The sequence below is a fragment of the Hypoxylon trugodes genome (genome assembly GCF_022578975.1).
Source record: "Hypoxylon trugodes strain CBS 135444 unplaced genomic scaffold F4822scaffold_11, whole genome shotgun sequence".
In the NCBI taxonomy this organism is placed as follows: domain Eukaryota; kingdom Fungi; phylum Ascomycota; class Sordariomycetes; order Xylariales; family Hypoxylaceae; genus Hypoxylon; species Hypoxylon trugodes.
The window spans coordinates 1265065-1395550 of NW_026250026.1; the positions used below are offsets into that span (position 1 = coordinate 1265065).

A 130486-nucleotide genomic window follows, 5' to 3' on the forward strand; every position below is an offset into this window, starting at 1 on the left:
AGTCAAGGCAGTAGAAAATGGCGGCACATCCATCGGTATCCGATGCAAGGACGGTGTAGTCCTAGCGGTCGAGAAGGTCGTCACTTCTAAGCTACTAAAGCCCGGCGCAAACAAGCGAATTGCGACTATTGACAGACATTTGGGTGCTGTACGCTACCTCCTCCCCTTTACCACATACAATGGAATTGAAATGGCTAATTGGGTATGTCTATATGATAGGTTTACTCCGGCATGGTACCAGATGGCCACCACTTCGTAGACCGAGCCCGGGACGAGGCGCGCGCTTGGCGTGAGACTTTCAAGACACCTATTTCGACGTCCGATCTAGCGAGCCGTATGGGCGGTTACCTACAAGCCTACACTCTCTACCAATCTGTCCGTCCATTTGGCATCACGGCCATCATAGGCGGTTTCGACTCGGAGCTCGAAGCACCCGTCGACGGAGAAGTGGGCTCCGGCCCTTCTGTCGGTGCGGGCGGCAAGGTAGAAGGCAAAAAGCACGGTGGCCCCGGTCTATACATGATCGAGCCGAGCGGCATGTACTGGGGATACTACGGCGCGGCAACAGGCAAGGGCCGACAAGCAGCCAAAGCAGAACTCGAGAAGCTGAATCTAGCCGAGGGGACACTAGACCTTAAGCAGGCGGTGAAGGAGGCGGCACGAATCATCTACGTCGCGCAGCAAGATAACAAGGACAAAGAGTTTGAGCTAGAGATGAGCTGGATCAGCGGCGTCGACGGACCCACTAAGGGCCGGCACCAGGATGTGCCCAAGGACCTCCTCGAGGAGGCCGAGCGCTTAGCGAAGAAGGCTATCTCGGAAGATGACGAGGAGGAGGAGGAGAAGGAAGATGATAAGATGGAGGAATAAGAGAAAGTATTTTGACCTTCCGTTGGGAGAAAGGAGTTTGTACTTGTACAGCAAACAGCAAACGTGGCGATACGCTCGGGATAGGGCGACGGTCATAGACGAATTTTATCTAAGAGCCATGGTTCCCAATTGAGAAACGCTTTGATGCTGGGTATTTGCCTCCTATCTCAATTGGAGTGGATTTGGTGTTCTCAGCCACATGAAATAAAGGTCGTGATAGTACCAAGGTATGTTTTATCGGTCGTGTCTTTCTCACAGACGTGTCTCCATTGATTTTCTTAGACTTGTGAGCTATCCCAGTATCGTATTAAAACCCCGCTACTTAAATGATAACTACCCTCGCCCCGGAGCAGAAAACCCCTGTGAAAGTAGAAGACAAACGCAGATTCAGATCATTGTGCTGGAATTACTACCTTACGAAGATATAACGGAGACATCACGCCGCGAGTCGTTACCACGGACGCCGATATCCAACCACCTACCCTCTAAATACGTAAAGTAAAGCGTCACAGCATCTCCCCATGCCAACCATCCGGCACTCATCCATTGACCATCCAAACCACTAGGCCAATTCCTCGGAAGAGAACGTCCAGGTATCATCGCCTGTGTTCAAAAGTCGCCAGTGCCCCTTCAGTTCCAACTTCTCACCCTGCAACGACGACATCACCGCATCATACTGCCTTGCCCAATCTAGGATATCCCGTCTCGGTACCCGTAAGAAGTACTTATGCCACTGTCTGAAATGGGTCGGCAGGATCGGTCCGTGAATCTCATGTTCAAGACCACCCAAAAATTCGATCCACTGGCCGAAGGCGGCATCATCCTTCAGAGCTTGCTCCCAGCTTTCGATTGTTTCCTGGCTCGCCTGGGCGCGCGCTCTCGGATTTAGCGGGCCCCGAATGAGGAAGAAGTCCTCGACAAAATGAAATAACTTCTGGTGGTTCATGGAATTCCGGTTGAACTTTAATAGCTGGCGGGGACCATTGACGTCGACGGGGCAGCTCCAGGGATCGGGTTCGGCTCGGGTGGTATCTCCTCCCCAAACGGAAGGAGCATAAGTGTATTTAACGAAGACAAGACGCATGCAATGGTTGGCTAATTCGGGCATATGGAGCATCACCGCCGCGTTCCATGCGCTCTCAAGGGTACTCTGGTGGCCTACTGCCGCAGGATTCATGATTGCTGGTTGGATTATCATGCCACTATAGCACCACATCACAACCATTCCCCAGAGTATGCGGCTGTGGGTACTCGGCTCGAATTCAATTGATAAGCGTTGGACCGGCTGGGTGGTGTTGTAGAGGGCATCCCGGATGACACTGGACCAATAACATAGAACAATCTTGTGGCAAGGGACAAAGTAGCCGTAACTGCCGACTTCGAGCACGTCCCAGGCCGAATGTTCTAGACTAATTCATTCCGTTAGGATTTGGGGCCGATGCTTTCGCGATGGAGTCGAGCAGAGCGGTATCGATACTTACAGGAAAACAACCACTCGTTCGTGGTCAGAAGCTAGTTGGTTTAGCTTACATTGATCTTTGAGGCCTTGCGAACAAGCCTCACATGAGCATAGAGCTTTCAGCGCGTCATGGCCAGGAAGGCTAGACATGATGCCGCGTAGTATTGCTAGATAGGCGAATATCAATCAATACTACCAAAAAACCGAAGGTGTATCGGGAAAAGTAGTCGAGGTGAGTAGAGCCTAGCGGGGCTCTGTAGAGTAGTGGGATGGGATGGGTGTTGACGAGTAAGAGCAAGGGTTAAACACCCATTCAACGACACACTGCATATGTGCCCTGGAATATGGTGGAATTGAATAGTAAAATCCAATTAGCATTGTTTCCCATAACGTCTAGGAAGGAACGCGTACGGGTCTCCGCGAGTGAGCAAACATATGAAGCAGTGACCATAGTTCGCCCTCGCACCCTCGCACATTAAGGTCCACACTGTTTTAATCACTTAATCACTAAGATAGTCTGCAAATCGAATAGAATATCTAGCCAAACAGAAAAATCACATGGCAAGAACTTCGGAAATTTTCATTTTCCCATTAAACAAGCTCCTACATATGCACATCGCATCCCGGGCGTAGCTCAGCAGAAGCGAACCTACCAGCTTAGCTAGGCCCCCGGCGTCAAGTTTATCTGCTCGAGGGCTCGGCACTGGATTAAGGTGCTGTGCCTGAAATAATTCCTACGAGGGAACCCCCCCCCAAAACCACACGCGTATGATATGATAAGGTATATAAAACAAGCCCATTAATAACAACAAATCTAAACATCCCTCCATTCCGGCGGTACCCTAAACATATCCCCTTCCACCCACAGCGTCTCCAGCATATGTCTATGTTCCTCCTTAGTAACCTCCATCAACTTCCCCTCCTTCTTCGCATATAACAAAAGCAGCGGATGGAGTCCGCCATCTCGCTCCATAATCGCTGTAAGCCCTTGGTTAATATGCTCGGGGAAGGGCTTAGGCCACTCCCATTTCTTCTTAAGCGCTTCTTCCAACGCCTCCATCTCTGCCGCAAACTCCGCGGGATCCTCAACGACTCTTGAACTGGAAAATTGGTGTAGGAATACTTGGCCGTGGTCCGTGATTATGAAAGCCTGTGGGTGGAGGAAACCCAACACAATCCCCAGACTGTGGAGCTTGGATAATACATCCCGGCAAGCATCGAGGTCCTCGGGGGTCGCAGCGCGGCCGTTCATGCCTTGGACCATGTATCCGATAACCCGATCACAATTTTCGGTGACATGAGCAAGAAATTTCGGTGCGATGCCGAGGCCGTCAATCCGGGAGAATATGTCCGTGACGATATCGAGTGGGTATACCAAACGCGGATTCCATTCATATTGGACCATAGTCCTAGACTCGCCGAAGTGAGCACCTCGAATTGTCGCATGCAACTTTCCCTGGCAGAGTAGCTCATGGTCCCAGGAATCAGCTACGGGATCTTCGAGATCGATAATATCGATCGAATTAGGATGCCAGGTGGGATTAATAGCACAGAGTTTCGTCTCAGATGTTTCCATCAAGATAAGCTTTCCAGTGATTGGACTAGGGGTGAGGCTTCCGATGCTCCAACTACCATCGGGAACGGTTTCGAAGTCTAACTCACGACCATAGATGTCCATCTTGTTAGGCTTGATCCCCTTGACTCCAAGGTACTTGATCTGATGGGAAGCCGTGAGGATTCGATAGTAAAAAGGACCTGTGAATTTGCTGGGGTTGTCTAAATCGGTGCAGCCACAGGTATCAAGTAATTTGAAGGTAGTTTGCGGACCAGCGGTCGAATTATCCATGGTGAATATAATGTCCTAGAAAACAATAGCTAGAGGAAATGAACAGATACTTAGATGATAGCAACCCAGAAAGTGAGAAGCCCTCGGGGAAAGTCCCTCGGGATTTTATACCCATCGAAGTCTCATCCTCTCTTCAACTTACCTAAATCCTTTTCCCTCTGACTATTCTATCATCGTAAACTACCTGCAACAATACCCATCCCGCATATCACAAGTCCCCTACCAGGTCATGATTGGCCGCCCCAGTGTACATCTAGTAGCACCCAATGCATGAGTCGCAGCTTCGGTAAGGGTGGGCTGCAGCGGTACTTCTGCAAATAGAGCTGCATGCATATGCAGCTTTAGATGCTGTGCATGTGCAGCGGTCCAATAGCGCTAACCCGCTAAAGCATAGTGCAGAGGCACAGTATAAGGCATGTAGAGGAGATGTACCTAAGTGCGTATGGGCGAGTATACGAAACATTACGCTCGATTTCCGAATAGGAAAAACAGTGAAAGATTCCGTCTTTCGAAAAGCGGATTAAAAGAAGGTTTTCAAACCCGGAAGCTCGCCGAAATAGCGGGTCCACACGGATCGGACCTAGTCCGAACTTTGCGGATGAGAGTGGGCCTATTACCCAAGTAGGTAGTTAGACGTTTATTAACAGCCAGACTCACCGTCGATGGAATAAAACGTCCGCGAAATTCAATTCCGAGGAAAAGAGGAAGATGTGTAGATGCCTACAGAACACGTAGAGAGGAGGGACGCGAGATTTAATGAGGAAAATATTCCAGTCGAGCTCTGAAGCGTGTGGAGCAGGACTTGCCTGACGTAGTCACGTGCAACCGCGTTCCCCCTCTAACTCTAAGCACCATGACACGTTCATCGCATTCCTCAACGCACGTTTTTCTAATCTTCCACTAGCATTTAACGCGGGTTTCTCCGGTTTTGACGTCGGCGAAAAGGCTAACGCGGTATGGGATAGCTTCACCAAGCCTCCATTCCAATGCCTTCATGACTCAAGGCAAGCTTCAAGATCTAGATCGTAAGTGTAGGAAGCAGGTAGCTGACGTAGTACGTTGGGGTACCTACCTAGGTAAACAAGCATCGAGATAACCTACTATCAATAAGACAAAATTAAAAAAATGCTTACCTAAGACGACAGGATGTGCAGTATCACGAGAATGTAGTCGAGGCTCACCTACTACCGTTTTCAGAGACATGCACAACAAGCAGGTGATTTCAGATGCATTGGCGATTTGTACTTCGTATTACTAAGTAGCTTTATGATAGCCAGCCCAGCCCAGGGGAGTCCAGTAGGTATCACCCATGCCTTCCATCCCTGGAGCACAATCGCAAGAGCCGTCCGTAGATCGGCAGTAGTAGCAGTCCCCTAGCAGACCAGGTATGAGAGCAGTAAGAACTAGTGTACAGAATAGGGCAAAAAGAAATCAGGATGATCAAGTGAATGACTCCCGTGCCCGAAACTGGAAAAAGGATGATGATGAGGAAGGTTTCTTTTACAAATCCTGCCGGAAACCGCGAGACTGACGCCAAATACCAGTGATTCCCTTTAACCCTGGAAAATAACGCCCTCTCCTACCCTGCTTCCAGCAGCTTGTAAACCCTCCTAACTGCAGTCAATCTGGTCTCCTCACGCCTGCCACGCATCGTACACATTCACCGAAACCCCCCTTCACCCTGTCCCCTGTGCATTCATCAACGGCGTGTCTCCTATTCCTGAGGCACGCATGTAGTCTCGTCTCTATTCGGGCGAGACAACAATGCAGAGTTTTTAGTGTCGGAAAGCTCAAGTGTGTGTAGTAAAGAATATTAAAGGAAAAAAGTCGTAGAGGCAAGTATTTTTTCGGATCGTAGTGGATCGCGATCGTAGCGGACGTAGTGCTTCCTATTTGTCCTCAAGGAAACATCGAAATCGTAAGAAAAAGTATGTGCGGATTCGTATGAAATAGTAACTCGTGAAAAAAGCCACTCCACGTTGTGAGAGGCACGGAACCGAAGCTCTCGAAGTCGAAGTGAGCAAACTCGATGGCCGAGAGGACGGACCTTTTTTGGTCGAAAACATAAAGAAAAAAGAGGAAAGAAAATGAAAGAAGGCCGGAGTCCTAACCGAACGCCATGCTTTTTTATAACACATTATGAGAATGAAATAAGCGCCGACCGATGAGCAGATCAGATGCCGGATCTAACTTAGCTCAGAGCAATGCAAGCGACCTTGTATGTGATGCAAATGCCTGTCTAATGCTGAAGCGAAAAGGGGGTATAATGAAAACAAGGCCGGCATCAGCCGACGAAATCAGAGAACCAGGGCGGATATAAATGTTGTGAAACGAAATCTTTGTGTGCGGTAGTAAATGACCGGTACTAGTGACTTTCGGTCGTGTTTCGTCTCAAAAGGCTCCGGTACGTTTAGTAAGAAGCCATACGGCGTGCAGGCGATCGATTATTGCCAAGAATTGGTGAATTACCAATCATCATGGTAGGAGATTGGTACTCATGTCGTCTGACAGGAGCACAAGGAGAACCGTCTACCATGGAATCCCGGTGGCCAAATGCGAATGTCTTAGCTCTTCCTAAGCCCTTGCGCTTCTGCTGCAGCTTGCCCAACTCGCGCTCGCAGGTGTTGGCATGCTCTTCAGCGCCCATTGCGACATATGCTTGAGGGTGGCATCTCTCACGATGCTCAATGAAGAATTCGCTGTATCCGCCATCCAGGATATAGACTTCCGGGTATGTAAGTCGAGGGTAGTACTCGGCGTTGACAGTACGGTCGGAGGCGCGGATATGGCGGGCCATCATGGGAGCACGGCAAGCGGAATACTCGCAGTGGAAGATGAGGAGCGTTCTGCCATCCATGGGGTTCTCGAAAAGCTGTCGTGTAAGCAACTCCTTGTCATTGTAGTTGACAGCATTCTCGATGTGTCCACCATCATATTCGTATTCGAATCGACAGTCGATGATCATCTTCTGGGTGTATTGCTCGTTAAACTTGCCATCCAACACCTCAAGGAAGGTGTCCCTCGAAATTCTGGGGATGTTATCGCTCTCGTCATCGGGAAAGAAATGAGGCAATACAGGGTCCTGGGTCTCTTCAACATCCATTACAGATTGAAGAGTGCTTTGAGGCATGGGTTCCTCGTTAGCCTTCATCACATCGCCCGGGTTATCAAACATGCTGAGCGATCGGCGATATTGCCGACGAGGTCGGGCAAACGGGTTGGACAAGCGACGAACATGGCTAGGGATCGGCGAGCCGGTGCGAATGTCCCGAGTCCCAGTAAGACTCGCAAACTGAGGCTTCGGTCGGGCTGCCGTAGCACTAGTAGGAGAAGGGCTGTGAGACGTTTGTGGTCGTCGATCTTGAATGGGAGAGTCTTCGAAGCAATCGCCGGGAGACATGGCCGCAGACGTAGGACCCATTAGTCGAGATTCAGAACCAAAGCGAAAAGTAGACAATTGGTTCTCTGGGTGTAATCGCGAAGAAAGAAGGGTACTAGTAGAGTGAACCTTAGCTCGACTCAACGACGGTCGTCGTAGCCCCGATCGCTTGTTGCGGTTGCTGCTCCTTCTATTAGCATTCACACTATCCCTTAACTCATGGTCAGTGCGATGGACTTACTCCCACAACATCTTCGGCGGCTCAAGGCCCATGGAGGATTGGCGAGTCATCACAATAGGAGACTCAACCATCATCTCATCATCGCAAGGGTGTCCCAGAGGGGTAGGAGACGTTATCTCGATGGAGCTGTAGAAAGCATCCTTCTGGGGTAGCGGAGAGATATCCATCATGTCTTCTAACGGCGCAGGAGACGATGTGGCCGGCAAAGGCGGCGTTGTGACATAACCTATGCGAAAGTCAGTATTTAATGCCAATTGTCTACACTACGAGCTTCGCGAAGCATACCACGATTCTCTATAGCCTCCATCATATTGGAAGTGAATAGAGCTCTGCGCGGTGTCGGAAAGCGAGGGCTAATTGAACAAATTGGTTAGTTAATGCAACTCTTTTCTTTGTTATACATAGAATCTCTTAACATACCTGTCCTCACTATCAATTCTGAAATTTTGCGAGAGATCTGCAGCAAGACTTGCAGCCGGAGATGAACCTCGAACAGACTTAATGTTGAAGTAATCCGGCCTCGATCGCTGCAATTGCTCACGGATACCCATGTTACCTCCGAAAGGGTTACGAGAGGACATACAGCGAGGACCCCAAGATCCCGCTGGAGCATGATGCATAGCGGCTAACGGTGAAGAAGCATCCATTTTGGCTAGGCGATAGACTGACAAGAGGATAAATGATAATAATCACGATCCTCGACGTCTAAGTACTTGCGAAATATTCGTAAGGTAGAAAGAAGCACGATTAAGCAATGTTCCCCGTGTCTTGCGCGCAAGTGAATTATATCCCGTCTCTTCTAAAGTCTCTCCTTCTATGTTCCTCAATCGTTCAATAAAAGCAGATCGCATGTAATACTGCTGAATGATCGTTCGGTTCTAGGACATTTAAGAATGCTCGGCGTCGTCCGCGATACTCGTGTGATAGTAGGATTCGAGGGTAAAGGTAGAGAGAATTAATCGGACTCGGACTAGACTCTTCAACTCCGACTTTCTAAATTCTACAGCTCGCTATAGTTACGAACATCAATTCTTAGTTTCCGATCTCCAATTGCCATAATACAAATTGTGGGAATACATGATTGTATGGGTATAATTAGGTAGGGTTTGCTAGTTAGGGGGGAGAGGCTATCGCTAGCTACGTCTATGCCTGTTTGTATGTACTCACCTCGAGTCGCGAAAAGCTATGAGCTATGTGCGAATTACCGAGATAGGAAGGTCGGACGGGATTGGTGCGTAAGAAGGATGTAAGGTGGGTAGGAGTGTGGGAGGATGTAAGAAATAGGTAGGTAGAGAGGTAGAGGTTAGCTGACGAAAGGTGTAGTACCGCTCCCCAATGGAACGTGTGAAATAAAAAGTCAATTGCTGGTGAATTGACTCTATTAAATTCGGTTCGACCCTGTTAGTAAAAGAAAAGCTCAGCACTGAAGAGCACAATCGAACCCCAGGCCAATTAACTATTACTTAGGGATGTCGAAGCAACACTCTTTGGTGAAAATGCCGAATAACACACGTCTTACCCCTAGAAGACGTGTTGTCGAACTTGTCAATGGTAACGGCACTTTGCGGTGTTGTTGTTTTGGGGAGGGACGTCGACTTCTAGAGGTCGGCTGCTGGAGTGAAGAAGGAGAGGTGAAAGAAAGTACGAAGGGGCTCTGATGCTTTTTGTTCTCTCCCGCAGTCCCGCCTGGTGGTTTGCGAAATCAGGTAGGTGGAGTTTCAGTTACAACAGTTACAGCAGCTACAATGGTGGTTGCGTGGTAACACAGCCTGTACCTGGCCTGTGCTGGATTGGTGCTGGTTCTTGCTGGCTCGTGCTAGCAGGTTTCACCCAATCCCGACGCCGGACGTGCCTGTAAGAGATCCACTAGCGCTTCGTCGCCAGGGCAATCTAGTGGGCGCTCGCCGTTGCCCAGGTTGCTCTGAAGCTGAAAATGGCAGCTACCGGGTCGTTAGCGTCCTTCTTTGCTCTTCCTCACTATTTTAGCCGCCAAGGCGCCAGGGTCCCAGGAGGGATTGGTCAAATTGGTGGAATTGGTGGGAACGGCGGGGCGCTAATATTGTATCCTAACTGTATCTTACCTACCTAAGTATACCTACAACACTAAACTCTAGTCCTTGTAGCGGGAAACGTGCATGTTGGTTACATCATAACCCGTAAAACCAGAGCGGTGAAAGCCTGTATTGCCCTGTATTTTCTATTATTTCTGACCTGGGGGGTGCTGCATTTTGTGTTTGAACTTGTAAATTTTTTACCTACCTAGACCAAGCTACACCTTGCTATTTTTGCTATTTGTTGCCCATAGCTCCTACTAGTGCAGGCTCACTTTCGCCCTGCACCCTCCTAGAGGGTGCAGCGCTTTAATTTACAAATGGTGCATTAATTCGCAACTGCCGAGGTACTTCCGGTTGGGTGGGAATTTCATACAATTATAGGTATTTTTCCCAAATTTAAATATTGATTTAACCAGGACCTGATTACGCCGGAATCCACAGTACATAAGAATGCCATACAAAATGTATGGTCCCGGATGTACTTCGGATGACTTGCGAATCAATGCATCATTTGTAAATTAAAGCGCTGCACCCGTAAGGGTGCGTCGAAAGTAAGACTGCACTAGTACAAGCTTACGAAATTTACGATATCTGTATTTTAGGTACATACGATAGGACGCAGATCACCGGATGAAAATCTTGAATTGCTTCACTTTCTAATACGAAATTGGTTTCTCTATTCCTCTAGTAACATGTCTAGTAACTACTTAGTAACACGCAGCAATGACACTATTCGGCCATGTTACAAGAATTTTTCACGACTTGCACATATCTGGGTAGCATACAACCGAAATCAGGTAAAGGGCAAGGCATGCTGATATCTATCAGGATCCGACAAAAGAGCCGCCGGATCGAGTCCGACTGAGACAAACACATCCGTCCGTGGATCAGATCACCCGTTACCAGAGACATGTTCATCCAAGTTGGTCCAAGTTGAAGAACGACCCTGGAATTAAAAGTAATCCATCCTATACTGGATCGAACTTGTCTAATATCCGAATAATGAAAGTAAACCGAGATAACTGTACCGTCATTATCATTCTTCATAAACATATCCACCTAGGTAATGATGGTAATTACAATGACACTTCTTACATGCTTAGGTACACATTTTCCATTTACAGGATTCGCCCACTCGCTGAAACTCTCAGCTTGCCATTGATCTTCTCCCTCGACTCTCGACTTGCCCATTTGAGCTTAATAGACATAGCCATGCTACCATCTACATAACACGCTAACTCTATCGCCGATTCCTGCAACGATCATGCATTTAATGACTTGAATCCTACACGATCATCTTGCAGATACGTTAGCATATCGCATACAAGCTCAAAACGCCGAGGAACATGTTCATCATCCGTTTTAGGCAATGCCCTTGCTAGACACAACCTGACTCTTTCATCGTGGACCCACCGACTTGTCCTCAGCGTTTGGTTATAAGCCCTGGTATATTGACAAGGTTACGGAGGCTGAGACGAGCTATTCGGACGGAAGTTTCGAATATCTCCCAAGCATGGCGTGTTCGTCAGCGACCTTCACGGGATTACATGCCTTAGGTAATGTAAGCAATACACGGGTTCCAGCGACCTAATCGTGGACCTACTTGTTCACCTGCATACTCAGTACAACACCTGGTAATTACTATTTTTCGCATGCGAGACTGATATTTAGGGTGTATTCCTCCGAGCCGCCTTTGATTCCAACTAAAATTCGAATGCTCGAGTAGATATAATGTTTGCCTAGGACATATTGACATATTGAATGAGTTGGCGAGCGAAGGGAATGGATTGTCCCAGTTCATATTACTTTGGTTCATATCCACGTGTGGTTCATGTCTTATTATTTCTCAAGGTTTCAGTCCTTTTGTAAAATTTTGTAAAATTGCTGGATAGTTGTCCGGGGCAAGGTAAGGCTTTTTTCAACAATACGACCCTTTCTGGCTGAGTGGATGAACCCTGTTACCTGCCAGCGGATGGCCTCAGTACACATAATAAAAGTACCTATTTTACAGGGCTGACTCTTCAGAAAATTTGTGCGACAACTTGCCGGCATTTCAACCCGAGTCCCTACGATTCTCGAACCGCTATTAATTTATCCACAATTACCTAACGTTACCTCGCTACCCCGGATCCCGATAGGTGCTTGAAGAAACATGAAGTCGAAACAGAGCGACGCATGGGTTTTCATGGGTTTTGAACGGGAATTTGCTTCGAATATATTACATACATAAATTCATCGTACGTACTCCATAATATTGTACTTTCTCGTAGGATGCGAATTGTGTCGAGGTTTTAAATGCATCCCGGGGTTACCCGCTACACTGTGCCGTAAGGATTCTCTGGGGTTTTCTTTTGCTTCGTTTCCCACTCTCTGGTTGCTCTGGTTGCTGTGGTGCGCGTGGTGCAGCAGTAAGCATAACCCCAGTAAGCTATGAACATGGATGACCATCGTCTATTGCTAAACGTTGGGGATAAAATTGCAGGAATTTCTTACCGAACTGCACCGATAGGGTAGATACCGGGTATTAAATGGATTAAATGGGTGTTTTTTTCTTTCTTTTTCGCTTTCCCGGCTCCTACTAAATCCTCTGCGACCTCGAGCCCCGTACTGTACTGTACCTATATCCATGGATACCCAGATACCTAGGATGTAGGGAGCTAGGTAGTATGTAGGTAAATTATTATGACAGCGGGCGGCTAGCTATAGTACAATTTTTTTTCGGCATCGAAAATGACACTCATTATCAATCCCGAAATCATTTGTTGGCGTGTCTTGTAATGATTGGAGTGTACAAGCGCGAGCCCCATCAGTCAATTTCAATTTTTCAACCTCACCGACGCTTGCGGTCCCTGTGCCCGCAGACAATCGGACGTACTGTACGACGATGTGGAGGAACTAAAAGGATGAAATTGAAAATACGTAGCTCTAGACCCCTATCTAAAAAGCTCAGGTGTTCTTAACGAACTACCTTAAGACCGAATTGAGCTTCCTTCGGAAAAATCATGTTTGCTCGGTTTCGCACGGTCAATTGAGAAGAGGGAGAGAGAAAAACGAAAAAGAGGCTAGAAGGTTTAGGAATCCTTCCCTTAACATTCGAATATTAAATCGGATCGAAATATCGGCTCGGCACCGCGAGGCTTGATCTGTCATACAAACAATAAATGAATTGAAAGTCGTCCCAAGCCAAGGGTTCCCCCTTAGACCAATTACAACCCAGATTTTGTCTGATAAAAGCTTCCCTTTCGTGGTATTTTAAACAACAATATGAGGGAAAAATCAATAGTATGTGGACCATCTTCGATCGCACATGAAGAGCTCCGATCCTTCAGCTCCCAACAGACGTCATACACAAAGGTGGGATCTTCATACTCGGCCCTGCTTACACGCGACCGAGCTATCGTCATAGTCTCTAAATGGTTTCGCACCAGCGCTTTCTAAGGGCAATCCGTTCAAGGAACCCGCCTGTCCGCTTGCCCAACGCACGCGGGGGACCTTGTGCATGCTACACGAATTCCGAAATTCTCTTCCCGCTGCAAACCCAGATCCGGAAGTTTTGAGATCTTGATTGCTGTTGATTGTTTACATTTTAAGCCGAATCGGGTTTCTGTAGTGCTGACCGACTCGGATGACCTGCATGACAGGGCGAGTCACACGCGGCCAAGAAGGGAGCCAACGAAAGATCCAATAAGAACGACCAGGCAACCTGTCCGACTTCGCGCTTATCATCACCCCGAGTTCAGGGCGCCTATCAGTGAGACCTTCAGCTGTAGCAAAAGAAAGCTTACTTCCTAACCAGGCAATCCCTAGTCAGAAAAATCGGGAAGTCCTACAGAAAGCATACGACACCTCAAGCCACTAGCGATTAGTGAAGCAAAGAAAATATAAGCGGCTATTTTCAAAGGATCCAACAAATAATGCAAAATGCAAAATTCTCCATTGGACTAACTCGTCGATGGTTCAATACGACTGTGATCAAATAATCGCGCGTGATTCAGATTGCACGGTCATGTTTGATATTTAGCAAGGGGGGATCCTATCCTTCATCCATCCCGAACCTATGTACGTATATACTATGGTGTATGTATGTACTACATTACCTACATTACTACTGGTGTGTACTTTGTACTATGGAGGTAAAGTGTGGTCGCCGAGATGCGGAGTCGGAGTTGCGAAGAAAGAGGGGTTGTTGAACAGGTACAAAAGTAAACAACCAAAACCGCGCATGAGCGCGTGTCACCGTAAACATATTCCCTTGTTCGTCACGATATCACGAGGAGCGGCTAAGCTGCAAATAGCTTAAAGCCGCAGACAAATAACAGGGGAGCGTGGGGAGAGTTGGGTGAGCTCGGATCTCCAGAGTCGCATTTTCCAAATCCTAACGTAACCTTGCAGCCCTGGGCGTCTGGGCTACTCGACCAGTCAGATGCGATCGTCCATTGCGTTCTCCTGAACCAGCAATGGTGAGATCCAGGGTGGCCGATTGGCCCGACTCAACCGGACCTTTCACTTGCCTGACTTGCTTGCTTGAACAATTCGCACAGCCGGCTTAGCTCACCTGATCGCAAGTGCTGACGAGCCACGACGCTTGAAACGACTCCCTGCGGTTTGGATCTCAGATCATCGGAAAATCCTGTTTAGGGCGTTACCTACAGCGAGATACATACGAACTCACAGACACGGCCGCTGTTTAAGCCGCAAACGCCGTCCTGAGATATTAATGCACTGTCCTTTCCTATTTTCCGAAGGCGGCAGCTAATCCGTACCTCTTGCAGCGCCGGGCGGCTTAGTTAACAGATTCAGACCATGTTGGTATCATTTAAAACACCATGGTTCAGGCATTTCGCGGTAACAAGTCTAAGCAGGGAAGCTACCGACTAATACGTAACCGTTCGCACATGCAGTTTCAATCGAGTAACCTATCGACGTTCCCTCGACTAGTACGAAGTTCCCTCCCGACCTCTACGCCAATAGAATGCTTTATCCGGGTTCGATTCAGCCATGTGGGAGAATATCCGATCCACTTTACGACAGCAAGCTAGTCGTGCTAGTGTTCTCTAGGAGGCACAGATACTTATCGGCGGGGTTCAGCTGGACATTCACTACGATGGTACGACTTCCATATGGCTACGCCTAGTCGAGTGGCTGTGGAGTTTTTAGTGAATATGCGTTAAGATCTGGCCAAGCTTTACTTTAGGTATGCCGTGCAGTCGCCTGTCTAACTTGTAGTACTGACATTTGAAAATAATATGGATCCAAGAATTAAGCTCATTCTGTTAGGATTGAAGGCATTGAAACGAAATAGCAAGGTGAGGCCGTGTAGGCAATTTATCATAAACAACCATCCATTGAGACTTCCTACATCAGTCCAACTTATCAATTCCGGTGGTACGAGTATTGTAAGGTTGAATTAATTGGGTTTGAACGAATAGAGTTGGCCCAAGAATTGAAGGTACTCTCCGCGCTGGTCATAGGCCAATCAGCTTAGTCATATAAAGAAAAGTGGAACCACTATGTACAACCATAGAAGACTTGAGCATGAGATCAACGAAGACCGATTTTACCAGTCTCCAAGAAATATTCAGATAAGAATGAAGTATGATAGAATATTATAAGTAGATAGCCATATGATAAATAATGTTAGAAATTATAAGGCCAAGTTGCTCCATTAGCCGGACAAATCCCTTAATTATATAGCACTATATATAATCCAACATATGATATACGAAAGTCATCATATTTCAAAAGGGACACCAATAGAATGCCACTGGGATACATGGGGAGCTATTTAAACCCTAAGCCCCAAGGAGTCTTACGTTTGAGATCTTTGCGTGGCGATTGGAACCGTAAAAGGTTGGGAAGGAATAGTGTAAAGACCAGTTAAATGGTGATTCCACTTACCTAACAACATATTAAACGCAAAATACCCACCTAGAAGTCATATTTGTAGTGTGCGCTCGCCCTCTAACACTCTGGGTGCAGTTACTACCCAACAGATCCAACCTGCCCCTTTATCCACTGGCAGGAGTACAGTGTAGCTACCCCTTTTATAAAAGAAGGAACACTTTTTAACGATTGCGCACGCCATTGATAGGATCCTAGATGTGACGCGACATACGAACCTAGGTAGTTACCAGTTTACTCAGGTATTGCAAGCATACTGCGTGAGTACTCCTTTCCCTACATGTATGGTACAGTTCGGTATTATGACGCATATCACGAAGGTTTCTATGAATGACGTACCAAAAAACGTTATCGAGCGTTACTTGCATGTACTAGAGGCATATAATTTGCGCATATGGCGTGATCTGGCCAGAAACGCGCTAAATATCCGAATAATTAGGGTGAGGCATTCATCACCTGAGCCTGTATAAACTTTCGCTTATTTGGAGGCGTTATTCGGATGTCTAGATATTATTCGGATCGTCACTGGGTACTTGCTTAAGGTCGTACGAGAGTTGCGCTTGATTATTCGGAAACTTATTATTATTATTCGACTGCTGTCGCCCAAATCTAATGCACATAATGCGCGTCGTGTTTCGTGATGACTTGCTGCTTCCTGAGATTCAGATCCCCCTCATTCCAAACGTCTATATAAAGGGCCTAATCCTCCCTCTTCTCTCCAACATCTTCCTTTTCCCCAGAGCATCCTCTCAACACATATTCTCAGCACACCTCAGCTCACTCTTAAAGCATCTGCAAAATATACACTTGACACATCTTCCAGACATATTCTCTTCATTGTCTTCTTCAAACATCCTTCTTCGGCCTTTGGCTACCTTTGACGTCTTTTACGTTATGAATATTACTATATAGCCATCCAGACGGAAGCGAATCCTACTCACCATTGTCGATATGTTTCATGATTATCTCTTTCACTGAGAGGTTCTCTTCAGTTAATATCTTATAGCTATGCCGAAGGCTTCGCTCCCGCCCAAATACTTAGGCGGATACACGGCGGCGTCACTCTAGTCACGCCGGACTCGACCAACTTCGCTCCCCCCGGTCTATTCTTTCCTCTATCTCATTGTGTTCCCAAATCGAATGATGTATTACATAGCCCCTGTTTCACTCTCTATCAAGTTTACTCGACCTAAGAGACCCCTACTATGTCCAACACCTTAATCCATCATGGCGCAATTATGTGGCGGTTCTAGCATCCTTGGCATCTATCATGGAGCATCAGCAACCTGCCGCACTTGGTGTTTCTCCGAAGTCATCGTTGAGCAGCTTTTTCACCAATTCAACTGGTCTATCCACTGGTTACCAAGCGGCCTAGGTACAGCGCAACTACCGATCGTTGGCAATTGCCCAGTCTTAGCCGGAGTCCGTCGATGTATTCTCTTCAAGTCTACGGTTAAGATTTCTGGCGCCTGAAGCGTCGTCGTCGATTAGATGGACGCGGCCGCCGTGCTCTGGCGTAGAAGCACAAGGGTTACGAAATTAGGTTCCGAAAAGAGACACCTCTCGAAAGGGTCTTCTTGTCTACACCAAGGCGACATTGGCATATATGATGCACCAGCATAAGTAAGTCAATTACTATATATGTCTCTGATCGATGCAGCGCAATTTCTAACCATTCGCAGGATGATCGCTAGCGCCTTCGCCGGCGTATAGGTGTTGCTCCCAGCCCTGGGCCAACCGTAGGCCGTTTCGTCGCTTCAACTACATGAGTAGGGCATTCCGCAAGCTCATCTTCTAGGAGAGTGCTTTCTTATGAGAAGCAACTTGGTAGTACTTGGGTGTTGGGAGAATTAGAGGGAGAGAGGGTGAAATTGCTTTGGGATTCGCTGACTGCTAACGCGTTACTGTAGTTGTACTTAGGGGTTACTTAGATGCTTTATGATGGTAGCCCTAATAGGAGTCGAACCCAAATCTCAATTTCAGATCCTTTATTTTAAACACTGCTGAGAGTTTCGTATTAGTGATTGTAGTTGGCACTTAGGTAATTTTTACAGCGCGTCGCGTTTGGGTGGGGAAGATATAGCGTCACACTAAGACTGACCGCCTTCCTTCTTTGTGATAGAGTGGATACGTCTGTGGCAGAATTTTTCAATTACTGAACCAGTGGAAAAAAAAAAGTTGAATTTCATCGTTCATGTTCGTCGCATATTAACAGTGCCATAAGGATAACTTACCAAAACTCAATGAATTAAGTCCTTCTAATTTAATTTCCAAGAGAGGCTCACATACTTCCATCTCATCTCAAACGAACCTTCAAAACTAAGGGCGAAGTTTCATTCACAATGGGTAAACGAAAGCGCAGTTCTAACAACCAGTCTTCACAAAAAAAGGCAAAAGTCGATCAATTACTCACAAATGATGCCGAAACGTCAAACCTCGATCTGGAAAAGTCGCCATTCACCGAAGCTTTGAACGGGGAAGCTCGAAGGCGGGAAGCGAAAGTCTACGAATTACTCGGAAGTGCCGATGGCGACGAGCGCATCGCTGCTGCTGATGCACTTGTTACTGGTCTTCTAGCTTCGTCAGAAGAAGCTTTACAGAGACATCTCGATAATCGCCTCTTTCGTGGGCTTGCGAGTTCGCGGAATGCATCGCGTCTGGGGTTTAGTCTTGTTATCGCTGAGATCCTGAGTCAATTGTTCGGATCTAAGAAACCTGCTGAATCGAAGTATCCTGGATTGACGTTCGATAAGGTCCTGGATATTTTGGTGGAGAAGACTACGCCCAGTGGTCATGTTCCTGGACAGGAGGAGAGAGATTGCTATTTTGGTCGCTTGTTTGGTCTGCAGTGCTTTGTGGAAGCTCGGATCCTTTTCGATGAGAAATCGCGATGGCCGAAGGTTTTGGACTTGCTATTGGGGATGGCTGAGAAGAAGGTGTGGATGCGATCGCACTGTGGATGGGTGATTGTGGAGTCGCTACCTCAGATGGGACGGGAAAAAGCCGAGGAAACACTGCAGGGACTGTCAAACATCGGACTTGGGAAGACTGCGGAGGGAATTGGTATTTGGATGAGGGCGCGGAGTTGTTACCCCGATTTGAAAACGCCTGCGAAGCCTTGGCATGATCCTATGAACCCCGCTGTTCTTTCTGAAGTCGCACGAGTGCTGAAGGATAATGTGGCGCAAGATAATGGGGAGGATGCGGCAGTCACAAAAACTAAGCAAGCTGGCTGGACTGCTCAATTACACTTCGTATGGGACTTGATACTTGCAGTATTGATTGGGAAAGGGGAAAACGGGAAACAGAATGCGGATCAATTAAAGCTGTTCTGGACTACTGTGATTGATGGTAAGTTTACTCCTGGATGTGAACCTGCGGGGTTTCTAACGATTTCTCATAGATGGACTGTTCTCCAAAAACGCCTCTGATGCACAGAAGTTCAGGGGATTCGTCATCTTCCAGAAGTTTCTTCAAGGCTTTGCGGCGGAAAATCCGAAGCTGGTTAAGGAGCTTTTTACTCGTAATTTGATGAAATGCCTTATGAACCAGGCCGCAAAGGAGGATCGGTATCTTCATCGGGCTGCGCTGAAAAGCCTTCAGTCGATGGAGAAGGCCGTACAGACTTCACCTGAGTTACTGTTCCTAGTACTAAAAGAATTCCTTGGGAAACAAGGTGCTTACGACTTTGATCAACGGACGAACACTAAGACGATTGAGAATTTGCTGCAATGGGCTACTTCGGACAATGCGAAGAGTGTCTTGAAACTACTTCGAGATCCTATCGTTACCGCTAATGAGTAAGTCTCCCTTTTTTTCAATTTTAATTTTAATTTTCACTTTTATTTATTGGTGGCTTCATTGCTAACCATTATAAACAGGACGGCTGGCGAGCTTGAGAAGTTCAGGCAAATTTATGCCACTTACGTATCCAAATTGGCCATCCAGGCAAAATCGGTTCCCGAAACCTCCGGTGATGGCGATGATACTACGAACGTCGCGGAACTCGGCGTTAAGGAATTGGCAGCTTGCGCGTATTCAATTCAGCCACAATTCAAGCCGGATCTGTCCGAAAAATCAAGGGAGGTCTTCCGAAGACTACTTGCGTCCACGATTGGAAAGGTTATGAGGCGACGGGATGACGCTGAATACCTGTGCAATGCAGTCATTTCGGTTGAGCCTACGGCAGTGACCATGAGCGACGAAATCAAAGCCGAGCGAGATAGTGCACTGAAAGTTATGCGAAAACTCCTAAAAACAAGTAAGAAATCAGACAGCAAGAACAGTGGAGCATCGGCTGGTCTTGCGCTTCTGTATGCGATCACGATATTACAACTTTATGATGGTGTCCCGGACGCCATTAGTATTCTTCAGGACCTGGAGCGATGCTCCGAGATGATGAAGACTAAAGGTGGTGGGAGCTCGGAGCTTTTGGTGGAAATTTTGCTTGCATTGGTCTCTAGGCAATCACCTATGATGCGCCAGATTAGCGAGCAAGTTTTCGAGGCGTTTACTTCCCAAATATCACCCGAAGCTCTGCAGCTACTCACGGAGCCACTTGCTGCAGAGGAGAATGAGAAGGGGTACCAAGCGCTGTTTGAGAACCTCGAGGATGAAGATGTGGAGATGGATGATGCCGAAGATTCTGATTCCGAGGATGAGGATGAAGACGAGGCGGAGGACGTCGAGGAAGATGAAATCTCGGAGATTGGCTCGGATGTCGAGTTCGTTACTCTGAATGGTGCGGATGCGACCGGCGATGGTGAAGATGAAGATGAAGACGATGACGAGGATGAAGAGGAAGGGAGCGAGGACGAGAAGCAGGCAGAAGCTGACGCTAAAGAGCTTGCGGACCTAGACGACGCTCTAGCGAAAGTCCTGAAGAGCCATCGCTTGGACAAGGATAAAGACGCTGACTCATCGGATAACGACTCGGACATGACAGACTCCGAAATGATGGCATTAGACGACAAGCTCGTCGAAGTCTTCAAGCAGAGGGCAAAGAATACAGGCAAGAAAAAGGAGAAGAAGGATGCCAAGGAATCGGTCGTAATGTTCAAACACCGCATTCTGGATTTCCTTGCTCTTTACGCCAAGCACGAGGCTGCTAATGCGCTGGCTTTCGAATTACTGCTGCCTCTGTTGGAGGTCGTACGAACTACCACGGCTAAGCCACTCGCTAATAAGGCTGCCTTAGCGATCGAGAATTTCTCGAAAGCTTTCAAGAAAGCTCGGACTAGCGCGGATGTGAAATCGGATGCCAAGCAGATCGATTCTGCGGCACAGTTCGAACTCTTAGAGAAAATACATCGGGAGACCGCGAAGGATATATCACACGCCTACGGACGTGCGGCATCAACGGCTAGCCTGCTTGTTGCGTCAAGTTTATTGGCGGTGAATCGAGATCGGGAGAATGTTGATGGTGTTAATGCTTTATACGCCCAAACATTTAGCAAATGCCAGAAGGGTGAAGTTAAAGTGCAAGGATTCTTCTTCTCTGACTGGATAAACTGGGGGATGGGGCATGCGGCCAATGCACATGGTTCGGTACCGGTATAGGCTCTTTCCTGCGTGCTTCCCGGCCTATGTGCTTCTCGGGTTGTGGTGTAGTCATGGCCGAAGAAGAGGAAGTATGGGAATATCGAGGCGACGAGAATGATAGGTAGTTGGGGAACGGAATAGCTCACGAAGACCCTCATTGGTGGTAGCAAACTATACTTACGTACACATGCCTTAGTGAACGTGCGTACGACACTGCATGTGATGTATGGGCATAATTACCTAGGTAGGTGTGTATCTATATAGGTAATTGATGACACCAAGTTATCCGTGGCTACTAATATATTGGTGTTTAGAATTGATAGGGGATTGCTAAACCCTGTATGTATGTTTACGCTTTAGCTCCTATGGATTGGTCCGATCTCAAGATCGTAGATGTCTGGGTAGCTATGCATATGTATAATCTTTAAGGTAATGTTTTCGAATATGGCTTCGCTTGCGCATTGTGATTAGCAATGGCCCGAATTTAAACTGTATTGCATCTTCATTGGTTTGAATGAAGATCTCCTTAGCTAATTAGAGAGCGCAGGTCGATTTTTTTGTGTTGTGTCTTCCAAACTTTCATGAAAAGACAAGGCTGTGGAAACGAGTTGCTCAACTCTGCACATGCAGCCCACATGCCCTGCTGCCGTACCACTTGCCCCTTATTGATTACCATGCAGCTGCCTAGGTACCTATTATCTTGGGCAGCCACGGCCCGCATTTTTCGGCATTTGCGGTACCTACCTACCGACATGAACTGGTCTGCGAAACAGGTTATGCTATTGGTTAGAAGGTATACAGTATCATACTGTCTAATCTGAACAGTGGCATCTTTTGTTTAAACTTCAAACTCTTGTCTACATAGGTATACGGGCTTCTGCAGCTAAAAGGCCGACCCGCTGCGTGCAACTACGCCGCCATTATCAGGTACCTACCTACCTATCTCGCTCCCATGTATAAGGAAATGGACAAAAGGAAATATGAGAAATGACCATACCGGCAACCGCAGATAAGTTGTACGCCTAATCTTCAAAATTCCCAAACCTCTGTACAACTCCAGAGTTTTGGATGAGAATATTTCATGGAATATATTCCTATTCACCGTATCTCCCCGAATCCGTTATTAGAATCCACACGGGTTATTTATCGGCGCACGTCGGCCCAACTTGTGCTTTTAGGTATATATCAGGGGTATCATTGTGGCTTCATATAATGGGCGTATGTGCAACTCATCAAAAGCTTACTCTTCAATCATGATCGCCCTACTTGTCCCTATATATCGAGCACAGCGCTTCTTCCAGAGGCCCAGTAGTGGATCAAAGTCGTTTCCTTCCTAAGGATGTCGGATCGTATAACGCCGTCGTTTGAGTCTGGCCCATCAATTGGGAATTACGTCACCGTCAGAGTTTCTACGCGCGCTGATGGGAAAGCCTTAATAACGTGTCCTTGGCCCGGTTGTGATGAACAGTACATGACACTTGGGCCTTTCTATAACCATATAATGACGACCCATTGGGAGCTAGGGGACTGGCTCAGGGGAAATATGAGTCAACTGGAACGGCTTCTCGCTTGTAATTTGCACGTTGGCAGAGTAGACTCTCCGTCCAGCAACCCGGCGTTATCCCGGCCCCCAAATAACAACGGTTCTAGTTACCTATTCCCAGACATTGGCCCCAGCTTAATTGCAGCGAACCCCCCCTATTCGCATATGCCTCAAGGGGGTAGACTCGGGACGGGCGATTGTCGGACCCGGCGATTAGTTCCAGATGCTCTCCAGCGACAGTTTCCTACGGGAGGATCGCTTTCGGCCGTCTCAACTTATGCTACCCGATCCCCGCCTGGGTCAGACTCCCACCAAGCCACACCTCAAAGGCGTAGATTCCCGATGGGTTCTATGCACTCCCAGCCCCAGCCCCAGCCCCAACCTCAGCAATTCGCCATGGCTGCACAGCAGCAGTGGCCTCCTTCCACAGAAGAACCCCCCTCAACGATCTCGTCTTACCCTACCCAAATCCCAGCTTCGTCGAACCCCGACTACTACAACCAACCTAGGCTCCAGAGGCGTGCATATGATACCTATTCTGCTCAGCACGAGCCCCAGCAGCTTACTACAAGTGTACCGCAACAATGGCCTTCTATCAGAAGTGCTCCCTCAGCAACCATGTCTGATTATACCCGATCTTTGACAACGCCTGACAATGGCGTGGATTTCTCGTTTGACTACTCTCTCCTTTCAGATCGTGATAATTGGTTTACCTCGCCGGCTGGATCTTCGAATTAAGCAACGGAGAGCCTAGGAACCATCACTATAGGTTTAGGTCGTGATTAGGATGACAGAACTCTCGACTGATCCTTGTATCTGTAATTGGGTGGAAGGCAACATTATGTTATGATGAATTAAGCATTGGTGCTTAGATACCCCTTATCTTGCTAAGCCATTTCGAGACTGGCGCCTTTCCGACTCCACGGCAATCACAAACATGGCTCATGCTAATTCGTGGGGTTTCATCGTGGATGGTGGAGAAAAGATGTACTGGGTATATGTACAAGGTAGATCAGCAGGGGCGTTTATTACACCGTCAGATTGCACATTGAAATGTAGCACATAGGAGTTTGCTTAGAGGTTAACGAGAAAGGGGTTCCGGGAAAGATATTGAAGAATTAGTAACGTCTACCTTATTTTTGTTAATATAATACGTCACGTTTTTATTCAGTTAGGGTGAACACCAAAACTCAACATGATGATCAGTGAGACTAACCTGTAGTTGCAACGCTAGATACAGGATGCATAAGGCCGCATTCGGACATCGCGTTGGGCTTCTTTTGCGAAAACCCGATTCCGAATCTTTCGTATGAAGGCCCGCTCGGTCGTTGTATGACACCAGGAGGGTTCCTTTCATTTGCACCACAGCTAAGAGATGTTAGCAAATTTGTCGAAGTTGGCTTTCAGAGTAGCCAAATCCATTCCCTGTCGGAGGACGGCCTCAATTTCCGCTCAAGAGTGCTCCACGCTCAAAACGCCTCTATATGCCCCCCTTAGCCGAGACCAACCTCACGTGAGATTTATCAAGATTCTACCTTCTGATACCGACGACCAACCAGTGAGCTGTCTGCTTGAAACCGTCAGACTCACGCCAAACATTCGTTACTCCGCATTATCATACGTTTGGGGCGATCCCAAGGTGACTAAGGATATCATAGTCAACGGTGTCACGGTACCCGTGACTACCAACCTTGAATCTGCATTATGGCATTTCAGGAAGTTTGGCTTCCCAGGAAGTCGGAGCCAGGCAGTTGAAAGTCAGCGGCTCTGGGTAGACGCCGTTTGCATCGACCAGAAGGATATTCCGGAGCGCAATTCCCAGGTGACCCTAATGGGGTCAATATTCAGCAATGCCGCATCGGTTTTCTCGTGGCTTGGGCATCCTGGAGCAGATCATGTTGATGTTGGGCTTCAAATAGTCCGTCGAATCGCATACGAAACGACTCATGTGATTGGTATCAAGCAGGGTGACTTTGATGAAGATCCGAAATATCATGAGAAACTTGAAACAGGCTTTGAATGGTTGGTGTCCTTTCTAGGTCCCCTGCTCGATGAGGCCAAGCTTGGCGAAATCAACCTCCGCAAATCCAAACTCAATAGATCTGCGTTTACGCCGAAGTGGAAGGCGTTGGAGGCTTTCAATCTCAGCAATTATTGGAAGAGAATATGGATCATCCAGGAGATGGCTCTAGCGAGATCTCCTAAGGATCATTGGTTCGTGTGCGGTAGCGATGCGATCACCTTCGAAGAACTGGAAGCATTCAACTCCTTTATGCGTTCCATTTATCGGCTGCCCTGGCCGGGACCTGCGAGATATGGTTATTTCTGGATCGTTTTCGCTGATAAAATCCAATTATTCAATCCGACCGCTATGAAACGTATAACATGGTTGAAAGAATCTAGGCGGGCTGAAAATCCAGAGAAACCCCAATTTTTGGAGATATGTCTAGTGATGAAAAACGCGTTTGCGACGGATCCTCGGGATTATGTGTATGGAATGCTGGGGTTACACGCCAACAATATCGTACCGGATTACGCGAAGCCCGTAAAGGAGGTGTATCTCGATTGCGTCTTGAGTGATGGGACCGCAAATACAGAAAATATCTGTCTTCAATATTCCGGTAGGGGGAATTTTTCAAAAGGGGACCATGACCTTCCGTCATGGTTACCGGACTTGAGCTTGAAAGACATGGTGGTGGATTGTAGGGACGTGCGTGATACAAACGAACGCCACGACAAGGGACTGTTGGGCGCAGATCTCCAACCCCCTCAAATAATTCAGCGCAGGATTCTCCGGACTCAGGGGGCGGTCTGTGGTCGCGTAGAGCGCATCAAGCGTCTTCGATTCGACTCGGACATCGTCACGAATAGCAAGAGATTATATGAGCTTTCTGTTGAATATCTCTTCGAATTTGTTGGTGTCGGAAATGTTCTAGATAGTATAGAAAAGATGCCATTGCAGGAGTTGATAGACGTGCTAGATTGGCGGCAAAAGGACTCAAGGAAGACAGTATCATCGTTCTTCTCCATGAAGTTTCCTCAGTTAAAGTTATCTGTAGTATCCTGGCGATACCTTTATATACTTTTCCATTATGGGAAGGAAATGGAAGAGAGAAGATTCGGCTTATCCATTCCTGATGTGCGCCACCCCCGCCATTCCGCCAAGATTGCAACACTAATCAAACAATACAGGAGGGACCATTCCACATACGTGATTTCTTGATTCACTGTCTTGTTAGACACTTTCATGTAATGGAAGACGAAGACGAAGAGAATCAGAAATTGTTATGGGACCAGTCGCGCGTCGAGCTCGAGATGCTCTTTATTAGAAGTAATGGCATGGTTCTTTTCAAAACTGACAGAGGTCACCTGGGTATCGGGCCTCCTAACCTGCAGCCCGGAGATCTTGTCTGCGCCGTTGGTCGGTGCACCCTTCCCGTCATACTGAGAAAACAAGAATCACCAGGGGTCGATAAATTGCAATTTGAACATATGGGAACCTGTTATGTTCAAGGTTTATCTGATGGAGAGCCGGCCGGCATGGTTAAGAGAGGAGAAGTGAATACCGAGGCGTTTGATATACGCTGAAGAGTTTAATCTCACCTAAGGCCAGCTGGATTCGTAGGCCGGTAAGATCCGAGATACCTAGCTGAGACGCTGGACCTTGTGTGACACGCTGCCCATTTTTCACTGCTTTGCCTCGGGTATACTGTGGGTAGTAGGAGCATTTAAGAATTAATAAACACAGCTATTTTTTATATTTATAGTAACTACCGCCTCGAGCCTCAATTCCCGAGACAACTTAGCCATCACATATGACGTACCCAAGTACCCAGGTACCTAGGTAGTTTTTATTCAATTCACTTGGTTCATGGTTTTCAACCCGTATATAACATCAAGACGTATAATATCCGATCCATTGAATGGGTCTTATATGAGGTTTACCATGGATGTGAACTCTGTGAATAAACTGCTCAGCGCCTACTTTAATAAGCCACATATTAAATCTAGAGATTTCGACTACTAGGTATCTACTGATTGTCAATGAACGACGAGCTACGGGGACATTATCGACCTGACCGTGCATGTTCGGGCTCCTAGCTTGAATTTCGGCGTAGAAGTTTCCGGATTGCGCTTTACATCCCATATCATTTCGTCGGCTTTAAGATGAATGTTATGTACAAACGGAGCTACTTTTCAGCCGCAACCCCAGCTCCGGCCAACCGTCCACAGCATGAATTTTCCGCACCGGACTTACAGTACCGGGGTTACCCCCACAGCCGGGTATTTCCGCCGGTACTTTGGAACTTTTAATAGTCCAACTGGGTAATCATTACTCCCTTTCGTAGAATATAGAGAATCCGTTAGACGAGTGATTGATATATTTTCAAAGTATAGAATTACAGTCCAACACTCCAGAACTCGGCTTAAATATCTACCATTAGTCATTGTAATTCTTACAAATCTTCATACCTTTATTATTTCAACCTACGTAAATGCAGCCGGAGGTGACTCGGCGTATTAGCTATCAACCAGCCGGGCTGAGGCTGTCTAGAAATTATGGTAGTATGACCTTCTGATATGACGATATAATCTGCATTTCTAGCGGTGACTGAGAGCCGGCGCCGCATATCGACTGATGAAAACCCCCTTTCAGCTCGAATTAGTTCGGGATTCGGGGCGAATATCTAATCAACTAGAAGAAAAAGTATGGCGGGGTACATATTGCAATGCGCCATTTCGAGGGGCAAAAGAAAACGACTTCGATCTTCGATGTACCAACATACGAATTCATAAATTTACCAGCTTAGGAGATGTCGCAGAAACTCTGAAGTTTCCCTTAAACTGCAATTTTCTTCGGTTGCTACCCATTCCTCTGCGTCTCAGCCTTCGGCTTTACCGGGGAATATGACAAAGCTATGCAGCCAGAGTTTTCACTACGTAACAATTATCAACATAAAATACTGAGTATATCACCTCAGAACTAGATTTTCAGAACTCGACAAAAAAGTCTGAGCTTGATCTCTATACCTCCGTCACGTTTCCCGACTACATTCGTTTTGCTTATGCCTAGAGAATAAATATCTTTTTTTTTTTTTCTTTTTTTTCTGACGTTAATTTTCGTCTTCTTTCCCGCTCGACCAAGAGGCGTCGAGCGTCGACATGTCGTCTACTGGACGTCACGTCTCAATCAATATGATTTTGGACGGGACGCTTAAATTTGTTTGTCCCTGTTGTGACGTACCGCCATTCTGCAAGGGTGGGAATTTTATTAACCACTTGGAAAGAGTTCACGGGTCGTTATTGAATTGGCTTCGTGGGGGTCCTAACCAGATGGTACAGTGCCAAGCTTCTCACATGAGCTATGGTGTAACGAATCCCACGTCCAGCGGTTCACCTTCGCCTCATCACCCAAACTTAGAGAGGTTCCCGAGCCCTAGTCCTAGTCACCCGCTTCTCGCCGCTGGCTTCGAACCAAACGCAACGCATTTTACTTACCGCAACTCGACCACACTCCAAGGCGATAGCCTTGAGGCTGCCTTTCAGCCATCACAAGGGTATATGATTCCTTCACATACTCCCACAAGGGGCGGCCCCGCACTGACACCTTATGTCGGACAGTCCTGGACTGTAGCGAACCGCGGTCCGACTTTGACTCCTAACGTCGGATTGACTTCGCTGTGTGCGCCTCCGATCACCACCGACAACACTTATTATATCGATGGCCGCCTTTCGGAGACCAAGCTGTGATAAAGGAGCGACTCATTCGCGAATCGTGGATACGAGGCTGGGTATTCTAGACGGATCGTTTTTGGAGGATTTTATCATTTGGATAGCATCATCTTAGTATCTTGATACTTTGCGATGTATTTATCAAAAAAGAGACTTAACTAGATAGATAGAAATATCTAGGTAGATATGAATATAATGATTTTTTTTCCTTTAAAAAAAGCCAACTATAGAATATTCAATGCATTTAATTGTACATGTGTGTGTGTGTGCCCAAGCCATAGTGATTTATATTATAGAACCCTGAGCAAATGAGTACCTACCGACCTACCTAGGTACATATTTAGATGCATGTTGCGGCAATAATCTGTTTTACCTTTGGATAATTTGGATATGCTTTTATTTCGTTACTAAGGAGCTTTCATCTAGTGGCTCGCTGCCACGTTGCGGATATGAACGATTGAATGGTTTACATACTATCAACTTCCATTTTTCCCTAAGGGTCTAGGACGTGTCTCGGATTGATGAGCTGAAATCTTCATTGGGTTAAAGCAGAATGTTCACCTCTTCTATAACGTCAGTGGAGCCAACAGCCTTGCTTCTGCCAATTTTGCTTTTCCTCTACGTGATTGCGCGAAGGCTGGCGTATCGTGAGACATGTACGACGCCACTGATGCGGAGTTCGGTGTCTTCGTGGGGGAATCGTCGTGGTTTCCACGCAGGAAATTAATACACCGCTCCCGATGTCCACGATCTTGTCTGATTCGGTGGTGAAAGCCTCGTGGGGTTTTATGCATGATGGCGTTGCGCAATCCGGGTCCCTGCCTTCGTGGTTCTTGATATATATTCATTGGATCATCTCATCCCCGCCCCCTTTTCATCATCTCATTTAATCCGCATTTACTTCTACGCGACAGAATAGGCTGGGTTTGAAAAAACACTCAAAATGAGTGTAGGGGACCTAATCCCGCAACTAGCGGGCCTCTCGCATCACTTACTGGGCTCGCGACCGGTTGGACTCGGTGGACAGAATTTCACACACTGCTGCCTGCTGGCTCTAAACGACTCACTGACTATTGGTTCTGATGGCAACCTATCATACGCGCAAACCTCATTCGTGGCGCCCGGAGTCGCGATCGAGGATTTCGAAGCCGCAGTTCAAAACGATGACTTTCCATGCGGCGCGACCTTTAGCGGGGACATGAGCGGAGCGCCAGTAGTCCGGGTCCCATACCACTGGTGTGAGAGACAGTGTCCCGGATGGGAAATTTCGAATACAGACGCCATGCAGCAATGGATCGGGCCTTTGGTACAATTCATCGTACCCAGCCTCGCATTCTGCACCAACGTCCCGCGAAACCGTAAACTCGCCATCCCGGAAATCGTCTTCAAAGCTCACCCACGCACTCTGATCGGTTTCATGACATATTGGATTCGGCTGTTGGGTGCTGTTATTCTTATGACGATTGATACGGTAGTCTGGCTCGCGATTTGCTTCGCGTTCGCGGGACCTATGTTGTTGAGCGCTATGTATGAATATGCGCTTGATCGGAAGGTTCTTGAGTTTATGTCTCCGACTGATGGGAAGCCGCCGGATATTTCTGTTCGGTTGAAGGCACAGTTATTGCTTTCTGTTGTCGTTGGGAATATTCGAATGGCTACGCTTGAGAAGGATGAGTTGCCAAATCCTAGGCCTGGGCGACATGATAGTGCTATATCGGCCGACTTGGAGAGGAAATTACCTGCTCGGGGTCGCACGTTGAGCAAATTCGTACATAATAGTGTTTTTAAGAGGGTTATGGTTATGGTTGATGAATACGAAGCGGCTAAGGCGGCTGGACGGCGTAATGATGAGGTTGTCACTTTGTCGACGAAACTCAAGGCTCTCCTGAATTCCCAAGCAAGGTAATTCCTTCGTCTTCGAAATGAGCGACGAATAGCAAACTGATATTTGATACAGTTTCGGGTCGGCTGTTGGAGCGCCTGTCTTGTTTTTCTTAGGAGGCTTCATTTACACCGTTCTGGACTCCGATAGTAGCTTAGGCGACAACGATACCGCACACGCACTTGCGTTTGGATTGTGTGAGTGGCTTCTAACCAGAATTTCTAGTTGTTGTGCTTGCTAACGGTTGCTTGCAGGGTGGATGGTGATTCCATACCTTGCTATTATCGTATGTATCTATTTAGCAGGCGCCCGATGAACACTACTGACCCTATATGATATAGTCTTGCGCAATGTTAGCATCCAACAGCCCCAGCACACTCGACGGAATCGTATACGACGGCGGCACCACCGCCCTAGAGGACGAATACGGAGTTAGCTTCTGGGGTGGATACGTTAAGAAGATCAAAACATACAAAGGCATCGGAACCATGATAAAACAGCTAGAAGGTTACAGCCCGATCGAAACTGCCTTCGAAGGCCGCTTCAAAACCGTAAAACTCTGGAAGCGCGGACTAAACAAGCGTGAATGGATACAAGAAGCGATCAGCGAGTACGCAATCTCATCCGCCTACCGAGGAACAACCCGGATATCCCCGATCGAACTGCGTAAAATGCTCAGCTTGAACTTTATCGACTGCTTCTACGTCTTCGTATGCTCGCTCTTTGCGGTGCTGGTACCTTGCTGCCTCGCATTCCTCGTTTCGTTCACGACCCCTCAAGCAGGGCTCTCCTGTCGGAGTCTTACGTATCTCGTCTATGCCATTAGCCAAGTCTGTGAGATGGCGTTGTGGACTTGTGCTGCGAGATTGAGGATTCGGTATGGCACGAGATGGTCCGAGACGAACCCGATGGCGAAGCGGATATGTTGGTGGGGTCAGGTATTTGTGGGTTTCTTTTCGATATTTGCAGCGGTTGGGGGTACGTCTATGCAGTTGCTGGGTGTTTATCGCAGTTGCGCATGCGAGGTGAGGACCATACACTGATTCCGGTTAATGATATAGTTGACTAACATGTTGAAAGGTGCCTGTGAGATATTGGCCACGACTAAACGACCCTGAAGCCTATATCGTTCTGAGCGATAACTCCGCCGAAGACATCGAAGCGGCACAACGTTGGTGGACTATCACCGGTAGCACAGGTGTGGGAATCGTCGGGATTGTGTGCGCGCTCGCATGGTGGCACCAAAGGCGGCTTCGGAAGGTGTTTCGGGATGAAGCCGATAAGCTAGACAATATAGTAGACGAGCCAATAGTGAGGCGCCCAGAATGGTAGGAACGGCTAGAGTCAGTATCAGATAATGTGAAACGAATCTGAAGGTATTTTTTCTTTATAACTCAAATGCATTCTCCTTTGGGCTCAATAGCCAGAACTCAACGCAAACTACCTTTAGTGTACAATATACATAAAGGTGATAAATGCTTCGCGATAATATGCCGAGATGGCGACAAATGCAACCCTTCGCCCATACACATCGAGCAGCCTTAAATCAATCGCGAGTGTAGATTCCGCGAATATCTGGCCACCGACTTAGGTAGGCAGATATAAAAGTATCGCCTCGGATGCGTCATCTCTTTAGATATGCTTGATGCTTTCCCGAACTCCACAACAAATGATAAAAAATCAAACGCGGGTATCAATCGTTTCCCATCCAGTAACGCCACTCCCAAAAATGCTCTCGATCTAAGTCTAAGTTAAAGTGAAATCCCAGGGTTTAAAAGCGACCTTGAACCTCTCAGCGTCTTCCGTCTCGTCCTTAACGAGTTGAACGACATCCTGCCAATTGGCTCGGTCTTCTAGTCCGAGAAGCTTTGCCATAACCCGACGGCCAAACTGAAGGTCAAAGCGAATCTTTCCATCGAAACGCATAATTAACTCCTTGCTTTGGATGCCAGTGTCACTATCATCGGTCCAAACCCAAAGTCGAAAGAAGTCGGATGTCTCATCAACGCCGGATTCTATGTTTGCTTCTTCAAACGGCGGGTATTGTTGGTTCTGAGCCTCCACCTTGAATCCTGCCTCAACAAGACCTTTCCGAATCAGATCAACGGGTACGGGGATAAATTGCCAATGATCATGGATGCCAGATTGTCGACTAATCTCAAATGTTACTGCGCCCAACTTGAACTTGGACTGTGTCGCAACCATTGCTTGCATAGCCTCCTTGAAGCGCACCATCTCCTGATAAGTCTTATCCGCCTCTGCGCCCATTGAGCGAAGAGTAGGTTCATGAGGGAGGGGAATGATGAGTTGGTGACTCGGGAATGAGAGACCCAAGGAAGCGAATGTATCGGAGCTAGGCAGTGGTCCCTTAGCTGTGGTGACGTATGAATCATCTCCTATGGAGCAAATCATATGTGTCTCCACATTCTGGTTGCTGAGACAGAAGAAACATCGATCGGGACCGGGAGGGGGCGGGCGATCCTTTCGGCGGCGGGTGCGGCGGTCATTGCCGCGGTAACCATGGCCATGTTGGTCTTCGCCATCGGTAGGCGCGGGTCGTTTCTTGATATTGGTTCTGGGGATAAACGGGGAAGCAGTGCTCCCGGCGGGTATGGGACCGGATGACTCGCCGGGCACAAGATTGAAGGCATACATGGCCTTTGCCTTTGCAGAGTTGCCATAAGAAGCAAGTGAGATGAACCGTGTAATAGGATGTTGATCGGAGTCGGGGTTGGCGGGTAGGTGGAAGAAAGGTTCCCGCTCATAGAAAAAGTCTACTGGCGAGACTGACAAATGGTAACGCGGCTTAAGAGTAGCGCATAACTCAGCGACCTCTTCGGTGCTTATAATCGCATTTCGACCCTCAGCACTAGGAGCCTTGCTAGAATGTTCCCATACCTTCGAAGGCCAGCAAGTCGTGAGCAAGATGTCGGCGGTATTAGCGCCACGTAGTATTTTAGCATCGTCGGCGGTGTGGAAAGGGAGATGTTGGTCTTTAGACGGGCCAGCGATAATGGCGTTGTCGGGGGCGCCTCCTAACACTACGATTCGGATTCCCTCCGAGGTCTTGGTGACGCTGCGCTTCGCAAGGAAATGAAGATTTTCGCAGAGCTGTAAACAAATTTTAGTTAGCTACTTCTAGGACACATATCTCAATCGTTGGGAAATGAGTGTTTGGACATACATCTTCATCCTTCTCAATCCGCTCAATAACGCGCTCGGGCAACGGGATTGTGCCTACTGTGAAGTAGGTGGAGAACGGTACGTGAATATCGCCATTAAGAAGTTTCGAGATCGTATCATCGTCTTGATCGGCACCGAATAGGTCGCCTGCTATAATGGCAAAGGCGAAGTTTTGCTTCTCGTGTAGCGTTGCGAGCTTCTGGAAGACGAGCTCTAATTTGCCATTCAGGCTACCTAGAACAACGCTTATGTTTTCGTTAGATGCTAGCTAAATGGGACTCGTTAGAATTATTTACTTACATCTTGGAAGCCATGATAAAGCAAAGATTGAGCTGATCAAGTCGTGCGAAAGCTGATCAAAGCTCAACCTCCAATCGGAGGTTTATTAAGTTGTTGTTTGGATTGGGAGATGTTAAGGATGAGATGAAGATGCGACGAAGATTAATTTCTAGGTGAGCTCGCGCTAAAAGAGCTACCCCAGACCCATTGAAGACAGTGCCTGCTGTTAAAAAAAACCAGGAAGGTACCTAGGTACATCAGTACGCTAACCCAATATGGTATATCCACCTGCATTATCGCGTTATCTTAGCGTAAAAGATTAAAAAAAAAGTTGCGACCGAGAGTCTTTGGTTGTGATTTATGTGGGACAAGAATCCAAGACTTCTAGGAATCAACTACAAGAACAGCAACAGCGGCAAGCGGTTTCTCTACCACGGTAGGGAACTACGGCTGTCAAGATGCGTTCAACACAATCGGGACGTATAGTCAAGTCCCGAAGAGGAAATACAGGAATTCAGAAGAACCATAGATGGGAATCTTTTACGACCAAAATCTCCAAGCTCCATTCCCTCGATCCTCTTCGCAAAGTACGACGACATGACCTCGAAACCGAAAGCCTCGATACCACAACCTCTTATTTTCGCAATGGCATGGAAAAGTGGGCAGATACCAATATCTCCAGAGAGTTCACCTCTTTCCGACGAGAAGTTCGACCTTTCTGCGACAGTCTACCACAAATCCTACACTTCGAGGACAAGATCATGGAATTACTAGCCAAATACATTTCGGCGCACGAGGCAGAATCGCTGGAACCTCTCCTAGACCTCCTTACAGCTTTAGCACATGACCTTGGGACACGCTTCGAGAAGCATTACCAAACCTCCTTATCATTGCTCACCGGAATCGCGAGCAAACCCCAAGATGCCGCGGTTATTGAATGGACCTTTGGTTGCTTGGCCTTTCTATTTAAATATCTGTCGAAGCTCCTGATCCCAGATATTCGACCGACATTTGATGCTCTAGCACCACTGCTGGGTAAAGCTCGGACTCCTCCGCACATTGCCCGATTCGCTGCTGAAGCATTAAGTTTCTTGGTCAAGAAAGCAGCCGCACCTGCAAACCGAGAGAAAGCTCTGCTGCCGTTGGTTGAACATGCAAGACAGGATCTGGAAGCTAGTAGGGAGAATAAACAGTTCGGATTGTACCATCACGGACTTATGACCATGTTTGCGGAAGCTATCAAAGGTCAAGGGCGTGGCATGCACACTAGTGGTCCCGAAATCATCAAGTCGCTAATCGCGTCTGTCCCGGATGAGGAATGCATTTCTTCAGATCCCGTAACGTGGACTGACCTCGTCTGTGGCGTACTTGTTAGCATTGTACATCATACGACATCCGAAACGTTCGAGTCTGTTCCGAAATCTATAGTCGAAGTAGCTACCAACGATTCACGGCGTGGCGAATATCCTTTACGCAATTGCCTGTACGTCCGACTATTAGGAACAATATGCGGCGTTCGAAAAGGTACCCGAATTGCAGACTGGTCAACAATACTAAGTTGTCTATTAGAGTCTTTGAAGGCACTCATGAAGGCCGAGAATGACTTCGAAAAAATCGATTCATCTGCCATATGGCAACAACTTATGGTTAACATTGCTATTGTGTGGCAGCAAGCGCCGATAGATTCTATCATTCCATATATCACTGATTTCACGAATATAATGACACGAGAGCCTTTGATGAGATGGTTTATACCCTTCTGCTCATATTTTTCCGATCTTGATTCTACCAGGTTTCGCAGCCTTTTACTCAAACAATTCCAAAAGTAAGTAATCTCTAACCGTTTGCCGTGCATGATTATTAATATTGGGGAAAAGATTTGTTGTGACACATTGGTCTGAGAGTCCTAATGAGGAGATGCTGTGTATTTTACTACCCCGAATGGTAAAATCGAATGCACTTCCTTCAGCCACAGACGCCGACAGTTTTTCATTGCCCCAATCCTGGCAAGACCAAATTGTCACCAAATTCGAACGACTCGAAATTTCCCCTTTTCCTGAGCAAGGAAATTCAACTGGATATGATAAAGATCCCAAAACATGGCGCGACAAATGTTTACCCAAATATTCGGCTCTTCTCCACGTATTAGAAGCTACGAGCGTGCGTCCTTCAACAAATGGACCGATCGCAGAGCTACTATTAAGAAAATTAAAACTGGCCCTGAAGCCCTCCCAGTCCTTGGCCAGCGAAGAGGCACATTTCATTGTTAGCCAAGGGTTTTCTGCATACCTACGACTGAGCAAGGCTACTGGGCAGATTGATGGTTCCCTAGAGCCGTTGCTAAAAGCGGCAACCCCTCGCTATCGGCTACTCACTGGGTTCTTAGAGTCAATGATTGCCTATGAAGAACAACTCAGTCACAAGAAGAGCCCCCACTCACAGAGCGAGAGGAGTTCCAGCGAGGAAGATGAAGACCCATTCATGAAGAGTCTCATTGAAAATCTATGCAATCCCTCGCATCAGCACCGATTAGCCTCCTTGAAATTGCTCAATCGACTTGATACCGCTTCCGATGAGTTAGATTCACTGGCTACAATGATCCAGGCGGAGGAAACTCCATTGGAGTTACAGAATGTCCGGCTTCTTTCGCTCCATATTCGAAAGTTGGGAGCAAACTATTCTCAACTCAGCAAGGACTCCTGGCTTCGGCGTGCGATTCCTTCATTCCTCTTTGGGCAAATGACGGTACGCTTAACTCCAGTTTGGGATACCGCGGTAGAAGCGCTACGACAAATTAGTGAAGCGAAATCCGGTGAAGAGGCCATATCTAACATTGCATTTGACTGGCTTGATGTCCCCTCTAAGCGATGGGATGGGCCACCGAAGGAAGCCACTGGCTCATCAAATGCCGGTGCGACAGATTTCGAATGTCTAAATCTATCAAAGTTGTATAGGCGAGCTCAAGAAGCGGAGCATGTGCTGAAATCCTCTTCCGAAATTATGCTAGAGAGTTTTGAGGAGAGCCAGACTCTCGTCCCTGTTACACCTCCTAACGCGAGGTCTCAAGCACTCAAAGTATTTTCCGCTGCACCTAGCATAGCAGAGAAACGATCTCGGAAATTAGTTCCCTATTTACTATCATGGGCGAAAGATTCCGATGAGCAGGATGAAGTGGGGCAACTCGACCAATTAACTGGTGCATCATGGTCTCTCTTTGATAAGAAAGCCCTCCTTGGAGTCTTCGCGCAATTTACGAATCCCAAAGTATTGTACCAGAGCCACCATGTATATGATACCCTACTTGAGTTACTTGCCAATGGTGATATAGAGGTTCAGAAATCTTCCCTCAAGGCCATCTTCACTTGGAAACAAGAAGGCGTCAAACCTTTTCAGGAGAATCTAGAGTACCTTCTTGACGAAGCCCGGTTTAAGAACGAACTAACTGTCTTATTCCAAGGCGATCAACAGATTCAGCCAGAACAGCGACCTGAAATGATGCCTGTGTTACTTAGGTTGCTCTATGGAAGAACAATTTCGAAGAAAGGTGCTGCTAGTGGACGTCATGGTCTCCACGCAACTAGACTTGCTGTCTTGAGGCAGCTTAGTCTCGAAGATATGGGGGAATTCCTTGACGTCGCTCTTGGCGACCTCCGTGGGGTTAGGGTTATTGACGACACCCAAGTACGTGACGATATTGTTAACGACGAACTGCTCACTGTACGAAAACAAGTCGGCTTCCTCAATATGATGGAGGCCATGATCAACGAAATGGGGACTGGTGTTCTACCTTTCACCGATAAGATTCTCAATGCGGTACTCTACTGTCTTGTATTCTCTTCACGGCGTTTAAACCAGACCAGCGAGGATACGGAAGATAACGCAACTGCGCAGAGCTCTCTATTGCGAGTTGTTAGAGGCACTTCACTAAAATGCTTGGTTACACTTCTCCGGAATGCCCCTGGCTTTGACTGGACTCCTTACAAAGATACATTCATTAAAGAAGTCGTTAGCCCCCGTATAGATAAGCTTCCGTCCGAGACGACTCAAGGCGTATCTGGTGTCCTTCAGTTCCTCTCCACGTTGTCGCAAATCCCAAGAACCGCTTTCTTCCTCTCCGTCGATAACCAGATCATTGAAAAATTGATGGAGTGCTTGAAACTAGAGAAGACCAAGGACGAGGTTCAGATATTTGCGTTAGGCATCGTGCGCAGTCTAGCAGACCTCTCCCAACAACCGGCAGCGCAATCCGAGTTCAATGAACTAATCCAAGAAGAAATTTTGGAACCCAATATCAATGTTATCCTAGAAAGCATTAGCGTCGTGCTCAAGTCTCAGGGTGACGTTGGAAGAGATCTACTCATGGCATGTGTCGAGACAATAGTAGAACTGTCTCCCATCATACAACAGTCAGTTCATGTTACCGATCTTGTTGATATTTCGGTTTCCCTCCTTAACCAGCCTTCCCGGCGCGTTAATCCGAAAGCCAAGGGCCTTGTGCTCTCTATGCTTAAAAACTTCATTAGGCTGGCGGGAGACGATCTTCAGACCGAATTGAGAAATCACATTTATTCAACAATATCGTCGCTATATGGCTTTTTCAGGGACAGAGTTAACCGACAAGCACTTTCGAATGTGTTGGCCGTATTATACCCTAATGACCCATTATTTCTTGAGCTGTCTACGCTCTGCGCTGATATCAATTCCTATGATAGTAGCCGCATCGATGAGCCAGATTATGAGAAACGATTGGCGGCTTTTAACACCATTTCACAACCGAGAGACACGCCTTTCACGGCACGGGATTGGGAACCTCTGATATATAACATGACTTTTTATATCAAACATGATGAGGAGTATGGCATATTGTCTGCGAACTCGGCCGATGGTCTGTGCAAGTTCATCGAGGCAGCAGCATGCTCAAAAGCTGAAGAACAAGTCAAATTCTATGATATGCTATCCAATATTTTGATGCCCGCCTTATACTCTAACGCGCGAGAGCCATCGGAGACAGTGAGACGAGAAACAGTGAGAGTGTTCGGATTTTTAGTGTCGCGGATGCCATCCTGGTCTCCGATCGCTGATCTTGTGGCGATCAACCCCAAACCAGACGAGGAGGACCCAGACCCGAGCTTCTTCAATAACGTTCTTAGCCCCGCGACGGCGAGACAAATGCGAGCTCTCCAGCTATTGTCTAAAGCAAATCACCACACGCCGCTGAACAGCAAAAACTTGACCCATTTCTTCATACCTCTTCTCGAGCACTTTATCTTCGGTCGAGAGGAGGGAAGTGATGATCATGGCGTTGGTGCCCAAGCAGCAACAACGATTGCTGATATAGCCTCCTCTCTAGAGTGGCCTCAATATCGTGCCACATTCCGCCGGTATATCGGCTACATCGAGTCGAAGCCAGAACTTCAAAAGCAATTGATCAGACTTCTGGGCAAGTTCGTGGACACTCTTGCGACAGCAGCTTCAGAGAAAAATCAAGATGCAATGGATGTCGACTCTACAGCTCCGATGGCGAAATCCAAGTTGGCGACGACAATGCCCGCACATGAGAAATTAAACGAAGACGTTCTGACCAACATCCTGCCGCCTCTTCTAGAGTATATCCACGAGAAAGACGAAACCACAGTCAGCTCTCGTGTTCCTATCGGTATTATCATTGTGAAGATTCTGAAGGTGCTTCCGGTAGAATCGCTTAACCAGAAACTCCCTGGTGTGCTTACTGATATTTGCCACATTCTACGAAGCAAGGCATGGGAGTCTCGAGAGATGGCGCGAAGCACGCTCTCAACCATGACATCCCTTCTAGGATCGTCTTATTTTGGGTTCGTTCTCAATGAACTCCGAGGTGCTCTCGTTAGAGGATATCAACTCCACGTGTTATCTTATACGATGCATACAATTCTAGTCAATGTAATTCCCCAATTCAAGCCCGGGGACCTTGACTATTGCCTTGATAAGATTGTTAGCGTTATTATGGACGATATTTTCGGCGTCGTGGGCCTGGAAAAAGAAGCAGAAGAGTACGTCAGCAAGATGAAGGAAGTTAAGAGCAGTAAGAGTCAAGATTCCATGGAACTTATCGCTCGAACCGCTTCTATCAACCATCTTGTTGATCTTGTGCGGCCTCTTCAGTCACTCTTGCTTGAAAAGCTTGACCTGCGTATGGTGCGAAAGATTGATGACTTGTTGTCTAGGATCGCTTCCGGCTTATTCGGGAACTCCGCTGCTGATAGTCGAGATACCTTAGTATTCTGCTACGAGGTTATCCAGGAAGTATATGAAAGCGAAAAGCCACGTGCAGAACTGAAATTGGATCCGAAATTGAGGCGATACCTCATTCAAAAGGGCGCTAACAAGAGCGGCGACCGTAGCACAACCAGTAAATACACATACAAACTAGTGCGATTTGCTGTTGATGTGCTACGGTCCGTGCTGAAAAAATACGACAACATTCGCAATGCCGTCAACATTTCCGGATTTATACCGATCCTTGGTGATGCTCTAGTTGGAGGCGAAGAAGAAGTTAAGATAGCGACTTTCAAGCTTCTAACTATTCTCGTAAAGGTTCCATTCAAGACCGACGAATCCACGAAACTTTACAAGGTCGCGTCAAAGGAAGCCTCCAAATGTATGTCGACTTCTACGTCAACTGCAACGGACCTTGCCCAGAGCGCTTTGAAACTCATGTCCGTCATCATCAGAGACCGTCGTGATGTTGTGGTCAAAGATGCTGCCGTCGACATACTTCTCAATAAGGTCAAAGACGATTTAACAGAGCCTCTCTATCGACATGTCACATTTAACTTCTTGCGATCGATACTTGATCGCAAAGTTGAAACTGCTACGGTCTACGATACTCTAGACTACGTGGGAGGCATCATGATCACCAATGACGACAAAGATACACGGGATCTAGCCCGGGGTGCCTTCTTCCAGTTCCTCCGCGATTATCCTCAGAAGAAAAACCGGTGGGCTAAACAACTTAGCTTTATCGTCGCGAATTTGAAGTACGAAAGGGAAGGAGGTCGTCTTTCGGTTATGGAAGTTGTACATCTTCTATTGATGAAGTCGGCTGATGACTTTGTCCAGGAGGTTGCTACAACCTGCTTCATTCCGCTAGTCTTCGTCTTGGTAAATGATGACAGCGAAAAATGTCGCTTGGCTGCTGGTGAACTCATCAAGGAAGTATTCCGGAAAGCAGATAAAGAACGAACCTCGAAATTTTTAACGCTCATGCGATCCTGGACGGAGCAAGATGACAATCCTTCGGTGCTGCAATTGGCGATTCAAGCATTTGCTCTTTACTTTGAGGCTCGGGATCCTGCACCAAGGGACCGCAAAGACCTAGACCTCTTATTAGAGACAGCAGCTAATGTCTTGAACAATTACTCGACTTTTGCAAAAGATTCGGAGTTGATCAACACAATCCTCCAAATGGTACCTATAGTCATAGAGAAGCACCCGTCAATTACGCTGGCGCACGAACGATTATGGCAATCTGTCTCAATTCCTCTGACACATCCGGACCCTAATGTCAAACTCTCAAGTGTGCGTCTATTGCGGATTTATTTGACCGATTTCAATGAGAATAATAAAGGTGCCAATAACGCCCAGACCATCCTCGGGTCGCACGGCCTTCAATTACAGCAACAAATGGTTGGTCAATTAACACTTTATGCTGTCGGTGTTCTTGGCCCCGCACCTATCAAAAGATGGAAAAAGAGAATGCAAAGGAAGAATAGTACGTCTCTTGATGCGATCAATGAAGTGGTATCTTCTCGAGAAAGCCCAGCGGACCTAGATGAAACCTTGGCTACTGAAGTTAGTAGGATCATTTTGATGCTCAGCAAGTTCCTGGATGTTGGGTCATCAGATGAAGAATCTGCCAGCAGCGATGCGGAAGGTTCTGAAGAGGACGAAGAGGAAGAATGGGGTGGCATTGATGCGGAAGAAGAGAACACGCATAAAATCACTCTTCATACGCTATTCGTGTGGCTTTCCGAAATTCTGGTTGAGGAAACACGACCGAACGCCCGTGCGCTCATACCTAAAGTGGCTGCATTAGACATTTTGTCGATCCTTACTTCAACATTACCCGACTCAGTATTGCGCCCCTCTTTCAATATTCTCCTCACACCATTACACCATCTCACTAACCCCTCAATTCCTACACCATTTTCGCTCGACGAAGTCTTTAAGACGCGACATGAGGGAATAAAGACCAAAGCCGGCGAGGTCATGGATCTACTGCAGAAGAAATTCGGTACTGCTGAATATACCAAAGAATTACTCGCAGTGCGGGAGCGAGCTAGAAGTCGTCGTGAGAATAGGTCTAAGAAGAGGAAGATTGAAGCTGTTACACAGCCAGAGCGGTTCGGGAAGTGGAAGAAGGGCCGTCTTGAGAAGAAGGTTAAGAGGAGAAAGGAGAAGGGACAGCAGAATAGGAACAGGAGGAGAGAGTACTAAGACATGCGTATCATTATCAAGAGATATTGATCTCCATTTTTGGCGTATTTGGTTCAAAATAGAGGATGGGAAAATACCCAATTACCTAGGTAGCTATACTAGCGTTATATAAAAATGCTAGTCGTAAAATGATCATTTATTTTACTTAATTTGATTAGAAGTCATTAACCGTGCTATGTTGATCCTAACATGTCGCCATTTAAGAACTCGGAGTCGATCTAAGGCGATAAATCATACGCCTTCGTATTTTCTGCTGTACATATGCTTTCCTCTGCTTTAAGGCTTAAGTTACTTCCGGTACACCTGAACCATGTATATTATTTGCATTTTTTCTTTTGTATATTGAATTGCGCTACGAGCTAAGGCACGAGCAATGAATCACCCTCAAAGATTGACCACGATAACTTCGGTATAATACATTATTTCCAAAATGGAGTGCTTCAGGCTTTTTATATCAAGAAGGAATCACGGTATATATACGCTTTTGACGGCTCCCCCAATTCTTTTTGCGCGGAGCAAGGGGCGAAGCGGAGGAGGAGACTCTGTGTTTCCGAATGGGTGGCTTAAGGTAGTCCAGTTCTTCGGGCTTCTCTAGAGGACGCCATAGTTCGGGATCGCCTTTTACTGCGATTTTTCGGATGCCTTTGAACGGGTTCGCTGGTTCTCGGTCCCACTTGTAAGACACGGTTTTGGGGGGTTGTAGGCTGTCCCCTAGGGCCGCGAGCTTTTCGAAGAAATGTTTGTCTTCTCGCTTTAGAGTCCACCTACTTGTTTTGTCCACGATCTCACCGTTTGAGGCTTTTTGCGATGCGTCTTCTAGGGGTTCACGGGATTCTATATATCTGAACCGGGGAAATTTTCTGTTGGTAGCTTCGTTGTTGTTAGGTTTGTGGTCCTGACTGTTCCGGGAAGTTGATTCTGTCGAGTATTTACGCCGTGTCGACGGTACTTCTTTTGTGGGTTTGGTGGCGCTGGGTGACGGAGGGGTAGCTACATTTCCGTGCGGCGAAATGGGCTGATACGGGAGCCCATTTTCTTTTCGATATTTTTTCACGTTTTCTTCATGCTCTTCTAAGAGATCGTACCAAGTTCGCTCCTCGTCATCGGTGTCTCGTTTCGTCGTAGTTCCGTCTTCCCAGAATTCAACGTCGCCGTCTTCACCAAGAGTTCCTCGTTTCACTAGTTGACCCTTTTCCCGCATGAGGTCCTCGACTGTGATTTTGCGATCCCCAAAGATGTTGAGATGGTCGCTGATTATGTGTCGGTTTCGGCAGGATGGACAGGTGATGAGGACGGATCCTTGGTGATATCCTTGTTTCGATATGTGGTGGGTTGAGCGGTCGCCGCAAGGCACGCATGTGAGCGTCAACTCATAATGGGGTTCGGAGAGCTTTCGCGACTTCTGCTCGGATGGCGATGTTTCTGACTTCGCGAGTGTCTGGTTACGGGGCTTCGGTATATTGTGGGCAAATCGACGGGTAGCCGGTTGTGAGGTTCGAGGGAGGCAGGAATAGGGTCGGAGTATACGAGGAGTTACTCCCCTTGAAGAACGTAAGATTGGATTGAATAAGAGGCTCGATATTGATTTAGACGCCATTTCCTATAGTTAGGAGAGAAAAAAAGAAGATTGGATTTTAGACGTCGAGCCTTCGATAGTACGAGACGAGAAGGCAAATTACGCAATCTATAGAATTTGGTTGCACCATAATATCTAATCGATAAGGTTCGATAAGAGGACACCCCTGCATGTCTTCCGGAAGCATGCTTCCACAGCATTACGTCTGTGGCTAGGCACGGATTGGCGGGGCATAGACCCACATTTATCGCGTTTGCCCTGCCGCCTAAGCAATTCGTCCCTTCCATGATCACTAAAGCTCCCAGTCGACTTATGACGCCGAAGTGCAAGTACGGCCTTACATACCTACGCCTCACCTATAGTTGTGGTGGAAACAGCAACTTCGACATTCCCTATCGTGCTTGCATCGCGTCTTTGTGGCTCATTACATATACATATGCAATACGTCCAATCAAACCCGACGCTTTCTCAATCTTCTTTCCCTCAACATGTTCTTCACATGTAACGCTTCCTAACACGCCCAACTTTTCGGATTTAAGGAATTCTCCAGGATCTACCTTCGCAGCCTATCTAAGTCCCGATCTACTTACGTCTCATAACCTTCCCCGATCAACTCGATTCCAAATAATTCGACCGCTGGCATCAATAGTATGAAAACATGATTAGTGGACGAGGAGGTTCCATGATGCGGAGTGGTCGCATTCGGCCTCCTCGAAGGGTAGGTCGCATCCCCACCAAGCCTGCGTCCCTTTTACTCTAAAGCGCCTATGTCACTACAGTTCTGCGAGTGCTCTTCATAGTTTGTGAGCGCTCCGTAGTATATCGCCTATTAGTACCTGTTGGTAGCCTTGTCGCCAGCTTACACCCTAACTTTCTTTAATCTACCCGTGAAAAGGCTGTGTTGTAGTAGCTGGCTAACAACTATACAATGTAATAGCCTGTGGTTCAATCCAGTAACGTCGATGAATTCGAGGTGTGTTGGGAGAAGCTTCGCGATGCCCTACATGCTATACATACCCGTAACGCCGGTGACCTTTCCTTCGAGCAGCTATACCGGTACTCATATAAGATCGTTCTTAAGAAGGCGGGCAATAAACTTTACGATCGCGTTAAGGACTTCGAGGAAAAATGGTTTGCCGACGAAATACTACCCCCTATTGAGGGTCTCATTACCGAAAATTTAGTCTCCACTACACTTGAAGCCGTTCCCGGTTCAAGCACGGTCGAACGCCGTGCTATGGGTGAAAAGTTCTTGAAAGGAGTCCGAAGCTCGTGGGAAAACCACAACATGTCTATGAATATGATCGCAGACATTCTTATGTACCTTGAACGTGGTTGCATTCAGGATCATACTAGGCCTTCGATCTATACTACCACCATCGGTCTATTCCGCGATCATATCCTAAAAATGGGACTATCGAACGGACCCGGATGTTTCGTCTACGAAATCCTCAACGCCACAATAATCGACCAAATAAATATGGAAAGAGAAGGAGACGTCATCGACAAGGCATTATTGCGCAGTTGCGTCTCTATGCTAGAAGATCTTTTTGAGACAGATGAAGAGAATCAGCAGGAACAATTATATCTGACTCTCTTCGAGCCTAAATACCTTGATTCCAGTCGAAAATTCTATAAGGCCGAGTGCGATAAACTCGTTCGAGAAGGTGATGCAAGTGCGTGGCTTCGATATACGCAGAGACGACTCAACGAGGAGGTCGAGCGATGTCAGACCACGGTTTCACCATTCTCCCTACACAACATCACACGTGTACTTGAAGAAGAACTCATCGCCAAGCATATAGGGGACTTCTTCAGCATGGAAGGCAGCGGTATAAAGGCTATGATCGATAATGATAGAACCGAAGATCTCACAATCCTTTATCAACTCGTCTCCCGCATTGACTCCAAGAGAGTAGTTCTGCGTAACGCTGTTTCCTCCCGAATAATCGAACTGGGAATTGAAATAGAAAAGACACTCAACAACACCGACTTCAGCATAGCCCAGCAACCCGATGCGGAAGAGGCGGCCGCTGATGGGGCAGAAAAGTCAAAGTCAAAGGCTTTGGGTGCCGCGGCTCAACAAACTGCAGCGGCTATCCAGTGGGTTGATGATGTGTTGCGTCTCAAGGACAAGTTTGACCGAGTCTGGAGGACCTGTTTCGATGAGGATCTTATTTTACAGACTGCGTTGACAAAGAGTTTTTCCGATTTTATTAACTCATTCGACCGATGTTCGGAATATTTGTCACTTTTCATTGACAGCAACCTTAAACGAGGCATCAAGGGCAAGACCGAAGCCGAGGTAGATAGTGTCCTCGAAAAAGCAATAACTCTCCTTCGCTATCTTAGTGACAAGGACATGTTCGAGACATACTATCAGAAGCATCTAGCACGTCGCCTATTATATGCTAAATCCGAGAGCCAAGAAGTCGAACAGGATATGATTTCACGAATGAAAGGGGCGCTAGGAAATAACTTTACGCGTAAATTCGAGGGTATGTTTAGGGATATGAGTACTTCCAAGGAGACAACCGAACAATATCGAGATCATATTCGTGGTCTTGGCGAAGTTGATGACAAGCGTATCGATCTAACCATAAATGTCCTTGGTGGCAACACTTGGCCTAAGAACATTTCGGCTCAAACATCTTGGGCCGAAGATGGATCGAGACCTAAGATTATCTATCCACATGAGATTCGGGCACTTCAAGACAGCTTCTTCAAGTTTTACAGCATCAATCGCAACGGGCGTGTGCTGACTTGGCTGGGGAACATGGGCGCAGCAGATGTTAAATGCGTGTTTCCCAAGATTCCTGGCAAGACTTCCGGTCCGCTCAGCAAGGAGCGTCGCTACGAAATACACGTGACGACCTATGGCATGATAGTACTTTTGCTATTCAATGATCTCGCTGAAGATGAATGGCTATCATTCGAGGAAATTGAGAAACGGACAAATATTCCTCACCAAGACCTTGTTAACGTGTTGACCTCCCTTGCGGTACTCAAACCATGCCGTGTTCTTCTCAAGGAATCCCAGACGAAAGAACTCGTGAAAACTACTGACAGGTTCACGTTCAACCGCGAGTTTGTAAGCAAGGCTATCAAGATTAAAGCCCCTACAGTGAATTCTGGCAATAGGGTTGAGAACGATGAGGAGCGTAAAGAGACAGACAAAAATAATGAGGAAACGAGGATGTACGTCACGGACGCCGCCATCGTCCGTATCATGAAGTAAGTTCAAGTTCATATGTGAGCATAACAAGGGGGCAACATAGCTAACATTGTATAACAGGCAACGCAAGGAGCTTGCTCATTCCCAACTCATTACTGAGGTTATCCAAGTCTTGGCGAGTCGGTTTAAGCCCGATGTGTCGCTTATCAAGAAACGAATTGAGGCGTTAATAAATCGCGATTACCTCGAGCGAACAGAACTAGCTGATGGCTCACCGGCCTATAAATATGTAGCTTAAGCGCTCGTCTCAGCATTTCAAGCACCAACGGCATACAGAATCACGACTGGACATATAATCCCTTGATGAGACTTATCTACCAATTGGAAGATGTGGTTTGTCTCGATAGATTTATCTCTCGAGGTATAAGCGATGGATACCTACACATCCATCAATCTACCTTAGCCTAGTAACGGCCCCTATCGCAATTGCTACCGCAATCCCGATTTGCACGGCGCCGTCACTATGGCTATTACAGATATGAAGAGGTTCTTCAGGGGTTTAAGCTAGGGTAAGATCCCTTCATACTTCACCGAGAATCAAAATTCCCCTCGATTGCATAGCAAAGGCGAAAATGGCGAATCGAAATTCTTTTGCTTTTACCTTAGGATGATGAGCACGTCTTTATGTCCCGTAAGATTATGATGGAAGGTACCTAGGTACTCTATAGATGAGACCCATGGTTAATAGAGCACCTTAAACAAACTGTTCCCTGCTCTTTTTTAATGAAACTTAGTGGATTAATCTGTGAATTGTTTCTTATGTATGAGTTGATGCCTATTGGAACATGGTGGCCTCCTATCGATATATGGGCTAACAAGGCATCTAGGTCAATAGCCCCAGATTGAGTCCTCAAAACAATAGTATACTTTTCTTTGTCTGCCCCTCGACAAGTATATTAAAAATGGTGCTGCTAGTAACCCATTACAAAGGCCTTGGAAACAATGTTATTATTACCAACATACTTTTTATGAGGTTATCGTATTTAGTGAATGGGAGAATCTACCGGCTGTTTGGTTGCTTTCGAACGGGTCTCGTGAAGCTCGTCGGCTACCGCCAAAACTCTTTATTCTTGTGAACAATTTCTTTGGCCAATTTTGCCCCGTTCCAACACCCCCGGCATGTACTAAGATAGTTCTCGCCAGAACAACACGCGTGTCATTTCCCTCCTACTCTGCTGTTCCACTTCCACTTCTATTCTAGTTACATCCCTGGGTACCCTTCACCTCATCATTCTCCTTCCTCAAAAGACAGTGTTTCGTACCATCACGATTCTTCATTCACTCCCTAGATTCTGAAAGGAACTCCATGAACGTTTAATCAGACCTTCGTGAAAACGAAAGCGCAGACTTCACGAGAGAAAAAAATCTAGGTCGGCAGCATTAGCTTCAAACAATCTCACCATGGAATCCGAGCAGCCGAGAGGACGTCGTGAATCGACGACCAGTAACACATCTAAGGGCATCGCCGAGACTGATACGGCACCTGAAGTAACCCGAAGCTCATCGCGTAACGACGCCGAGGAGAAGGAACAGAAGATGCGCGAGAAGCACCGAAAGCGTGCTCTTAAAGCCCTAACTGGAACTTCTCAACGCTCCAAGACACCTGTCAAACAACCACAGCCGGCAGCGTCTCAAGCCACATCGACTACTTCTCCCACTATGGCTCCCAACCAGCAGACTGAAGATAGCTCTACCAGTGGTGGTGACCATTCTTTTTCTCAGTCATCAACATCCGGTACTACTCAGCCTGAGTATCGCGGCCATCGAGGAAGACCTCGCCCACCGCCTTTGGACCTTGAGCTTGTGCGACAACGCGAAGTCGAACCCCCTCTCCCAACTAGTTCAACATCATCGTCGATTGGAACGGGACTCCCATCCCCCTTTATTGTTTCCAATGCGCGACGACTGATGCCGGCATCGCCAGGCCTTCCTCCTACATATTCCACCATAGATCTCGTCCCAGCCTCACCCAGTTCATCGACGACCAGTTCCCAGCGAGGACGTAGCCCGACTCGCGGCGCTTGGTCGTCCGATACTCCGCAGAAGGCACGAACAGGTACCCTCACCAGAGCTCTCGAGAAGATGGAGCAGAAATGGGACTCGGGCCTACAGAAGGCCGGCTTTAGGCCTAAGCCAAGCTTTAAGGTGAACAGTGTTATGAAGACTCACACTAAGGATGTGGCTTTCAAAGAGTTCCCTTCAATGGGCCCGACGCAATCCCCTGCCGCGCCGGGCGTTTCTCCGACGTCATCGTTGAGCAGTTTTTTCACCAACTCGACTGGCCTACCTACCGCCTTCCGTGACGGACGTAGCGCATTTTTCGACGACGGTAGAGAGGGTAGCTCTAGTCTTGAGGATCGAGTTGCGCGCCACAACGTCCGCGAACAGCAGAACATCGCTCCGGAGTTTAAGCTTCCACAGGTCCGAGGTAACCACCCTGCTAGAACCAGTTCAGTTCCCCAGGCCCCTTCGGCTCCTCTCGAAGAACGCCTTTTCGGAGCGGGAAGAGGAAGAGCTCGAAGTTCTGGTCCTGCTTACCGAACGCGAGACGATGATCGTCGACTTCTTCCGAGTCAGAGTCGCAGACGCGCAAGACACTCGCAGGATGCGGTTTGTCCCCAGGATGTTGCGCCTGAAGCTTCGTCGGCGACGGTGGCAGAGCAATCACAGGCTCGACCTCAGAACCGTTCGCTTAAGCACAAGAAGAGTAGCGAGAAGCTTCGTAAGGATAAGATTGATTAAGGTTTACGGGAATGGTATACGAGATATGAATTATTGAGAAGACGAGCAGGAGTTGTGGGGATGAACAGGATTGATGAGTGGGGGAGAGTTATGAATAGGAATGGAACTCGACGAGGACGAGTTCACGGATGGATTTGTGATACGATACTGCAACGTTGAGATTTCGAAATCTCGAATCATCGCGGCGATATCGCGATACTGCAGTTCTCCAGTTGCTTGTTTTATAGAGAGCTACTCGTCACTTGCGCGATTTTTCTTTTTTTCGTTACTGATTTTGCCAACATTACGACAATATGGCATTTCGGTACTATTCCGAAGATTGCGACTATATCGGCTTTCTCCGTCAGGTCTCAACACCGCTTCGAAGACTGCGAGTCGCCTACGCTATAACAACTTTCTATTTCAAGTTGCGAACAGCATTTCGAATGCTGCAAATTGTCTAAGTTGTATCAACTTTCAATCCGCGCAAAACGATATTTCGGAAAGTCCCGGCCGCCTACGATATGACGGCCTTTATTTCCCGAATCACAAACACTGCACTAACACGACTGCTGCTTCTCCACGGAGCATTGCCAAGTCGTCTGCTTTTCTGTTTTTCTGTTTTAGTTGCGTTAGTTTACATAGACCGAGTACTTTACGTGCTCAAATCCCTCGCGACTTCGTCGCCATGATCGAACGATCGGGATCAATACACTGCATAATGTTTTATGTCTTAATGCTATTTGTGATATATATGTGCTTCTATAATATGTACATTGAGAAGACTTCACTACTTAGTTGTGGAATTTCTGTTAGTGTAACGCTACTTTTCTACAGGGAAACGCAGCCATCGGCGCTGTCCTCGAGGAAAATGCCGCCGTAGATTTGCCCCTCGTTAATACCCGTCTCTTGGAAACCCGAGTTCACGACGTCGGAGGTGCCTGTCGGCTTCTTTAGGAGACCGATTTGGTACTGGCCACCACCGCTGTTGTCGTTCTGGAGAGCGTCGGTTACGGCCTTCAGGGGTTCGTCGTCTTTGGAGTAGTAGACTTGGAGGGTGCTGTGAAGTACCATGTCAGTGTATTCATATATAAGGGCAAAGATCAGATTTCATACTTCTTGTTGAAGTCAAGAGTGATGGCAAAGTTTTGCCACGCGGTCGCATCAACGGGAGTAGACCACACTTGAGTGTTCTGGCGGTTGAGAACCTTGAACGAGTTCTTGTCGCTGTCGGACTTGCCGATGATGGTGCCGGTCTGGAAGTTGAACTGGTTGGCGCTGTAGTCGGAGGACTCGTGCCAGACATTCTATTTTCTAGTTAGCTTGTTTATTCTTCCTTTCCGATGAGTTTGTTCATACCAAATACTCGTGTGTGAGGTTGAGGGTTCGCTTAGCATCCTGCTTAACACTGAAGTGTAGGGTCCTGACACCCGTTGTTCCCGGACCATTTTCGTTGGTGTCGCCCTGAATTTGTAGACCTGCACGGCGGAAACCGTTCTGCTTCTGGAAGATCGACTTGTCGTTGATGGTGACCTCAACCGACTTGGTGCTAGCATTGTCAAAACGCGAGCTTCCGGCGTCGGGGAATTGGAGGATCGTGGAGAACTTCTCGTCGCCGCGGATGTAGTCCGGGTTGAAGGGGCTCGTCGCGTACGAGTCAAAGTCCGTCGGCGTCTTGTCTGCTGGAACGAACCCGCTGAGTACTACAGGGCACTTGACCTCCCCGGTGCCACGCTTCGCCGGACGAGCGGAAGCGGAAGAGGCGAGGAGAAGGCCGGTCAGAAGAATTGAGGATATCATCTTCGTCTTGGGATCTGCAGAACTTGTCCAGACTAGGTGGTTTCAACGCACAATCAAAGAGGTGGGAACTCATGGTTCTTATATATGTGAAATCATATTTAGCATTAGCCCCTGTCGATAGAATGTAACCCGACGGTCCGGGAGATTTAATGCTAGCGCCCAAACGTGGAAAGTAGCCGCGGTGGGTTGGGAAGATCTACCCCAGAATGGAGAATGATGTTCCGAGCAATCTATGACAAACGGGGAATTTATGGAGGAACAATGTGGAGGAGCCAGTGACGCCATTCGGAAAGATCCAGAGATCTTGCCGAACAATAATACCTATCCTAATTTGGTAGACGTTCATTACCCCTGGCTAAAATGCTCCCCTGTAATTGGCGCAGCATATAGATTATGTATCGCCATCACGCCAACGGTGATGTTCCCTACGAAATAGCTTACGTGCCCGCGCGGTTATTGTTAGCTTTAGACGATGTTTTCATTGGTATGGTAGGCGGACGTCGCCTACAGCATCTATAAACGCCGACGGTGACGAGCCGCCTCCCTAATCGCTCATCTCCCTCTACTCCACCGTCCGCCGCAAAACAATCATCCTCCGGATTGCGATTTCGCACGTGCTAACGCACAGAAACATCCTCCAACTTGCCCCTCTTGAGCCGCCTTGCTGAACCCTCAAAATACTCCATTCGCCTAGCGACCAAGTCCCGGTGTGGTAATCTTGAGCTCTCCAAAAGAAAAATCCCCTCCCGGTGGTGGGTTTGGGTAATGGTGTGTCGCCCTGACTGGGTGGTTCCTGTTCGCTTGTAACTCCGCGATCTGGTTAAAAATCCAAGCCTCGTGGAGCTGGTTCGGGTATATTGTAAAGAGATGAATGTGCTCTACTAAATTTGGCAGCGCATCTTTAAGGTCCAGAAGGTTATCTTCTTCACCGGCTTCCATGGAAGGAGGAAACGTTTTCTGCGCTTGCAGAAGGTACTTAGGCATGCGCATACCAAGTAGGTCTTCTAGAGCAATATAGATGTGTCTCAAATTAATCAGCATTCGGAGGGAGCCCAGGAAATCATCGCGGTGTTGTGCATATCGTTTATGATAATCCCATCGAGTCCCCGGATCTATTATGAGCCACTGAAGATGGCGGAGCCCACCATGCATCACAACATCGCCCAGTCCATTCAACATTTCAAATCCCCGCCTTTTTTTTTCCCCACAAGGATAGTTTGATTCTCAAGTAAACCAGCTTGGGGAGTCGTATCAGTAGGCTGATTGGTTCCCGTCGGCTTTGGAATGTTGTAGAATGGAGGGCCAAATACTCAATTTTCGAGGTTTGGGGCAGGGTGTTGATGAGTGCTTTATCCCAAACGCAGTCAGTCAGGTGAATACTTGTGAGACTAGGAAGCCTAAAGCAGTTCGACACGAGGGAAGGGTTGAGCAGGGGCTGCTGTTGTTGTCCGGTTTTCGCGAACATCACTACCTTAAGCCTCGAGAAATGGTCCTCGGGTAGTTGCTGTATACCAACACACTGTTTCGAGTTAGGCGGCCCGTGGTACGGCGCTGACCCGAATTTCCGCGTAGCTAGCTGGAAAACCCTCGCTATCAATGAGGTCGTTGCTGGTAGGTCTAACCATAACATTTCTAGCTTCGGTACCAAGCTGAGGATCAATGCGACCTCTTCGTCGATTAAGACTCCATGGAAGATGTCCAGCAAGCCTAGGAGATCTGATCTTGAGTTGCGTTGTAGCACGGCTTTTACCTCTCCGATCGCGTCTGCTACTGCTATTGCTCTTCGCAAATAGCCCGACGAGGGCACAAATTGGTCCTCGTGGTAGGTCAACTGGAGAACTCGAACATGGCCGCAAAGCTCCGGCTGTTCGCACAGCGTCGTGAGAAGGCGAAAAAATCGGAGAGAACTTTGTACGATTAGTTTCTCGTATAAAATAGGTTGGGCGATACGATGAAACTTTTTTGAGGCTTGGGTGACCGCCGAAAGGGTTTTGAGTGACACCTGCTCGTCCGCCGGGCGATCTATAAATCCTAACCCAGCTGTTGGTCGTAGGAACTTGAAGATGTTTTCCCAAATTTCTTCTGGGAGATATTGACTATCCATGGTAGCGGATTGTATCGCTTTGAGTACCGGGGAATGGAGTCAGGGATGGTCGGGGGCGTGTCTGGAGGCAGAATCGGCTGATCCTGTTCGGAGTGATGGTAGGAACGGCGTACTATCAACTGGTTTTGCGGTGTTCGTTATACCTGTTCATCGTCAGTTCTATCGTTCATTTATTTTAGGAAGCTAGTATGTTCACCCCTTACCGGCAATCCTGGTCCGTCAAAGACGTCCTTTCCTGAATGGGGAGATCTTTAGATCAACTGGTTCACCCAGTTGTGTCTTTATTAATCGGCCCGCGAGTCGTGACAAGCCTTTGAGAATGTGGAAAAGAGGCTGTTTGAGGGTCAAGTATCGTAAAATCGAAGCTTCGGAGTATCGAGTAAAGAAATGGGGTGTTGAGGTAAATGTCAAAGGAAAGAATTAAATCAGTTTTGTAATGAGATATAAGTAGGAAATCACTACTAGCAATGCACAGGCCACTATGAAAGGTTGATTTAACGTATTTCACAGTTCAAATTGTTTGTAATTCACGAATCTAGTAGTTTCTCACTATTGTGAGTGGGGCGAGTATAGTGTGTGGCTACGGACGAGTTGTATTCAACTTTCTTACGGTGTAAATGTTAAGAGCGACCTAAGTATCTATAAAAACACCAAGTGCACAGTATACCCCGAAGGTCAATTGTACGAATCGGATGGGGTGGTTCCCATAATCTAATCCTATTCAACTGCAAACACAAATCGTAGGGATAAGGTTATATATAGTGAGTGTTATTATTACCATGCACTTCCCTATGCTGTCGCACTGGCTAATTCGTTACCTAGGTATTTATAGGCGAGATGCACCGTTGTTATAGAAAATTGTACTGTTTACCAGGCTTGCTTGTTTTGTATTGTAAATAGCTCTAGTTTGTATCACGTACACATTCCTCCCAGTTAAGGCAAACAGAAGTAGGATTATACATACCCTCAACGCTATCGCATAGGCGTTCACCACGTAATATCGAAAATCTAACCACGGAGAGTATGGTTTTTTTTTTAGCAAATATTCTGATCTTCCAACATTGCTTCTATGCCCCCCATTGATTTTCTAGGGGATGATATAAGAAATCACAGTGGACAGTTTAGGGTTATTAGTATGAGAAGTTTCATGTCCGAATTAGAGGTATGGTGTCATGACACCAACCATATAAGGGGGTTAATAACTCTGTTGTTGCGCGAGGAGATCGCAAGTAACTGCTACGGAAGCTATCGTATATATACAAGAATGACTTCTTTGTCCTAAGGACTCCCTTGCCTCCACATCGGCGACAAGGAGTTCCTCCGATACTTCCCAGGATGTATCCCTTCGTATGGCTTTAACTACTGACATACGGAATATAAAAACGAGGATATTTCGGTAAATAACAACCTTCGTCGTTGACTAGATCTGAACAATCCTCAAATCCTAACGGCCCCATGATACCAGTAACATAGCCAACTCCTACAAGAAGGAATTATTACCACAATTAGTTATTGAGCTGTGGCGGAATATGCGTATCAGGGTCGATCTTCTCAATTACGGCAGCGGTGCCATAAGCACTGCATTGTGAGAAGTTACCCATGTCGCCTGTCTCAAAGCGGAGGCAGATGATGGCATTACCGCCGCGTGCCTTAGTTTCGGAAACAACTCGAGTAATAGCATCGTTTCTTGCTGAGTAAAGCTGAAAACTGTTAATAAAAGGAATGGCCACGGATAAGTGAGGCTACGCTTACCATGCTTGTGAACCAGCGTAGCTCCCCGCCCGCAATACTCTTAATCACCATACCCATGCTTGCAGCCCAGTTGCGTGAACGAACTGTTAGGCCGTAGACTGTGCCAAGTACTTTGACTACTCGGTACCCCGGAATGTCAAACATAGTCGTCGTGACGACGCCTTCGGTCTCGGTGAAGCAATGTAGATCTGACAATTGCGGTGGGATGTCGGCTGGGGCGTTGGAGCGAGGCGATGTTGAAGCCATCTTTGCTGAATAATTTTAATTGGAGCGTGAACGAAAGATAGGTCGAACTGTTAAGGATACGCTGTCTGGGCTGGAATGCTTGAGCCCTCTATTAATATTCTCTTACTAATCAGCGTTACACAACGTAAATAGAGAAACGGAGGAGGATATCGTTCGTGGTTACTCTTAATTGATGACTTAGAAAAGAACTTAATCAATGAGTTTTTTGAAATACTTGAATCATTTCTGTCCTTTATACTTATAAATTATCACGTACTATTCAGCCGGGCGTTCTTTTCAATATTGAGTGAAGTCATACGCGGAAAGCCTAATGGTTAGCTAGCATCTGATTGGCCAATTTGACCCTTGGCTTGCCTAAAACGGCCATCGTATAAATCGTATTTCACTATTATGGGGCCAAATGGACCGCCAATTCTGCTCCGCCATATTTCTAGATCATGCCACTAGGTGTAGCATATTGCGCAGCAGAAATGGGGCTTAGAGAGAAGAAAATACAATTTCCAATTGGTTATGTCTTGGTTCGCCCCTGAGCAACTACTCTGCGTGCCTAGGTATCTGGGTACATAGGTGGACCAGCTGTTGCGGTTGGAACTTGGGTACCCACATGATTTACCATCATCAGAAATATCAGATATATCTTCCATGAATGGACCTGTGGAGGGGAAGTTGGCGGCGGCGGCGTAATATGCGGCTTGTGATATTTTCGGATAGTTCCGATAAGAGGTGAATTGTACAGCTTGATTACTAAGGTCCTGCCTTTTGTGTGAAGTATTAAAGAGTCTGCCTCCTTGTTTTTGCGTTTAAAATGAGCTTCTCTGTCGAAAATACAGAATTAATAGGGTACACATATTCATCTCTATAAATTCTCGTAATTCATGTACCTACCTAGGTATTTAACGACGGCTGAAATATGAAATAGTGTAAGGAGAACAAAGGGTAGCGGATAGTTATCCGATTGAGATTATGTAAGCAGCGGATAGATCCGAAATTAGAATAAAACCGGAGACCTTCCGAATTCTCGATTCTTTCCTTCCTTCCATTACTCTCCTCACTCGGACCCATTCCGAGCGGTAAAGAACTCCGAAGCCAATTAAATCGGCCCAACCTCCGAAAGATAAATACGACTGCCGTAATCCGCTAGATATATCAAAGGAACCCGGGCTTCTTCAAACATGTCGGATAGCACACAATATTATCGCGTTTATAAACTTAAGTCGAAGGTCTCTGTTCCGGACCCTGACATCGTCGGAGAAAGATTCCATCATAGCATCTTTGTTGAATCAAATGCAGACGGGTCCGGAATGAAGTTCCATGTTACAGGTGACATTACGGCAGGCATGAAGTATGAAATTCAAGAGCGCTTCAATCCCGACGGTGCCGATATGGAGCATACGAAAGAACCGCTTGGTTTTACCGATCGGGGAACATTTCCGAAACAATGGGATGAGATTCTTAGTCAGCAAGCACCCCCTCCGAAGCAAAAAGCCTTCAACATCAAAACACTGAAGACAGAACCTGTTAAAACGTGGGAGCCTCTTACATTCTATGCACCCGGGGAGCAACGTGAGCCCTTGTGGAAATGCACTGAATGGACGGAATACCAAGCCTTACCGGCTCTGTACGACGCAGGCCTCATCGTACAACTGTCGGCCCACACATCCGGATCATGACAGAAGAGCATCGGAAAAAAGGTTCGCTATTTCTTTCATACATGAGAGATATGAATACTTCTACATTTGGATTGGGCAATGGATCGTTTCTAAGTAACAATCTAAAGACATGGCGAAACCAACAGAAAATCCATACGCCAATCAAGCTTTCTGCTCATTCCGCTCAATCTCCAAGAAAAATCTCGCAGTATCCAATATCGTTTCCTCGAACGGTCGGAACTCTATTCCCAACAAGTTCTTGACCTTAGAATTATCAACGTTGTATGCACCTGGAGGCAGGGAGCTAGTGCCGGGTTTACCAAGTGGCACGCGCTCACTGAGCTCCGGGAAATGCGACCTGAGGATGTCGGAAATCTTCTGGAAATCAAACTGTCGGGTGGATATTGCGAAACGTTCATTTCCGGCTTCTGGAATGTTTAGAGCTTGTACCTGGGCGGTAGCTAAGTCCTATTGGGATGTTAGATGGGCTAAGAATAAGGGGATCAGAAAATACTTACTCGGACATCGATGTAGGTATGCACGGGCATGTATGCGACCGGGCTATCTTTGGTCGCGCCAAAAGTAAACTTCCACAATCGGCTATTCGATTCGTTCAACTCCTTGATGCTTGAGATAGAATGTCTCGAGGGACCAAATATCGCAGGGGGGCAGAGAACTACAAGATCAAAATGCGGCTTTTCCTTCTTTATAAAGTCCCAAGCTGTTTAATGTTAGCAAATTTATGGTCTGATGGGAAAGGGCGCGCATTACCTTCTAGTTCGGCGAATTTCTTGCTTCCTCTGTACGCTTTGGACTGATCGCCTTCTAAGGCTTCTTCCCATGTGACCGGGTTCCAGTCTTTCTCCGTGAAGAATTTGGGCGGGTCTGAAGTTAGATTTTCATAGTCGACCACGCTGGCGGAGCTGCCGATTAGAACGACCCGCTTCACATTAGGAGCGTTCTCCTTGACGGATTTGAGAAGGTTTAACGTCCCCTTAATGGCCGGCTCTAGGAATTGGAGATTGCTTCCTTCGATACCGTATGTGAATGGGGATGCGACATGAATTACTCCGTCAAAAGGGGGTTGGCTCTTCAGAGCGGAATCGTAGGTGTCTGGTGTGACGATGTCCGGAACGATAGCGATATCAATTCGAGACTTCTGCTCGGTGAAGTCCGCGAGGATCTTGTCGCCCTTGGCTTGCGTTCTGACAGCACAACAAACGCTATATCCTTTTTCAAGGAGTTGAGCGAGGGTGTGAGATCCCACGAAGCCATTGCCTCCGGTAAGAAAGATGCGACGAGACATTTTGTTTAAAAGTGAGATTGTGTGGATTGGTATATGCTTGGCTGAAGATAGCAGACGAAGATGACGAGCGAAGGTAGTTTATATAATAGATACACACTCAGCCTTGAACATCGATCGCGTATATCGCGTCCTCATCGCACATACATCGCGGATTCAATTAGCAAAGCTCCGGGAGTTGGCCGGTATTAAATTGATAAAATCCGCGCCGCACGCTATATTGACTATCCCGGCCCCACTACGGATTACTGCCCCTCGCGATAATGTAACAGGTCTACCTCAACAGGATTGTCTAGCCAGATCAAATATCTCCTAACGCCTACTTCGCCATCGGACCCATGAATCAGTAACTTGGAGGGCCAGGAGGGCCTACTACACACCGCTCGTTTGATTGGGTCGTGTGCTTTTTCTCGACCAACATTCTGATAATGTGGAGATTCTCTGTCGGTTCAGCTCTGCTATCGCCACTGTCCACTTGTTGTAGATCATATCTGGGTTGGGTAGGATTGAATGTAAGCTTCCGACCGTACTAGAATCCCTCAAGATCTATGTGGTAAACCCGGAATCCCATGGTGCCGCGAGTTTAACCACTGCCGGGTTACTGAGCACGGGGAAAGGAGGCTCTTGGTGTACTAACTGGTCCGCATATCATCGCCACCATAAGTCCGACATTCCACGGTTGCACTTGTGCTGACAAAAAAAAACGCAAAAATATGAAATAATTGTTTTCCAATTGAAGTTAGGTGTGCGGTTCTGTATGTACTTTTTGAGGTTGGGGTTGTGAGTGGGTTTCGAGCAAACGGCGTCCGCTCAACTGAACAATCGCAACTATTGAGCGACTTTCGGACTGCCATGCATTTCAGCAATAGTGTTCTCGCTTTCCTTTACGCCATTCTCCCACTTGGGGTGCCTTGAATCGTACCATCCCCGTATACCACCTGGCCCGTATAGGGAGATACACTTCGCCAGTTCAATTCCATCCGTAATAGCTCGAGCGGCCCCCTCTCCTCCGAGGATAGGTTCCGCGTGAACGGAGTCACCCATAAAAAACACGCCTTTTTCTGCAAACGCGCAAAGCTCCTGATGGCTTACCAGCACGGTACGCATGAGCCAATGCAGGACCCGTTCCATTCTTAACTTCTCGACGTCGAATATCTCCATGAAGGGTTGCTCCAACCCCTGGAGGGCTGCGATCTCTTCAAAAAACTCCTCTGAGATATCTGTCGCACCTGAAACAGGGCGATTGGGCTTATGGAGAGGATCGGTGGTCCCTCGAGCCGGGCGCGAAAATGTCCAACCGATATTCACAATGCTTCCTTGTTGTTCATTGACGGATACGTGGAGGACTACATCTCCCTGTCTCATTTCGATAATATTTGAGTCTCCCATCGCCGGGGCGTATACATTGTCGAAGACCGCGCGCTCCACACGGCGCTTACCATTGAATGCGACATAAGGAAGGACGTTGAGGGGTGTATCGGGGGAGAGGTATTTGCGAGTGTTAGAGTGCGGACCATCGACGCCTATTATACATTCACTCTCTAGTCTCTGGTTATTTTGCAGACAAAGTAACATCCCTGACGGAGTTTCTTCCACTTTTTCGAGGGCATTCTCCCATTGAACATCGAGGCCTTGGCGAAGTAATCCCTCGAGTTTCTCCCGATGCGCTCGAAAAGACGTCGAATCTACTGTTCCGGGACAAACGAGCAGATTGGGGTCTATCTTCCCGCTACCGCCGACAGGTCCGTCCACGGCTACGCGACGCCTAAACGACAATTCGTCTAAACCGAGTATGTTGAGAAGTGGGCGGTAAGAGGACGCGTGTAACGTGATACCGTAGTTATGGCGCGTAGTTGCGACCGCAGGTGCTTTTTCGTAGAGCACGGCAGGGATGCCGTACCTCAGCAGGCAGCGGCCGAGTGTCAGGCCTCCAATTCCCGCCCCGATGATATGTACCAATTGCTGTGTCATTGAAGTAATAAAGCCACGAGTTACGTGGGAAAAGGTGATATGGGCAATAATGCAAGGTTATGGACACCTCTGTCCATGTTGTTGGCGCAATCGGCGGGAAGAAGCAAAATGAGAGTCGAGATCGAGATCGAGGTTTGAGTCCCGTCCCGCTTGTGCAGGTGCTTATCTAACACGTGAACCATGTTTTACTCTAGATACTCCCTTACTCCCTAGCGTTCCTACTGCGATGGTAGACTTGGAATTGGCTGGTGTGGAAGGATCCGAAAATCCGAGAAGGAAGCGGAAGCCTCCCGGGAAGCTTCAAACGAGCGGGCCTAATCTATATATATATCGATTTTTTTTTTTTTTTTGGCGACGGATCCAACCGATGCATGTGGGCGCTGATTTTTGCGACCGGATCTGTACCGATGTGGTAATGTTTAATATTTCGGAAAAGCTCCGAAAAGAAGAAGGGTAATCTGGATTTCGGAGTGTTAACCGACGGAACGCATCCGGTTGTGTAACTCATCTGACTGTCCGTCGGATGTACTCCGATACCTTCGGAGCTATGCGCCTACAATTATGGCTACGAAATAGTATCGCATCGGGCGTCGCGGGTTTCCAATTATTCGGAATCACCTTGCGGGAGTGCACATACGCTTACCCTAGCACTTTAGCACCTTCGGCGGCTCCTGTCATATAGGCAAGACCACCTTCGGCATCTACCCGAAATTCGTGTAACACGAGCCTCTCAAGCGAGTAAAACAACAAGTTGAAATTTGAATAAAATGGTATATATCACATTGCCTGCCAACTGCATAAGCAAGATACTCTACATATTGGAAATGAACAATGCCACCGGTACGCCATGCCATGCCATCTAATGTACGTTTAACCCGCTAAACTCGACAGAGGTAGCCTATGTCCATGGCTCACCGTGATGCCCGATTTCCTCACTAGCTCCATATCCCGCTTCGCTTTATTAGGCGTGGGTCTTGCGTCTGTGACCTTCAACCATTCCCCATTAAAGGCATTGATGAGCCAGTTATTCAATTCTATTCGTGTGTTAACACATTGGTCTCGTAGCGTCTTATAGGAAAGGGTTAGAAGAGTAGGAAGCTTACTATCATATACAATGCGATTCGCATTATGGAAGTAAATCCCATGATTACTGTCGGGGAACATATGCAAATCGTAATTCTCAATGCTAGCCATATCCAACTTATCGAGCAATGTTAGGGTATTTTGCATATGCACATTATCATCCGCGACACCATGCATGATCAAGAAGCGCACATTCTGGCCGAGCGCCGTCGCGTTCGTCACCGCGCTGCTGTCATACCCTTCCCCGTTGGATTGCGGTGTTAACATATACCGCTCGGTATAAATGCTGTCGTAGAATCGCCAATCAGTGACGGGAGCCACTGCCATACCGTATTTGAAGGTTTCACCGGCGTCTTGCTCCAGTGTCTTGAGCGTCTGGAATCCTCCGTACGACCATCCCCAAATTGCGATTCGAGATTCGTCTACGTATGGCTTCGCCGCCCAAATCTTGGCCGCTGCAATTTGGTCATGTGCTTCCGCGACTCCTAAGTTTTTACGCACAACCACACGCGCCTTCCGCCCGATAAACCCGGTGCCCCGCCCGTCGACCGTGACTACAATGTAGTTTAGGTTACCGGCGACGTATGATTGGAAATCAACACCGAACGTCTTATCCACAGATTGCGAACCAGGCCCGGAGTACTGCTGGAATAGTACGGGATATTGCTTCTTGGGATCGAAGTGTGGTGGGCGGCGCTCAACAAAGTTGAGATCAACGCCATCAACGGTGATAATACCGTATTCTAGAAGTGGCAGTTCGTGCTTCTTAGCCTTGTCTGTCAGATCCTTGTTTTCCTCAATGACGTGCTCGTATTTCTCGGTGTTGCTCGGTGTGCTGATGACCTTTTGCGTCGGCACATTCGGTCCCTTGTACGTGACAAGGGCGTATCCGGCCTTGCTAGAGAATGATACATCGTAGTAACCCTCTCTAGTCGCATCCGTCAAAGCTTTCGTCTCCGACCCGTCGAACTTGACGCTATATACATGTCGTTGGGTCGATGCTATCGTCGTAGCGACGTAATATGCGAGATTATTCTTTAAGTCAACCGCAGAAGGCGCTGCGACAACTTCCCAATTACCCGAAGTCAACATGACAGGCTTGTCAGTATCCAAGGGGCTGAAGTAGGCCATGTGATCTCTATCTTCGTAAATGATAGTATCAATGTAGCCGTCCTGAGGTCTGCCGTTGGCGGGGTCGGCCGGGATGTAAGTAGTATCATGCGAAATCTCGAACCAGCCGCCGTCGAGTTTTCCAACGTCAACTGTCCTGACCGTCTTGCCTGCTCGAGCCGTGACATCGATAAGAATCACCCGCATAATATCACTAACACGATTCGTCTCCTTAACCAGAACCTGATTCCCGGCCCAGGTAACATCGGTGATTAAAAGGTCCTCGGGAGGAAAGCTTCCTTCAATCTCAACTGAAAACGTATCGCCTCGCGCCATATCGTAGAACAGAAGATCTACGAATGGGTTTGGCGAGCCCGCCTTAGGGTATTTGAGCTGCTGTACTTCGGGGTAGCTATCCTCGCCAGGAGGAGGCTTGTCGCCACTCGGTCTGTCAATGAAAAATTGGATCGGATACTCTGGCACCAGGGTCTCGTTCGTTCTCAAGAAAGCGACAAAGTCTCCGTTCCCAGACCACCACGTCGCACTATTATCACCAAACACCTCCTCTTCATATACCCAATCCGGAATACCATAGAAGTACTCTGGGCCGCCGTCTTTCGTGACCTGAACGACACTATCACTTCCCAACCGTCGCACGTACAAATTATTGGCACTCGTATAAACAACCGCATCGCTCTTAGGGCTCCATTGCGCAAGTTGGACTCGGAGATTAGGATTTTTCGGGTTTAGAGGTTCGGCAGTCTGTGTTTCCACGTCAAATATCCAGTATATCCCCGTGAAAGAATATCTCCAAATATTCTTGGTATCGGTAGCAATCAACACCTTCTTGAGATTAGGACTCGGCCACACTTGATCGGGTATCAACTGTCGCCCGCCAACATTGAACCATGGTTGCTTGATAAGCGTCTGCGCTGAAGCGATCTTCCCTCCAGCCGCAGCATGGTCCGCATTCTTGCTCCGAACATCCTCTACTATTAAATAATCCTTGCCAGTGGCAGCTCTTTCTAGTAACAACCCATCTTCTCCATTCGCACCCTCGATCCAACTAATTTCATGACTTTGGGGTCTCCAGTACCCCTGCATAACCTGATCTAATGTAACCCTCTTACCGGAACCACGGGACGCCGTAGCAGCAGGATCGTGTTCTTTTTGTGAAGAATGTTGATACGATTTTGTCGATAAATAAGTAAACAGCCCGACAAGCCAAGCAGCAAGAAAAACACCAGCCAGCACTAAGATAAACCTCTTCAGCGATTTATCAGGACCGACAGCCTTCCGCTGCGCACTCGAACCGACGAGGTTCTCTTCTTCGTCATCGGAGGCATTATGTAAAGGGTCTTCGTTTTCTAGGTCGGAAAGGTCGCCGTTTAGCTTTTCGCGTTCACCGAGTCGTTCGAATACTAAACTCGTCGTGGAGACGGAGGAAAGGGAGTCGCGTGACGGTCTCGGGGACGCTGGAATCGAAATCGGATTAGCGAAACCTGGCTACTTACTCTCTGATTCCTTCTGTTTTAATTAAGAAATTGTATCGCATACCCATTATTGCGTATTCTTTTTTTAATCAATTATAGGGGCCATCCGTTGTTAGTTTGGCCGGTCGATGTCGCCTTACTGACCGAAGTTGGTTGATTTAAATATGTTTCTAGGAGAATGAAGTTTGTCAGAAGTGTCCAAATACCTATCGGAAATGTGGCGTCAGCTTCATAAACCACGACGCGTCGGTTTAGATGTGGCTTGTACACTTATGTAATAGTTGTGCATACACTAGCCACATTGTTAGCCACCCCCTTTACTCCTGTATATTCACCATCTTCATCTTCGTATTTGCAAAAGTCAATTTACTAGTTAAGTTGAAGACATATGTTTGACTATAGCCGTCATCCGTAGTTGAGTTTTGCAGAACCCTATTTTCCCTAGCATTTCGGGATACCAACCACACTATCTCAATCTTCCCCTTACTTTGTGCCTCCTTGATCCTATTTCGTGTTCGCCTTATTCAATTCTTTCCTCATTCTGCCTTTCTCCCTATGGCATCATTGTTTCCGCGGCCAATCAAGCTCCGAGCTCCATAACTTCGTCCTGCCTCATTCGTAGAGCATCCGAAACATCTTTATCTCCCCATTCCACCGCCACATGGTACTAATCGGGGTGTCGGGACTGGAATTGCAACACATTATGTTCAATTAGTACCATGGCGCCAACGTGGTTCTTGAGGTAGAGAGCCCTGGTAAATATGCCTTCCAACCACTCTAAAGGTCCACCACGATCCAGAAAATTCTGAATAAATTGGCGAAACTGCACGGCGTGGGGATCAAACGGGGCGATATGCTCAGGACGTATTCCCACCATCCGAAACATGCAATCCCAGATATGACGGGGCTTTTTCAACGAAATGTCGTACTTCATGAGGAGTTTTATCGCACACCAAGCTGCAAACCCGAAGTATTTCCAGAGACATTCATCGAGGTATTCCGGGTCCACTACCTCTGGCTTTGCTCTGTCCAAGAGCCACTCCAATAGATCTGGTTTTTTGTTATAGTGTACGATCGCCCAATCCAACAGGGAGCCCTCAGTCAAGCACCGGTAATCCATCCTAGCGCCGCCCCCGAATAACGTTTCCAGAACCTCTAGCCAATGCTCTTTGCTTTCAAAGTCGTCACGCGATACCCAGGCTCTCAAGATATGCTCCCTAGAACGGGACGAATCATTTACGTCAGCTCCCATTTCCAAGACATGCTTCACCATTCTCGGTGACCCCGAAATGACAGCCATTCCGAGGGGACTGCATCCGTTTCGAACGACTTCGTTGATACCACCGCCGGCGTCTATGAGACGATCAAGCACGGCGCATTGCTTTGTAAAGGTCTCATCGCAATCATCCCAGTTGGACCAAACACAGGCATCGATGGGATCTTCTAATACTTGGGATATCGGTGCTGTGACATGATCGAGCGCGCCAGCATCGATCAAGGCATGCGCGTGGTCGTATACTTCCTGTTCTAGTGCTAGTGTCACCAAGCACCCCGTGCTGCCTTGGTTTCCAGTGACGTCTGCTCCAAAGGCAATCAACAGGTCGAGCATAGCGTGGTCATCATCGTCGGGCCCCGCCATCAAATAGGTAATGGGGCCGTCGCCATGCTCCTCACGATCGTTGATCATCACGTATTTCTCGCGTAGAAGAATATCTGCTAGTCGAAGCATATTCATTCGAGCTGCCGCGTGAAGAGCGGTAGTCGCGCGTTTTTCGACGAAATAAGGGTTAGCGCCGCGCAGGAGTAACATGACAGCGATATCCTCGTGTCCACCGTTAATCGCATAGGATAGGGCTGATTTCGAAGTCACGGCCGCGGGTTTTCCGAAGTGGTCAGACATGACTACCGTGTCAATCTGCGCGCCGTGGTCTAATAACCAAATGGCCATATTGTCACGACCAAAGGAGCAGGCCTTGCGGAGAGGGGCACTGGAGTCATGGTGGATGTCTACGTCGAGTTCCAAGGCAATCTCCAAGATGTCGATTCTCGAATAGGTAATTGCGAAGGTGGTGGCGTATGGGTTTACGTATCTTTTATAGAGAACAGACTGAACTGTATTAGATATGATCTTCTTTTGGGCGCGGGCAAAAGACGCGAGATCGGTGGGGCCTAAAATATCGCATTCGGCAATCAGCTGGATGATCTCGGTGGATAGGTCTGTGATTTTCGCCATTATGATGGATTGTAAAAATATTATCGGCGTAAGAATAGACTAAGGTTGTAAATTTCGCACGCCGAATTGTGTGTGTGAAGTGTGCTAGAAATGTTGCTCAAGTGGAAGGAAATTTAGAAAGGACGGCGTTCATGTAAAAATTAAAAAGAAAAGGAGCGTGGGTTAATGGTAACAGCGGGTGGAAAGAATAACGCGGCGTGGTTAATCGTGTTATTTGAGTCGCGACCCAGGAAACTACACCCTTCGACGTTCTTTCCTAAAGTTAATTGACATTTATATACATCCGATGTATATACATATGTAGGTAGTTCGTTTCTTTTTTATTGGTTGAGGGTTCACACTGTTGTTATATACCCATACAAACGAACTTACCTACATACCCAAACAAGTGTAGAAGCAAACTCACGAACATACTAACAGATCTCTACGTGAAAACAATAGTACAAGCAGTCAGTGTAGACCACGTCGTCATTTAGGATAGTTGAATTACTCATACACGACTATTTGCACACTTGATAACGCTGACTCTATCCCTTATTATTTCCTTTCTATATATTGAACGTAGTTGGGTAGCCATTTTCTCGTTACCGTAATAGTAAGCTCGCGCCATAAAAGTTGAAGGAAATATTTTGAGATCCGAACATAGCACAGTTTACCTCCTAATCCACCCACCAAAAGTCCCAAATCTATAATGATACATGATATAAATTACAATAGACCATACCCCCTAAGAAGCACTTCGCTCTAGCAGCTCAGCTATCTCCGGTGCCAACCGTAATACAGCGGGCACCCATTTCTCTTCCTCTGTAAGCGCTCGCGGGCGATACTTAAGAATATCCTTGAGAATATCGATTCGACCAAGCCGGATCGCATGTTGGATGGGCTTCAGGGTTTGTTTCGTTCCTTGACCTTTACCTATCGTGGTAGCCAAATACGGGTCAGCGCCATATTCTATCAACAACAAGGAGGCAAGCCGATTCCTGACTCGTATGGCCCGTGTCAGAGGCAAACATCCTTTGGAATCGAAGCCATTTACATCTGGTGAACCCCTCAGTAGCTTGCGTATAATTCCAACGTTACCCCAAGATGCTGCTTTTTGAAGCCAGATATTTGGATCGTGACCCGGGCCCTTCCCAGTTATACCGCGATCCAAAATCATGTGCGCTACCCGCGGATCCCGGCAAACCAAGGCTTGTGTGAACAGCTTGTCCATTTCTTTGAATGGCAAACCAAGATCCAGTAGCATTGTCATTAATGGTTCAAAGTCTGCCGAATATGTGAGAGCGAGATAGTCTGTATCTACTTCGTTGGGCATTTCAGGGCATCTTGGCTGCCGCCGAATTTCTTTCATAGCCCAAGCAAGCACATCATCCGAGCCGTTTCGTAGTTTTGCTCCATATTTCAGGAGTAATTTACAACACCGAAAGGATTGGCGTTTAACAGAAGCTGCTAGTACTTCGTCGATGTGTTCCGGTGCCATATTCTTAATGGACGCCAAATGAAGTAGCGTAGTAAATTTTCGTGCTGGATAGTTGTGATCTTCATCATCGTCGTCGTCTTCAGAAAGATCATGCCACCACCACTCACTGCTCCTCCATTCCACCATTTGTGCATAATATTTGGCTGCATGTTCTAGAATACTCGGACTGTCCTCATTCTCGCCAAACCGCGAGTCAATGCGAGCGCCATTTTCTAGGAGTATTTCTATTTTTTTGAGGGCATCGATTTCGAAATCATTATCCCAATCGTCCTTTTCATCAAGCTCCCACGCCACGCGCACTGGAAGTCTTCCATCCCCTATGTCTCTGTTCACGTCGGCGCCTGCATTAATAAGCATCTCTACTGTACCGGGAGACCCCGAGAGGATGGCCTCCCCCAACGGCGTCCGTCTTTGGCCAACCATTCCGTTGACGTCTGCACCTAGATCAATGAACCTCTGCAGCAAAGTAGACCTGCGAGGGTCTACTCCACAGGATCCCATCATCTCATTCCCACCTGGCTTGTATCTCCATTCAACTTCCCGCCATGTACACAGATGGATCGGACCCACATCAGAAAGCGTAAGGTGGTCTAGTCTAGAGCCACCATCAATTAGGGCGAGCGCGTGATCTAGTTTACCCATGTAAAGAGCATCACAAAGAGGGCTGCAATCTCCCTGATTATGGTTCACATCGGCACCGAACCTTATTAACTCGCTAATTACTCGCGGATCTTCTTTGGCGCTTCTGGCGGCGTAGTTGAGGCATGTATCGCCCATCCCATCGATCGTGTTTATATCAACTCCCCTCTGCACCAGGAATTCTATCACGGAAACCAGGCCAAGGTCAGCAGCTATATGAAGAGCTGAGACGGGCTTCGGGGGCGCGGGAAAGGCTCGGTCTGTGTATCCCGTATGCTCGAGTACCCCCGTTGGTGAGGATGGGAAGTCGAGACATGCGCCTTTCTCGATAAGTAAGCAGGCTACCGAAGCCTGTCTGAGTATTAAAGCAGCTAATAGCGCCGAGTATGCCATGGGATGATGAAGGTCTGATTGAGATAAGAAATCCATTTCGATACCGTGGTCTACCAGCCAAGCGACCGTAGCCCTGTGTCCTTGGTCAATTGCAAGGATGATACTTGACATGGCTACAGTTACGAAATATTGAACGCCTAACACATCTTCGGGAATAAATCTCTGCACAGCTAAGTGGGATTCGTAATCGATAATCTCAGAAACGTCAGGGTTGAGGTCTAGCCCAAAGGTATGTGCTTTTTTGAGTGTTTCAATTCTCCCATGTTGAGCAGCCCACTGTGCGAACAATAGTTAATAATCACCGCTCCACTCATATCTTCAGATCAACGACTGTTCAACAGAGTTGAATAAGGGGGTTAGATAGACTAAAGATAGAAAGAAATCACCAATTTTACATACGAGGACAGCAGATGAATTCTCTTCATCTCTGTTCCGGCCATAGAGAATCGGGTTGGCCAGTAGATGTAACCGCCAGCTTGTGCGAGCTAGGGTTGCTAAATCGCGCGAGGATGGAAGGAAATCAATGATTATAAATAGAACTTCATTGGATAATGAATCAAAAACCGCCATTGTTCGGTGCGAACGGTGTCATGAAAAGTTCCAATAGTCCAAATTGTCTAATTGCACGTCTAGCGTTGCAGTGGAACAACTTTCGCGGTCGGAGACTTCACATTCCGATATGGCTTGATAGCGAACAATAGCGAATGATTATTGGGACGAGGTGTTGTTTGTTTATCATTGATCGCGAGTTGACTACCGCGGTGGATTTAAGAGATTTAAGGCTGCAAAGTGTTTACAGTGTTTACATGCTAAGGTTACAGGCCCCTGCTGTGTCACGTCGGACTTAATAAGCTACCTCATATATACCTAGGTACCTAAGTATGTTCGGTTCGGCGCACGGTAGAAGACTACCACTGCTGTAGGTAGGTACGTGACAATGTCAACACAACCACACGATACACTTCGAAAGCTAACGGAGAAAGCAAATTGGGTATTATTTAATTACATAACTTTTTAGAATTATTTTCCTTTCCAAAACGCGCCAACACGCGCAAATCCACCAATCTATTAATTCCAGCCATAACAATCCCCAACCACCTCGAAGTTCCAATCATAGCGCAGCCGCGACACCCCAGACACCGGCAGCGGCAACAGCACCGATAACCATACCAGTGGGATGAGCACCAAGTCCAGAAGAAGTCGAGCCACCGCAGCCCTGGCCAGCGTAAGCCTGGAGCGACGAGATAACAGCATCGCTATTGCCACCAGCACACTTAGACGCGATAGCCTGAAGGTCGCTAGTGTGCTTGCTGAACCAGCTGCTAGCCTGCTGGTCGAAGGAGCTGTACTCGGCGGAGAGCGATTGCGGGAGGGAGGTAGTAGCCTGGCATAAGATGGACGGGTTGTTGGTGTCTGCGGTCGACATGAATTCGTCGAAGTATGAGTTCAAGTCGCTTGCGGGCGTAGGCGCGTCCGTTAGCAGCCCTTCTAGCGATGCCCAGCATGAAGTGGCGGCCGCGACGTCTGTGATGGTTGCGTCGGCGCTGTTGCTGCTGCTGTCGCTTTCGACCTGGCGCACCTCGACGATGACATGCTCCTGACGTAGGTCGCGAAGACCTTTCAGAGCCTGCGGGCTGTAGGTAGCCGCGGCCGTGGAGGCAAGGAAGAGGGCGACGACGGTTTGGGAGAGCATTTTGATATTAATTCGAAGATGTTGTTCCGTGATAAGATTAATTGATTAGGTGAGATTGTCTAGTGATTTCTTATCTTTGTCGAATTAGATATGCGAGGTGATAGGGCTGAAGGAACTGAATGAAGAAAATTTTGTAGGATCCGAGATCATTTTATATGATTTCTACTCCGTTGTATCTACCCGCGTGCCCGCTGTAATAGCAGGGGTAAGTTACCGACTTTACACAATAAGCTTTCAGGTACAATACCGTTACCTGCCTAGAATGGACCCCAGATCTACAAGGTGGGTTCGCCTAGACCCGACTAAGTCTCTCAGCCGCTATACCGTATGCACAGAATTGTCAGGGATAATGAGGGTTATGGGCAGATGGCTCTGCGTCAGGAGATGAGAAGGAGACAAGTCAGGCAGGCGAGTACAGCAGAATGCTCCACTTTAAGCTTAGTACGGGGGTATTATGTCATATTAAGCTTTAACTGTTAGTGCAGACTACTAATAAGAACCAATCAGCTTCATCCGCTAGAACTAACTAGGTAGTATCATCTAGCGCTAACGGTTTCTATATCCTGTGCCACTTTCGCCCCCGACCCATTCTACTACCCCTTAGCTAACCATTTCTAGGCAGATAGATGATGTCTCATTTTATCATAACGATTTCTGTGAGTTAGGTAAAACGTTCTATAACATTAGCCCCTTAAAAGACTAAATTTGGGGGATTCGGCCTTTGTGCGACTAGGATAGTGCCTGTAATACAGAGTTTTTCTTCGGCCACTAGAAAGGCCGATTTAAGGCTGTGTTGTTCAGCTGAATAATTAGGTGGATTATAGACTTTATGACGTCAAGCGTCTGGATCGTACAGTGTAGACAAGTCACGCTCGTTTCCGGTGGCGTATTGAGCTTAGTAAATAATCGAGACAGGTGCGACTCACACGGTGTGCGGCATATTCTTCGTTCCGTATTACAATTTTTAAAAAGTTCCCATCTCAACCTTTACAATCCACATCGTCAACCAGGATACTTTACATAAGTTAGACCGATAGTGGATTCAAGGAGATCTACATGTTGGGTCAGAAAATAAGCAGTTAAGATTCATCCGATTTTCTAGTTGCTGTAAGAACTTTATAGTCCGATCGCTAGGACTTATACCTATTCCGTTTCATGCACTGATAGCGGAGATTACACGGGCCTCAGTCCCTTCAAATCTTTCGATGAGAATGCCCGGAATATGAAATGTCTTCGGGTTATTTATGGCCAAAAAGCGACCGAAACGGAATAAAATTCACCATTCATGATGTTGGGCCCAAAAACGAGGAAAACGAGAGTACAATTATCTTCACCTACTTTTCACGTCAATGCATCGATATTAAATTCGGATTTAGGAGATACTGATTTATTATGCTAAACTAACCAGGTACTTGAGAACACCAATGGGTATACAACAATTACCCTCACTCCGTAGGTTTCTCGGACTTTGCAAATTGAAGTTTCCAAGCCTCCTTACGCTCTTCTATCCTCTTCTCGGCAGCCTGAGCCTGAGCTGGAAGACCGAGGTCATCAATCAAATCGATAACATCGTATATCCCATCCTCCTTCGTTGACATGGCACATTTTTCTAGTACCTCCATATAATCTACGAGAGGCGCGTGCATAGCAAATCTGACAAAACCAACACAGATCTTAGCCCAATCAACAGCCCAAGGACTGAGGGTACCTTCCGAGCCCCTGAATTCTATCGTACGCTTGCTATTCTTGTACCGAAAATCAGCACAAGAATATGCTGCAGTACTGATATATCCACGATCGCCGGGATCCACAAGGGACGCAATTCGACAGCTACTAGATGATCCGAAGATGGGACCCACCCCTTCGAAGACGCCCGGATCCTCAAAATATTCACGGTTCTCTTTGTCGAAGTAATTACGAGATATAAACATCGCATCTAGCGCCTTGGACATAGCTTCGAGTTCTTCATAAGTGTAACGAGGAGTCAGAATTCTTGGGATTTTTCGTTCCCGACTCCGGTCCTCCTCAGCCTTATTTTGTGGCTGGGCGAATTTCATGCGGCGCATGCTTTCTACAACCCTGGCGATGAGTTCGTCTTTGGGATTCATGTCGTTCTTTCCTTTGGGTTCTGGAGGAATCGGCGTGAGATCGCCCCAAAAAGGTTCGTAATGTCCAGCCTGTCTTGTTTGTGCGAAACCTTGGACGTATTTCTCGTCTCGGTTAGCTTCCCGCCACGATATGGGTTCCTCCCCATGCCTAACATCGCTAGCAATATACTCGTCGATCTCCTTTGTACAATGCGCAAACTTGCGTAGATGGTCCTGGGCCTTCTCACCCGCATTCACCAGTGCTAGATTACTCATATGACGAAGTGATGGAGCACTCGCATTGGCTCTTCGCCAAGGATGATGGAGGGCATACAGTAAATGTTCAGCCGCCCAAGCCAGCGAAACTATGCGCTTCATAGCTCCGAGAGGAAATCTCTCACCTGCCATACCTACGTGCACATGTAAACCACAGGAATGGTTGACACGTACTCTTATGGTACTCGTTATAAGTTGTCGCACATAATCGATAGCTTTAAAAGCAACGGGGACTGCGGTCACGGCCGGGCTCCTAAGTTCAACACCAACCCAGTTCCTCCAGTTGCGAAAGACTGACATCTTCCTCGACTGTCCACTTAGTATATGGGTCGAGAACCTTCTTGGCACCATTCGCATCAACCTTCCAGGTTTGAACGGCGGCCTGAACACCGTGCTTCTGCAAGAGGTCTAATATTGTATCTCGGATTACTTTGTCCGGGGCGATGTTGGCACTTCTTTTCTTACCTTTCCTTTTCTTGCCTCCTATCCTCATTACAGGCGCTACACCTTTGACACCCTGAGCCTCAAGGGGATCCGAGTCGCCAGGTTTCAGCCATGGAACCAAGAACTCAAATTCAACACCGAAGGTCAACCGAGGTGCCGGAAGTTCTGGTACAGGTGGCATAGAGGATGTCCCCGATGAAGGTGTAGATGTAGATGTAGGATTAGTCGATGTTGACATGCTTGCGTTTTTGTCTGTTTTTAACAATGAAAGAAACGCTTGTTGATAAAATCTTCCAGGTTAAGCTTGTTATTTTGGTGAAAGTTCACACGAACAGTATGTAATATGAGTCTTTTTGGTCAAATAATAAAATGATGCGGAATGAAGCTTATTAATGTGCTTCGGAGCCGTCACCTATTCACCTTATATATTACCAACCTCAGGGAAAACAATTATTGCGATTACTATACAATGTGTCTTGCTAGATATTGTTTTCATTTGTTTCTATTTATTCGTTTTGTAGCAGTGCATAGCTATATGTTTTGGCCTTTTACAGTTGATTATTACTAAACATCTGAGTGAGAACAATGAGACAAAAATATCTAGTCCCTAGGATCTTACTACCTAAACCGCCCTAGGTAGAAATCTTCTGTTGATAAAACCCTTCGTAGCATCTTGGTAGGGATTAAATGTTTTTCCTCTGTATAAACCGTACCCCTTTTGTTCCGTCTTACGTAATCCACGTCCACAAAGAAATTTCGCAATACTTTTGTTTCCCTACACATTTCCTTTGTTAGAATCCTCCCATAATTAATTGCATGACCAATAATATATATACTGTACTGCTTGGGACTATCGTGGATGTCCTCATTGCCCCTGAACCTTTTACAATATTTGGGGTTGCCCTTTTTCTAATGTAGCTCGTAAAAGGGGTTGTTGAAATAAAAGCAGTCAATAACATATCACTATTTCTTCACAGATACTTTGTGTAAATCTATGAGAAATATCAAGTCATTTCTCAACGACTTTGAGCTACGCGACACCTTCATTGAGGAACGCACTACATTTATACTCGTTCTTTCAGCGTCATTTCAATTATAAATATAAGCCTAGTGAATAATTCCGATGCATCTCCGATGAGGGGAGCGTTTGACACCATTCTTAATAGATATTCCGACATGACGGACAGATGGAGATGAGTGTAGTAAGCTTCCCGGTAATAACGTAGCACTTATTTATGGCGCTCGAACATAGGTTACATAAATACGAGGACAATGCAAAGTTCCCGCTCAGATCTTTAACGTGGGACTAGCCAAGTGCCGCAGCGCCAATGGCACCGACAGGACGGACCGTGGTTGGTATCCACATAAGCTAATGGTCCGATGCGGAGACCCGAGATCGCCCCAACTTCTTCATAACCACAAAGGGACTATCGTTTGTTGAATTAATGAATTACTTCTCTACATACCCTCATATTTAAGACAAGGGTCTACTAACCATGGCAGAACCTCGCCCAATAACCATCCAAGACGCGCGGGGCACCCTCTCTACCGTCTTCTCAGAAGCCACAACCCCCGAGCAACGCCTCCGCGGCGCACGTCTAGCCGCCACAGCTTTCGGAAAGTCACTCTCGCAGGAAGGGTACCTTAAACGCGATGAGTTTCTTAGTAAAGCACCATTAGCGAGTGGACCAAAGGGGTGGCACATTTGGAACTTGACGGTGGCTGATGATCCCGAACATGTAATCGCAATGTGCAAGACAATGCACCGGGATTTACTGTTACGGGAAGGGGTGGAGCCAACAGTACGCCAGGAGCAGGGGTATTGTGTTTGTAGCGTGGTGACGGATTCCCGGTACCGTGGGCGCGGGCTCGCTTCAGTTTTGTTGAAGAGTGTGGCAGAGTGGATCGATGGACCGGGGGGCGCGGCGGCGAGCATGCTGTACTCGGATGTTGGCGACGTGAGGCTAAAACAGCTCTTTTCTTATGATTTGATTTAAAGTACTGATAAAGACTATTAGTTCTATGTTAGTAAGGGGTGGGACATTCTTGACGCCTTTCAAACCGTCATGACCGTTCCCTCATCTCTCCCCCCGCGGGACAAAATTCCTAAACTTCCTTTAACTCGGCCCATTACCAGCGCTGATATCCCCAGTCTCTGCGAGCGCGACGTAGAAAGTCTGAAATATGACTTCGAAAACAAATCAGATCTACCACCAGACACCGTCCTCACAACAGTCCTCCCCACTCCGGATCTAATCAATTGGCTACAAACACGAGCCGACTACATGAACGACAAACTCGCCAACCAAGTCCCCACATCCAAAGGCAGTATCTGCGAAAGCGCGGATGCATGGGTATACTGGTTCACAGACATCCACGGACACAAAATAACCATCCAGCGGATCAAGCCACCTAAGGACCAAAGCGAAGAAGTCACCACACATGTATTAGCGGCGTTACTATTCGACGTTCTAGAGGAAGCCGCAAAGTGGAAGATCTCAGAAATCATCATCTGGAACCCGAGCCCGGAACTACATACCGCGATAAAATCCCTGGCTGAGAAAATAGGGGTTAGGGTTGTGAACGAGAAAAGGGATACCGCGCAGATACCCTGTCTGAGGTGGCGCGGCGGCGAGAAGAAAAAGACTGTATTTTCGCCGAATGAGTATTATGCATGGAGCTAGATATTGGCATATAAATAATCTGTCGCTATTAAATCATTAGAACTAGATGCTCGAGATTCAAACATTTGCTTACGTAATCACTATTCTCAGGGTTAGGGTTGGGGTTAATCAAGGGGTTCACCATTATGTCATCACCAGCGAAAGATTTTAATTATTAAACATTAATTAATCTACCTATATAGGCTAATATGTGTACTTATGCGTGTATCTATATGAAAAATGAAAAGTTCGTGTGCTTTGTAGCGAGATCAACGAAACAATCTGATATGATCTTGACGTATGTACGGGGTTGATACCTACCTGGGTAGGTATCACGTTCACCAATCATCCACCCGGCCGAGGTGGAAAACCAGCTTCTACTAAGTAATTCTATGGTAGCTATACGCTATACGCTATGTATGCACTCAGTTCCGTACAGCCCTGCAGAAGCATGTACGGAACCGAACCCTTCCCAGCTGCAGGCAGGAAAGGGGCAAAGTGGGTCATAAGTTGAACAAAGGAAAAATAATAGGAAATGTGCCGCGTCGAGGGCTGTGGGTGGCTAACCTGCCAAATGTCGATAATGAGTGTGTCGAGGTTTTTTTATGTTCGCGAACTAGTTGATAGGTGATGTGAATCGCCCAGAATAAGGGTTGTCGATGTGATATGTGATACCGTTGGCGGTGGGGAAATCGCTTAGCTGCTATTTACTTACAGTCGCTCCCCTTAGCCGCCTCTTTATGGCATCTTATTGTTTAGTGTGATGGGAAAGGGTGTTGGAGTTGGTGTCGTGTATGTGATGTAGATGTTCTTTGTCGAACAGGTGGGGATGGGAGCACAAGGTGTGCGCGGCTAGGAAATTGCTCCGGATTACAATATCCTTGAACCGCCTTGGCCACTTTTTACTGCTTTGTCTAGGTCGCAGTTTACCTTTAAGGCCTTATTCACAAATGGCCTTCATGATTGCGTCACTACAAGTAGACGTAACGCTCGGCGTCTAGGGAATCACTCCCTTCTCGTCGCAGAGATTCAATCTGGTCCTTAAGCCGCTGAATGGTAGCTTTACCAATAGCAACCTCTTGAAGGGCATTGTCACGGTCCAGAAGAACCTTCTTCAAGGCTCGATGGAGAGCCTTGACGTCCTTGGCGTCCAGCTTCTGGTCCTTGGCCAATGTCTTCGCCAAGGGGAACAAGTCGAAGAGCTTATCACGGTCGTCAATGATATGCTTCAATGCCCCATGTACAGCAACCAAATCATCCATGTCGAGGTCCTCTGCCTGTGCAACAAGGAATGCTAGGACGTGCAGGCAGTCTACCCTACCTTTTAGCTTTCTGACCTGGCTCGTCTGCTTGTGGTAGAGAACCTCAAAGCTATTGTCGACGCTTAGCTGGTTCTTGTATTGCATACGAGGCTTCTTCCGGTTTTGCTCAGCACTTCCCTCGTCATCGGGCTCAGTAATGACGATTTCAGGAATAGTTTCGAGGCGACGGACTAATGGCTTCTGTTCAGACGCTGGTTCTTGGATATCATCGAACCCAGCGTCTTCCCAGAAGTACTCCTCTGCCTCATCTTCGGTAACCCAGTCATCAGGGCTGGGGAACTCATAAAGATCCTTCGGAAGATCTTCTTCATTGAAGACCCGGCCCTTCCGTCGCTCAGCCTTGAGATCCTTCGTTTCCTGGGATCCAACGTTGGTCGCCGGGTTGGAGGGCACGGGTTTCCGGTACGCCGGGTCAACTACACGGCGGATTGGCGTGTCAGGGACCACGTAGTTAGAGCCATTTCCTGCTGGACTTAAGACAACTTCCTCGCCGGGAAGTTCGGGGAGGTCCTTCCCGGCGGCAGTAGGCCATGCAATGGAGTTGGAAACTAGCGCTTCCTTAGGTTCACCAGAAGACTCCTTCCACGAAGGGGCCGACATTGATGCCCGCTTAACAATGGGGCGCATCGGGTGAAGAGGGGGCTGAGGGGGGCTCGGCGGGCCCAATTGAAGTCCCTCAATGTTTACAAATCCCTTGCCCGTGTATTTCCCTAGCCAAGTAGTAATGGGGTTGGAACCCTTTACTTTGTCGCGTTTTGGCTTGGGCGTATTTCCCAGTACCCGATCCAACGCCTCAGCTGACATCGGAGTAGGTAACTGAGAGTCTGACCGTCCGCAACGCAGGTCATACGCCAGCGTAGACCCGGCCGTGGACGGCACGTTTTCGCTAGATACGCTGCGGTACTGCTGCTGAGCGTATCTGGATCCCATAGTAGTTTCCAAAATAAGAATAATCGTAAAATAAAGTCAGTTTGGTTATGTAGTTATCTCGGTGAAATATGTGAAGACAGTCCACAGAGAATAGAAAAGAATAGGAGTTTAATTCGAAATTCCCATTGGCATGGCGTATATATACACTAAAAAATAATCTCACAATTAAGGGTTGATTCGACCCCTTTGTTCGAACATACATAACATTGTTTTGCTCGGGCGATGAACAAAGACTTACACATAGAGATTGTTTTCCTTCAACAATAGATTGTTCGCTCAACTTGGGGTCTCGCTCGCCCTACGTCATATTCCTTTGTAAGTATCTACTTTTGCGAGTCTTGTATTCTACATACTCAGAGATTCGTAAAACCACCCCGAACCCCGTTGATCATAGTTTCCGGTTGCCCACCCGCCGGTCTTCGACTAAAGGTTGAAGATACTGGTGTGGGTCGTTGAGCAACTACTTCCGAGTTAGTAATTGAATATGAATGATCGTTAATGATGAATACTTGCCTCGCGGCCTTATTGACGAAATGCTGTGTCCTTCGGGATTCCCGCCACCATGGCTAACCTTCAGCCCAGAGCTTAGTCCTACGGCAGGGAACCTTGTGTTACATTGAGAAACATTTGCAAGCCCTTCACTTTGCGGCACTCGCGTTACTATGCTAGTGTGCTGTACTCTAGGAGTCCCCGCGACAAGACCAGGAATAGTCGATAAACCCGTAGTTGTCGGATCCCCGAGTCGCTGGCGATGGCTGGAAGGGGTAATTGGGACATTTGCTACTAAATATTAGCTAACTAAACATATAGCTATAGCAACATCTTGCTTCATGACTCACATTGAGCACCTATAGTCCTAGGCCAGGAGGTACCATAATCCTGCGTCGCTGATTGATGTTTTTGTCCCATCGGCATCCTCTGTTGTTCTTGGAGTAATGAGTGCTGTTGTTGCTGATAAATTGCCTCATGGTCGCCGTAGTCAACAGAAGCTTGTATTCCTGTCTCGAACTGTGCACCATGAAGTGTCGAGTCAACCGCATCTTCGGCCGCGTCTTGTAACTGTCCAAGCATGGCTTTTCGCTTCAATTTGTCGTATAACTCTTGAACTTGGAGGAGTTTTCGGTTTTTTTCTTTGTATGCTTGACTTAGCTCGTCGTATTTTCTGCGCAGGCTGTCTTGGTCCGCCTTTGTACCTAAAAACAGTCAATAGAGAATTCTTGGGAGCTATAGGGAAGAACTTGCCATTCAGTCTATCTTGTAGATTAGTAATCCGTAGATTGGCCTCATTAATAACACTATCCAGATGAACACTAAGATCTGAGTATTTTTCTGTGAGTGTTTTTCCAAGATATTCTTGGTAAACGCTGTCGTATCCATGTTAGCTTACCCTAGTCTACTGAATCTTGTAGCATATTGAGATAGAAAAGGGGGATACTAACACTTCTTGTGTAACCTGATATGCCCAGAAGCTAAGACCCCTATTTGCGCATTCAATAATAATATTAGGGTTTAAACCACTGAGAACACTGGTTTTATAATCCTCACTTGGATCCAGATTCGAAATGACGGCATCGTCGGGGTTTGTTAATTGAGCTCCACAGGCTGGACAGGAGTTGCGATGCTCGTGCCTCTGTCCTGTTAGGCCCAGACGAGAAGCGCAATCGATACAGAAAATATGACTACAAGTAGTCACCAATGCTCGATCTCCAAGTTCCTTCCGACATTTAAGGACATTGCAGCGTAGTCTGTGGTCCATTGTAATGAGTTAGGGGTTGCAACTGACAAGAAGGGTGCAGCTATTGTAAAGAATTCTGTTCGTTCAGTTTAAATAGGATGATGTAAAAGTTTGGATTTAGTTTCAGAGTACATATAACAACGAGAAAAGCGCTTTGGCGTTAGCCTTGACAGCACCTCCCTTATTAGTGTAAATAACCTCCTTCCAAGTGCCCATGCGTACCTTCTAGAGAAGTTGCATCCCTATGAATCACACAATAAGGTTTCGGCCGATACTAATACTAGACAATTTTATCCAGTAATGCAAGGTCTAAGGGTAGAGTTTAAAGGTTCTAATCAATCTCAACTTTAAGCTTGGTCGGGAAAAAGGGGGTTCTTTTGAATTATTTCAAAGCCCCCTGAGCATGTATCTAGGTACCTAAATACATGAACAGGCCAAGCACAGAGCAATATGAACGACACAATACAACGCATTTACACAATTCAGTTAGGATTAAGATAATATCATTAATAATTGGGCGCTACCTAAGGTGTACTCGGAGGCTCGACTAGATGCCACATTGAAGGTTCCAAAGTAACCTATATGATTTATCGTGTACTCATTCGGGGACTTATTGAGAAGATCAGATGCTTATATCCTCATAATCGGGCAGTTAGTACGATGATGAGCAACAAACCTAAGCATAGTCATGCTTTTGACTAATTGTTCGATTTATCCCTTTATTCCTCCACGTCGCTGCCTCCCGTTCCTTCATATTCGTAACCTTGGTTTAAAAGGCATGCTCGTGTCCATGGCTGCGCATACGCCATGACATGAATGCGGAAACGACCTAGGCGGAAAGCACGGTATTTCATGATATTCTCCTTAATCGTCTGTAGTTCTAAGCCGTAAAATAATGGGCCACTTGTCTTGAAGATGATGACGAGACAAGGGGTTCCATCCACATCTTCTTCGTGTACAACCTCGTGGACTGGGTCGTATGTCATAGAGAAGCTGTATCGAGCGATAGTCATAACTCTTGACCTCGCCAGGCGTTCCTTTCTAGTTGGTCCCGCCCAATCTACAACGGTATCAGTTACTTGAACACCTTCCATGGGGATTAAAATGAGAATTCAGCTATCGAGAAGGCTGCGAAATTTTGTCGATGAAATGGATCACTATACCCTTTAGAAAGACATAATCATCAAGATATAAAAGTAATTTTACGGCAACCTTAGATATACCTGATGTTCGTGATACGAAAAACCCCCATCCCCCTGATTCACTGTCCCGAGGGCTTCATATACCTGAGTAGGTAGGCAATTCTAATAATGAAAATGTTTCCAGAATAATCGCTAGAGGCGCCATGGGCCTGATAAAACTACACTCACAACGTATTATCCTAATTAGGGTATTAAAATATGTGATGTTCTATTCTATTATACACATAAACCCCTTTTTTGCTTCTATCGTGACAAAGGGAACAGGTAAAACTAGGGGACCTTAGTCACCAAAGGATCCCCGTCAGGGCTGTAGCCATCTAACGAAGCACAAATCACGCTAGTAATAGTATCAAACCCATTATTACGAGACAGTCCTCTTTAGATGGAAACTGGAAGCCGACGAAATGGCCCTGCCCCATCAGCACAGCGTCGGGTACCCCAACATCCGAGAAGAACCTTCAGATCTGTCCTCTTCCCCTTTTCTCTTCATTGCATCTCATCCAAGGATCTATAGAAGCGTCTCAAGTTAAGAGGAAGTGATTCACACCGCGCAAAATTCGATGTAAATCCTCGTTCGATGCATCCTTGTCACCGCTCTCCCATCGCCCACGTGTAGATAGATTATCCGAGACGATCACCATGTACCACCACGCGATGGCAATCTGACACACGTGCGATATAGAGTATGCAGTTGGGATGAAGGGGGGTAAGATGTGGATGTCCCCTGAAACCATTAATAGCCTAGGACCAGCTCTTCGGGTCTCCCTAGCCGGGGAGCATTTCACCCTTATGGCTTATTCTATAGAGAGCCGGCGGAAACGTGGGACTCACTCTCCGCCGGACATAGCCAGGTGGTGAGTTCCGCCCTAGAAGGCCCCCGGCAAAGAGCGCTCGCGATCCCGATTATCCCGGCCGGCGCATGATTTCCCAAAGCGGGCAACGCCGCCGTTCAGGGGTTGGAGTTGGGGAAAATGGAACCCACGCTAACGGGATAGGCCAGCCAGCCAGTATTTATGTAGGTAGGCAAGTAAAAAATATGCAGGTTCGTGTCTGATGCATAACTAATGCGGGACGGCCGATAATGTTTCCCTAGACCCTCCCCCCTTTCATCTCATAGGCGGAACTCGCTTGAGGACCAAGTGGTCCGGGATCGGCGACGCAGGTACGCCGGGCTTGCAGTAAGCGACGTGGTATTCTTAGCTACCAGCCGGCGGCAGTGTATGCGTGAATGCCGATGAGGCCGGTAGGGTAGGTAAGAGAAGATGGTGCTAGGCCAGCTTGAGGTGCACACCCTCAGGGCATATAAGAACGGCACGCTGCCAAGACATGTCGGGGGATACTTGCGAGTTGTCAAGCCCTACATACATCGAGGTTGCAGGGGCTAATTGGTGGTGGTGACACCGAAAATGACGACCAGCAGAATCATACCCTATACAGCTGTATTCTTGTAACGCTATTGAAGAACTTTTGTTTGGAGTGGTTGTCGAATTGTTCGACAATTGGACTGGGGAAAATGTTATCATTGAATCAAAGGGAGGATTTCTTGCGCCTTTACACTTTTAGAGCAAGTTTCTTCCTAACCGATATCGCCGACGTCAGTTTGGAGCAATTCTGCAAACTCCAAATCCTTTTGAGATCATGATCGTCACCCATATCGTCGTTGTGCCATCTCATAGGCCAGATATCCACATCATCGCGAAGAAGGCAAGGAGCGGCGAAGATGCGTCACTCCCGGTGGAAAGGAAGATTCTCTGAAGATCCAGGTAGATCTCGAAAGATTGTACCTTGACCATAGCAAAAGTCTTAACCTTTGCATCCGAATTGGAGCGCATCAGCACCACATCGCATCCAGATCCCAATGGATTCCTACTTGCTTCGTGGTCAACCCGTCAATGGTTAGCAATTGACTAAAAGTTTCCTTTCTTTGAGGTCTCCGACGCGCGTCGCGCAGCGGTAAAAGCAGTTAGGAAGGGACGTGTTCAACGAAGCCGTCTTAGAATACCACGATAGCAAGGGCAGAAAAAAGGCATCTAAGAGCTCAGGGCTAAGAGGCTTGTCTCATTAGATCTAAACCCCAGCACCCCATAACCCCAGATGTCACAAAAGCTTATGTTGGTGGAGGGAAAGATTTTCCCTCAATACCTCAATTGCGACTTGACGTCGCAGTTTAACACGGCTCGAATCGCTCGACTGTGGGCTGGGCTCTTGGCGACCCAACACGAAACCCACGATAATCATCCCATTATCGCCATCGCCGGACCTCTCGACCGGTTCCTCGAGTACTCGGTGAGGTAGCGTAACTTACCTAATGACCAGCGACTATTGTCGTGATAAGTGTAATAAGTCAGCGCTTGTAGTTAGTTAGGATTGATATAACAGGGGGTTTAATGGGTTAGGTGCCCTCGTGAACTGCGCATGGGCGTGGGGCAGATTAAGCGAATTATCGTGAAGTATAGACTAATCTCTTTAGATCTTAGTCGACGGTATATCGGCTGTGGGCACGAGGCACAGTTACGGTACTGAAGTGTCAAAGTAGCTAGTTCAAGCTAAACTAGCCTTGACCTAGTCTACTATACTTATCCCTTTCTAGAAAATGCTTCTCCAAAACTACCTACTTAGGCATAAGAAGAGGTATAGTCTAGTCTGTCGGTTGGGATGCGCATAATTACATCTTAACGATGCTCAACTATGATTGTTGAACGATGTTAGGGGACAAGGGAACCATGACACCGCGTAATAGAGAAGTAGGAGTCGCCGCCATCGTCGTCAGACATCGCTGAAATTACCCACCAGTCTTGGCGACGCAATGGCCACGGCTCGTATCTACAGCCCTTATTGAAATTAACTTATTACGAATCTCGTAGATTATCGCGTGAGATATCGATGAGCCATCTCGTCTGTGTAACGGCGGGATCCTAATAAAGCTAGCATGGCATCGGACATTATGAAGGCCAAATAAGTTCCCCGGGTATATGCCAAGGCTCTTCCAGACCAGCAACATCATAAGGAATAAGACGGGTCACGGGTGACGACATGAATGTATGTAATTAAACTTGTGGCGGCGGCGAATTGGGCGCAAGCGGCTAGATCAGGGCAATACGAGAGAGCAAAAACCTCGATCTAGCGCAGGTCCTTGCATGGTGACGCAGTCCTAGAAGGCCGTGGCAGATCATCATTAAGAAACATCTCGTTCGTGCGGCCATACGCGGCCTTGCGATCTTGTCTATCTACTCGTTTCGATCTTGGCATCAATAATGACTGCCGCTGTAATCTCGCGCGACACGACAGTCGGTAGATACTTCATGGCAGCAGCCGTGAAACGTGGGAATCTTTGATGCCGACAAGAATAGAGTAAAGGCCAACTGCCTTGAAATGTGATAGCTCCTCAATGAGAGGGGGGTTACTGAGAGGAGAGAGCAAAGCGATGGAGGGCAGATATGAATAGAAGATAATGATAGGGTCATAGACTTACATCCTCGCCGACGATCTCAAGCCTTCTTACCCCGCATCTCTCCATCTCATAGTGATCGTCGCTCTCGCCAGCCCTCCATCAAATCATCGTGATATCTTTCTCCAACGCGACAGGGCGTGCGTCTTTGGAGTGGTAGCTGGCGTAGGCCTACCTATCTAACCTCCATCGGTACTGATGCCAAGTCTTTTCACTTCGCAAGCGAGAGGTCTCATGATCACGAGAACCATAGGAATAGTCTCTAGCGAAGAGGAGTAGTATGCTTCTCCAGCATGGCTGTCGCTTGCCAGACTAGAGTCTCTAATCGCGGCCGCCACGGAAATTATTTTAGAAAGAAATAATTTTTCTCATTTTTCTTTTTTCTGCCCTTCCCCGCACGGGAATTTCCGTTGTCCACTGAACGCACAAACCCCAGATGGGGAATGGCTGGGGAGGGACAAGGATGGCTTGCAGCACATAGCGGTACTTGGGTAACATCGTAACACAGCACTGTCGGGAAGTGTTACCGGCCGAAAGTAGGACTAGCACCAGGTACCTCTTCACGAGTAGCCATTGTGAACCTATTGCCAACCCATCCGTCGCGGGCCGAAAGTCCATATTGTGCCGGGGTTGACAACCCTTGCCCACAGAGAAACCAATCACGACGATGCCTTCTTCCCCAGTCCCTTTCTTCGACGGTCAACAAGCCGATCAACCAATCAGGTTCTCATGGTTGCTTATTAACATTCTTCAAGATTGCCCTTGCACATGCAAGACATTGTAGCTGCTTTACTGCATGTCTGATTTCAATCTAGCCAATCAAAATGCAGAGAATGGAAAATTAGTAGTGGTGGGAAGATATTCTAGGAACAGTACAGACGCCATTGTTGTCATTAGTGCGACTTAGAAACACCAAGGAATTATGACGGACAGTGATGTATGCGTTAATAACGCTACCCAGCATGAAATTGCCCCTTATCATATTGACGTTGTCAGGTATTAATTTCCCTCAGCTCAGAAACTTGTTTCATTCATCTCGCCTCAGTATCTCATGACATAATTGACGCCGAAATGTTTTCGTCTGGTCTAAGCTCACATTCATACACCATCAAAGAATTGGAGAAAAGGGGGATCTACTCGTGAACCTAACAATGTTCGTTATGGAACAAAATCTCACAAGACTATTTTAATTGGTGTAAGAATTTTTCTTCTCCAATTCTTGTTATCTTTCCCCTTTTCCCTTGTCATTTTTCACTCTCCTTGTTCCCGGTAGCCCACGATCCCCTCGAAGGAACACTTGGTCTGCACTAAGCACTAAGCACCAACTACCTCCTAACCCATACCTCTGCAGTATGTAGGCACAGACAGATAAGGTTAAGTTGGTTAAGGTGTTCAAGTAAGCATATTTACCCCGGATTTTCTTGATTCTACCTACCGGCTTTCCGTCGATGGGGATCCACTTCCTTTCGGATATCAATTCCTTCGACCACCCTCCTCCAGACATCAAGTTCGCGATGCCAAGTACGCTACGTATGTCTATATGTGCGTGACAGAAGATACCAAACCCTATCCGGTTATCTTCCATTTCCCCAGATGACGCCAAGATAGTCAAACGCATTCTCGGTGCTATTTCAAGTCACTCTCAAGAAAGTGCTTATGTATCTGTAAATTGCCATTCGCCTAATAATAGTATTATGCATATATGTATGTAAGTTGGTAGAGATATGTGTGTGTGAGTGGTATATGTTGTATGTAGGTATGTATGTAAGTCTCGTACACTTTTTCTCCATCATCCCGATCGTGACAAATCATCATCCTTCGTTTAAAACTTTTTGATACCACAAATTTCCCCGTCATGCGACACTAAGTAAATGTAGTGGCAGTAGTATTGGTATCAGTAGCACAAGCGGCAGCGAAGAAAAGCAAAGTAACTATTCCCCAGACTCCGCCCCCCAAATTAGACCAGTCAAAATGAGGTTGGTTGAAATTTCTCGCTTGTATTTGTCGAAGAAAAAAAAAAACACGACGTCTTGTCCGCCGGCCCGGTGTCCTTCCATCCCATCATACCCCCCCTTTTAACCTTTTGATAATTTGTTGTAACCCAACCCATGAACGCATCCAACATCAAGAGGTATCATCGCTGAAACGTACATGCATAGTGTGAACGACGATCATGGACCCCTAAAAAAAGAAGAGAACAAATGCGGAAAAAAACACCACCACCCAAGTAAAAAAAAAAGGTGATCAGAAAAAAATGATTTTTTTCTTCTTCTCTTCGTTCTTCATCCCGTAGATCCCTAAGACGCAAAGAACCGAAATAAAAAAAAAATCAGAAATATCATCGTAACAAGTAGTATAGCCGCGTAGCCATGCGTATCTGTCTGTTCATACACAACACACATATAGGTACACAACAACAACAACAACGTAACATAACATGACTTGACATAATCACCCCCAAAAGAGTAAAGTAATCAGTGAACGAAAGAAAACGCCGAGCTATCAATCCCGTAAGCGCCAAGCTGGCCCATGAGGCCGCCACAGCTTCCGCCAGGCGTACCATCATGCATATTTCCAGGCCCAGCGTTATTGCCGAAGTGCTGCTGCGCCCACTCCATCTCATCAGGCGCGCCCCAGAGCATGCCGTCGAGATCCCAGAGGCCATGCTGGTCTAGCATACCCATCATGCCGCCATAACCCTCGGGTTCGAGGCCAATAGGTGACATGTGTAACTCGGAACCATCACCAAGGGGGTTCATAACGCCACCGTGCTCTGTGGTTACGACTTGTAGCCTTTGCATCGGGCTTTGCTGTTGCTGTTGTCGTAACAGGGTAGGCTCGAGTTGGCGGGAAGCCTCGTACATGCGCCAGACAACCTCGCGCGAGCGGCGTGCAGCTAGTGACCAATCTTCCATAGCCTCAAGCAATTCAAGAATAGTCTCAATCTGCTTCTGCCAGTCAGGCACGCGCGGGCTGTCCCATTGCCAGAAGATAGAGACAAGCGGGATCATGGCGGCTTGGTATAGGAACCAAACTGCGTTCCAGCCAGACATTTGGTTGCGCGACCACTCGCGCGAAATATCCTCAATAGTCTGCTTAGCTAGGTCGCGGCAGGCTTCGATAGCCGCGATATCGTGCTCGGCTGCGTGGGAGGCGCCGCTGCTGGCTAGGTTTAGGAGGACGGGGCGGTGCAGAAGCATACGCAGGTTTTGGTATCGCCACTTCATGATGCAGCGGGCGATGTAGAGGGGTTCGGCGCAGGGGTCGCTAGTGCGTAGGAGCCAAGGTAGGCTGCTGAACCAATTGACCAGTTGACCATCTAGGTTGCATCGGTCCTCGGCACGGAGTAAAGGTGAAATTGCGAGCATGTCTTGGATAGCAGTGGCAATTTTGCAGAATTTGATGTTCTCAACCAGTGGCAGGATACCAGCGTGTTGAGCGGAATCGCGACCAGTGTTGACGCCGGTCTCTGGGGGACGGATGTTGATGGCAGGACCCCAGCGGCCGAATGAGGGACGGCCCATGGTAGTAGTGGCCCAAGTGTCGAGGCAGAATAAGCTCCACCAGGTACGTCTCCTAGTCTCTGCGGCAGCGATCTCCTTGCTCGTACCAGCGGGACCATGGGCGAGGCTTTCGCGGTGGAGGCCAAGAGCGCTGGCCATTCTAATAGCAGCACCGATGACAGCGTTAGCCATATTCGGTCGGTTAATGTAGTGTAGGTAGTATCCACCAATCAGGGCAAGGGCCTGAACGGTTTCGATGTGGCTGCTACCAAAAGAGTCCATAGGGAGGTATTCCATAGCACGGCTGTAGTAATTTAAGTGGTTGTAATCATCGGATTTTAGAGCCGCGATGCATCCCATAGCGAAAACCATGTTAAGAAGCGCAAGCCAGGGAGCGTCGAATCGTTGTCCTTCAAGATAATCGGCTCGGAAAGAGGCCTCATCTAGCATAGGAACGAAAACGTGTACTCGCTTGAAGTACGCATCGATGAGTGTTTGGCCCTTCCATGACCATGGTACTCGTTGAGGTTCCTTGGGATTTGTGACTTTTTGCCGCATGATCGGGAGATTGTGTGCCATTTCGCAGCTGTTGAGTGGTGGGGTAAGAGAGCTTCGGAGACCGGGTTGTACTTTTAGCATCACCATAAGCGCCGCCTTAATAGACGAGGCGCCCAAATATGAAGCTTGGCGATCAACTGACAGGGAGAGAGCATTTACGTCGTCGGCCTCAACGGGGATAGGATCTCGTCCTCGTCGTTCCTCATCCCATTCGATGTCTCGGGACGGTATTTGCTCTAAGCTGGAAAGACCCTGCTCAGAGCCGGATAGAGTAGGCGATCCAATATCGCCAGGAATGGGAGAAGTATGTAGAGGTGGCGAGGGAAGTGCTGTAGTGGTATCTACTTGTGGTCGGTCGAGGAGGTTGAGTAGCTCCTGACGAGGAAGTGGTAGAAGAGACTGAACCTCATGGTTGGGAAAAAGTCGCTTGAGAATCGAGCGGCATTCCTCTAGAGACTGTGACAGGGCCTCGAGAGTTTTTCTCGATGGGATCACTCTTTGGCGGTGCTTGTCATAGAAGCATCGCTTAGGAGCGCGGCTGGAAAGACACTGACCGCATGGCTGTTGGCCATCACATCGACTGAAGTAAATGTTAGCATCATCGGCACTTTTTCTAGAATGTTGCACAAGTCCTACATCTTCCTGCGTTTGCATTCAGCGCATGCATGAGGTGTGGTAATACGCTTGGCTGTGCCGTTGCCGTTCGTCTTGGCACTCTCTGTAGAATCTGTAGATTGTTTCCTAGGAGTAACTCCTTGGACTAGTATAGAGCGTTAGCAAGTTATGAAGATTAGGACTCATCAGTGACAAAGTGAAGGCTACTTACAAGTGTGAAACATGCCACCTTGGGTGGGAATTGGTATACTTGGTGCCATCTTGGCTGAAGTACTTATGTGTGTCCTGTTCAAGTCCGTATAAGTCGTCGACGATGAGATGTAGAAGTGATGTAAGAGTAAGCTTGAGTGAAGTGATATAAGTTTCAAAATAGATATAGTAATCCGGGGGGATGTGGGGAGGACCGTCTTGGGCCCAGGACCGACAACACGGGAGACGATGAAGATTTATATAGGATATTGCCTTGCAACCCATTTTGGCGGGGAGGCGTGGAGAATCTGGAGATGAAGGGCTGGCAAATAGATTGTGTGGAGTAAAGTAACCTAGTCTAAGGCTCTTAGTTGTTAGTCTGATCAGGAACCGAGAGACTATAGCGTATCGGGTATACCTCCACACCTCCATATATCCTATACTATGTAAGATGTGACAGCTCGAGCAGGCTAGACTTGTATACTAAGGTTAAGGCAGGCCAGGGACGTGCCCTTCGTACCAGAAAATGTCAAATTACGGACAGGTAGGGAGACGCGCATCTGGAGATCAATGCCGTGTAGTCGAGTAATGATTTACACGTTCGCCACAAGAATGAACATACCTCAATGGCTGATTGGTATCTTCTATGGTGTATCTATACCAGATCTAGGGTATACAGGGGGTAGATGTATGATATCTTGCCATGTCAGGTCTAGTATATAGCATGATTTATCTGAGTTAGCCAAGTGAGTCGCATGTAACACTCATCAAAAGAGTATCAATGCCCTTTGTCAGCGGCAGTGACTTGAGATGAGAAGTGCGCTTGAACCAATAGAGGATGGGGAATATTTTAGCAATGCTAATGTTTCAGCCCTTAGAGACAAGTACCTGAATGACTGGTAAGGTACCTGACCTTTTAGACAGGGACCACGCTACAGATGCCGTTCGGCAAGTTGAGATCTAATCCGAAGGTACTGTATGTGAGAAACGACTGACGTGCAGGCATTAGAACAGGTCGTTTGAAGGCGTGGAATGGCTTCCCGCTTTCGAGGGTGGGACTGGGGTAATAGGTAGTGGTAGTGGTAGTGGTAGTGGCAGTTTCATGCATGATGGGAAAAACTTCAAAATAAGATTTTAGGCCAGTTTTCTTCATAGCGCTGCCCAGAATATGGGAGTTTTGGGCGTATTGTTTGATTCGCGTGGAGTTCCTGGCGTATGAAATCTCCGAGCCTTGACACCTCTCACGGCGACAGAAGCAGATTTGGGGAAAGCTTACTTCGATTTTTCACTGGCTGGAGAGGACTCCCCATGAACATCCCCCCTGTATCCCTGCTTCTTAGCCACGGGCCCTATCGAGGGGTGGGCGCGGCCCCGCGATCACTGCCTTTCTTCTCGAGATTCCGAAGCAGGATCAACGGCCAGAACTTGCAAGTATCCGTGATAGGGTTACAACAAAGTCAGTGTACCAGATCTGCCAACAACCTGCCAGCCGTCGATACTTTGCACGCACTAGTGGTATGTATGTACTAATGTACTGTAGGCTGCCAGGGCAGGGGAGATGTGTTGCAGGGGTCATCGGCCTTTTTAGCTACGTTGAAAAAATGGCTTGACCGGCTAACGAGCCGTACAAACGACGAGCAAGGGGGGGTGAGAGTACTAACCTCACATAGTCGCCTATACTGAGCGAAGGGTGTGAGTCTTGGAACCTACACACACGGCCCGGGACTATGATGAATGAAAAGCCGTACAGTCCACTCATGACCTCGACTTAATATACAGAACGTAGCAAGCGCCGACTTAGTGTCTCAACGCCAGGGACATATATGCGTGCACTTCATAGTGAACCCCATATTTCGTACCAAAAATGAAAGAAAATAGTACGTATGGAACTGCTACTGCTCATACAATCGAGTCGCTAAGCTGCGAACCGCTCTCGACTATGTATCCCCAGTTCTTGGAATGATAAAGTAAGCGACTTGTCAACCGGGAAGAGATTGCGTTCCCGGCGGCCTCAGATTATCGCAATTATTTTTTGGTGTGTTAACAATTATATTGAGATGTTTGAGATCTCTGCGTTGTTCGTCTCATCTCCCCTTCGCGTCTTTCAAGCGAGATGAGATCAGAAGCGGAAAAGACGATGAGGAAATTTCCGCGACGCCGGGGGCGGAGAAAGTCATGCTAACCTCTCATTGGCCAGGTCTCTCAAACACAGGCTGCTAACGTAAGGTGGTGTAGTCTCGGGAGAGCGGTACGGAGTCACGATTCTTCACGTCTTGGCAGCATTTGGAGTATCCTACTTTCTACAAGAAAAAAAGTGTACATACACCATGAACCTGTTTCTATCTATGAAGCACCATCGTGAGGTTGGTTCCTTGTTCGCGATCCTGGTTTGACCCTGTAAGTTGATTATTATGATTTTTTGCTATTTTTTTTGACCTACGATCATGACATAAGAGACCCGGTCACAAACAGACACACACCTCATCGTCCCATTCAACGAACCACCATTTATCGAGATCTCTACTGAACATCCGGGCCAACCCGATTCACATCTGGAAATGAGGTGCGATATGATGCGATCGATGATAACTAGACTATACATCTTCAAGATGCCTACTGTCAGGGTCCCGCCAATGGGGGGCCAAGAGGAAGAAGGCTTGTGCAAGCTTTTGTTCAAGTCCCGGGACCCTGCACGTTTCTCTCCGGATCGACCACGATAATGTTCCCCTCCAAGCTTCTCTCTATCCTATTCAGGTTCAGTGCCTGGCATGGACTGGTTCCCGCCAAGGCTCTTTCGAACCTTTTTACCCCACACTCTTGTCGGTTGGATTGCCGCATCTCTTTTCATCGTTGTACAGCAGGAGTGTGGAGTGCAGTGAGCGTCCAACGTAACAGCTGACATTGACGGTTATATTGAAACGCCACTCGCTTAAGCGCCTAGACGACATGTTGAGAATGCTCCTAGATATCTAGTGATGCAAGTAGTGAGGCAAACCCGAGTGAAAGCGAGAGAAACTCTTCTCGCTGGTGCTCTTGGCGCAGAATGTCATGATCGGATTCTGCCATCTAAGAGGTCGGGATATATTAAGCTTGTCTATTCTTGTCTCCACATGTCCGTACTTGGATTCCTCTTGGAAATGGCCCCATAACTCTTTGTGAAGACTAGTCTACGCCAAAGCCGAAGTGAAAAGTCTGCAAAGTGAGTGTTCGTCGTTGATGCAGTATTGCCAAATTTGGACACTAGCCTCTATTCTTTCATACGTGCATATCCTCTACCTAGGTAGGTCGAAACCCCCTTGCGCTTATGGGGGCGGCGATGCCGACCGACCGAGCAGTACAAGATAATCCGTAGTCGGCGTGTGTGAATAACGTATTTGGTTGGTCATCTTACCGATGAAGATCATGGTTAGTCACGGCTCTATGTTGCCCATGCCTATCAAGGTGCTCCAGACCTTGGTGTGAACCCCTCTGTGAAGAATCAATATTCATGATGGGTTTTCGCTGTTGGAGTCGAAAACTGCGCATCGTGAGTGGTCAAGAGTCAGCCCATGTAGGACTCGACTAACATAAGCGGATATTAAGTGAGGAGGACAGCATTCGGACAAATCCACGTGCCTAACTATCCAAATCGAGCCGATGAGTCTTTCGTGCAGCATAGATAATGCGTCTTAGTCCTAATCAAGGCATGCATAGTTCACGCAAGGCCACGTTAGTGTGGCCGAGGTCCTCAACAAGATAGGTAGCCGAGCACCTCCCTGACAGCGCAGTAATAACCACAGACCAATGAGAATGGCAGAATGCCTCGGTCTCATTGGTCTATATATTAAATTTCGCCGTCCATTTAAAAATTCATGGAGTGGTGCTACTTTGAGCATCTGGGGAAAGCGTTACGCCTCAATCTGCCCATCAGCTCCTCTTTCGTCGTCCAAAGGACACTGCAGGGTCTCGATGGCCATCACCGAATCTTCTCGACCTCAACGAAGTTGAGTAACCCTACATATCGTAGATTGTACGAGGTTGGGAGTCCTACACTTATAAGGGAGAGATCACCACATGACCTGGTTCTTTTAATATGTTGCGTGGATAGCCTCCAAGCCATACTCAACTGTTTGACCGAGAACGGCCATCTCCAATCAAAAAAAAGATAACTGATGGCCCTATCAGAATTCTCCTAGCTAGAGAACCAATCATCTTGGGACGATGTAGAAATTTGGGAACCTTTTCCCCTCCTTCCATACCTTCGCGTTTGACTCGGTTGACTACTAGCTTACCAAAGCCTTGACTCGTGTCCTTGGGTTGAGGCCACCTAGGGGTACGATGTTGACATGAATCTATCTCCGACGAAGCGCTCATCCCGACCCATAATCAGGCCAGCATCGCGGAGGGCGCATAATTCAAAGAAACTTAGACATGTGAGTTGCAGCGATCGCCGACTACGATGCTCTACTAGAAGGGGCCAGAGTCGTACTCGAAAGGGGAAAATAGGGATATTATGGACGAAATTCCGGTAGAAAAAAAGATGGACGTTTCATAGCATTTCCGTACCTGAAAGTTGCATCCACTTAGATCTTACCTAGAAGAAGTTTTTTGCTGGAAAGGTGTAGTGGGAACTGGACTTGCGAATCCTAGAAGTTCCATACACGATCTCAAGCATGTGGCAGCCACCTGGTCAGTTCATCCCGTTACGAACGATAGCATCGCAAATAAGCATGCACTCCAGGTTCAGCATAACTCATTCTTATTCACCCGAGTGGGTGGAATTCTTTCCTTTTGGTCATAGTTAGAAGACTATAGATATTTTTGTCGTCGGCCAGAGAAGCAGGGCACTAGACGCAGCTATCGGACATTGTGGTTGAGGTTACCGCAGAGGGTCTGCGGTCCGAACATATGTCCCCGCCATCTCCAGCCAGAGGGAGGGATGTTAGGTGGTGTGAACATGTAGTATCGTCAAGTTTGCCAAGCTTCCAGGCTTTTCAGAAGTCTCCACTACTTCTCCAACTTCCCCCATGAATAACCCGGATCTGCGGATGATATGCCTATGGGAATATCCTCTTCTTGCTGGCTGTCACCTTCCCGGGGTCCACCCACTATAGCCGAAGTACCTGGCACCGGCTGCTAATGCCGTCGAATATGCAAGTATTTTCAATTGGAATGTACTGCTTCGTGATGATTTTGATCACTTCCTGGGCTACCATTCCGCCAGTGACAGCGGAAATGTTGTGAAGTTCGCCGCCGCCAGCCCGGGCCACCTCTTGGGCAGCCTGTAGCGCTCTTTGATTTTCGGCCGTCTTTGGTACTATATTGGTAACAGAGCTCATGATTTCATCGGCGGTTGATGCGATATTATGACTAGTCGCCACGAGCGCGAGATAAATGAAGAAATTAGACATTGGTAGAATAAATTCACCTTTAGTCGCGGCCTTCATGGCCTCGGCCTCCTCGTCATTAGTCTTCTCAGCTTCTATGGAAAAGGGGTCAGTACATATTCGAGGACAAGTCCTAGCATGGATTAAGTGACTAACCATAAATTTCATCGAGATCGGCCTTCTTTGGTGTTGCATTGATGAGCTTCACAAATCGAGCATTCTTGCAGAATAAGTCTACTTCGGCAGGATCAACGTCTTTGCCACCCGGTATGGCCCTAGCGGTGTTTAGCACCTCCTGCACGTCTTTCCGAGCCTTTTCCTTGTATATGCTTTGCAATTTGACGTAGACACTTGACTGGGCCTTCATATCAGGTAAGGATCCAGGCAGAGGGAGACAACCATGCTTGCGGTAGAATGTCTCGATAGCCTTTGCGATAATCCAGAAAGTTGACTGGAGCTCAATCTATCGACGTCAGTCTGGAATGTTCCTCGTACACACCACGATTCATATTATCATACCTCATCCGAAACTTGATGATTAAAAAGTTCCTCTACCCCGGGTTCTAATTCGGGAACCTTGATGTTCTTGTTGATGGCGACTGCAGCTTCTTGGAAGTTCTCCTCCCCGCCCTCCGGGTTGTTGGTCCTTGCCTTGCTCAAGACGAATTTACTAAATGCCGTCTTGTCGTCGTACTTCGTAGGATTCTGACCGTTGTGTGTCCGCCTCCATTCATCAAGGTAGTGGAGTAGTATGACGACATAAGGCAAATGCCCGTGTTCATGGTCATCTAAAGCATCAATATTCTTGGTCATCCCCTGAGCGAATTCAACAAGTTCGGGCCAAGGATTCAGGAGTCGGAGGTCTGCTGTCTTTTCTACCTCAGGGTGTGTATCGACTATGGGAAATGTTCCGGGTAGGTTGATGCGAAAGTAAGAGTAGAACCCTGCGGAATGGATTGCTACTAGAGGCGTCTTGTGCTGATTGGCATAGGATTCGATTATCGAAAGGATGTCCTTTTTGATGGGGTGCGTGTACATGATCAAGGTGAAAGTAGGCGAAGCCTCTAGAGCGGTGCGCAGATCCAATTTACCCTACGATATCATATCAATATCTCATTTCTCCCAGTCGCGTTGAGGGCATATCGCGCACCTCTTCCTTTGGGAACCATTCTCCTTGGACTTCGGGGTTCAATTCCTGGAGAAGCTGAGTACAGCATTCCGACCGGAGCTTTCCCAGGCAGCTCTCATCGAGGAAGAAGTTAACTCCCAGATCGGCCTCGGTCACTCTTGCATCATCCGCTATCGTAAACTTCCCTATTCCTATTCATATGTGTGAGCTTATATCGGGTATTGTGAATTAGTAGGTGTTTATACCCGGTAACACAAGATTCTTGAGTGTTTCCACACCGACGGCGCCCGCGCCGGAATTGACGAGAAGAATGTTAGCAGACTCAAGAGCTGCTTGACCGCTAGCAGCCCATAATCTGAGCTGCCTATCATATTTCTTTTCCTTTTCGGATGGCCCGTGGAGAATAGGGGGCGTTTGGCTCGTCACGATCTCAGTCATCTTGGCCGATGTCCGGAAGAATCCGCGGATGTGAGAATCTCCCGACCAAATGTTCCTAGCAACAAATCTAAAAACCTCGATGCACGCCGAATAGGTACTATCTTTCCCCAGCCGATTAATGATTAAATATGAAGGTTGCCATCCGATATCGTGGGCAGCGTTTTTTTTATGAGAGTGAATTGAAAAACGAGGTTGCCTCTAATCTAGGCAGGTGCATGCGTTGAGCTGATGCATTAAGTGGCTAGTGGGGAGGTTCAGCCTCAGAACTGCTGACCAAGCCTGCCAGCTGCCGATGGGTGTTGACGTGGACCCAATCAAACCGTTTACTTCAGCGGGGACATCACAGTATGTACCCCAGACGCGCATTTCTGCAGGACCGTTACATGTAGCATAGCACAACCTTAGAACTCTTATTCATAGTTATTTTTCTCAAAGATATTGATACCATAATAGACCACACGTTTGTAACTTAAGTTGAAAATTTCTAAATCACTCAAGAATTCGAATTCACAATTGCAATCCACAATACTTGGGTATGGAAAAGTTTTTTTTGGTGGCTTGGGATAATAACTCCGAAAGTCCGAGTTGCTCCTATCGTGCAAGAAAAAGGAGGTTACTAAATCTGCGTTTACAACGTAGGACAAAGCTCATGCTGTGTACAGGTCTATTACTGGAAACAGTCTACTTTGCAGTGACAAAAAGATAGTGTATGCGGGAGAGGAGTTACCAGAAAAGTAAACCGTTACTCAAATTACCGAAATCCGATTAAAATCCCTAATCTATACTCTGTGATTCTGTGGATAGTTCCGTTGCTATATGAATTTGAAGAATGGTATCCCAGTCCGTATGACACTACATTAGAATACGGTATGAGCAGATTGTGAACAGAAGGGTTTTGCAAGTGGCTTCGATCAGATACTCCGAACTCCGCGCCACGCCCGGTCATGACTTAAGAATAAGGCAAGACATCCGCGGATACCATTGATTAAGCTCTGAAACTGGACTAAGTACCTACCTGTTATGGGGCGTTGAAGATTAGAGGATGCACGATAGCCGAGACAAACACAAATTCAGATAAAGTGGCTTCGTAGTTCTTGACAAACCACATGAGACAAGAAAGTCGGAAGGCTCAGTTTCCCGACTCCGTCTGGGGAATCGAAGAATGTAGCGTGGGGAAAAAAAAAAGAGGAAATCAATGATTAAGTTCCCCCTTGCTTTTCTTCGCTTCAATCGAGGGTTGAATGGACTTTAAATGCTCCCCTCGGTGTAGGTATCGTCTAACGTATCTATATGCGTGCAAGCGCCCCCACACGGATCGCTATCGGCATTCAGGATCTGGTATCGGGCATCAAAGAGCTAGAGCAATATTCGGTCAGGTTACCAGCCGTAAATGAATCATATCAAGGGAAAGGCGGAGAAGTTCGGGGCCGAGGGAGGATAATGGAACTACGGCCGTCTTCTAGCGAAGCCCGGGGGATAAGCACACATCGACCGGGTCCGAAGAGCGTATTATCGTCATTCTAGTCGTACGGATTTTTAGGTTGGTGGACTCACCGGTGGGGATAAGAGCGGGTTATGATAAGCAGAGCCCGATGTGATTCTGCTCGAAGGGGTGTTGTTTTATAAACCAGCTTCGCTTTCCAGAGAATCCGACCTGTAATATAACACGTACGCGAAACCTTCTCACGGAGTGAACTTGAAGATGGTCTGGACTCCTTCAATTCAACGAGGTGACCCAAGCACCCAAGCACATATACGACAAGTTAGGTAGTCTGGGTCCGTTCGGGATTTGCTTTAAATGAGATGGGTAACACTTGCCAGAGTGATTATGAGCTTGAATATTGATGAACCTTACTCGGCATCGCTGTGCCCGTTCGTGGTGCGTGACCTGACTGCAACGCCATCGAAATGTTGTGAGAGCTTGGCATAAATGTTGGACTAAGACGACAGAGGATGACGACAACAAATAAGTGAGACATTACTGCCTGGAGAGTGACAGATACCACTATATTAGATACTTATGACGGGTGTATTTCATAGGGATGTAGTGTACGCTGGAATATTGGGGGTATTTTAAGGAGTGGAAGTAGTGCTTCGCGTAACGGACGTGTTGACGATTAATAAGGCTACACGCGTCTCGACAATGATTGTAAATATAGGAAATAGCTATCTACTTAGGTAATTAATCGGTAAAAACTGGTCTGATCAAGCGAGTTATCTTCAATCAAAGGCCTTTTGGTTTGCTACGGCCGTTTATACCTACCTAGGTATCCATGGTATCAGGGATAACAATGTTACCAGTTGGGTGGAACGAATCACCCCAGGATATCTCGCAAGATGGGATCAGGGTGGGGTTCGCGTCGTACACCGCAGCAAGCAAAAGATGTTCACGACTTCCCCGACTTTTCATCCGTACGCGGTGTTGGGAAAGCGCTTAGTGTAGGTAGAATTAGGTAGTGTTGACGGGGGTGACCATACTTAGACACGTTGGGAAACAATGTTAGTAAATTTAGGGAATCGCGTTCGCTTGATTGGGCGCTTGGGGTTCTTTACTCGAGATGTGTGGTTTATGGGTTTGCAACGGACTGTCAACACCTACTAGGCAATGACAAATGGGTGCACAGGTGTATCTGACGGTTAGCACAGGTCGTAACACCACCTGCCTCGAGTAGAGTCATTTATGTTTCGAGTTTTCCTTAAAAGTGAAGCTTTTTCCAATTTTACACAAGACATTCCAACATTTACTTAGTAAATGACCATGGAGGAGCCACGGTCGGAGACCGCAAACAGGAGCGAAGACGCCGATACTCTGGTTCCGGCTTCTAGTGATTCCAGTTTACATCTGGATATCAGCCGCCCGGAGTTACCTTTACTACGCTTCTGGTTACTATGTTTTGGGTAAGCAAAGAGTTGGTCGATGTTCAAATGCCCTTCTAACATAAACTAGACTTCTCCTCGGCCTATTGTTGTCGCTCCTCGATACCTCCATCGTCGCGACGAGTCTATTTTCGATAGCGGTCGAATTCAACACCTTAACATCGGTGAACTGGGTGGCGCTGGCCTACACTTTAACTTACCTCGGCTGCGCTGTGTTATTGGCTCGGATATCCGATATTGTCGGTCGGCGCAATGCATTCATCGCATCGTATCTCGTTTTTATGGCATTTTCGGTGGCTTGTGGATTTACGCAGAACTTGGCCCAGCTGATAGCGTGCCGAGCAGTGCAAGGGCTTGGCGGTTCAGGTAAGTAACGGCAGAAATCACGAGCGCACGTTAACTGACGATTATAAGGGCTATATTCCATCACGATGATAATCCTTCCAGAAGTTGCGCCGAAGAAACTGAAAAGCTTCATTGGAGGCTTGATTGGGATTGTCATGACAGCATCGAGTGTCCTAGGGCCAGTCCTCGGAGGTGTATTGACGCAGTACGCAAAGTGGCGTTGGGTCTTCTGGATTAAGTAGGTTATCCGAGCGGTAGGAGAATACTGGGAAACATGCTGATGTGGCGTATAGCGGACCTATCGGTGTGGTATCGATGCTCCTCTTCTATTTCGCATGGCCGAAGCCTCAATATTTGCCCAATAACGAGAGAAGATCCTGGAAGGAATTGGACTATGTTGGCTCGGTACTTCTGATTGCCGCTGCTGTCTTGGTCGTATTTCCGTTCCAAAATGCTGGGAACATGACGGACCAATGGTCAAAAGCCATCTTCATCGCCCCACTGGTCATCGGTGTAGCTTTATGGGTGGCTTTAGTCGGTTGGTCTATTTTCGTAGAACGCCACTGGGGGGGCGCCATAGACGCAGCGCTTCCTATGCGGCTCCTACACGATCGTGTGTATGCTTCGGCGGTCTTCAACACCTTGCTCCTCGGGTTTCCTTACATGCTCATTATTTATGCATTCCCGCTCAGACTGCAGATGGTCAACGGCAAGAATCCATCTATGGCTGGAATCATGCTCCTTCCAATGTTGGCTTCGAGCGCTGTCGGTTCCGTGATTTCAGGAGCCCTCAATGCGAAGAAAAACAGGGTATTCGAGACGCTACTAACGGCTACTTGTCTATTGGTCCTCGGCTGTGGTCTTCTTTCCACCCTCTCAAGCTCAATCGAACTCGAACCTAAAGCCCTAGGATTTCTGGTTTTCGTCGGCCTCGGGTTTGGAATGGTTGTTGCTACATCAACTATGGTGGCCACGATTCAATCATCAATGAGAGACCATGGTAAGTCTAATCTAGCAAGACGTTTTTCGATCTCTCTCCTAATCATTTGATAGCTCCTGCGCAGGGCCTTATAGCCCAGGTTCGAGTCCTTGGCGGTAGTATAGGCATTGCAGCATCTTCCGCCATTGCAGGAGTCATCCTTAAAGAACGGGTTGGATCAGACACTGGGCAATCTTCCTCGCTCGAAGACACTATCGCCAATCTGAGCCCTGAACGACAGGTGAACGTACGAGTAGCATATTCAGACGCTTTCAACGAAGATATGCGAGTATGTGCGATTATCGGAGCTGTTGCAGTTCTTCTGACTTTTGGCACATTTAGCCAGAAGCGGACAACTATAGCAGAGCACAAGGAACAGGAGATGCATAGGATGGGGAGAAGGAAAGCAACCCAACCTACCTAAGCCCTTACCGAATATGAGCTTCTGTAAGCCATTCGTTAATGATGCCGTATGCATAAGGGCATTAATGCGGGTTGAAAAGGGAAATTGATGTTGACGCTGATATTGTCCCTGGGTTGGTGCGTGTTTTCGTTCTGCAGGCGTGCATCTGATATTTTCAAGTAGCATCGGAGGATTTTGTCGAAGTAGCAGGGGTTATTGAGGATACGAATCTCATTATATTCACTTTATGTGTATTAGGTTCATTATAACCTGTAAAAGCACGGATTGGACTGGGTAGTGTAGGCATGAGAGCAATGATCAGAATGAGACCGGACGAATATCGGCATGTCCCTGACAGGACAAAGACAATGAGCAAGATTTTGGCCTCTGTGCATCCCTTTTATAACAGATATACGTCGCGTGATGGTAGATTTTGCGTATGTTGTGTGTCGTGTGTCGTGTGTCGTGATGCCTGGAATCCATCCCTACTTTTATTGGTGAAAGAAGGGAAGTAAAAAAGTTGTAGCAGAGAAGAATTGGTAGGTAGGTGTTATACGTTAGGTACCTAGGTAGTTCTGTGAGGCTGTAGCTGCTGTGGTTGAAGAATGGTCCGTGCATACAACTTAGTCCTGTCAGATATAGAAGGGACGCACGCCTGATAGGTGACTTTTAACACCAACCAAACCTGAAACGGCCTCACTAAGTTGCTTAGCTGGCCTTGGCAAAGTACCTCTAATCCTTGTTACACGCTTATCAGTGGTTCTAATTTGGGCGATAGGACCGCTAGCGCAATTAGCAAGTTCTGAATTCAAACTCGACACCTTTTGATTATTATTTCGTTATTTCGATTTTAATGCTTCCTATTGTCCCTGTCATGTATTATATGGCGACGACGATCACGACGTGAATTGACACTTACCTAGTCAATATCTCCGATCCTGCCATCTCGGATCTACGAGTTTCGATGTTATTATCCTCACTCATGAATCTGTAGACATATTTCGCCCGTCCCTAGACTTCCCACCTCAAACGGCGCCCTTCCTGAGGAAAAGGGTCGTACGTCCACCCACAATCTCGAATTCCTTTGCGCCCTCTCTTCTCGACACATTCCACACTCTTTTCGAATGCTACCATCATATGCATCCCCGACCGGTTCCAAGATGATGCCCCGACATCATTCCGCTGGATATTCCAATGGCTACCCTCGAAGTAATAATAATACTTTCGACATCTCTCCTCATAGGTTGGTGTACCCCTTTTCGTTTTGACATGGTATTGGCTGCCTTGATAGCCTGGAATATGTCCATATGAACCGTCTTCTGACTATTTTGCTGTCAATTAGATTCCAACCGCGCGCTTCGACACCCGCATCCCGCCGAAGGAGGAGTTTACTGACGCGACTGGGTATACTTGCTGTTGTTATAATATTGATTTGGTTATTCATCTGGCCAGGAGGTACAACATTTACCTCGATATTCTCATTAGGCCTTATGAGTGCAAGTAGCGACTCTTTGATGGACACAGTACGCTATTATGATCTTTCGAATGTTCAGGGTACCGCTCGCGGATGGGAAAGGGAGGAACGAATCCTCATGTGTATGCCTTTACGAGACGCCGAAGCCCATCTCAACATGATGTTTTCGCATCTTCGCAACTTCACCTACCCCCATCACCTTATCGACCTCGCTTTCCTCGTTTCCGATTCGAAAGACCGAACTTTGGAGATCCTTGTAGAAAAGCTCGAAGAATTGCAGGCTAGCGAGGACCCGAAGCAACCATATGGAGAAATATCTATTATCGAAAAGGATTTTGGCCAGAAGGTCAACCAGGACGTTGAAAGTCGTCACGGATTTGCCGCTCAGGCGAGTCGTCGAAAGCTGATGGCCCAGGCACGAAATTGGCTACTAAGTGCCACCCTTCGCCCGTATCATTCGTGGGTATATTGGAGGGATGTTGACGTGGAGACCGCACCATTCACCATTTTGGAAGACCTGATGCGCCATAATAAGGATGTTATTGTACCAAGTGAGTTTGCGGGATTCTGCTATACCATATTTTCGGTCACTAATAGTATTGTAGATGTCTGGCGACCACTTCCTGATTGGCTCGGAGGCGAGCAGCCGTATGACTTGAACTCTTGGCAAGAATCGGATACCGCCTTAGCACTCGCCGATACCCTTGATGAAGATGCTGTAATTGTTGAGGGTTATGCTGAGTATGCTACTTGGCGACCTCATCTAGCCTATCTTCGGGACCCCTACGGTGACCCAGACATGGAGATGGAGATCGACGGTGTTGGAGGTGTCAGTATTCTGGCTAAGGCGAGGGTATTCAGGTCGGGTGTACATTTCCCGGCTTTCAGTTTTGAAAAGCATGCTGAAACCGAAGGCTTTGGCAAGGTAAGAGCTCATTCTTATCGGTTGATGAAAATATGAAAGCTAACAACGGATATAGATGGCGAAGCGTATGCAATTCTCTGTGGTTGGATTGCCTCACTATACAATCTGGCATTTGTATGAGCCTAGTGTTGATGATATCCGACATATGGAGGTGAGTCGAAAGAAACAATGAGTGGTCTGTCGCAAAGATATACTAATTTAAGAATTAGGAAATGGAAGCAGAGCGTCAAGCTAAAGAAGCCGAAGAGCAAGCAAAACTAGACCGAGAGAAGAAGGTTAAAGAAGAGTTTAGCGACACCAACGCGCAATGGGAGGCAGACAAATCTGAAATACAAAACCTAGCTAAGGAAGCACAAAAAGAACAGAAGGCCGAGTCTAAGAAGAACTCGGGGTCCGAGAGCAAGGAAGATTCGAGTCGAGACTCGAAAGCAGCCGCTAACAAGGTCGAAGAAAAGCCTAAGAACAACCAATTCAGAGTAGCGGCCTAGAAAACGAGATTCAAGATATAACACTCGGGTGGTCTTTAGTTGGAGTTAGTTCCTTTACAACATCATGTCCGGTCTCTCTTTGCATTTCGAGCACGGGGCAGATTTTAACAACACAAAAGTCGTTTGAGGTTGGGGGTTTAAGGGGCTGGCGTGCACACTTGTGATCAAATGTGGTCGCTTGTACAGTAAAGAGGACCATGGTGAGGATCATGGCACTTGGCGTTATTGGTAGTGTCGATGCATGATTACGAAGCACGGGACATTTTCGAACGCGGCATATGGTAACTGCGTCGATTGTTGTATAGACTGGCCTTGAGGCTATATTATTTATTAGTAGATATTTTGTTCGAACCATCTTTGCAGTTTGATTTTGTTGACGTTGACATGGATATGATATTAAAGAAAGGGGGCGAACTTTTAGTTAACGAGCCAACCCACCTTGATGCACCAGGGTTCGAATCTAAGCGGGTGTCTATCTTTTATTCACTTTTTTCTCACTTTGCAGTGTTTGTACCAATCGCAATGAATTCTCTTTTATCTGTACTTACAGTCATCGCCCCCTTTTCAATTTCTAGCTGGATGACCTAATATTTAAGTTTTGTTAGCTAAATTAGTTCACTGAATTTATGCCAGGGGACCTGGAAATAAAGCCGTTGCCGCCACGCTGTCACCATCGGATAAACAGCCGTCGATTTAAACCCAGGCAGCTGGCACCAGTTTCTTGGCACGTGCAAGATTTCTAAGGACCCAACATTAATTATTATCAGATAGCTGCGATAGGTTCACAATTCAAAGTCACTAATTAATACCTGTTCACCACAGCTTGTCCTCGATTTGTTTGTTGTTCGTTATTGGACAATGTGAAGGGACTTGGATCCTTTGGAGCTTAGCGACGCCTGAACCGATTCTTTAGATAAAATACCGTTCTACGTTCTAAGCGTTCATCCATAGATCGGCTTTACCAATTTCCATTCGATCGCGCGACAACGGAGACGCATATCCCGAGACCGAATCTATTTCTTTTAAATCGGATTTCGCCTTCGTAGGCGAGGATGAGTCGAGATGAGAGCACGATCGCTATGGAACCCGAACATGCGCCCGAGTCGAATAACTTGGGCCTTTCCCTCCGACAGAGCGCAACGAGGAACGCAGCCGTGAATACCAATGTCCAGGGTCCTAACACACAATATCGAAGCCGACCGGTAACAGTTGCAGTTGATCCAGTGTCTTTGGTCATATCAGAATGCATATCAGTCACTTCTGCTATGCGAAAGCATGCCCGATGGGCAGGGTCGTCGGTATCTTCTATACTCGGAGGCAATCCCAATCCCGTTCAGCTAGGCCCGCCTAGCCCTCTTCTACGACCCGGAAGCAAAGGATCTACAACTAGCTTGGGGGGTGATAGTGCGCAAGACTTTGGAATCGCGAATCGATGGGGCCTCCGAGGAAAGAAGGGCAAGAGCTTTCAAGATAATCCATTAATGGCTGGGTTTGGCCGACTTCGCCATGAATTATCAAGTTGCAAAGGTACTATAAGGATGCAATGTTACTACTGGAAGATACACTGACTTCAGTTCCAGATATCCACGAATTCGATGCCCCGGCACTCCTCAACCCTTTCCTCCAAGTAATCCAAGCTTCCTCGACCTCCGCCCCTATAACCATCCTTGCGTTGAAAGCGATCCGAAAGTTCCTCTCTTACGGCTTCATTAGTCCCGACTCGCCCCGATTTCCCCTTGCTATGCAATCCTTGTCGACCGCCATTACACACTGCCGTTTTGAGGCTAGCGATTCTGCTCAAGATGAAGTGGTTCTATTAATGATCTTACACCTTATGGAAGATATGCTTTCTGGGCCGGGCGGTGCGTTATTGAGCGATGAAAGTGTATGTGAGATGATGGAGACTGGATTGACCATGTGCTGCCAGTCGCGATTGTCTGAGCTTCTTCGAAGAACGGCTGAGGCGGCTATGGTCCGTATGTGCCAAATTATTTTTGAGCACTTGAAACACCTCGAAGTCGAAGCCGGTGACGATTTGGAGGCTCTGGATAATCAAACGAATGGGGATATGGAAGGAGTGAAAATGATTCCCTCTACGAATGGTAATGACGTTATTGCATCTTCCGATGCTCCTACGGGTGAACCACGGGAATCTTCCGGGTCCGAAGATACCATTAATAACGTGGAGGAGAGTTCGGCAAGGGAATCGGAGGAATCTGATGATACCACAGAGATCAAGCCTTATTCACTACCGTCTATGAAGGAGCTATTTAGGGTTCTAGTGGATCTCTTGGACCCTCATGACAAACAACAAGGCGATACGATGAGAGTCATGGCATTACGTATAATCCACGTTGCATTGGAGGTTGCTGGCCCATCTATAGCGAGACATCCAGCTTTAGCTGTGGTCGCTGAAGATCGGTTATGTCGGCACTTGTTCCAGCTTGTTCGATCAGACAATATGGCCATTCTCCAAGAGTCTCTCATAGTAGCTGGAACCCTACTTGAGACCTGCCGAGGAGTCCTAAAATTACAGCAGGAGCTTTTCTTGTCGTATCTCATCGCCTGTCTGCACCCACCCGTCGAAATACCACGCGAAACAAATATCGACCCTTCGCTTTACGATGGAATTCCACAACGGCCGAGTGGTGTAAAACCTCCCCCATCCCAAGCAGGTAGTGGTAGGTCGACACCAGTGCCGGTTAAGGACCGACAAAAGCTGGGAATGGAAGGTGGTGCACGCAAACCGGATGCTCGTCAAGCAATGGTTGAAAGTGTCGGTGCTCTGACTAGAATGCCGGCATTTTTAGTCGAGTTGTTTGTGAATTACGATTCTGACGCGAATCGTGGTAATTTGTGCGAAGACATGATTGGACTGCTTTCAAGGAGCGCCCTTCCGGATTCTGCGACGTGGAGTACAACTAGTGTTCCACCTCTATGCCTGGATGCACTTCTTGGCTTCGTTCAGTCAATAGCTGATCGCCTAGATGACGAACCTGTAACAGATGGGTTACCTGATCAAATGACACTTCGGGAAGAGAGACGAAGAAAAAAGATGATCATAAAAGGGGCGACGAAATTTAATGAAAAGCCGAAAGAAGGGTTAGGTTATCTTAAGGAGCAAGGAGTTATCGGCGGCGATTCTGCGTCGGCCGCTAAATTCCTTAGAAGTACCTCACGAATTTCCAAGGCAGTTCTCGGTGAATTCTTGTCAAAGAAGGGCAATGATGAGTATCTCGAGGCCTTCTTGGATCTTTTCGATTTCTCTGGGAAGCGTGTCGATGAAGCAGTCCGGCTTCTCCTCGAGAGCTTCCGACTCCCTGGCGAATCACCGCTTATCGAGCGAATAGTGACTGCCTTCGCGAAGAAGTACTTTGCAACCTCTGGTTTCGATGTTGTTGCGAGCGAGGATGCTGTGTTCATCCTCACATACGCAATCATTATGCTCAATGTCGATCAGCATAGCCCCAAACTCAAGGGCAAACAGCGTATGGAATTCGCAGACTTCGCGCGGAATTTACGGGGTGTTAACACTCCCACCAAGGATGATCCCCCCAGAGATTTCCCTCCTGAATTTCTGGAGCTAACTTTCGAAGCGATCAAGTCTAACGAAATTATTCTTCCGGATGAGCATGACAATAGGCACGCATTCGACTATGCATGGCGAGAGCTTCTACTTAAGACCGAATCCGCAGGGCCACTAGTTCTCTGCGATACCAATATCTACGATGCCGATATGTTTGCTACAACTTGGAAGCCAATTGTCTCGACATTATCTTATGTGTTTGTGTCAGCATCGGATGATGCAGTTTTCTCCCGAATTGTAACTGGTTTCGATCAATGCGCTCAAATTGCTTCCAGATATGGCGTAACGGATGCACTCGATCGGATTATTCAGAACCTCAGTTATATGACTAATTTAGATTCTGATGAACTATCGAACACCTCTCTCAATACGGAAGTAAAGGTATCAGATGATAGCGACAGCGTTATGGTTAGTGAACTCGCCGTTAAGCTCGGCAGGGACTTCAAAGCGCAACTTGCTACTCTTGTACTGTTCCGTGTTGTCAAGGGAAGTGAACAGGTTATTCGCAACGGTTGGGAGCATGTAAGTTTATGTTGTGACACCTTAACTATTAATAAGCTGATCAAAATAGATTGTCCGCATCTGGTTGAAACTCTTCGTCAACTCTCTTATACCCTCATTCTTCAATAATGACTCCGAAAAACTAGCGCTGCCTAGGATTCCTCTTCTTACGCCATCCCAAGTCATTGACCGTGCTACGAAGACTACCGAGACCGGTTTCATTTCGGCGTTCTTCTCGTCTATCTCCAGTTATGCGGCTGATGATCCACCAGAACCCTCAGCTGAGGAAGTTGAGAGTTCCCTAAGTACGGTGGACTGTATCAAAGCCTGCGACCTGGAAAATGTCTTCGCAAATATATTGTAAGTTGCTTTGGCCTTAGCTAGCCGTCACATGCTAATAACGTTTCAGGGCTCTTTCAGCAAATTCCCTCGCACCGCTTGTTGAGGCTCTATTGAACGAGCTTCCCGATGATGAAAGCTCATCTGTACCTGTAATTACCGTCAAGCCAGAAAGTCTTCCTTCGTCGCCTTCTAGTGCATCGAAACCTACCTCTACGAATCCCGGCTACAATCCCGCAGTTGTGTACATCTTAGAATTCTGTACCGTCCTTGCATTGAGAGACAATAATACGATAGAATTGCTCGGTAAACCCGTCGCCGAGGCTCTTCAGATGTTCCTGCGAGATTCGGCTCAGCACCACCCAATCCTCGTTTCACGAGCAGCCTTCTATCAGTTCAGCGTATTAAAAGTTAGCTACGTAAGTGGCACCACGATGCCACTGGAGAATTCGTCCGTACTGACGGTTCAGGATCACGATTTTGTACGAGCGCCTGTCCTTTTACATGCCATATCCAGTTTCCCGAAAGATACCCTTGCGAAGACGTCGCAGTTAGTTTTACAAGGCTTAAAGCATTGCATCGACCAACCAGGACCTCTTCGAAGCGAAATTATGACTTCACCCGATTTTTGGGTGATCCTCCGCACTCTCGCCGGCAGCTCCAGTGCATCTCCGACCGTTTTTGAAATATTAGAGGGTGGAGTGTCAGGTTCCCCGTCGCCAATTATTGCGGACAACTATGAAGCTGCGATTTCCTTGTTGAACGAATACGCAACAGCCGCTAAAGTCGGCGCACAGGTCGAGCAAAAAGGCGAAAGAAGGCAGCGAAATGCTCGACCCACTAAGAAGGAGGTTTCGAGGTATGTTATCCACTTGTTGCACCACAACCTAGATTTCTAACTTGTATTAGTGACAATGCCGTGGTTTCGCGAGGTGTGAAAGCTGTCAATCTTATTTCTAGTATGACGGCTCGTATCCCTTATTTGATGAAGCAATCACATCTTGAAAATAGTGAAGGTAAGTCTCATCTCGTACTTTTACAGTGTCAATTTGCTAATCGTACTGTAGCTTGGTCGGCATACTGGCTACCTATTTTCCAAGCCTTGACAACACAATGCACCAATCCCTGCCGTGAAGTCCGGTCCTTGGCATTTTCGTCCCTCCAGAGGTCCCTTCTCTCTCCCGAGTTGACATGTAGTGATCACGAAGAATGGACCGCCATTTTTGGCGAGGTTTTATTCCCTCTCATTTTGAGGTTGTTAAAACCGGAAGTCTATTCGTCGGACAGAGACGGTATGAGTGAAACAAGGGTGCAAGCCGCTTCACTCCTCTGCAAGACGTTCTTGCAATATTTAGTGCTCCTCTCGAAATGGGATGGCATGCTGGATCTGTGGCTGAAGATTATTGATATCATGGATAGGCTCATGAACAGTGGCCAAGGTGACAGTTTGGTACGTTGCTTATTAATCTTTTTTTCGTTCCTTCTTTAATACTAATATGTGGTATAGGAGGAGGCTGTACCTGAAAACCTGAAAAATGTACTATTATTCATGTCAAGTAGCGGATACCTCGTACCACCGAGCAAGGACCCATCCCAAGAGAACCTATGGGTGGAAACATGGAAACGAATAGACCGTTTCTTACCCGATTTGCGCAGTGAGTTGGCGTTGGAAGAACCAGAACCGGAGCCATCAGTCGAAGAGAAGAAGCCGCAGGCTGAACAGCCAGCCGAACAAGAAGAGGGAAAGAGTCCTGCTCCAGAATAAGTGGCAGCAGCCTGATTATTTGTAATCAAGAGGTGTAGTGTGCGTATTATTTGCGATTGAGTTACAGATTATAGACGAAGCATCCAGTACTATGCAAGAGAAAAGCAGAGAAAACTGGCTTTAGGGATTGTATAGTAGAGAGTTGAAAAAGGGGACGACCCCCAGAGGTGGAAATATACCTAGGCATTTATATATTCTAATTAAAACGTCGTAAATAATCTTAAATCTTACTTATGATACTCAATCTCTTCGATGAAGCCATGAACAAACGAATTTGATGATGTAATCTAAGTAGGAATTTGCCAGCTGCCAGACCCACTCATGCTTCTATAAAGCTGACTAACGCATATGTTATCGATAAGACCTAGCAATTTCAAGCTTCATTCGGACAAACCGCGACATAACAAAAACCGACCATCATCAACTTCTAAATTGAAGTCACAGTAACATCTCAAAATACAAGATCTTACTACGTAAATGACCTAGGACAATGGCTTCCGGTCAACCCATCTGCACGTATGTGTCATTGCACTCCGACACATACAATCCCCGGTTCCCGCCATGCTATGCACATCGCGTTCCATCATCCGATTCAATTGAACGAATCATTCCGTTGATTGACTAAGTAGCTAATCCAATTCCATGTCTACAGCGTCTACGTGCGAAATCTAGAAGAACGCGTAAAACCCGAACCGCTCAAGGAAGCCCTCACAGCCGTGTTCTCCGAGTATGGCAATGTCGTCGATATAATCGCTAAGCGCAACGTCAAAGCTAAAGGCCAGGCCTTTGTTGTCTTCGATCGCCCGGAGTCCGCGCTTCAGGCTGTGGAGGAGATACAGGGGTTCGAACTTTTCGATAAACCGATGCAGGTTGCGCTTGCGCGCACGCGGAGCGATGTTACGGTGTTGAGTAGTGGGTCGAAGGAGGAGTTTGAACTGCACCAGCGGAGGAGACAGGCTGAGAAGGGTGAGTTTATTCCAGATCTAGATGATGAATGAGGTATGAAGGAGATGACTAATGTGATGTGTCGTGAATAGACAAAAAGAAAGCCGCCGAAGCAGCAGAAGAACAAAAACGCCTCAAACGCCCCGGCGCCGTCCCCGCGACCGGCGAAGCCGCGCGTCCCGCCAAAACAGCGCGTGGTCTCAAGACTACTGCTCCCTCCGCGGGTCCCAACGCCGTGGTCCCCGACGAGTACCTCCCTCCGAACAAAATTCTATTCGTGCAGAACTTACCCGACGATTACCACGATATCGAAGCGTTGTCTGGCGTCTTTGGACGCTTTGAAGGGTTCCGCGAGGTGCGGTTGGTGCCGGGCCGAAAGGGTATCGCGTTTATTGAATACGAGGCTGAGGCTGGTGCTATTACTGCGAAGGAAAATACTGCGGGTATGGCGCTTGGGGAGAAGTTTATCAAGGTCACGTACCAGAGACAGTAGGTGTGCTGATGAGGTTTGCGCGATGGTGGGTTTCTACTTTATACCCTTTGCAATTGGCGTGGATACCGACAGTAGACAGTAATTAAGATCAGTAACACATTTGGCAAATTTGCGTAATATTTTGTACTTATATTCCCGTTTGTTTACTTCAGTGCCCAGCCTATAATTGTAGTGAACAGGAATCCAAGGTCATTGTAACCTGTCGGTATCATGAGGAATACATATACACAATGACGACCCAATGAACAATGCAGCCCAAGCCTTTGCTCGTCTCAACTCTCTATCGTCTCCGGCTTCACTCTAGAAAATAACATCGTCATCCTCGCCGGTAGCTAGTATATCGGCCGGTGTATCATCCGGTTGGACACTCTCATGACCTTCCTTTTCTTGAGCCTCCTTCTTCGCCTTCATTTCAGCATCCGCGGCAGCAGTATCTCGTTGTTTCTTGCCAGCGACCTTCTTCAACCTGTAAAACTCTTCTCGGTCCAGCTCGTCGAGTTCGGAGTTGATGTCTTAACTGCTGTTAGCTACTTCTTTTTGGTTTGAAACAAGGTATATCCTACATTTAATAGTGTTTTCAGTTCGTGGAATAATAACGTGTTCGATAGCGTTTACCCTTCGATTCACAACTTTAATCACTTCATCCAGAATCACAAAAGCGGTCTGCAGACTAGCAAGTTCGACCAGCGTTTCCACTGCCCGAGCATACGTCTCTCTACACCTCTGGACCTGCTGTCCACCTTTGCCTAAACCTGTTAGGCCAAAGTCGTTGTTCCCTTCTGTTAAGTAGCTTTCGAATGAGGGTAGGAGAACACCAGAGACGTTGTCTTGCTTGGTACGTAATCGGAACCGTGCCGATCGAGCGGATTCTTGTACTTGGTAGCCGATATCTCCTCCTACGGCATATGTAACCTCCGCTAGGGAGAATGCGGCGATTTGCATAACTCGTCCCATTTTGCGCTTCGCTTCGTCGATTCGTCGTGTGATTTCTGTGGTAATCGTCAATACTGGAGGTTCTAATGAATGGTTATCAAATTGGTATACCTCGGAAACGTCTAGATATATGGGTTAGTAAAGATAGTTACAAGAAAGTAGGGGTGGGAGTCTGGCTTACTTGGTGAGAGCTTCGCTCTTCCTCTTTAGTAAACTGTGACCCGTTTCAGCTCCCTTGAGCTTCGCCTTCATGATACCCAACGACTGTCTCGTCGGGAAGACGGGCTCTCGATCCTAATGCTTTGTTAGGACCATCCATAATTTCGAATCTTAAATCGTATAGCAGTCTTCTACATACTCCGGCTCCAGACATTGTGTATTATGGGTGCTTCAATCTGCCCTATGGTTTGGTTGGAGACACGGCAGGACTAGTATAGATCGAGTTGGGGGTGCGGAGAGAGGAGAGCTGGTCGAAAGGAACTCGAAGATCGGTATAGTCGTGGTCGATGTTAAAAAATTGTGATAACTTAGGTATTAAGGTAGTTATTCCCGATAGAATAGAATAGAGTGCCGCCTTATCAATTAGAGTTACATGACGGAAGATGGAGGCTAGCTTGCTTGGAGGTTGGAGCTTCCCTGACGATTAAGGGTTTAATGAAAATATATTGTTAGAAGGAACAAGGTGACCTTCCTATCCCTGTTTTATCCCTATTTTAATGATACTATACCCTTTTGTCGAATAAACGGGGCCCTAACTTTCTGGCTCTGCCCCCATGGTCCTGGAATTTTTTAAGGGAAATCCTACCTAGAACCAATCCTACCTGAACTTTTAATAGTGCCAGAGCTGTCGCGCTTCACAGTCACGGTCACGGTCGCTTTTCGACGCCCAGAAGTCGAAATTTGTCGCCCACCCTCTCAATTATATTCCCGACAATGCCCTGACTTTCTCAATCAACTTCCGTCGACCAGCAGAAATTATCTGCGAGCGATCGCGCAAAACGACGATCGACGGTCCCCTGGCCAAAATGGCGCCAAATGGCCTGACGAATGGCATCCGAATTGCCCGACAGCCTGACCTTCACCTTGTCGTAAGCAACACCTATTCTACTATCGCTATTGGTTTGTTCATTCTAACATTTTACTAACACGATACCTTAGACCGATGAGGATGCCGTTTACGAACAAGATATCCTTCGGGATCCAGGCAGCACAAAGCCGTGGCTAGCGTATATTCAATTCAAGCATCAACATGGCACCTTTCAGGAGCAGGCCTTCATTCTCGAGCGAGCTTGTATACAACTACCGAGATCATACAAGCTCTGGAAAATGGTGAGCGATTATTAAAGCCTACTCCACTTCGCGACACGTTTATATGCTTATATTTAGTGATAGTATTTACAATTCCGAACAAAGTATGTCTCAAAGTTGAATGCCGCCGTCTTTGCATCCGAGTACCAAAAGGTAAACGCCCTATTCGAACGGGCGCTGGTCCTACTCAATAAGATGCCCAGAATATGGGAGATGTACTTGAAATTTCTCCTAAAGCAGCCCCTGGTTACTCTTACGCGACGCACATTCGATCGAGCATTACGAGCGCTTCCCATAACTCAACACAATAGGGTATGGGCGCTATACCGACCATTCGCGAACTCTGCCTCAGGCGACACTGCTGTGAAGATTTGGCGAAGGTATATGCAGGTGCATCCCGAAGACGCCGAAGATTTTATCGAGCTTTTAACACACGTCGGTCTATATACCGAAGCTGTGAAGAAATACATCGATATTCTCAACAACCCACGGTTCAATAGCAAACAGAGCAAGGGGCACTACGAACTCTGGAGCGAAATGGTCGACCTACTAGTAGAGCATGCAAATGAAATCGAGACGGGTCACGAGTCTGGCATCGATGTTGAGCGCATTATTAGGAGTGGAATCGATAGATTTGCCGACCAAAGAGGGAAACTCTGGTGTGGTTTAGCAACATACTGGGTTAGGAGAGGAAGTTTCGAACGTGCGAGGGATATTTTTGAAGAAGGCATCACAACAGTCATGACCGTCCGAGACTTCACCCTCATTTTCGACTCCTATGCCGAATTCGAAGAATCCATTATTGGTGCGCTAATGGAGTTAGCGTCCCAACGAGCAGAAGAGGGTAAGGTTGACGGAGATGCCGACTTTGATTTGGATATACGTATGATGCGGTTTGAACAGCTGATGGACCGGCGGCCATTCCTATTGAACGATGTCCTGCTGCGGCAAAATCCCAACAGCGTCTTAGAGTGGGAGAAAAGAGTGGCACTTTGGGGTAATAACAAGGTCGAAGTCGTGCAGACATACACAGATGCTATTGCCGCGATTAACCCGAAGAAGGCTGTTGGGCCATTCCACCAATTATGGGCGAACTATGCTAAGTTCTACGAAACGGGTGGCGACTTACGAAATGCGCGGGTCATTATGGAGAAGGCCGTTAAGGTCCCATTCAAATCGGTGGCCGAACTGGCTGATATGTGGATCGAGTGGGCTGAAATGGAACTTCGCTCTGACAACCTCGACGAAGCAGTAAAGATTATGGCAAAAGCTGTACAGGCTCCCAAGAGATCTACAGTTGACTATTTCGACGAGACACTTTCGCCTCAACAAAGAGTTCACAAGAGTTGGAAATTATGGAGTTTCTATGTCGACCTCGTAGAGAGCGTAAGCCCTCTTGAAGAGACAAAGAAGGTCTATGAGCGGATATTTGAGCTTCGGATTGCAACCCCGCAAACCGTTGTGAATTATGCCAACCTCATGGAAGAAAATTCATATTACGAAGAATCCTTTAAGATATACGAGAGGGGGCTTGATCTCTTTAGTTACCCGGTAGCTTTCGAACTATGGAACCTCTACCTGACCAAGGCAGTAGATCGAAAGATCGGCATCGAACGGCTTCGAGATCTATTTGAGCAAGCGGTAGAAGACTGTCCACCCAAATTCGCTAAGGTATTATACCTCATGTACGGCAACCTCGAGGAAGAAAGAGGTCTGGCGCGGCATGCAATGCGTATTTACGAGAGAGCAACCCGAGCCGTTTCAGACGAAGACCGGGCAGATATGTTCAACTTCTACATCACCAAATCTGCGTCGAATTTCGGATTACCATCCACGAGGCCGATCTATGAACGGGCTATCGCAGCTTTACCCGACGAAGAGGCGCGAGATATGTGTCTCAAATTTGCGGACATGGAGAAACGTCTCGGAGAAATCGATCGGGCTCGCGCCATTTACGGACATGCGTCACAATTCTGCGACCCTCGCACGAACCCCGCATTCTGGACTAAATGGGAACAATTCGAAGTGCAGCACGGCAACGAAGATACATACAAGGAGATGCTACGGATCAAACGCAGTGTACAGGCACAATATAATACGGATGTCAACTTCATCGCGTCGCAAGCTATCGCCCGAGCCAATCAAACCCGCGGAGCAGAGACGAATGGAGCTGGTGATCCCGAAGTCGCAGATGCGATGGAACAATTGGAGCGGCAGGCCCGAGCGCCGGCAGGATTCGTGGCGTCGAGTACCGGGATCGCAGGCACGATAGCCAAGGAACAAGCTGCGGTACCGAGCAATCCTGATGCTATCGATATCGATGGCATGGATGATGATTGATGAAATAATTGATTATTCTATCTATTCATCTACGTATTTATCTACGTGTCTATCTGCCTCGTTCAGGAACGGTTGGCTTCTGGTCACTACGATCGTTATTGGCTGGCAGGCTAGCAAATTTGGCATAGTCATAAGTCATGAATGGAGGGAGAGGTGGAGGGAGTCTTGGGAATCGGTCGAACGGGACGGGCTGACAGCTAACAGTTAGCAACTAGCATTCTATTCCGTTCTATTATGGCAAACTATGCGATGCGCCTTTTTCGGCAATTTCTTCTGTTTTGTTACAGTGGTGGTGGGTTATCAGAGTAGGCCTACAGTTTTTTGTTCATCCGGCGCGAAGAGCAAGAGAAGAGAAGAGAAGAGAAAGAAAGAAACAGAGAGCAGATACCTATCATACATGCATGTCTACTTTATAAGCCCTACCTACATCCTTACGTATCCTCCTTTACGAATTTAACAAGCAGAAACCCGATTGAATGTGTTATGTGATACTTGAATGCGAAAGCATGTGGCGATATGCGTGGGATATTAAGAGTGTTAAGATTTACATGATTTGGGGGTGGAATAATTGCCTAGAATTAGGAGTGGTTGTTGCGTCAGTCGGTGGGTGAGTGTATCCTGTGTTGAAATCACGGTCGCTGCTTTATGACGTTATACTAACCGTCATCCGCCCTATAATGGCGGCTGAATAGCTAATCTCAGTGAAGTATCTGTATCCAGTGTCTGGGATATGCACATCATAGCTAGCTTTGGTGTGGTAAGTGGTCACGGGACATGACTATGACTATGATTATGATTCGTGGGGGTTATGTGACTGGATTATAGGGGATGGGCTGAAATGACGGGGCGCGATGTGATATTGGTGGGTGGGTGGTAAGCTGTGTGTCTTGCCTTGTTAGAGGTGGACTAGTTTGCTAAGTGTTGTGCTGACCCCCTTTAGATCGCTTACCACATAGGCTACATTATCACCAAACCCATATCACACTAGGTCAAAACACGGAAGCGAACGAGATTATAGACAATTCAAGGTAGAGGTAGAGGATTCTTTATATTCATGCTTATGTCGTGGAATTATACCGAACAATAATATAGAAAGGCAACGTCTGGCTAGGTGTACGTATCTCATCATTTATCTCATCTCATCACTTCAACATCCTCATTCCAATCCCCGTCACTCACAATTCCCATCACCGGTACCCGATATACGTCATACAAGCAAACGAATCTACTAGACCTCGTAAAAACGACAGACACATGGACTCCTTTTCTCTTCTTCTACGCGCATCTTCTTCCCCAATCTGTTCGGTTTTGATTTTGGCATTTTGGATTTGTGGTTGTGTTTGTTCGTTGTTGGTGTGATCCCGAATCTATGGTATCACTGGCACCCAGACCGTCCAGACCTATTGGCTGGCCTTGCGGCGTTGTTGTTGCTGTTGTTGCTCGTTGCTCGCGTCGCGGGTCCCGCCTACGCTACCCCGGCGGCTGGAGCTTGTGCTAGAGACGGACCACTATATCCATAAGAGATCAGGTTAGCAATTGGATGTTGAAGTGGGAAGGGATGGGGAAAGGAGAGAGATGAGGGCTACGTACACGCTTCGAGTGCGCCTTGTGGAATTCTTCGACTGCGTCGCGGTTACGCTCGATGTGGCCGTCGCGCGATGAGGGTGTGGCGTAGATGCTGCCCTTGCGCTTTTGGAAGCGGGAGGGGACTGTCTTGGATGCGTCTATTTAATGGTAAGTGTTAGTGAATGGAGGGTGGTATAGGATGTTAGCATGAAAAGGGGTATAGAGGAACTCACCCCACTCGTCTGTGTTGGAGTAGTCTCGTGACCCGGTTCGTTGTCTTGTTTCCGGTTGTTCGCCAGCGAAACTGTTGGTGAACTGGGGTGACTCGGTTTGGTATGCTGTCGCCATCGTGGATGTGTTTAGTTTTGAGGTGAGTTGTGTCTATGTGGTATACGTTAACCCCTATGATTGAGGGTAAGTCGCAAGGGCAGGTTGTAGAATTGTAACTATTATAGGGTAAAATAAGTGTATGTACCTAGGCGAACAATAGGTATATCTAAGTTTATAGTAAATGAGGTTGTTGATGGATCAGGATCGTCTATCGAAATCTCTGGGTCTTTTTTGAGGATCTATCTATGGAACCCGGGGGTTCGAGGCCACTTTTATAACTAGCAAGAACCAGTTCAGATATTAATCGTACCAGGTAGAGTTTGCTAATCCCCTCTTGCCTTGGCTCTGTATACGTAGCTCCCGTCTGATCTTTCCCTCAACATCTACATATTTGAAACAGGGATTCGATAACAATGTATGTAGCGTAACATCATCTCCCCTTCTTCCTATCCCTCTTTCTTGATACTTAAAAAGCTTGGTGTTCTTGGGTGATCTACTAAGCAACAAAGGGTAACGGCCGGAAGTGGTAAATGGGTTGCCTCCCGGATATTGATGCTGTAAGACATCGGGATCCCAATTGGTTGCACTGCTGCGATGGCCTGTTGGAGGAAGCATCACGACTCAAGTAGATAAGTAGACAATAGCAATGAAGCTTGGAGACTAATCAACTCGGGGAAGGTAAAAATGGCGATCGATGTCACTAACAGGTTGCCTAGACTTTAGAGCTGATCCAATCAACTTCATCCGTTTCGACGGTGTTCTTCTTAACTTTGCATTGTCGTGGCTTAGCTTCCCAATTGCGAGTCACAAGGATCATTTTGGTTGACATGGCCTAAATAGAAGGTATCTACAATCATCTCCGTCATAACCGATATTTTCTTCATGTATATTGTATTTAGTACGTAAATCCTTTTCCTCCTTTTTTTTCTCTTTTAACCCCCCCGCCCGTTTTCGGTACGTAAGTTAGGAGGGTATCATCAGACCCCTATTTCTTGTTACTCCAATCATATATTGAGGAAGCATTGTAAGCTATTTGCCTTATGCACTCCATAACATGCAACAGAGACTTTCTATACATCTTGCATAGACCTCTTACCATGATGTAAAGATGGAGTAGATCGCTGATTCGACTACGATAATGAAAATCCACCCAATTGCTCGTCACCACGCCATATTGGAGTATTTGGAGGCTGTGTGATGTCGGAAATGTCTTTGCATGCATATATTGTGACATTAAAACGGATGTTGTAAAACAACCTTTTTTCCTTTTTTTCATCCTTCTTGAAGATGTTCGATATTTGGTTACTCTATCACTTTTGTCACTGTGCACAGCGGTGCTTGTAAAGTACGAGATGAATTGAAAAGGGTAATGTATCGGGTGATGATGTAGCTACCCTCGAAGATACGCTAGTCCATGACGTCAGTGGTAGACGCCGGAGTCAAGCGATGATAGCGGGTGTAACGGTGCTAAGCTACTAGCGTTTCTAGCGTAGTATTTCCCCGTCCGTTTTTAATGAAAGTGTGGGCACCAATCAACGTCTACCGTTTGCTAAGATATAGTGATGTTGTCCCCTCTATTCGATGCCTGTGAACCCCACTAAACTGTCTAGATACATTTGAATCTGTTGTAACCATACCCATAAAAGACGTTAGATCGCCGATGATTACCTGATTCCTATTAAGCTTATCATGTAAGTGTTTGGTGCTAATTACGATAGGATCGGTATTTGTCCCGTTAGAGAGAAACGTTAATTACTTAGAGATTAGATGGGATTGTCTTCGATGGCGTCTGGCGCGGATCGATTTACCGGGGAACAAGCTCAATACTTCTCATTTATGGATGGGCTGATCGACATTTTCAATCCCCACGAAATGGACTCCATCAAGGTCTAGACTCAAGACTATACTACTGTTGAATTTACATGCAGTTTGCAGTTTGCAACTCTGTATAGTCTTACGACTTGAATGGGCCGAGTTCCGTTCGAGTATCAGTCTGCATCATGCCGTGAAATAACTATTGCAATCTATATACTCTCCAACTAATATGTCGTACTTATTGAACTGGTTACAATCTAATTAGATGTTTGCAACTGTGCCACATACCTATGATCAACGCAGCAAGAACTGCTGATGAACTTGTTAGTATTACCACCCCACCATATTTCCCAGCTCCAAACTGCGCACGGTCCGTTGACGAAGTAATCAAAGCGGCACTAACAGGACCAACGATTATACCCCCAATACCTTGAAGAAACACGAATATAGAGTATGTCGAAAAGACAGTAGCCGGGTCATCACTAACAGCCCGGCCCATCGCAACACGCATCGTGCCAAAGCCAAAGCCGAAGAAACCGTATATCAGACTGAACACAGCTAAAAGCCCCATAGATTTCGACAACCCCCAAAGCGTAGACGAAGCCAATGCTGTCGCGATACAACATATGATCGCGAGAAAGCTGACTGGTAGGTTCTTGTCGGATATATATCCAAAAGCGAATTGACCAAGGACCTGCGCAATAGCCATAAGAGCTAGGAGTAAAGCTCCATTAATCGGTGATAGACCCAGGAATGTCGCATAAGACGGCAAAAACACAACCGGGAAGAAAAACCCCAGTCCCTGGACCAGAATCGCCAACCCGTATATCCAGAACAGCGGGCGTGTGATAAAAGCCCAATCTGCTCTTGCCAGAGTAGCGCGTTCAGATGGTGGTAGTCTGGGTTTAAGTAACGGAATCAATGGCGCGGTAAGAATAGCTAACGCGACTGCGTATGCGCGGAGTGTGATTCTATATCCGTACTTCTGCAACAACGCCTCGATCACGAAAGGCATAAACGTGCTAGTCACCCCAGAAGACGCGGATATAAGACCAAACGCCATGCCCTTTCGCGCGACCCACCACTCATTAATCATGTTCACAATCGGGTACGTAAACGTTACGAACCCGAGACCGTACATAATCCCCTGGGTACCAATCAATCCACCAACTGAGGTCGTGAAAGACGCGCCTAGTAGCCCGAATATGCACAGTGGCCATCCGACCCAGATTTGCTGCCGCTGGTACTTAGAGAAGCGCTTTGTGAAGACTGCGGAGAAGGGGGCGCCGAGACAGGGTATGCCTTGTGCTAAGGTGCCGATGAGTGCAATGTTGGCGCTGTCGGATCGGAATTCGGGGAGTGTGGAGTAGTAGTTTTGGAAGACGCCGAAACACATCGGGAAACCTGCGCAATTAGTCCCATCGCCAGAGTAGTGGTGAGTGAGTGACAGTACGAACCCCAGAATAACGCTTCAAAGACCAATGCCGCAATTAATACAACCCAAGCATCTCGTCCCCGATCAACGGGTTTCAATTCTTGTGATGGTCCCCTTTCCGGGCCAACATCGTCGTTGTTTCGATTTAGCGATAGCTCTTCTAGCTCTATAGGGGATGTTTGGCTTTCCGCGGCGCTATGCATTTTCGGTCGCAGGTTTGATTACCTAGGTGATACCGAAATATCCCTCGTAGTTGATTTATGGATTGATAAAACATGTTATCTCAATTGAAAGGATATAGAAGCGACTTGGTATACTTATGGGTATACATCTCCGATATAGGAGTTTGGTGGGTATGTTCCCGTAAATCGTCAAGTTTAAATGGCTACGCAAGGGCGTAAAAGGCAACCTTCCCCGGCCGGCTTCGTGATATTATATGTCGACGCCGATCCTATCCGGGGCTTGGCTAGAAAATCATTTGTTGCGACCACTCAATAAAATTTAGCTTCTAGTCGTGTACGTATAATTAATATGATTTTATGAATGAGATGGTCGCACTCATATATTGGTTTAAATAAATTTGAATAAATAGAATAAAATTATTTCTTCCAACTCTATATCTCAACAATTCTGAGGCCAATCTTCAAGCACACCTAGGTAGGATTAACGGGTTTTGCAAAGTGCGAAGAGAACCAGTCTAGCGCTATTATGCCGCCAAAGTCCACGGCGAAGACTAAGGTGCGGCTTAGGTGACCCGCATCGACCCACGGACAGGAGGCTATATTGAAGACTGGGCGCTTATTTCTTCAGAAGAGACACACTCCTCTTCATGGCACGTGCAAGGTTTCGGCGCGCGTTGTCAGCGGAAGTCGTGTTCGCCACTGCATACCAAGTCAGTCACTAATCCATCATCTGGGGCATGGAATTCAACATACTCTGAACAGGGACAACACCACCAAATGGTCCGGCCCTGGCTCCATTCTGGCAGCGTACTAGGCATGCATTATCCTGTCCTGCAACGGTACCAGTACACTCCTGATCCGCGGGAATCGCCGCCGTCAGCGGGAAATCCGTCTCGTTACCATCCCGATCTCTCGAGTCATCACCGGGAGGCGACTGCGTAACATCAATATCATCCCAATCGGCTCCCGTGCCGTCGGCATTAATCATGCAAGTGTAGGGCCCGGCCCCATCGGCGTTCACCTGATGCAGTGTCATTTTCAGCGATCCGTTTGGGGTTATTTGCGGGAGCTGGTCCCCGGTTTCTGCCATGATGGCTTGGGTTCCAGACTCGAGGTCGTTGTCGCCGTCCCCGATGGTTTCGCCAAAGGTGTCGGCCTGAGCACCTCGGAAGCGGGTGCTGTCTTGCTGGAATGGGTTGCGGCGGGTTCCATCGCGGGGAGTCGAGGAGTCGACACCGAGGGCCACTGTAGGTTGGGTAAGTTAGCCTGGTATTATGTGAGTGAGTTTGATGGTGGTGGGGAGTGACATACTGCCAGTCCCACCAGCATCACCGGTGGCGTCGGTGATGACGCCGTGGCTTGCGACTAGCTGCGCAGTAGCGATGAGGCCGAGAGTGATGAATGCGGTGAAAGAAGGCATTTTTGGACACGGAAACTGATGTTGAAGGTCTAGGATTAAAATATTAAAAAGTCCTGACCGGCAGGGAGAAATTGTTAAGTGGAATGAAAGACTGGAGAAGCTGAGAGAACTGATGATCCGATGATGAGAATAGAAACACAACTACTCTTCGGCGCAAACGAGCCTTCTTATAGAAAATTCCATCAAAGAAGATTCTCAAGTCTTTCACCTCTGCTCATGCCATCTTCTCTTCTCCCTCCAGCTCAGGGGCTATGTCAGCTCGCCCGAGCCGTGTTTCCGCAAGGGACGTTTTCCGTGCTACCTATCGCAACTTGACCCGAGAAACAACATCTAGACCATTCCTAATCCAGCCATAATGAAGCCCGGGACCCTCATACGAGACTCACGACGGGAGAGTTGTGGTCGATTTTGGTACGAATTTGCATGTTTACCCCGCGTTGTGGCTGTGAACTCGAGTTTGCACGGCGACGATAGAGCCGGATAAGGTATTTGACACCTAGATGGAGAGCCAATCGCATTCAAGTATTCAAATAAGCTCGCGATTCGCATAGTTCCGGATCTACCATTGCAGATTGGGTCGTGCAGATTCGTTTCGAGTCCTGGTCTCCATGTTCGAAACGGGTAGTAAGCAATTATAATTCGCTACATTTACCTCTTTAAGGGATAGGTTGCCTAGTAAGTCTTATACACAAGGGGGTAATATTGGGAGATGCAAATCTGAATTCATAAGGTTATTGGTATTGGTAACTAAAAGTTTTCGTATTGCTATCGAAAGAAGTTGAGTTGCGAGGACCATGGGTGATCCGGAGACCTAGACGACACACAGACGAATCTTGGCGGTTTCGTTCGGTGCGGTGCCGAATGTCTTCCGGGCTCATTTAGTCAATTGTTGTGTTGCTTCTTCGATAAAACATCATTCAAAAGTTTACTAGCATGTCTTGAGCATTTTTACTCCGTGGTTTGGAGCGCTCGAGTGTTGATTGGTTTCGGTGTAGTGTTTAGAAGTGTTTATGTAAAAGGAAGAAAGCTTAGGTGAAGTGCTGCCGAGCCGTTTGAAAGTGGCCTACCTCTTGTGCTGGCGAACCAATCGGATACTTTGCTTGGGGAAATGTGGAGATCTAGATCGGGCAGCCTAGAGCAGCTGGCATTCATCTGGCGGGCCTGCTTCTAGTTTGCCTTTAACCCCACCTACGGAATTTTCATTGGTTTGCAGCTTGAGCATCGTACCTACCAAGAGCCTTGAGATGAAGAAGCTTGAACAAACTTGAATACCAGCGCCTTCCGATGTTAGCGAGCGATGGTCTAATTTAAACTTCTTCACCTTCCTAGGTACGAAAAATAATAAGATTGTTATCCAACAATTACTCAAATGGATAATCCCACCTGAAATCCATTCCGGCCACAATCCACAATCATCACTGCCCGATTTTGACTCATACCAAAGTCGATGCGTCCTCTCCTTCGTCCAACGCAACACTTCACCCTGAAATTGCTCACCAGAACATCTTCCCGTACCACTTTTGTTTTCCCCATGGTGAAGAGGAAATCAGATACACTAGGTGATAACTCTAGTATTCAACGTCCTTCCCAAATTAGGAAGATGGCAACTCAACCAGCTACCACTACTATTGAGCTCACACCCAGGGAATCCCAATTAAAGGACTTACTTTCAGATGCTGCAAAGTTCATAGATGGCACCGGTAAAGTCCAGGAGCCCATTGTCTTACGTTGGGCAGGTGGGTGGGTTCGCGATAAGCTCTTAGGGGTCGGGTCACACGATATTGATACGGCTATCAATGTCATGACCGGCGAGACTTTCGCAATAAATCTATGTCAACTTTGCGAACAGCCCGACACAATCAAGAAACATGCCATTACGGAATCAGATATTGGCAACATCCATAAAATTGCACGAAATCCGGAAAAATCCAAGCATCTCGAAACTACGACCATAAAGCTATTCGGGTATGATGTTGATTTCGTCAATCTCCGAAAGGAGACATACTCCGAAGATAGCCGCAATCCCCAAATGGAATTCGGGACCGCGGAGGAAGATGCATTGCGAAGAGATGCTACTGTCAATGCGCTTTTCTACAACCTCAACACTGGCAAAGTTGAAGATTTCACAACTGGTTTGATAGATATGAAGTCGAAATTGATTAGGACCCCATTGGAGCCATTCCAAACCTTCATGGATGATCCCCTTCGTGTCCTCAGATTAGTCAGGTTTGCAAGTCGCCTGGAATTTACTATTGATTCAGCCGTCGAAAAAGTCATGGGAGACCACCAGGTCCTTGACGCTCTTCGACTAAAGATCAGTCGCGAAAGGGTCGGTGTTGAAGTGGAGAAAATGCTCAAGGGTGTGTACAGAACCGAAAAGAAATTTGGTGGCTGAGACTAATGAGGCAACATAGGTAATCATCCTCGCAGATCATTAGAGTACATCGACAGACTCGGGCTCTACCATACAATTTTCACGGATCCGTCAAGTGCAGATCTACCAACCCCAGATATCTCAAATTGGAACCTTGCATATGAACTTCTCGACTACCTACGCCAAAGCAAAACCCCTGGCTCCATTTACGACGTACTTGTGCGATCAGAAGAGGCTGCCTATTATGCGTGGGTTTTAGCGGCGCTTTGTCCTTGGGAAAGCGTCGAACCGCTCCCCACTGCGCGCCCAGCTAAGGGCAAGCCACCCCCTCCTTTCGCAACGCGAGCCGCGCGAGAAGGTATTAAAGCAAATAACAAGTTGTGCGACCTCACAACTGCCGCGCACAATAACAAGAAAGAAATCACTGTTATTGTAAGAGCTATCGAGGAAAGCGCACCTTATACCAAAGAAAGAGACACGCTTGGGATGGCGATCCGCCGCTGGGATTCGAAAGCCGGCCACTGGCGAGTGCAAGTTTTATATGCTCTTCTGACTGAGGCTACAAAGGCTCTAGCTACAGGCTCAGGTAAGACGCCACATGCTACCCTTAAACTTCGCATGACACGCTGACAATAATGAAGTGAGCAAAGATGAATTTCTACGCCCATGGCAATCCTGCTTAGACCATCTACAAGAATTAGGTGCCATGGACGCTCCTTCTCTCAAACGAATAATAGACGGGACCCAGCTTGCCAAGGCCCTAGGGGTCAAGCCAGGCAAATGGATGGCTGAAGCATTGGAAGTTTGCGTCGCATGGCAGTTGCGTAATCCGGATGTCACGGATCCGGCGGGCGCCATCGAGGAGGTTCGCAATAGAAGGGCAGAATTAAAAATACCAGAGAAATGATGGACGAATGAAGATTAATGATACCCATAGACCAAGCCTGCCTGAATAACTTCTCAATGACTCACTGATAAAAATTGTAGGTGACGAGAAATTTCGCGACCCCTGAGTTTTTACTGCAGTACGACTTACCTAATCCTAGCCATGCATAACGAATATTATACCTCTACCGATAAAAAATTTATCTTGGAAATACATGCACGTCATCCTCTATTATTAATAGCTGTAATTCGGGTGGGAACAAGCATATCTCTGCAAGAACTGGTCTTCCCCCTTGTCTCGGTGCTTAATACGCCGACATATTGGCCAATTCACTAACACCGCGAATAGTTAAGTCACCTACAGCGTTTTACCAAGAGAAATCCCTCTCAAATATTGCCAGACAGCAGACGTGAAGCTTCGAATCGCACCAATGTCAACTGATCTTTAGCGGCTCGTGCCATATATACTAGAGGATTCGTCGCGATACCCATATTATTAAACCAGAAGCCGATATAAGCGCAGAGACATAAAATCCACCCAAGCTGAACTCAAGAAGCGGTGAAGAAACTCGTTTATGGTATCCGCTTTATACTAGAATCTACGCCTCATGTGATTCTCGTTGATTCTAGAATAAAGTTCCAAGGATCGATTCCCATATCGAGGCTTACAGTCCAACCCAAGAGGCTATATTTTTTTCATATGGTTGCAGCTATTTCCCTACCAATTCTTCCCGTACATCATATGGCATATGAAGCCCCTCAAGGGGGTCAAGCGGTTAATTTAGAAGTTGCTGGGAACCCGAAGCCAGCCCCTTAAGCGCTCAAAAGGGGTATTGATGTTGAAGTCAAATCTTGAAGAATTTTTTATTTCCACAAGGATCTACCAACGAAATCAAATCTGTAACACGCTTGCTTTTTAATGACAAAAACCCCGTAAATCTCGATCTATTGGCCTTTTCTTGAACCATACCTTCTATCGCTCTATTTTATCCCAGTTACCTAGCCGTATGCCTACCCATCTAGAACCCCCATCTCTATCTCGCGGTGTATTTCTTCCCATAAACCCTAGGGCGCCTTCATCCCGTAAACTTCAATCATCTCTCGTCGGTGTATTCAACGTATCCTCAAGCTCCTTGCCTCTAGATTGAAGCAGTACACTAGAATGTGCGAGGAGTGTGTCTCGGAACCCTTCCACATCTGTTCTTGTCTCGTCGAGGAGCTCTCCATCAGCAACTAGCCCTTTCAGTTGATTCAAAAACGGCTCCCATGAGTATTCTTCTATATCATCGCCTCTGTCTGCAACTTTCTGTTGAGCTTCGAGTCCGTCGATGAGTGTTTGGTTGGCTTCTTCCACTTGTTGTTTGTAGTCTTCGTCGTCTTTTGACATGGTACCTAGGTACACTTTGACACTAAACCCAGTAGACTAGGCTTATTTTCAACGATAAAGGAGTAAAATAAACTTGACCAAGTATAACTGCTAAATGAACGAGTAATTGGGCAAACACAATATTTCTATGGGAGATGCCCCCGGTAGTGTTCTTGAGGATTGCTATGGCATACATGGGCAACATATATACCTAGGTACGTACATCAAAGCACCCAGCTCGCATTAATAGCTCAAGATTAGCTGCGGAAGCTGTGCTCTGCAGGTGATCGGCAGGGCATATGCGTAACGTGGCGATCCCGCTGATATCAGCGGCTAGGAAGACATAGATTTGTGGATGGACCGGGTAGGTAGATGTATGAAGCTACTAATTTTTATCGTGATAGCCCAATATCCCGGTTCTAACCCAAGCAAACCACATATGTATACCGCGAAATTATCCCATAGGTGAACAGATATATCAAAGGCCCCAATTTTTACGATTGGTGTCGGAAAGACATGCCTAGCTGAGGACCTTCTAACATCACCCCGTGATTCACTGATTGGTCGCCCGGCCTTGTCGAATTTACGCTGCATGATGCATTCTGACTTGGCTTATAATTATAAGCTGCCCAAGTGTTCCGAGAGGCCTGGTATTAAAAAGCTGAATTTGCCACAGGATACCCAAATACTTGGGTAGAGGTAAGCACGTAAAGGTGGCTGCCTGTAAAGAAAATCCCACGGAGAAGAAATTTGTATAAGTAATATCAATGCGCCTAAGACGGGATTTCTACAAATTAAAGCGGTGAATTATGTTCTGCACAGTGAACCTGGATACAAAAGACATTAATTCGCTTTCTTATATCCTGATTAAGTCGGAGAAAATGCGCGGGATTTCGATAGCCCCTGCTCTCATGTGGAACGATGACAACGAGGTTCATATAACATCTGTTTATTTGTAGAAACTTACCGAATAGTCGACATATCTTAATGCCACGAAGACGACATGAGTGGATTTTGCTTCTTGATTAAAGCATGATCTGATCCTCTCTACCAATCTTCTTATATAATTCACCACTCCTACCCACGCGCTCACCGGCATCAAAAGCAAACGTATATTTGACCTCCTGGCCGCGTTATTAATGATTGGCTACTAGTCCGATACCTCTACGTAATAACATGGTCGGTGAAGTCGTGGCCAATGAAAATTACCTAGAGACTAATTGTTAGTGAGACTATCGACGTTTAAGGGTGCGCCACCTTTATGCCGTTGCTAATTTGATATGTCACCGAGGCGTTGTATAACCCATCGCCAGCCCTGGGCTATGTAATGGGATTTTTTATTAGATACTCGGGGTTGAACGTATGTATATAGCTTCTGAATCTGTTTTTTAGAGAACTGAGCGGGTCTAGATCTTGGAACATATGGGTCTTCATATATTCATAGATATTTAATAAAGGCAACGGCGAGGACAACAATCGAATAGGGGTAGCGACTCCCTACCCCTTTCACCGAGAGTAAATGTGGTGTTTCGGGAAGGCGCGGATGTGGCTGACTCCGGGAGGTATACGTATCCGGGGACCTGGGATCGGCCCCACTACCGACCGATTGTGGCTTGGGAGTGGCAAACCCCCTTTCCGGGGGCGTCTTTGGATCAAGATCATCCCAAATCCTACTGGGTGTTGGCTGCACACTTTCTAGATGCCTACATGACTGGCTTCCATTAAGGCAGAAGCCACCCAGATTTTCGCCATAACGTTTTGATTGGCTTATTGGAGCCCTACGCCCCAACACTGCCCCCTGATGTTACGTACCTACAGTAGGTAGGGAGTTTTCCTGCATATATATTTCACGACATGTCCTTGGGCAGTTCCTTTGGCGCTTCATCCTTTATCCTCTAGAATGAAGATTTGAAATAGCTTTATGGAATATTTAGGTATTAACGCAGCCGGAGTCGGAGCTTTAGGCCGGAAGGCGATTCATACATAGCTGAAGGGCGTAAAATTTAAAGCTGAAATGCGATGAAAGGGAGAAGATTGCCACTGGGTCAGCTCCCCTTGTGTGATTCTAGAACCAGATGTAGAATAATTCTAGAAACTGTCGATAGGCAGGTACTTGTGTAACTCGCGTACGCTATATCGGTATCTCATAGTGCTTGGCGGTTCTGGTATCACAATATTTCTCGGCGTGGGCTATCGATACGGTTTCATATATTACTTAGGACTAGACTCGACTCCTTGTATAACGTGGATGTGGCCCGAGTGAATATGACAATTCCAACCAGCTTAGAGAACACACGAGGGCGTGACGACTTCATACGCCCTGCCTGACGGGGAAGCCTATCAATACTCATTAGGATAACTGACTGGTTTGCCTCATATTCCTAGGCAAACGTTAGCGATAGCAATGATAAATTAGGTTATCGATTCGGGCCGCTGTGAGTCATGTCGTTTTCCTTCGTCGGTAGAACTGTAACACTATATAAATGCGTAAGCTTCCCCGTGCCTTATCTTATCTCTACGTAGTTTTCCTTTTAGTCTCTCATTTCTCTAGCCATCAAACCCGAACAACTAACAATAGACGCCTATTTGGCTAACTACAAGCCGTCTATTCAGAATGAGTGATCACCCCGCAAGAGATCC

General features: G+C 47.2%; 39 protein-coding genes across 39 annotated transcripts in view; 17 read left to right on the plus strand and 22 right to left on the minus strand.

Moving 5' to 3' along the window:
• Nucleotides 1-1529, plus strand: part of F4822DRAFT_421060 (nucleophile aminohydrolase) — a 1825-nt gene extending 296 nt beyond the window's left edge. The window contains exons 2-3 of the mRNA XM_051459757.1: nt 1-148; nt 220-1529. The exon at nt 1-148 is cut by the window's left edge and continues 77 nt beyond it. Of these exons, the coding sequence (XP_051309352.1) occupies nt 1-148; nt 220-870 (799 nt within the window). The 3' untranslated portion in view covers nt 871-1529. The remainder of the gene's footprint in view (nt 149-219) is intronic.
• On the minus strand, nt 1433-2479 carry F4822DRAFT_434690 (uncharacterized protein; the record flags this gene model as incomplete). Its single annotated transcript, XM_051462052.1, has 2 exons — nt 1433-2279; nt 2352-2479. The coding sequence occupies 2 exons, from the start codon at nt 2477-2479 to the stop codon at nt 1433-1435; spliced, it is 975 nt and encodes a 324-aa protein (XP_051309353.1).
• Nucleotides 2480-2918: 439 nt separating this feature from the next.
• Nucleotides 2919-4547, minus strand: F4822DRAFT_421062 (uncharacterized protein). The gene has a single exon (XM_051459758.1). It carries the CDS (start codon nt 4173-4175, stop codon nt 3144-3146), a length of 1032 nt encoding a protein of 343 aa, XP_051309354.1. The 5' UTR covers nt 4176-4547; the 3' UTR covers nt 2919-3143.
• A 1902-nt stretch (nt 4548-6449) lies between these two features.
• F4822DRAFT_81990 (uncharacterized protein) lies at nt 6450-8947 on the minus strand. The gene is made up of 4 exons (XM_051464026.1): nt 8216-8947; nt 8081-8148; nt 7796-8021; nt 6450-7735 (listed from the first exon to the last, which is right to left on the minus strand). Exons 1-4 carry the CDS (start codon nt 8440-8442, stop codon nt 6586-6588), a joined length of 1671 nt encoding a protein of 556 aa, XP_051309355.1. The 5' UTR covers nt 8443-8947; the 3' UTR covers nt 6450-6585.
• Nucleotides 8948-17954: 9007 nt separating this feature from the next.
• Nucleotides 17955-21720, plus strand: F4822DRAFT_82039 (DNA polymerase phi-domain-containing protein). Its single transcript, XM_051464027.1, has 3 exons — nt 17955-19101; nt 19154-19550; nt 19632-21720. The coding sequence occupies exons 1-3, from the start codon at nt 18093-18095 to the stop codon at nt 21307-21309; spliced, it is 3084 nt and encodes a 1027-aa protein (XP_051309356.1). The 5' UTR covers nt 17955-18092; the 3' UTR covers nt 21310-21720.
• A 910-nt stretch (nt 21721-22630) lies between these two features.
• Nucleotides 22631-23572, plus strand: F4822DRAFT_434694 (uncharacterized protein; the record flags this gene model as incomplete). The annotated part of the gene is made up of 1 exon (XM_051462053.1): nt 22631-23572. One exon carries the CDS (start codon nt 22631-22633, stop codon nt 23570-23572), a length of 942 nt encoding a protein of 313 aa, XP_051309357.1.
• A 637-nt stretch (nt 23573-24209) lies between these two features.
• Nucleotides 24210-26667, plus strand: F4822DRAFT_440610 (HET-domain-containing protein; the record flags this gene model as incomplete). Its single annotated transcript, XM_051462767.1, has 2 exons — nt 24210-25973; nt 26027-26667. The coding sequence occupies 2 exons, from the start codon at nt 24210-24212 to the stop codon at nt 26420-26422; spliced, it is 2160 nt and encodes a 719-aa protein (XP_051309358.1). The 3' UTR covers nt 26423-26667.
• Nucleotides 26668-28897: 2230 nt separating this feature from the next.
• F4822DRAFT_82104 (uncharacterized protein) lies at nt 28898-31988 on the plus strand. The gene is made up of 5 exons (XM_051464028.1): nt 28898-30469; nt 30525-30646; nt 30704-30735; nt 30791-31474; nt 31530-31988. The coding sequence occupies exons 1-5, from the start codon at nt 29511-29513 to the stop codon at nt 31779-31781; spliced, it is 2049 nt and encodes a 682-aa protein (XP_051309359.1). The 5' UTR covers nt 28898-29510; the 3' UTR covers nt 31782-31988.
• On the minus strand, nt 31844-34082 carry F4822DRAFT_82108 (CwfJ C-terminus 1-domain-containing protein-like protein). Its single transcript, XM_051464029.1, has 3 exons — nt 33933-34082; nt 33634-33877; nt 31844-33560 (listed from the first exon to the last, which is right to left on the minus strand). Exons 1-3 carry the CDS (start codon nt 33944-33946, stop codon nt 32196-32198), a joined length of 1623 nt encoding a protein of 540 aa, XP_051309360.1. The 5' UTR covers nt 33947-34082; the 3' UTR covers nt 31844-32195.
• A 224-nt stretch (nt 34083-34306) lies between these two features.
• Nucleotides 34307-42542, plus strand: F4822DRAFT_421088 (armadillo-type protein). The gene is made up of 2 exons (XM_051459759.1): nt 34307-35736; nt 35789-42542. The coding sequence occupies exons 1-2, from the start codon at nt 34370-34372 to the stop codon at nt 42384-42386; spliced, it is 7965 nt and encodes a 2654-aa protein (XP_051309361.1). The 5' UTR covers nt 34307-34369; the 3' UTR covers nt 42387-42542.
• Nucleotides 42543-44051, minus strand: F4822DRAFT_421089 (DNL zinc finger-domain-containing protein). Its single transcript, XM_051459760.1, has one exon. The coding sequence runs from the start codon at nt 43981-43983 to the stop codon at nt 42841-42843; it is 1143 nt and encodes a 380-aa protein (XP_051309362.1). The 5' UTR covers nt 43984-44051; the 3' UTR covers nt 42543-42840.
• A 569-nt stretch (nt 44052-44620) lies between these two features.
• On the plus strand, nt 44621-47435 carry F4822DRAFT_434701 (putative cullulin 3; the record flags this gene model as incomplete). Its single annotated transcript, XM_051462054.1, has 3 exons — nt 44621-44680; nt 44900-47196; nt 47258-47435. 3 exons carry the CDS (start codon nt 44621-44623, stop codon nt 47433-47435), a joined length of 2535 nt encoding a protein of 844 aa, XP_051309363.1.
• Nucleotides 47436-48436: 1001 nt separating this feature from the next.
• On the plus strand, nt 48437-50191 carry F4822DRAFT_82162 (uncharacterized protein). Its single transcript, XM_051464030.1, has one exon. It carries the CDS (start codon nt 48599-48601, stop codon nt 49937-49939), a length of 1341 nt encoding a protein of 446 aa, XP_051309364.1. The 5' UTR covers nt 48437-48598; the 3' UTR covers nt 49940-50191.
• A 441-nt stretch (nt 50192-50632) lies between these two features.
• On the minus strand, nt 50633-51938 carry F4822DRAFT_421092 (uncharacterized protein). The gene is made up of 3 exons (XM_051459761.1): nt 51278-51938; nt 51035-51225; nt 50633-50978 (listed from the first exon to the last, which is right to left on the minus strand). The coding sequence occupies exons 1-3, from the start codon at nt 51716-51718 to the stop codon at nt 50750-50752; spliced, it is 861 nt and encodes a 286-aa protein (XP_051309365.1). The 5' UTR covers nt 51719-51938; the 3' UTR covers nt 50633-50749.
• Nucleotides 51939-55215: 3277 nt separating this feature from the next.
• F4822DRAFT_82213 (DUF74-domain-containing protein) lies at nt 55216-56018 on the minus strand. Its single transcript, XM_051464031.1, has 2 exons — nt 55575-56018; nt 55216-55522 (listed from the first exon to the last, which is right to left on the minus strand). The coding sequence occupies exons 1-2, from the start codon at nt 55818-55820 to the stop codon at nt 55328-55330; spliced, it is 441 nt and encodes a 146-aa protein (XP_051309366.1). The 5' UTR covers nt 55821-56018; the 3' UTR covers nt 55216-55327.
• A 503-nt stretch (nt 56019-56521) lies between these two features.
• F4822DRAFT_82222 (uncharacterized protein) lies at nt 56522-57600 on the plus strand. The gene has a single exon (XM_051464032.1). It carries the CDS (start codon nt 56993-56995, stop codon nt 57488-57490), a length of 498 nt encoding a protein of 165 aa, XP_051309367.1. The 5' UTR covers nt 56522-56992; the 3' UTR covers nt 57491-57600.
• A 31-nt stretch (nt 57601-57631) lies between these two features.
• Nucleotides 57632-58775, minus strand: F4822DRAFT_434707 (flavonol reductase; the record flags this gene model as incomplete). Its single annotated transcript, XM_051462055.1, has 3 exons — nt 57632-57937; nt 57988-58190; nt 58241-58775. The coding sequence occupies 3 exons, from the start codon at nt 58773-58775 to the stop codon at nt 57632-57634; spliced, it is 1044 nt and encodes a 347-aa protein (XP_051309368.1).
• A 684-nt stretch (nt 58776-59459) lies between these two features.
• Nucleotides 59460-61204, minus strand: F4822DRAFT_440617 (uncharacterized protein). The gene has a single exon (XM_051462768.1). It carries the CDS (start codon nt 60741-60743, stop codon nt 59601-59603), a length of 1143 nt encoding a protein of 380 aa, XP_051309369.1. The 5' UTR covers nt 60744-61204; the 3' UTR covers nt 59460-59600.
• Nucleotides 61205-61480: 276 nt separating this feature from the next.
• F4822DRAFT_421097 (dipeptidyl peptidase IV N-terminal region-domain-containing protein) lies at nt 61481-64613 on the minus strand. Its single transcript, XM_051459762.1, has 3 exons — nt 64494-64613; nt 61847-64411; nt 61481-61777 (listed from the first exon to the last, which is right to left on the minus strand). The coding sequence occupies exons 1-3, from the start codon at nt 64495-64497 to the stop codon at nt 61614-61616; spliced, it is 2733 nt and encodes a 910-aa protein (XP_051309370.1). The 5' UTR covers nt 64498-64613; the 3' UTR covers nt 61481-61613.
• A 2517-nt stretch (nt 64614-67130) lies between these two features.
• On the minus strand, nt 67131-69946 carry F4822DRAFT_421099 (ankyrin repeat-containing domain protein). The gene is made up of 2 exons (XM_051459763.1): nt 69574-69946; nt 67131-69450 (listed from the first exon to the last, which is right to left on the minus strand). Exons 1-2 carry the CDS (start codon nt 69742-69744, stop codon nt 67390-67392), a joined length of 2232 nt encoding a protein of 743 aa, XP_051309371.1. The 5' UTR covers nt 69745-69946; the 3' UTR covers nt 67131-67389.
• A 132-nt stretch (nt 69947-70078) lies between these two features.
• On the minus strand, nt 70079-71264 carry F4822DRAFT_421102 (uncharacterized protein). The gene is made up of 2 exons (XM_051459764.1): nt 70158-71264; nt 70079-70101 (listed from the first exon to the last, which is right to left on the minus strand). Exon 1 carries the CDS (start codon nt 70865-70867, stop codon nt 70286-70288), a length of 582 nt encoding a protein of 193 aa, XP_051309372.1. The 5' UTR covers nt 70868-71264; the 3' UTR covers nt 70079-70101; nt 70158-70285.
• A 588-nt stretch (nt 71265-71852) lies between these two features.
• Nucleotides 71853-74141, minus strand: F4822DRAFT_421109 (uncharacterized protein). Its single transcript, XM_051459765.1, has one exon. The coding sequence runs from the start codon at nt 73585-73587 to the stop codon at nt 72313-72315; it is 1275 nt and encodes a 424-aa protein (XP_051309373.1). The 5' UTR covers nt 73588-74141; the 3' UTR covers nt 71853-72312.
• An 826-nt stretch (nt 74142-74967) lies between these two features.
• On the plus strand, nt 74968-76493 carry F4822DRAFT_421111 (uncharacterized protein). The gene is made up of 2 exons (XM_051459766.1): nt 74968-75632; nt 75693-76493. Exons 1-2 carry the CDS (start codon nt 75171-75173, stop codon nt 76356-76358), a joined length of 1128 nt encoding a protein of 375 aa, XP_051309374.1. The 5' UTR covers nt 74968-75170; the 3' UTR covers nt 76359-76493.
• Nucleotides 76494-77308: 815 nt separating this feature from the next.
• Nucleotides 77309-78589, minus strand: F4822DRAFT_434714 (uncharacterized protein; the record flags this gene model as incomplete). The annotated part of the gene is made up of 1 exon (XM_051462056.1): nt 77309-78589. The coding sequence occupies one exon, from the start codon at nt 78587-78589 to the stop codon at nt 77309-77311; it is 1281 nt and encodes a 426-aa protein (XP_051309375.1).
• Nucleotides 78590-78942: 353 nt separating this feature from the next.
• On the minus strand, nt 78943-80345 carry F4822DRAFT_434715 (uncharacterized protein; the record flags this gene model as incomplete). The annotated part of the gene is made up of 5 exons (XM_051462057.1): nt 78943-79049; nt 79205-79369; nt 79429-79782; nt 79886-79953; nt 80029-80345. The coding sequence occupies 5 exons, from the start codon at nt 80343-80345 to the stop codon at nt 78943-78945; spliced, it is 1011 nt and encodes a 336-aa protein (XP_051309376.1).
• Nucleotides 80346-87139: 6794 nt separating this feature from the next.
• F4822DRAFT_82427 (fungal-specific transcription factor domain-containing protein) lies at nt 87140-90058 on the minus strand. The gene is made up of 3 exons (XM_051464033.1): nt 89862-90058; nt 89672-89795; nt 87140-89615 (listed from the first exon to the last, which is right to left on the minus strand). The coding sequence occupies exons 1-3, from the start codon at nt 89908-89910 to the stop codon at nt 87449-87451; spliced, it is 2340 nt and encodes a 779-aa protein (XP_051309377.1). The 5' UTR covers nt 89911-90058; the 3' UTR covers nt 87140-87448.
• A 4868-nt stretch (nt 90059-94926) lies between these two features.
• On the minus strand, nt 94927-96772 carry F4822DRAFT_434718 (uncharacterized protein; the record flags this gene model as incomplete). The annotated part of the gene is made up of 5 exons (XM_051462058.1): nt 94927-95300; nt 95362-95668; nt 95725-96297; nt 96356-96525; nt 96580-96772. 5 exons carry the CDS (start codon nt 96770-96772, stop codon nt 94927-94929), a joined length of 1617 nt encoding a protein of 538 aa, XP_051309378.1.
• A 2595-nt stretch (nt 96773-99367) lies between these two features.
• On the plus strand, nt 99368-101539 carry F4822DRAFT_82555 (major facilitator superfamily transporter). Its single transcript, XM_051464035.1, has 5 exons — nt 99368-99670; nt 99720-100015; nt 100064-100232; nt 100288-100994; nt 101048-101539. Exons 1-5 carry the CDS (start codon nt 99525-99527, stop codon nt 101395-101397), a joined length of 1668 nt encoding a protein of 555 aa, XP_051309379.1. The 5' UTR covers nt 99368-99524; the 3' UTR covers nt 101398-101539.
• An 853-nt stretch (nt 101540-102392) lies between these two features.
• On the plus strand, nt 102393-104268 carry F4822DRAFT_82658 (glycosyltransferase family 62 protein). Its single transcript, XM_051464037.1, has 5 exons — nt 102393-102619; nt 102719-103401; nt 103456-103775; nt 103831-103926; nt 103985-104268. Exons 1-5 carry the CDS (start codon nt 102501-102503, stop codon nt 104261-104263), a joined length of 1497 nt encoding a protein of 498 aa, XP_051309380.1. The 5' UTR covers nt 102393-102500; the 3' UTR covers nt 104264-104268.
• Nucleotides 104269-104996: 728 nt separating this feature from the next.
• On the plus strand, nt 104997-110713 carry F4822DRAFT_421137 (uncharacterized protein). The gene is made up of 8 exons (XM_051459767.1): nt 104997-105790; nt 105844-108371; nt 108421-108710; nt 108760-109108; nt 109160-109548; nt 109599-109705; nt 109757-110139; nt 110197-110713. The coding sequence occupies exons 1-8, from the start codon at nt 105316-105318 to the stop codon at nt 110452-110454; spliced, it is 4779 nt and encodes a 1592-aa protein (XP_051309381.1). The 5' UTR covers nt 104997-105315; the 3' UTR covers nt 110455-110713.
• A 145-nt stretch (nt 110714-110858) lies between these two features.
• On the plus strand, nt 110859-111998 carry F4822DRAFT_421139 (RNA-binding domain-containing protein). Its single transcript, XM_051459768.1, has 3 exons — nt 110859-110970; nt 111107-111420; nt 111492-111998. The coding sequence occupies exons 1-3, from the start codon at nt 110945-110947 to the stop codon at nt 111890-111892; spliced, it is 741 nt and encodes a 246-aa protein (XP_051309382.1). The 5' UTR covers nt 110859-110944; the 3' UTR covers nt 111893-111998.
• On the minus strand, nt 111999-113587 carry F4822DRAFT_421142 (vacuolar ATP synthase subunit D). The gene is made up of 5 exons (XM_051459769.1): nt 113184-113587; nt 113007-113119; nt 112937-112947; nt 112456-112881; nt 111999-112404 (listed from the first exon to the last, which is right to left on the minus strand). The coding sequence occupies exons 1-5, from the start codon at nt 113196-113198 to the stop codon at nt 112193-112195; spliced, it is 777 nt and encodes a 258-aa protein (XP_051309383.1). The 5' UTR covers nt 113199-113587; the 3' UTR covers nt 111999-112192.
• A 60-nt stretch (nt 113588-113647) lies between these two features.
• Nucleotides 113648-116595, plus strand: F4822DRAFT_82730 (TPR-like protein). The gene is made up of 3 exons (XM_051464038.1): nt 113648-113913; nt 113984-114154; nt 114218-116595. The coding sequence occupies exons 1-3, from the start codon at nt 113851-113853 to the stop codon at nt 116471-116473; spliced, it is 2490 nt and encodes an 829-aa protein (XP_051309384.1). The 5' UTR covers nt 113648-113850; the 3' UTR covers nt 116474-116595.
• A 906-nt stretch (nt 116596-117501) lies between these two features.
• F4822DRAFT_421144 (uncharacterized protein) lies at nt 117502-118632 on the minus strand. The gene is made up of 3 exons (XM_051459770.1): nt 118273-118632; nt 118064-118197; nt 117502-117981 (listed from the first exon to the last, which is right to left on the minus strand). Exons 1-3 carry the CDS (start codon nt 118385-118387, stop codon nt 117874-117876), a joined length of 357 nt encoding a protein of 118 aa, XP_051309385.1. The 5' UTR covers nt 118388-118632; the 3' UTR covers nt 117502-117873.
• A 1727-nt stretch (nt 118633-120359) lies between these two features.
• Nucleotides 120360-122170, minus strand: F4822DRAFT_82752 (MFS general substrate transporter). Its single transcript, XM_051464040.1, has 2 exons — nt 121642-122170; nt 120360-121588 (listed from the first exon to the last, which is right to left on the minus strand). The coding sequence occupies exons 1-2, from the start codon at nt 121820-121822 to the stop codon at nt 120435-120437; spliced, it is 1335 nt and encodes a 444-aa protein (XP_051309386.1). The 5' UTR covers nt 121823-122170; the 3' UTR covers nt 120360-120434.
• Nucleotides 122120-123386, minus strand: F4822DRAFT_82745 (uncharacterized protein). The gene is made up of 3 exons (XM_051464039.1): nt 123113-123386; nt 122555-123046; nt 122120-122500 (listed from the first exon to the last, which is right to left on the minus strand). The coding sequence occupies exons 1-3, from the start codon at nt 123219-123221 to the stop codon at nt 122418-122420; spliced, it is 684 nt and encodes a 227-aa protein (XP_051309387.1). The 5' UTR covers nt 123222-123386; the 3' UTR covers nt 122120-122417.
• Nucleotides 123387-124431: 1045 nt separating this feature from the next.
• On the plus strand, nt 124432-126914 carry F4822DRAFT_82775 (uncharacterized protein). Its single transcript, XM_051464041.1, has 3 exons — nt 124432-125581; nt 125636-126181; nt 126237-126914. The coding sequence occupies exons 1-3, from the start codon at nt 124669-124671 to the stop codon at nt 126500-126502; spliced, it is 1725 nt and encodes a 574-aa protein (XP_051309388.1). The 5' UTR covers nt 124432-124668; the 3' UTR covers nt 126503-126914.
• Nucleotides 126915-127446: 532 nt separating this feature from the next.
• F4822DRAFT_440623 (uncharacterized protein) lies at nt 127447-128042 on the minus strand (the record flags this gene model as incomplete). The annotated part of the gene is made up of 2 exons (XM_051462769.1): nt 127447-127903; nt 127956-128042. The coding sequence occupies 2 exons, from the start codon at nt 128040-128042 to the stop codon at nt 127571-127573; spliced, it is 420 nt and encodes a 139-aa protein (XP_051309389.1). The 3' UTR covers nt 127447-127570.
• A 2418-nt stretch (nt 128043-130460) lies between these two features.
• Nucleotides 130461-130486, plus strand: part of F4822DRAFT_434730 (uncharacterized protein) — a gene marked incomplete at both ends in the record, with an annotated part of 2341 nt that continues 2315 nt past the window's right edge. Inside the window, one exon of the mRNA XM_051462059.1 lies at nt 130461-130486. This exon is cut by the window's right edge and continues 273 nt beyond it. Within this exon, the coding sequence (XP_051309390.1) occupies nt 130461-130486 (26 nt within the window).

Bases quoted from the DNA above. Each gene is read 5' to 3' on its own strand.
- F4822DRAFT_81990 (XM_051464026.1), bottom strand. From the start codon at position 8,442: ATGGATGCTTCTTCACCGTTAGCCGCTATGCATCATGCTCCAGCGGGA. The intron at 8,022-8,080 runs GTATGCTTCGCG...ACTTTCGCATAG, and splicing joins GGAGGCTATAGAGAATCGTG to GTTATGTCACAACGCCGCCT. The intron at 7,736-7,795 runs GTAAGTCCATCG...TAGAAGGAGCAG, and splicing joins CCGCCGAAGATGTTGTGGGA to CAACCGCAACAAGCGATCGG.
- F4822DRAFT_421062 (XM_051459758.1), bottom strand. From the start codon at position 4,175: ATGGATAATTCGACCGCTGGTCCGCAAACTACCTTCAAATTACTTGAT.
- F4822DRAFT_421102 (XM_051459764.1), bottom strand. From the start codon at position 70,867: ATGCTCTCCCAAACCGTCGTCGCCCTCTTCCTTGCCTCCACGGCCGCG.
- F4822DRAFT_82213 (XM_051464031.1), bottom strand. From the start codon at position 55,820: ATGGCTTCAACATCGCCTCGCTCCAACGCCCCAGCCGACATCCCACCG. The intron at 55,523-55,574 runs GTAAGCGTAGCC...AACAGTTTTCAG, and splicing joins TACGCTGGTTCACAAGCATG to CTTTACTCAGCAAGAAACGA.
- F4822DRAFT_82775 (XM_051464041.1), top strand. From the start codon at position 124,669: ATGCGTCCTCTCCTTCGTCCAACGCAACACTTCACCCTGAAATTGCTC. The intron at 125,582-125,635 runs GTGTGTACAGAA...GAGGCAACATAG, and splicing joins AGTGGAGAAAATGCTCAAGG to GTAATCATCCTCGCAGATCA. The intron at 126,182-126,236 runs GTAAGACGCCAC...ACAATAATGAAG, and splicing joins GGCTCTAGCTACAGGCTCAG to TGAGCAAAGATGAATTTCTA.
- F4822DRAFT_421111 (XM_051459766.1), top strand. From the start codon at position 75,171: ATGGCAGAACCTCGCCCAATAACCATCCAAGACGCGCGGGGCACCCTC. The intron at 75,633-75,692 runs GTGAGGCTAAAA...AAAGACTATTAG, and splicing joins TGTACTCGGATGTTGGCGAC to TTCTATGTTAGTAAGGGGTG.
- F4822DRAFT_82658 (XM_051464037.1), top strand. From the start codon at position 102,501: ATGCTACCATCATATGCATCCCCGACCGGTTCCAAGATGATGCCCCGA. The intron at 103,776-103,830 runs GTAAGAGCTCAT...CAACGGATATAG, and splicing joins AAACCGAAGGCTTTGGCAAG to ATGGCGAAGCGTATGCAATT. The intron at 103,927-103,984 runs GTGAGTCGAAAG...TTTAAGAATTAG, and splicing joins ATGATATCCGACATATGGAG to GAAATGGAAGCAGAGCGTCA.
- F4822DRAFT_82745 (XM_051464039.1), bottom strand. From the start codon at position 123,221: ATGCCTTCTTTCACCGCATTCATCACTCTCGGCCTCATCGCTACTGCG. The intron at 123,047-123,112 runs GTATGTCACTCC...CCCAACCTACAG, and splicing joins TGATGCTGGTGGGACTGGCA to TGGCCCTCGGTGTCGACTCC. The intron at 122,501-122,554 runs GTATGTTGAATT...CTTGGTATGCAG, and splicing joins TGGTGTTGTCCCTGTTCAGA to TGGCGAACACGACTTCCGCT.
- F4822DRAFT_82108 (XM_051464029.1), bottom strand. The intron at 33,561-33,633 runs GTATGTCCAAAC...ATTTGTTTACAG, and splicing joins GGATTGAGAAGGATGAAGAT to CTCTGCGAAAATCTTCATTT.
- F4822DRAFT_82427 (XM_051464033.1), bottom strand. From the start codon at position 89,910: ATGGCACCAAGTATACCAATTCCCACCCAAGGTGGCATGTTTCACACT. The intron at 89,796-89,861 runs GTAAGTAGCCTT...GCTCTATACTAG, and splicing joins AGGTGGCATGTTTCACACTT to TCCAAGGAGTTACTCCTAGG. The intron at 89,616-89,671 runs GTAGGACTTGTG...CATTTACTTCAG, and splicing joins GAATGCAAACGCAGGAAGAT to TCGATGTGATGGCCAACAGC.
- F4822DRAFT_82222 (XM_051464032.1), top strand. From the start codon at position 56,993: ATGTCGGATAGCACACAATATTATCGCGTTTATAAACTTAAGTCGAAG.
- F4822DRAFT_82752 (XM_051464040.1), bottom strand. From the start codon at position 121,822: ATGCATAGCGCCGCGGAAAGCCAAACATCCCCTATAGAGCTAGAAGAG. The intron at 121,589-121,641 runs GTTCGTACTGTC...CTAATTGCGCAG, and splicing joins CTTTGAAGCGTTATTCTGGG to GTTTCCCGATGTGTTTCGGC.
- F4822DRAFT_421099 (XM_051459763.1), bottom strand. From the start codon at position 69,744: ATGGCGGTTTTTGATTCATTATCCAATGAAGTTCTATTTATAATCATT. The intron at 69,451-69,573 runs GTATGTAAAATT...TTGTTCGCACAG, and splicing joins AGAATTCATCTGCTGTCCTC to TGGGCTGCTCAACATGGGAG.
- F4822DRAFT_421088 (XM_051459759.1), top strand. From the start codon at position 34,370: ATGCGTTCAACACAATCGGGACGTATAGTCAAGTCCCGAAGAGGAAAT. The intron at 35,737-35,788 runs GTAAGTAATCTC...ATTGGGGAAAAG, and splicing joins TTACTCAAACAATTCCAAAA to ATTTGTTGTGACACATTGGT.
- F4822DRAFT_421142 (XM_051459769.1), bottom strand. The intron at 112,405-112,455 runs GTAGGATATACC...ACAGCAGTTAAG, and splicing joins AACTGAAAACACTATTAAAT to ACATCAACTCCGAACTCGAC.
- F4822DRAFT_421144 (XM_051459770.1), bottom strand. From the start codon at position 118,387: ATGGCGACAGCATACCAAACCGAGTCACCCCAGTTCACCAACAGTTTC. The intron at 118,198-118,272 runs GTGAGTTCCTCT...ACCATTAAATAG, and splicing joins CTCCAACACAGACGAGTGGG to ACGCATCCAAGACAGTCCCC. The intron at 117,982-118,063 runs GTACGTAGCCCT...TTATGGATATAG, and splicing joins ACAAGGCGCACTCGAAGCGT to TGGTCCGTCTCTAGCACAAG.
- F4822DRAFT_421089 (XM_051459760.1), bottom strand. From the start codon at position 43,983: ATGGCGTCTAAATCAATATCGAGCCTCTTATTCAATCCAATCTTACGT.
- F4822DRAFT_82162 (XM_051464030.1), top strand. From the start codon at position 48,599: ATGGAATCCGAGCAGCCGAGAGGACGTCGTGAATCGACGACCAGTAAC.
- F4822DRAFT_82104 (XM_051464028.1), top strand. From the start codon at position 29,511: ATGAGTGTAGGGGACCTAATCCCGCAACTAGCGGGCCTCTCGCATCAC. The intron at 30,647-30,703 runs GTGAGTGGCTTC...GGTTGCTTGCAG, and splicing joins CGCACTTGCGTTTGGATTGT to GGTGGATGGTGATTCCATAC. The intron at 30,736-30,790 runs GTATGTATCTAT...TATATGATATAG, and splicing joins TTCCATACCTTGCTATTATC to TCTTGCGCAATGTTAGCATC.
- F4822DRAFT_82555 (XM_051464035.1), top strand. From the start codon at position 99,525: ATGACCATGGAGGAGCCACGGTCGGAGACCGCAAACAGGAGCGAAGAC. The intron at 100,016-100,063 runs GTAAGTAACGGC...GACGATTATAAG, and splicing joins GCAAGGGCTTGGCGGTTCAG to GGCTATATTCCATCACGATG. The intron at 100,995-101,047 runs GTAAGTCTAATC...ATCATTTGATAG, and splicing joins ATCATCAATGAGAGACCATG to CTCCTGCGCAGGGCCTTATA.
- F4822DRAFT_440617 (XM_051462768.1), bottom strand. From the start codon at position 60,743: ATGACACAGCAATTGGTACATATCATCGGGGCGGGAATTGGAGGCCTG.
- F4822DRAFT_421092 (XM_051459761.1), bottom strand. From the start codon at position 51,718: ATGATATCCTCAATTCTTCTGACCGGCCTTCTCCTCGCCTCTTCCGCT. The intron at 51,226-51,277 runs GTATGAACAAAC...ACTAGAAAATAG, and splicing joins ACCTCACACACGAGTATTTG to AATGTCTGGCACGAGTCCTC. The intron at 50,979-51,034 runs GTATGAAATCTG...GGTACTTCACAG, and splicing joins ACTCTTGACTTCAACAAGAA to CACCCTCCAAGTCTACTACT.
- F4822DRAFT_421139 (XM_051459768.1), top strand. From the start codon at position 110,945: ATGGCTTCCGGTCAACCCATCTGCAC. The intron at 110,971-111,106 runs GTATGTGTCATT...CCATGTCTACAG, and splicing joins TCCGGTCAACCCATCTGCAC to CGTCTACGTGCGAAATCTAG. The intron at 111,421-111,491 runs GTGAGTTTATTC...TGTCGTGAATAG, and splicing joins GAGGAGACAGGCTGAGAAGG to ACAAAAAGAAAGCCGCCGAA.
- F4822DRAFT_82730 (XM_051464038.1), top strand. From the start codon at position 113,851: ATGGCGCCAAATGGCCTGACGAATGGCATCCGAATTGCCCGACAGCCT. The intron at 113,914-113,983 runs GTAAGCAACACC...ACGATACCTTAG, and splicing joins AGCCTGACCTTCACCTTGTC to ACCGATGAGGATGCCGTTTA. The intron at 114,155-114,217 runs GTGAGCGATTAT...ATTTAGTGATAG, and splicing joins CATACAAGCTCTGGAAAATG to TATTTACAATTCCGAACAAA.
- F4822DRAFT_421097 (XM_051459762.1), bottom strand. The intron at 61,778-61,846 runs GTAAGCTTCCTA...ACACACGAATAG, and splicing joins GAATCGCATTGTATATGATA to AATTGAATAACTGGCTCATC.
- F4822DRAFT_421137 (XM_051459767.1), top strand. From the start codon at position 105,316: ATGAGTCGAGATGAGAGCACGATCGCTATGGAACCCGAACATGCGCCC. The intron at 109,109-109,159 runs GTAAGTGGCACC...CTGACGGTTCAG, and splicing joins GCGTATTAAAAGTTAGCTAC to GATCACGATTTTGTACGAGC. The intron at 110,140-110,196 runs GTACGTTGCTTA...TATGTGGTATAG, and splicing joins GTGGCCAAGGTGACAGTTTG to GAGGAGGCTGTACCTGAAAA.
- F4822DRAFT_82039 (XM_051464027.1), top strand. From the start codon at position 18,093: ATGGGTAAACGAAAGCGCAGTTCTAACAACCAGTCTTCACAAAAAAAG. The intron at 19,102-19,153 runs GTAAGTTTACTC...GATTTCTCATAG, and splicing joins CTGGACTACTGTGATTGATG to ATGGACTGTTCTCCAAAAAC. The intron at 19,551-19,631 runs GTAAGTCTCCCT...CATTATAAACAG, and splicing joins CCTATCGTTACCGCTAATGA to GACGGCTGGCGAGCTTGAGA.
- F4822DRAFT_421109 (XM_051459765.1), bottom strand. From the start codon at position 73,587: ATGCGAATGGTGCCAAGAAGGTTCTCGACCCATATACTAAGTGGACAG.